General features: G+C 51.2%; 1 protein-coding gene across 1 annotated transcript; it reads right to left on the reverse strand.

The window, feature by feature from the left end:
- Positions 1 to 4,405: 4,405 nt before the first annotated feature.
- MYT1 (myelin transcription factor 1) lies at positions 4,406 to 119,869 on the reverse strand. Its single transcript, XM_048497924.1, has 20 exons — positions 119,810 to 119,869; positions 104,212 to 104,220; positions 102,662 to 102,750; positions 99,268 to 99,518; positions 87,479 to 88,315; positions 82,171 to 82,305; positions 76,893 to 76,973; positions 73,072 to 73,195; positions 67,979 to 68,193; positions 65,060 to 65,265; positions 60,642 to 60,911; positions 57,375 to 57,529; positions 43,969 to 44,031; positions 43,708 to 43,776; positions 33,232 to 33,294; positions 28,863 to 28,946; positions 16,825 to 16,848; positions 7,315 to 7,406; positions 5,653 to 5,756; positions 4,406 to 4,636 (listed from the first exon to the last, which is right to left on the reverse strand). Exons 1-20 carry the CDS (start codon positions 119,849 to 119,851, stop codon positions 4,472 to 4,474), a joined length of 3,078 nt encoding a protein of 1,025 aa, XP_048353881.1. The 5' UTR covers positions 119,852 to 119,869; the 3' UTR covers positions 4,406 to 4,471.
- Positions 119,870 to 142,916: the final 23,047 nt, after the last annotated feature.

Consider the following 142,916-nt stretch of genomic DNA (forward strand, 5'->3'; position numbering starts at 1 on the left):
GGTGGGGGGGGGGGGGGGTGGGGGGGGGGGGGGGTGGGGGGGGGGGGGGGTGGGGGGGGGGGGGGGTGGGGGGGGGGGGGGGTGGGGGGGGGGGGGGGTGGGGGGGGGGGGGGGTGGGGGGGGGGGGGGGTGGGGGGGGGGGGGGGTGGGGGGGGGGGGGGGTGGGGGGGGGGGGGGGTGGGGGGGGGGGGGGGTGGGGGGGGGGGGGGGTGGGGGGGGGGGGGGGTGGGGGGGGGGGGGGGTGGGGGGGGGGGGGGGTGGGGGGGGGGGGGGGTGGGGGGGGGGGGGGGTGGGGGGGGGGGGGGGTGGGGGGGGGGGGGGGTGGGGGGGGGGGGGGGTGGGGGGGGGGGGGGGTGGGGGGGGGGGGGGGTGGGGGGGGGGGGGGGTGGGGGGGGGGGGGGGTGGGGGGGGGGGGGGGTGGGGGGGGGGGGGGGTGGGGGGGGGGGGGGGTGGGGGGGGGGGGGGGTGGGGGGGGGGGGGGGTGGGGGGGGGGGGGGGTGGGGGGGGGGGGGGGTGGGGGGGGGGGGGGGTGGGGGGGGGGGGGGGTGGGGGGGGGGGGGGGTGGGGGGGGGGGGGGGTGGGGGGGGGGGGGGGTGGGGGGGGGGGGGGGTGGGGGGGGGGGGGGGTGGGGGGGGGGGGGGGTGGGGGGGGGGGGGGGTGGGGGGGGGGGGGGGTGGGGGGGGGGGGGGGTGGGGGGGGGGGGGGGTGGGGGGGGGGGGGGGTGGGGGGGGGGGGGGGTGGGGGGGGGGGGGGGTGGGGGGGGGGGGGGGTGGGGGGGGGGGGGGGTGGGGGGGGGGGGGGGTGGGGGGGGGGGGGGGTGGGGGGGGGGGGGGGTGGGGGGGGGGGGGGGTGGGGGGGGGGGGGGGTGGGGGGGGGGGGGGGTGGGGGGGGGGGGGGGTGGGGGGGGGGGGGGGTGGGGGGGGGGGGGGGTGGGGGGGGGGGGGGGTGGGGGGGGGGGGGGGTGGGGGGGGGGGGGGGTGGGGGGGGGGGGGGGTGGGGGGGGGGGGGGGTGGGGGGGGGGGGGGGTGGGGGGGGGGGGGGGTGGGGGGGGGGGGGGGTGGGGGGGGGGGGGGGTGGGGGGGGGGGGGGGTGGGGGGGGGGGGGGGTGGGGGGGGGGGGGGGTGGGGGGGGGGGGGGGTGGGGGGGGGGGGGGGTGGGGGGGGGGGGGGGTGGGGGGGGGGGGGGGTGGGGGGGGGGGGGGGTGGGGGGGGGGGGGGGTGGGGGGGGGGGGGGGTGGGGGGGGGGGGGGGTGGGGGGGGGGGGGGGTGGGGGGGGGGGGGGGTGGGGGGGGGGGGGGGTGGGGGGGGGGGGGGGTGGGGGGGGGGGGGGGTGGGGGGGGGGGGGGGTGGGGGGGGGGGGGGGTGGGGGGGGGGGGGGGTGGGGGGGGGGGGGGGTGGGGGGGGGGGGGGGTGGGGGGGGGGGGGGGTGGGGGGGGGGGGGGGTGGGGGGGGGGGGGGGTGGGGGGGGGGGGGGGTGGGGGGGGGGGGGGGTGGGGGGGGGGGGGGGTGGGGGGGGGGGGGGAAGTCTACAAAATTATGCATGGGGTAGAAAATGTTGACAGAGAGAAATTTTTCTCTCTTTCTCACAATACTAGAACCAGGGGGCATTCACTGAAAATGCTGGGGGGAAGAATTAGGACTAATAAAAGGAAACACTTCTTCACACAACATGTGATTGGTGTTTGGAATATGCTGCCACAGGAGGTGGTGATGGCCACTCATCTGGATAGCTTTAAAAGGGGCTTGGATAGATTGATGGAGGAGAAGTCGATTCATGGCTACCAATCTTGATCCTCCTTGATCTGAGATTGCAAATGCCTTAACAGACCAGGTGATCGGGAGCAACAGCCGCAGAAGGCCATTGCGTTCACATCCTACATGTGAGCTCCCAAAGGCACCTGGTGGGCCACTGCGAGTAGCAGAGAGCTGGACTAGATGGACTCTGCTCTGATCCAGCTGGCTTGTTCTTATGTTCTTATGTTCTTAAGGGGAAAATCACAGAATGGTGGCCAGGAATCATTTCCAGAGGCTGAGTGCAAACAAAAGGGGGGGGGATTGAAAACATTTTATAAACGTTTTACAAACGTTTTAGGAGATCTGTGCAGAAAGGGCCTTCCAGAGGTTTCAGAAACCGCGAAGATTCTCTGATCTGCGGCGTAGTGAGTTCAGGAGAGGGGAAAACGTGTGCACACCCAAGAATCCAACTTAAGGGGGATAAACACTCAATACAAAGAAGATCGCAAGTAGCATAAATGGCCCAGGAACACCTTACGGCACACAGACGTGGTGGGCTTGTATATCCCACTAAACAGAGAAGGCAGCCGAGAGTAAAATTCCTTATAAATTGAACGTGCAGGCCAGGAAAGGAAAGGAAGCGTTGCTGCGAAAGAACAGAAAGAGCTGACGAAATTGTGTATTATAGTTCTCGTTTAGAAACAGGCCTCTGTAAATGACTGCCTGGGCATGAAAGTGATCAGCATCCAGCCCTTCCAAATACAGAACACTCAACAGCGAAAAAGAATCGTCGTGGTGGAGCGAAGGCTTAATGTCTTTTAAATGACAAAAGACAAACAAAACCAGGCCGTCCCTGCCTCGTCTGGCATAGACGGTCGTTTTAATTCAAAAGGGGAAAGAGGGAGGGAGGAAAGCAAATGAGGGAAAGAGAATTGTTTGCAGCTGTGAAAAAGCAGACATAGATGGGGGAGGCGGGGGTGGGGGGGAAAGGCGCCCACAGATTATTTACTGAAGACAGTGCAGTTAATATGTAGGAACTGAAAATAACACTATGTAGGCGTTTTGTGTGTTTTTATCCATGTTGGGAAGTTCATTGTGGTGTTCTGTTAATGAACGCTTGTAGGAAGAAGAAGAAGAAGAGGAAGAAGAGGAGGAGGAGGAGTTTGGATTTATATCCCCCCTTTCTCTCCTGCAGGAGACTCAAAGGGGCTTACAATCTCCTTGCCCTTCCCCCCTCACAACAAACACCCTGTGAGGTGGGTGGGGCTGAGAGAGCTCCGAGAAGCTGTGACTAGCCCAAGGTCACCCAGCTGGTGTGTGATCTGAATTCCCCAGATAAGCCTCCACAGCTCAAGCGGCAGAGCTGGGAATCAAACCCGGTTCCTCCAGATCAGAGTGCACCTGCTCTCAGTCACTGCTATTAGCCACTACGCCACTGCTGCTCCTGGCTATAGAGACCTTGCCTTGAACTGGATGGTTCACGCTAGCCTCATCTTATCAGATCTGGGAAGCTAAGCAGGGTCAGCCCTGGTTAGTACTTGGATGGGGGACCACCAGAGAACCCCAAGGCTGCTACACAAGGGCAGGCAACAGCAAATCACCCCTGTTTGTATCTACCCACGAAAATCCTACAGGGTCACCCTAAGTTGGGTAAGACCTGATGGAACTTTCCACCACCAAGCAGAGCTCTGTCCCTTTTAGGATTATACACTGCAGGGCAGAGTTAAAGCTATTTTACTAGTCAGTGACACAGACATTGTTTGAATTTGCCCTTCCTTCCTTCCTTCCTTCCTTCCTTCCTTCCTTCCTTCCTTCCTTCCTTCCTTCCTTCCTTCCTTCCTTCCTTCCTTCCTTCCTTCCTTCCTTCCTTCCTTCCTTCCTTCCTTCCTTCCTTCCTCCCTCCCTCCCTCCCTCCCTCCCTCCCTCCCTCCCTCCCTCCCTCCCTCCCTCCTTCCTTCCTTCCTTCCTTCCCAGCTTTTCAAGTGTCCAAACTTCAGGCATTTACATAGGAAAGTCCGGGCCCTGCAGGATCTTGGTGAGTTCCGCAGGGCCTGTAAGATGGAGTTGTTCCCCCGGGCCTTTGGAGGGACCAGCCGCTGAAGGTGCCCCCCCCCTCTTTTGGCTCTTTACATCTGGGCCCTTCCTCATCTAATGGGACTTGCCGTCCCTCCCTCTTGGGGAGGATTTTAAATATGGGGTTTTGTGGGATGCCTCTTACTGTTCTTTGTGCTGTTTTTTAAAGGTTTTAGCAATTATATTTAAAACTGTACTGAGATTTTATGTTGTACACCGCCCGGAGCCCCTTGGGGATGGGGCGGTATAAAAATCTAAACAATCAATCAATCAATCAATCAATCAATCAATCAATCAATCAATCAATCAATCAATCAATCAATCAATCAATCAATCAATCAATCAATCAATCAATCAATCAATAAAAAGTGCTCCCCTCCCCTCCGCTGAGATGTGATGAAAAGCAGAAAAGAATTCGTGGGGTTGGATCTGTTCCACTTAAGGTAGCCCTTTCTTCCAACGTGAGGACTCCTCTGCTGATGCAAGAGGCTCGAAAATTCTTTGAGGATGCTCTAAAAGTCCTCGAAAAGGAGCACCGCAAAATGCCGTTAGTATCTCTTGACCAGCAAGAGCCTTCTGACATCCGTGGTGGGGCAGATCTTCAAAACCCGGCCCAGGTCTCTTTTGCCGTTCCTGGTCCCTTCCGCGGCTATGAGAGAAACGTCTCAGGAAAATGAGATTCTCACCATGTGTGGAAGGCGGATATTGGCGAGACTTTGGATTAGCGTCTGGCTCAGCCCTGAGAGCTCCAGGAAGAGGGCTTCGTTCTGCTCCTCGATCATCTTGTTCTCCTCCTCAATGCTCTTGAGGTTCTTCTCCATGCTTGAGATCTGCAGGGGGTGGGGAATAAAGCAGATCAGAAAGGAAATGGTCGGAGCCCTAGGGCACGCCACGAGCATCCCAAAATCAAAACAGAAATTTTAGGGGAGGGGCCATGGGTCGGCGGTAGAGCATCTGATTGGGTCTGCTAAGGATGGGCAGGGCGTCAATCAAATCACATAAATAAATAACGTCCCAGGTTCAATCCCCGGCATCTCCAGTTAAAAGGACCTGGTAGCGGGTGACGGAGAGACCTCTGCCAGACACCCTGGGAAGCTGCCTCGCTCCCTCCCTCCCTCCCTCCCTCCCTCCCTCCCTCCCCTCCTTCCTTCCTTCCTTCCTTCCTCCCTCCCTCCCTTCCTTCCCTTCCTTCCTTCCCTTCCTTCCTTCCTTCCTTCCTTCCTTCCTTCCTTCCCTTCCTTCCTTCCTTCCTTCCTTCCCTTCCTTCCTTCCTTCCTTCCTCCCTTCCTTCCTTCCTTCCTTCCTTCCTTCCTCCCTCCCTTCCTTCCTTCCTTCCCTTCCTTCCTTCCTTCCTTCCCTTCCTTCCTTCCTTCCTTCCTTCCTTCCTTCCTTCCTTCCTTCCTTCCTTCCTTCCTTCCTTCCTTCCTTCCTTCCTTCCTTCCTTCCTTCCTTCCTTCCTTTTAGGTCACCCTTCACCAAGCTAGCTCAGGGTGGCTAACAGTAAAGAATGTACAACATCATAAAGCAGCATCACAGGATAAAACCATAAAATTATAAATTCACATTATACATATCTAGGCAGAGCTGTAGCGAGGAGGAACAGCGACAGGGGCACGTGTGTGCCCTGCGCTCCCGCCACGCCATGGAACGCCCTTGCGCCCTGCATCACCCCTTTCCCCTGGGCGCTACGCCATTGTACCTAGGTGCCTGAATTTGAGGATAAAGCCAGTATGAGTGGTGGACTCTAATCTGTAGAAGTGGGTATGATTCCCTACTCCTCCACATGAGCAGCAGACACCCCTGCTCAAAAACCAAGACAGTAGCTCTACCGCCCAGCAGCACATACCTGTGACTGCAGCTTCACCATAGCAGCTTCCATCTCCGTGTTGGACTCGTTAAGCTCGCTAATTTCTTTGTTTAGCTGCTTAATTTCTTCATCGTTCTCTAGAACTGCAAGAGAAAAACCGAGCAGCAATTCAGACCCTTCCCTCCTCTGGTACGTGGACAGAACCAGAACAGATGGAGCTATACATCAGGTTGGATCTAGCAGCTGGTCTTCAACATTGCGGGCTTTCATGCTCCAGCAGTGGCATGCGTAGACTGCTAAGATTAATGGATTTTGCTACATGTCCCGGCTGATGAGTTTGTGAATGGATCACCCGTTATTAGAGCAAGGGATGCTGGGAGAATGAGGGAGCTGGCTCTGGTGGGTTTTCCGGGCTGTGTGAACAGCGGTTGGTAGTTTTGGTTCAGGACATTTTCTCCCACGTCTATGGCTGATGTGACTGACCCCTTCCCACACCCCTTCTTATCTTCTTCAGGCAAGGAAACACTTACTGGCTTGTTCTGTCAGTTTCCCCCCATCTTTTTCCCTTCTAAGGACTGAGGTGCTTCAGATAACGGCAGCGTTTGGTTGAAAGCACTTCCTCTAAGCCCGTGGTGGCGAACCTTTGGCACTCCAGATGTTATGGACTACAATTCCCATCAGCCCCTGCCAGCAAAGCCAATTGGCCATCCTGGCAAGGGCTGATGGGAATTATAGTCCATAGCATCTGGAGTGCCAACGGTTCGCCACCACTGCTCTAAGCCTTCTAACACGCCCAGAAGGTAAAGGACGCCCATTGACTTTATCCCTTTCCAGGCACATCTTGTACCAGGCCTAAATGGTGCCTGGGGGCATGACTGGCTCCCCTCACATTCCTGCCAAGCTTCCCACACCCTCCTGCCCAGCTCCCCATGCCTCTCCCCTCGTGCCCCACTCAGGACCTAGGTTTGGGGGCAGGGCTTGGGGGCACGGCAGTGGCTGCCTGGCACCCGCCTGGGCCACCCACTGCTGAACCCCACCCCTCCCTCCCTGTAGGGGAGCCGTGGCAGCAAGGTGGGTGCCGCTAGCTCCTACCCTCCCTGGCCTCCTGTGTGGGGGAGCCGGCCTGTGGCCGGGGCAAACAACTCAGCTGGTGAGCACTGCGGGAGAGGCTGGGCATGGGGACCCAGGCACCAGTTGGCGCCCTCCCACATGACAAAACCATGTGCGCTCGGTGACATGGGTTGCCCCAAGTCCCCAGGGGCGGTACGTCCCTGCTAAGGCACTCTAAAACAAATACTTGAGGCAGTATTAGAACAAGGAATGCTGGAAGAATGAGGGAGTTGGCTCTTATGGGTTTTCCGGGCTGTGCAGTCATGGTCTGGTAGTTTTGGCTCCTAATGTTTCACCCACATCTGTGGTGGCATCTTCACAGGCAGGTCACGGTCAGATGCGGAGAGAACAGCCAGTTAATGCTGGTCGTGAAAGCCTTCGACAATACAATGGTGTACATTTCTTCCCATTAAGGTAGCACCTCACGGATGCCTGAGAAAAGGACTTGCCAGGATCTTAACCAGCATATGGTCTCGGTCCAACAATAATGTTAGTGTAGATACACGTGGCAATATGACCTGTGTTAAGTTAGATTTTTTAAAAGATCAAAACCTACAAAATGAGTCAAGCAAAAAAATTTTTTTCTCTTACCATCGCTGGTCTTGAATTTAGTGTTGAGAATTTCATCCCCTGAGATTTTCCCCTTTTTTCCAGCAAAAGTAGCTCTTGGACACCCAGACAGGCTGAAAACCAAGAAATGTAAGATCTCATTAAACATCCGGAAATTAACTTAAACTAGACGGTAATTAGGGCTGAGCAGAAATTTCCTGCCGTTTTCCAGAGCTTGCGTCAATGTTCGCTTCTTCATTTGGGCATAGTGTCTGTGGAAAAGGCAGACTATAAAAAAGTAAAAAAAATTATAGCACAGTCTTCCCTTCTCTCTCAATTGTCTTTATTCGCCCACTAGCATCATCATCCCAGGGACAAATTTTATTGGTTAGATTGATTCATATGATTTATTGTGTGAAATGTCGTTATGAGATCCAGTGTGGTGTAGAGATTAAGAGCAGGTGGACTCTAACATGGAGAACCCGGTTCGATTCCCCACTCCTCCATGTGAGCGGCAGACTCCTACCTGGTGAGCTGGATTTGTTTCCAGCTCCTCCACATGAAGCCTGCTGGGTGATTTTGAGCCAGGCCCAGTTCTCTCTGAACTCTCTCAGCCCCACCTACCTCACAAGGTGTCTGTTGTTGGGAGAAATAGGGAAAGGAGTTTGTAAGCCCCTTTGAATCTCCTTACAGGTGAGAAAGGGGAGTATAAATCCAAACTCTTCTCCCCTTATCATGAGCATTAGTGATGTAGTGGTTACGAGAAGGTGCACTCTAATCTGGAGAACCATGTTTGATTCCCTGCTCTCCACTTGAGGTGTGGAGGCTTATCTGGTGAACTTGATTAGCTTGTGCACTCCCACACATGGCCAGCTGGGTGACCTTGGGCTAGTCACAGTTCTTTGGAGCTCTCTCAGCCCCATCTACCTCACAGGGTATTTGTTGTGGGTGGGGGAAGGGTAAGGAGTTTGGAAGCCCCTTTGAGTCTCCTTTATCTATCTATCTATCTATCTATCTATCTATCTATCTATCTATCTATCTATCTATCTATCTATCTATCTATCTATCTATCTATCTATCTATCTATAAACCAAGAAATGTAAGATCTCATTAAACATCCTGAAATTAACTTTAAACTAGACGGTAATTAGGGTTGAGCAGAAATTTCCTGCCGCTTTCCAGAGCTATACGTCACTGTTCGCTTCTTCATTTGGGCATAGTGTCTGTGGAAAAGGCAGACTATAAAAAAGTAAAAAAAAATTATAGCACAGTCTTCCCTTCTCTCTCAATTATTGTTCCTTATTCCTACCACTAGCATCATCATCCCAGGGACAAATTTTTATTGGTTAGATTGATTCATATGATTTATTGTGTGAAATGCCGTTATGAGATCCAGTGTGTGGTGTAGAGATTAAGAGCAGGTGGACTCTAACATGGAGAACCCGGTTCTGACTCCCCACTCCTCCATGTGAGCTGCAGACTCCTACCTGGTGAGCTGACTCTGCTCTGTGCCCCTCCACATGAAGCCTGCTGGGTGATTTTGAGCCAGGCCCAGTTCTCTCTGAACTCTCTCAGCCCCACCTACCTCACAAGGTGTCTGTTGTTGGGAGAAATAGGGAAAGGAGTTTTGTAAGCCTCCTTTGAATCTCCTTACAGGTGAGTAAGGGGAGTATAAATCCAAACTTCTTCTCCCCTTATCATGAGCATATTTCAAGTGATGTAGTGGTTACTTAGAAGGTGCACTCTCTAATCTGGAGAACCATGTTTGATTCCCTGCTCTCCACTTGAGGTGTGGAGGCTTATCTGGTGAATCCTGATTAGCTTGGTAAGTACCCTCACACATGGCCAGCCAAGTGACTCCTGGGCTAGTCACAGTTCTTTGGAGCTCTCTCAGCCCCACCTCCCACCTCATGAGCCTGGAAGCCCCTTTGAGTCTCCTTTATCTATCTATCTATCTATCTATCTATCTATCTATCTATCTATCTATCTATCTATCTATCTATCTATCTATCTATCTATCTATCTATCTATCTATCTATCTATCTATCTATCTATCTATCTATCTATCTATCTATCTATCTATCTATCTATCTATTTATTTATTTATGGGATTTCTATACCGCCCAATCCCCAAAGGGCTCCGGGCGGTGTACAACATGGATTCCACATACAGTATATAAACAAAACCCCATTAAATTAAAATGTAAGTTTAAAAGTTTAAATATTTAAAACGCAGCAGTAATTCAGTAAAATGGCGTCAGCAATACCCCAGATTAAACCCTCCCAAAAAAGGGGGAACAAGACAGTAACAAAAGTGGAGAGAAAGGGAGAGAAAGGGGGGATATAAATCCAAACTACTCCTCCTCCTCCTCCTCCTCCTCCTCCTCCTCCTCCTCTTCTACTACTACTACTACTACTACTACTACTACTACTACTACTACTACATCAGATTAGGGCTGATTGTGTGACACCATTATATTCTCTGTATGATTCTTGATCGGCTGAAATGATTTACAAGACCAATCCACATAGGACTCACAGCTGACTTAAGGCAACCTCATAGGCTTTACAAGGCTAGAGACATTTGGGGCTGGTTTGCCTTTGCCTCCCTTCATGAGGGCTGAGAGAGTTCTGAGAGAACTGTGACTGGCCCAAGGTCACCCAGCAGGCCTCATGTGGAGAAGTGGGGAATCAAACTCGATTGTCCAGAGTAGAGTCTGCCAGTCTTAATGACCGCACCACGCTGGAGCAAGCTTGTTTTCTGCTGCCTCAGAGACCAGGACACGGAGTCATGGATTCAAGGTGCAGGAAAAGAGGTTCCACCTAAACATTAGGAAGAACTTTCTGACTGTCAGGGCTGTTCGACAGTGGAATACGCTGCCTTGGAGCGTGGTGGAGACTCCTTCTTTGGAGTTTTTAAACAGAGAAGAAGAAGAAGAGGAAGAAGAGGAGGAGGAGGAGTTTGGATTTATATCCCCCCTCCTGTAGGAGACTCAAAGAGGCTTACAATCTCCTTGTGTGGGAGTGCACAGGCTAATGTGAATTCCCCAGATAAATCTCCACAGCTCAAGTGACAGAGCAGGAAATCAAACCCAGTTCCTCCAGATCAGAGTACAGCTGCTCTTAACCACTACGCCACTGCTGCTCCTTATGATAAGGGGAGAAGAGTTTGGATTTATACTCCCCTTTCTCACCTGTAAGGAGATTCAAAGGGGCTTACAAACTCCTTTTCCTATTTCTCCCAACAACAGACACCTTGTGAGGCTGGATGATCATATGTCAGGAGTGCTTTGATTATGTATTCCTGCATGGTAGGGATGGATGGCCCTTGGGGTCTCTTCCAACTTCTATAAATTAAAGATGGAATGGTACCAGTTGGACATAAGGGGGAAAAAACATTTCCAGCAAGGGTTGTGAGGCAGTGGAATCAACCCCCTTGGTAGTTGAGGAGCTCTCCCTCTCTGTCTTTCAAGCAGCAGCTGGACAAACACTTGCCAGAGATGCTTTAGGCCAGTGGTGGCGAACCTGTGGCACTCCAGATGTTCATGGACTACAATTCCCATCAGCCCCTGCTGGCAGGGGCTGATGGGAATTGTAGCCCATTAACATCTGGAGTGCCACAGGTTTGTCATCACTGCTTTAGGCTGATCCTGCCCTGAGCTGGGGGCTAGATTGTGAATTCAGGATGAAGCAGGAGAAACGACAGCGCCAAACAAGATTAACACGAAGACCAAAATGGATGGGATCAAGACCACAGATCCCCCTTCCGCTATAGAAGGCAAATTATATGCATTCAGGCATCCTTCAGATCCCTAAACCCACCCCTTACCATAGCTGCGAAAGTGCACGATTTACTTTTCGCAGCTTGACGGAGATCTGCGATGTTCTGTCACATCTGTTTGCACCTGAAGCTTTTGTTCTGGCAAGCTACTTTGCTGGAGGGGCCCTTTTCAGCTCAAATGATAAATCAAATCCAAATCAAACGATAGAAACTGGTAGTGATTTGAAGCAGTATTAAATGAAGAACTTTCTGACTGTCAGGGCTGTTCGGCAGTGGAATTCACTGCCTCGGAGAGTGGTGGAGTCTCCTTCTTTGGAGGTTTTTAAAGAGAGGCTGGATGACCATATGTCGGGAGTGCTTTGATTGTGTGTTCCTGCATGGCAGGGGGTTGGACTGGATGGTCCTTGGGGCCTCTTCCAACTCTATGATTCTAAAAGTGCAAATGCTTTGGGAAAGTTTTCCGCCGGTGTTTTTCCCCCCTTCAAAATGGTGCTTTGGGAAATTTTTCTTTGTTTGGGAGAACGAAGGACCGCTTCTCTAACTTTTAAGTATATTTCCCTTTTCTTTTCCAGTGGGGGGAAATTACTAAAAGAAAACAGCTATTTTATTTTCATCGTAAACTCATTTCCCAACGACAATATATTTTATTTTTCCAAGCTGACTTTATAAGCAGTATATTTTTATGCACCTATCAGGAATTCACTGTCATTTGGACAAGGTTGTGTTTGTATAGTCCTTCTTATTTTTTAATGACAGTTGCATATAAGAGAAGAAATTCCCCTGCAGGTTGCCCCATAAAAGATTCAGCTATAAAATGAGGACTTTAATCAAAGAGCATATTTTATGTCCCATAAACCTGACGAAATCTTGGTACTGCAACCGGCATTAGGACTATATCAAAGCATTACACGAGATTTCCCCTTCCTGCCGTTTGCCACATCGAGGCTGACATGTCTTGTGGAGTCCAGTTCTTGTTGCAAGTTTTTGTCCTGGTTTAAACCACCTTGGACCAGTGGTGGGATCCAAAAATTTTAGTAACAGGTTCCCATGGTGGTGGGATTCAAACTGTGACGTAGCGCCAATGGAGCTGGGCAGGGCACGATGGGGGTGTGGCTGGGCATTCCGGGGTGGGGCATTCCTGGCAAGGACGCAGCCGCTGCGCTGGTCCTTGGGCGGGAAACGAATGCACGCAGGGGCGCAGGTTGTCACGCATGCCGGTGTACCTCCTGCTAGACTGCGTTTCGTCTCTATGCCGCCGCTTACTGCTGAGAGGAGGGCTTAACAAAGGCAAAAAAATCACGCGGGCAAAAAATCACCAATTAGTAACCTCCTGTCGGCACACATAAATAATTAGTAACCTACTCTCGGGAACCTGTGTGAACCTGCTGGATCCCACCTCTGCCTTGGACCAGATTACCTGTGGGAGTGCCTTCGATCATATAACTGGCCTGGGTGCTGAGGTAAAAGGGCGGGGGGCTGCTGGCAGTTTCTTTGCCCTCTGAGGTGGGGGTTGCGTGGAGGGCTTTCTCTGTGATAACTCCCACCTAATGGGATGCCCTCTCACTAGAGGTTTGACAGGTGCTGATGTTATATATTGGCACCTGGTTAAGACCTCCATTTTCACCCAGATGTTTGGCTGATTTATCCCATCTACCCTCACACCACTGGCTTTTTGGAACTTGCCCTCCACCTGCACCTGAGGGGCTAGGGTTTTGATTATTGTTTCGGGGTACTGGTTTTGATGATTGTTTGAGCACTGGTTTTGATGATTGTTTGGGTACAGGTATTGATGATTGGTTGATGATTGGTTTTGATTATTTTTTCTGGCTATTGGTTTTTGATGATTGAGCACTGGTTTTGATGATTGTTTGGGAACAGGTTTTGATGATTGTTTGATGATTGGTTTTGATTATTTTTTCTGGGTATTGGTTTTGATGATTGTTTGATGATTGGTTTTGATAATTTTTTTCTGGGTATTGGTTTTGATGATTGAGCACTGGTTTTGATGATTGTTTGGGTATTGGTTTTGAAGACTGTTAGGTCTGTTTTTAAGGATATATTTTACATGTTTATGATGATGTTTTTATTGTACTATTAGATGCATTTTTATACAGTGTAACCCACCCTGAAATGTACTTGAAGGGTGGGATAGAAATTTGTTCATTCACTCAATCACACAGTCGATCAATCAATATGCAAGCATCAGTTTTCCAAATGGCATTTCAAAGCAGGTGTCTGAAACATCTAACTTTGTACTATGATTTTTTTTCTCACATGAAGAAACAAACAGAACCCATTCATAGATGCCAACAACAGCAACAACAAAACACAAGTTAGTACTTAGATGGGAGACCACCACGCTCCACGGAGGCAGGCAATAGTAAGTCCCCCCTGTTTGTTTCTTGCTTTGAAAACTCTACAGGGTCTTCTGACCGGATTGTTTAATACAAGGAATGTTGATGCTTAGAATGAATAATTAAATTTCCTCCTTTGGAGAAACCTAATTAGATTCTGACAGTTAGCAGAACCTTTTTGGAAAGTTATGTGACTAAGTTACGGAAGATAGAAATAGGTGGACAATATTGTAATCTTTTCCCCCCTTTTTCTTTCCTTGTTTATTATGGAAGACTAAAACCGGTCATGTGTATTACTTTCTATGTTACTCTTGTATTATATGAAAATAAAATTTATTAAAAAAAGAAAAGGGGAAAAAAAAGAAAACTCTACAGGGTCACCATAAGGTGACAGCAACTTGACAGCACTTTCCATGATCAACACAAGGTGGGATGCTAGAACAGGGGTAGGGAACCTGCGTCTCTCCAGATGTTCAGGAACTACAATTCCCATCAGCCCCTACCAGCATGGCCAATTGGCCATGAAGAACCAATATGTGAAAGGAATGGCAGCATACACATTTCATGGGACAAAATGATACCAAATTATGTAGGGTGGTGAGAACCACAAAGGATTGCGAAGAGCTCCAAGCGGACCTTGATAAACTAGGTGAGTGGGCTCAGAAATGGCAAATGCAGTTCAATGTAGCAAAATGTAAAGTGATGCACATAAGGGCAAAAAACCCAAACTTCACATTAAGCATCATTTCTACAGGGGCTGTAGTGCTATCAGTCACAGACCAGGAAAGGGATTTGGGCGTCTTAGTTGATAGTTCCATGGGAATGTCCACTCAATGCATGGCAGCTGTGAAAAGGCAAACTCTATGCTGGGGATCATTAGAAAAGGAATTGATAATAAAACTGCAAAGATTGTCATGCCCTTATATAAAGCCGTGGTGCGACTTCGCACTTGAGTACTGTGTCCAGTTCTGGTCGCCGTGATCCTCAAAAAAGCGCGATATTGAGGAGATAGAAAAAGTGCAGAGAAGGGCAACGCAGGATGATTGAGGGACTGGAGCACCTTCCTATGAGAGGAGAGGCTGCAGCGTTTGGGACTCTTTTAGCTCTGGAGGAGGAGGGCGGCTGAGGGGGGGATAAGGGATTGAAGTCTACAAAATTATGCATGGGGTAGAAAAATGCTGACAGAGACATTTTTCTTCTCACAATACTAGAACCAGGGGCATCTACTGAAAAATGCTGGGGAAGAATTAGGGACTAATAGAAGGAAACACTTCCTTCATGCTAATATGTGTATTTGCGGTTTGAATATGCCGCCACAGGAGGTGGTGACGGGCCACTCAACCTGGATGGCTTTAAAAAGGGGCCGGATCGGATTTATGGAGGAGGGGTCGGCTCTGTGGCCGCCAATCTTGATCCCTCCTTGGATCTGAGATTGCAAATGCCTTAACAGTCCAGGGTGATCGAGCAACAGCCGCCGCAGCGCCATTGGGCGCTTCACATCCTACATGTGAGCCCTGCTGGCACCTGGTGGGCCACTGCGAGTGGCGGAGAGCTGGACTGGATGGACTTTGGTCTGATCCAGCTGGCTTGTTCTTATGTTCTTATGTTCTTAAAAGGGTTTCTCAGAGAGGCTAAGGGCAGAGGGCAACAGCTGCCAATAATCCAAATGCAGACCGCGCACTGCGTTATGCCAGCGTACTAAAATAACTGAGCATGGTCCTCCTGCGTATTCATGACTTATTGCCAATCCTCATGGGAGCCGGTTCCTAATAAAAGACTCGCAACATCCATTGTTTGTGTTCTGGAAACATTATGGATAATTAATCGGGATGTCATTTATCAGTAATGCTAAGGTTTACAGTTTCAGCCAGGCAAACAGACATTCTTGTTTAAGTTCTTGGTCGATCCCTTCTCTGAATGTGTTGACTCCAGTTTGGCTCTTTGGAAAATCCAAAGGACTCTTCCTTTGACAGCTGGTTTGGTGCGGGAGATGAGCAGAGTTCCTTATGGGGCAGAGGACGTACACAGGTGCATGTTGTGACAAAAGAGGGGAAGGGAACGCTACAGGAAGGATTGTGCAGCTTAAGTTGTTGTGCCCATAGCCTTTTATGATTCAGCTGTACCGGCAGTTGAAAACCCGAAATGGATTCGGGGACTATTGTACTCCGCGACACCACCGGCCGTACCCGTGAGAGCCGGCATGGTGCAGTAGTTAAGAGCAGGCGGATCTCCAATCTGAGAACCGGGTTTGATTCCCACCTCCACCTGAGTGGCGGAGGCCTATCCGGCAACCGTGACGCATCTGTGCACCCCCATCCCCTGCGACCTTGCCACTCCTCAGCTCCCCCAGAACCCTCAGCCCCACCTACCCTCACAAGATGTCCGTTGTGGGAGAGGGCTGAAAGCGATTTTGTGGCCCCTGTCTTTACAAGAGAGAAAAGGTAAAATCCAACCTTCTTCTCTCCTGATATACCTCCCAAAGACCGTGATGCTTTAGCAGGAACCTCGCTACTGGTGGTTCCCGGCCCAAAAGCTGCCCAATTGTCCTTAACTATCGCTAGTTTCTCTGCATTTTTATTCTGTCAGTGGTGAACCCTGTCCAGCGGACTTGACATTGAAGGACCCTGGTTGTGAATCTCCACAGGCCTGTGAGACCGAGATATTCCGACCAGGCCCAACGGTTCAGGAACAGTGGTTTCCATCTTTGTTTCCTTCCTCTTTCTTCTCTCAATTTATTTATTATTGAATCCATTGTTTGTATTTCTTTGTTCCTTTCCAATTCAGTTTCAGTTTGTTCCTTTGTTTTCCTTCTGATCGTCCTATTATCCTATATATGTTTTATGGCGCTTCATCATAGTTCAGTATTAGATTTGACTGAATTGGATTCCAATCGTTCGTATCGAAGTATCGTCTGATTCATCATTTAATATCGATAAAATTTGAAGTTCGAAATTGAATATCTTTTAACAGCATCTTTGAAGAAATATCGGTTTGAAGAATAGTTTCGGTATGGAAAGGTTACCTCGAAGCAAATTCCCATATCGTATCCATATTCATCATTGGACTTCGTATTTCTTGTTATATCTTCCGTTCTATTTTGTTCAATCTTTTATTTTCGTTTTGTTCATTCATTTATCGATCCTTCCGAAGAGCAGTTTGTTAAATCGTTTGAGTCGTCATATTCGCTATAGTTCGAAAGTCCGATGAAAGAATCGCATATGGATAACGATATCATCATATTCATGGTCATTCGAATCCGATCGTTCCAGGGTATTAACTTTTAGTTGGTTTTGATTTCGTTCCAATCGAATGATCCATATATAATATCCCGATTGATGGTTGTTCCGTCATTGATCGTTATATCCGTCGAATCCATCGATATTTGATCCATTTGATCCATCCATCCATCCAACCAGCCCGACAATCCAGGGAACGGGCAACCTGCACAAACGATTAAATCATAGAGCCGAAGACCCGGCTTAATCATCGTTCAACCCCCCGCAGGAACACACAATCGTTAATTCTGACAGAGGGCCATCCAGCCTTCAAACCTCCAGCGAGTCCACCACACCCGAGGCAGTGCACTTCACCGTCGAACAGCCCTTAACTGCAGCTCTTCCCGATGTTTAGTGGAATCTCTTTACCGCCACCTTCGAATCCATCAATTCTGGTCCGAACTTCTGAGCAGAAAACAAGCTTTGTTCTCACCAACATGACATCCCTTCAAATATATAAAACATGGCCATCATGTCACCTCTTCACCTCTCTTCACCAAACTAAACATCCTGTACCCCTGCTTCTCCTCATAGGGCAGTGGATGGCGAACCTGCATGGCACGGTGCCAGATGTGGTGCACCTCGATTCTCTGTGGCATGCAGAGGAGGCAGAGATGCCAGAGAGGCACAGATGCGCGCCGCTGGACTTGCTGGAGGCTAGATAAGGCCGGCCCCTGCCTGAGCTGGTAAGCAGGAGAAAAGGAGCCGTGACCAGTTTTTCGTCCAAAACTCCCAGCATTCAGGGTTAAATCTGCTCGGCTTGGCACTTTGCATAAATAAGTGGGGTTTGGGTTGCAATTGCACTCGTCTCAAAAGGTTCCCATCACTGTCATAGGGTATGGATTCCAGATCTTTGACTTTCATTTTGCACAATTCCTCCTCTGGACCCAAAGCATCAGGATCTTGAGTCGCGTGAACTGCTTACAGAACATCATCGCGGGTAAGGCTGGGCATGCAATTGAACGGCTCTAATTCCCCAGATCTGCCACAGAACTTTTGGATTAAGGTCTGTGGTTTCCAACCCCAGCTAAAAAAAACCAATCTGAAAATACTTGATTGAACTCTATTAAATCTCTAGGAGATGCTGGGTGGGGAATAGAGCCAGGAGATATAGTGGATAAAGAGTGCAGAACTAAATCCTGGGAGACCTATTGTGGAAAGTTTAATCTCGCGTCCCCGGGTCCTGTCACAGACTCTCAATCTTTGTCCGCCTCGCAAGGGCGGTTGTTGTGAGATAATGGAGGAGGACCATGTCCTAAGCCCACTTTGAGTCTCAGTTAAGGAACAAGAAGGACATAAAGAAATAAATGCAAATCAAAATAATTTAAGAGGCCTCTGACCCTCCTTAAATATACCTTAAACTAACCTGTGTTACAACTCTGACCTTTGAAAGTCATATTTTCAACTGGCTCTACTCACTGCAGTTTTCCGCTGCTGTTTGCATTTGTTTGAACACACTTCAATTATAAATACATGCAGAAGTTTGCTACTACCCTGTTTCCTAATAAGACATCCTGCAAAAATAAGATATAAAATGAGGCTCTTTGCTGAAGTGCAAAAATATAAGGCATCCCCTGAAAGTAAGATATAGCAAAAGTTTTTGTTTGAAGCATGCCCGATGAACAGGTTCACAGAAAAAAATAAGACATCCCCTGAAAAATAAGCATATAGCGCATCTTTGAGCAAAATTAATATAAGACACTTCGTCTTTATAGCCTGGGAAATACGTAGTTGTAGTTCCAGAAGAAAAAAGGCCGATATTAAAACAACAGAACCCGCATTTAGAAAAGCAGCAATTAGGAATGTCAAAACATAACTGGCAAGCCACCTGCCTGAAATCCACATCCTATGTTTCATTGTTATCACTACATTTTATTTTTATCCATAAAATAATAACAGAGGCGCCGATGTTTTAGGGTCACAACAAGTATATTGTCCTCCGTGATAATTCCGGAAAAACGCTTTCGATCTTGTTTTTAATCATCATTTGCAAATGCAATAAATTCACTTTATTATATGGTTAAAGCAGCGGACGCCACAAATTCATAACGGCGTCCCTGTTTATATGATCGCGAGCAAATTACGGAAACCTCAGGAGGAAAAGAGGGAGACGGGGAGGGAGGAAAGGCGGCGATTAGTATGCAGCATTTACGGCCCAGCCGTTACATATTTTACACTGTTAATTTAACTTTCATTACACTTTTATTGTCAAAAATAAACCAGTGCCTTATTGTAGCGAACAGCTGGCTTGGGATGTGTCGGGTGTGAATGTGAGCACATTTTTTTTTTTTAAAAAAATTACCATTGCTATTTAATCAAAGTGGTAGCACCAGCCGGTCAATAATCAAAGGCTCAGTTCTTCCAAACTGTCTTCCGTTTCTTTAAAGGTTGCCGAGCCACCCGGAAGGGCGTGCTTATTTATTATCGAGGTGAACCGGGATGGCTGCGGCAGAAAGCCGGGCCTTCGACGTAGGCAGTGTGAGAACAGAACAACAAGGCACCAGGGAGAATATTAGTTTCTCCACGCTGGCGCACACAAATCTGGATTGCGCTGCTGGTTTTCTCTGGGCTTAATAACAGATAAATCGGCTGCTGGTTCCTCTGTTCCTGCGATCTTCCTGAGAGTGCACCTTGTTGAAGATTAAAATGGACTGGAGTAAAATTTCCTGGCAAATGGAAGCGTGGCTTCAAGCAGATTCCTCATCAGTTCATAGAGGGTTGCTTTTAGCATGCTCCTATCACAGGTGTCAACTTTATGGTTTCCTTCAGGGATCATAGTTCCCATCATCCCCGCCACCATGACTGGCAGGGGATGATGGGAACTGTAGTCCATAACATCTGGAGGGCCATGGTGCTCTGACACCCATCTCTATATGAAAGGTGGCGGCTCATTGGAGTATTGGGATGCTTGCCTAGGCTGCCACACCCCACGGCTAGATCCTCTTTGGGCTCCCCTGGTGCTGTTCCATTATCATTGGTGTGGGTCAAATTGAGGTCTAAACTGTTGGTATTGTGTAGTGCCACTTCCAGAAGCATTACTCATCGCGGTCACCAAGGGATGGAAGAAAGTCTGGCATTTTGGCTCAAAACTCTATGGTGTTAGCTTCTGGCCCTGTAGGAGTTTTGGCTCAAATACTACAGCCGCCTCTCTCAAAATCATAGGTAATGTGATGACATCACTTCCTGCCTCTGTCCCTGACCCATTGGATCACCCCTAGAACTCCATCAGAGCCAGTGTGGTGTAGTGGTTAAGAGTGGGGAGCTCTAATCTGGAGAATGGGGCTCTTGGATTCCCCATTCCACATGAAGGCTGCTGGTTGACCTTGGCCAGTCAGCAGTCCTCTTGTGAACTCTCTCCAGCTCTGTTTCTCAACACGTGCAGCAAGGTGTCAAGCGGGGAGGAAAGGAAGGAGTTTGTGTTCCCTTTGAGGCTCTATAGCAAAGATAAAGTGGGATATAAGTAAATCTTCTTCTTCATCATCATCTTCTTTCTTACCTTGAACCTACCAAGTTCTCCTATGGTTCTGCTTCAAGAAATTCTCACCCGCGATTTTTTTTTTTAAACCATGAATGAGCAAAAATACAAAGCTGTCCTGGACAACCCCGCATTCATAGGTTCAGGTGTGGTGAACCTATGGCATTCCACATGTTCATGGATCATAATTCCCAAATCAGCACCTCGCCAATTGGCTATGCTGGCAGGGGGCTGATGGGAAATGTGTATCATGAACATCTGGAAGGCGAAAAGTTTGGTCAAACTCATGGTTTCTCCAGCGGTTATGGATCATATTTCCCATCATCCCCGCCAGCATCATGCTGGCAGGGGATGATGGGAACTGTAACAATCCATGTACATCTGAGTCAGCAGTTTGACTGTATCTGTGTTCTTATGACTGGGTCCTTGATCTCATCAGATCTCAGAAGCTAAGAAGGGTCAGGCATGGCGAGTAGTTGGATGGGAGACCGCTAGGGAATACTCAAATCGGGCCGCGTGACGTGAGTAGCGGTGCCACTTGGCAAACCAATTCTAAAGCTTCCATGTCTTTGCTCTCGAAAACCCTCCTCGGGAATCACCCTGCGGTGTTGTGGGATTGTTTGTTTTATGTTATTATTGGTTGCGCTTAGGGATTACTGATGTTGATCCATGCTGGTTATTTGTGACGTTACGATTATTGCTATTAGGGTGATGTTATTATTATTGGCGTTTTGTTGTTTATGATTGTTGCTGTTTGCTGCCCCGAGCCATACAGAGGAGGGCGGGATATAAATCGAAGACCACTGCTGATTGCAGGTGGGGTTCATATAATGGAACACTCCCCTCTGACTGCAATACATCCGCCACACCTTCCTACATACAGAAAGCCAGTACGTCAAAGGGGAAGCCCAGAACCATTCTGACTCTGACCGCCGTTTTCCCTTCTTTGGAATATGCTGTCAGGAAGGAGGTGAAACGGACATTAACCTGGATAGCTTTAAGGGGCTTGGACAGATTTATGGAGGAGAAGTCGGTCTATGGCTACCAATCTTGACCTCTTGATCTGAGATTGCAAATGCCTTTAACAGGACTAGGTGATCGGGAGCAACAGCCCTTGAGAAGGCCATTGCTTTCTTACATCCTGCAGAGTGAGAGCTCCCAAAGCAAAATTGTGGGTTCACCGTGAGTAGCAGAGTGCTGGACTAGATGGACTCCCCTGGGTCTGATCCAGCAGAGCTCTTTCTCTTATGTTCTTAATAAATTCCTAAGACGCAGAAAAGCTAGCATGTCAAAGAGAGAACCCAGAACCCGCTCTTGACTGCTGTTTTTCCTTTGGAATAATGCTGCCTTACAGGAGGTGGTGATGGCTGGCCAACTTGATATAGGCTTTAAAAGGGGCTTGGATAGGATTGATGGAGGAGAAGTCGACCTCGCGGCTCCCAATCTTGATCCTCCTTTTTGATCTGAGATTGCTCTGCCTTGCTAGACCAAGGTGCACCAGTGCTAAGGGAGGGCAGTGGCATAGGGAGGTTAAGAGCTCGTGTATCTAACCTGGAGGAACCGGTTTGATTCTCCGCTCTGCCACCTTGAGCTGTGGAGAGGCTTATCTGGGGAATTCAGATTAGCCTGTACAATTCCACACATGCCAGCTGGGTGACCCCTGGCTAGCTGCCTTCTCACAGCTCTTCTGAGCTCTCTGTAGCCCCCACCGCCTCACAGAGGAGCGACAGAGGGGAGGGGAAGGGCAAGGAAGATTGTAAGCCCCTTGAGTCTCCCGCGGGAGAGAAAGGGGGATATAAATCCAAACTCCTCCCTTCCTCCCTCCTCCTCCTCCTCCTCCTCCTCCTCCTCCTCCTCCCTCCCTCCCTCCCTCCCTCCCTCCCTTCTCCTTCTCCTTCTCCTTCTTCTACTTCTTCTTCCTTCTTCTTCTTCTTCCTTCTTCTTCTTCCTTGTTCTTCTTCTTCTTCTTCCTTCTTCTTCTTCTTCTTCTTCTTCTTCTCCTTCTTTATGCTAGCAGCAGCAGCAGAAGAAGGCTACTACTTTCAATTCCTCCTGTAGGTGGAGCCCCCAATGGCACCTTGGTGGGCCACTGCGGGAGGCAGTGCTGACTAGATGGACTCTGGTTACTGATCCAGCAGGCTAGTTCTTATAGGTTCTTATGAAGGAATAAAATCAACAATTCAGCTGAGACTTGGCAGCATTAAGAAGAACAACATATCGGCACATCGACAAGCTGGATGGAACCTGCTTTAATTTGCCTGAAACGGAGGGCCAAGGAAGCCAGAGCAGAGAAGGAACAGCGCAGTCCTGCCAGTTGCGCTAATGGGCCACAAACGGCACAACACAGTGCTTAACTTTGGCAGCGTGACCCCTTTCTATGCCTACTTGGTTCTAAGCACCGCTGGACAGCAGCAGACAGCTAGGGATGCGCCATCCGACTTTCTTCACCCCGCTCAGCAACTGAGAACTCTGAAGTCAAAGCGTGGCTTTGTTTCCCTCTCTCTTTCCCAGTTCTCGTGGTTTCCCTGCGGGTTTTGAAACTGGGGCTGCTCAATTTTAATAAACTGCTACTCCCAAGCTAATTGCGGTTTCTGGCTCATTTAACACAAACGCTCTCCTTCCTGTGGGATGTAGACGATGGGAAAAAAAATAAAGATAAAATACCCGGAGCAGATGGCTCCAAATGTCAGCTGGTTCTTACAAAGACTTCTGGATCGCTGACGGTATCGTTGTTTACGGAGCAGACGCCTGCGTGCAAAATGTTCACACCACCCTCGCCTGCTCTTGTTTTCATGGCTTGTAAAAAAATCCGTGTGGGAAAGCAGAGATATGAGAGGAAGAAGGAGAGCGGGAGGGGAACTGACGAGAACAGGAATCCCTGTGAGAATGTCACGTCCAGAGGCTGTCTGGTCTGTTCCCTTATAAGCAAGACTTTGGTCCATAATTTTGATCCAACAAGTTCCGAAGAAGCAGAAGAAGAAGAAGAAGAAGAAGAGAAGAAGAAGAAGCAGAAGTAGAAGCAGAAGAAGCAGAAGCAGAAGAAGAAGCAGAAGCAGAAGAAGAAAGAAAGAAGAAGAAGTTTGGATGTATATCTCCTCCTTAACGCGGCCAGGAGACTCAAGGGGCTTACAATCTCACACCTAGTGGCAAATCCTGTATAGGTAATTCCAGCTTATCTTCCCGAGCTGTGACTGGCCAAGGTCACCTATAGCTGGCGCGCAGGAGGGAATAGGCTAATCTAATTCACTACCAGATAAGCCTCCACAGCTTCAGGGCGGGCAGAGCTGCAAACTCCCAACCCGGGTTCCTCCAGATTAGATACCACGAGCTCTTAACCTCCCTACGCCCACTGCTGCTGCAATCGAACCAGACTGCCAGTCATCGAGTACTCGTCTCGCTCAGACTGGGCAGAGGCTCCCTAGAGTCTTGTTGGAGAGAGAGATCTTTCACATCACCTTTTAACGCGTAAGATACTACAGCAGGGCAAGAAAAATGAAAGAGCACCATATAGGATGGGGAGCCATCAGTGGTGGGGATCCAAAATTCTTAGGTAACAGGTTCCCTGGGCTGGGGGCGGGATTCAAACTGTATGAAGCGCCAATGGGGCCGGAAGTGGGACACTGACGGGGCGGCATGGCCGGGCATCTCGGGCGGGTGCAGAATTTCCTGGACGGGGCTGTGGCAAGCGACGAAAGCCGCCAAGGGCCGGTCCCTTGAAGGAAACTATCGCACGAGGCGCAGGAACTGCCACACACGCCGGTGCACCTCCTGCTTTGGAGCTGCTTCAAGTTCTGCTACGGGCTGCTACGAGAAGGAGGCGTAAACTAAGGCAAAAAATCACGGGCAAAATTCCTCACCAATTAGTAAGCCCTCGGGTATTACTAAATAATTAGTAACCTACTCTCGGGATCCTGTGAGAACCTGCTGGATCCCACCTCTGGGGGACATCTGGCTTGATAACTGTACATGTGAAACTGAACATGAGGCAGCAGTGTGATATGGCAGCCAAGAAGGCCAATGCAATTCTGGGCTGCATCAATAGGAGTATGGTGTCTAGACCAGGGGTCTGCAACCTGCGGCTCTCCAGATGTTCATGGACTACAATTCCCACCAGCGCCTGCCAGCATGGCCAAGTAGCAGGGCTGATGGGAATTGTAGCCCATGAACATCTGGAGAGCCGCAGGTTGCAGACCCCTGGTCTAGATTGAGGGACTTAATAGTTCCACTTGATTCTGCACTGGTCAGACCTCAGCTGGAATACTGTGTCCAGTTCTGGGTACCATAATTCAAAAAAGGATATTGACAAGCTGGAATGGGTCCAGAGGAAGGCGACCAAAATGGTAAAAGGCGCCCCCCCACATAACAAAATGGCATGCATCCCTGCCACACGCCGTCGAGCCCCATGCCCCTGGCTTCCGTGCAGGCCGGCTTTTGCCGCCCCAGGGCCGGGGGATCAGGAGCTGGCCTGCAGGGAGGCGGGGTTTGGCACCCCTGAGCCCCATCCCCGAGCGCAGTGGGGCGGGGGACGGTATGTGCCCCAGACACACACAGCCAAGCCCCGCGCCCCCGACCTCTGTGCCAACTGGCTTTTGCTGTCCCCAGGCCCTGGGCCTCCCCCATCAATGTCTCTTGCCAGTCAGTGAATACTTTTTTGTTTCGTTTGGCATACTCCCACTAACAACCACTGTTTTGGGTGCTGTTTGGTTTATGAGTCTTTTTATTGAATTTTTTAATCATTTTAAATGTTTTTAATTTCTTTAAATGTTTTAATGTTTTTCAGGTCGCCACCTTGAGAGACCCAAACTGGGTGAAAAGGCAGCAGGAAAGGTTATCAATAAAATAAATCAGGCAACATCATTTAGGTCGCTTGTGTTGGCAGTTTGGAAATCCTCCGTCTTCTGACTGGGAGATATTAAAAGAGGAGACGCTGGCTCGCGGTACCTAAAGGCTCCTGGGCCTCCAAGAACAGTGAGGAGGATGCTGTCAAAAGATTAGGCAGCGCTTCATCAAGTAAGAAGAAGAAGAGTTTGGATTTATATCCCCCCTTTCTCTCCTGTAGGAGACTCAAAGGGGCTGACAATCTCCTTGCCCTTCCCCCCTCACAACAAACACCCTGTGAGGTGGGTGGGGCTGAGAGAGCTCCAAGAAGCTGTGACTAGCCCAAGGTCACCCAGCTGGCGTGTGTGGGAGTGTACAGGCTAATCTGAATTCCACAGCTCAAGCAGCAGAGCTGGGAATCAAACCCGGTTCCTCCAGATTAGATACACGAGCTCTTAACCTCCTACTCCACTGCAAGGCCTCCGGAGAAGAGAAAAAAACTAGAGCCCCGGGACTCTGCTTATCCACCAGAAAGTATGCTTGGAAATTAAGCCTGTCAATCAAATAAAGATGTTTTAATCAATTTAGTGTCTGACATTTAGCTCCTTAATTAGCCAATTAAATTTAAACGTATCTGCACATCGCCGAACCTCAACAAAAGGGCCCTTTGGCGATTTTGAAGGATACGGGCAACCTCTTTTTTTGAGCGTGAGACCATTTTAAATGTAATACTCGAAAGATACCAATCATTATTATAAAGAAAGATTATAAGGAAAGGGCTGTTTGAGAGGGGACTCCGCTGCCTCTAAGGGCGGCAGAGTCTCCTTCTTGGGAGGTTTTTAAACAGAGGCTGGATGAGCCTATGTCAGGTGTGCTATGATTGTGTGTTCCTGCATGGCAGGGGGTTGGACTGGATGGCCCTGGTGGTCTCTGCCAACTCTGTGACTATTCTGTGAAAGTCGTCTTGTTTTTTTGGGTGGTTTTCATCAAGTTTGGCAGGAGGAGGAAGGAGCCGGCACAATCCAGATTACAGTGGATTTAAAAATCCCACACGTGCGTACGATTAAGTGCCATTAAACCAGAGGTGGGATCCAGCAGGTTCTCACCAGTTCCCGAGAGTGGGTTACTAATTATTTGTGCGTGCCGAGAGGGGGTTACTAATTGGGTCCGCTTTTCCGTTAGAAATTCCATTAGGTCCAAAAATCATAAAGTCCTGTTGTTTCCTATGTGGCTGGTTAGCGAAGGTAAAAAACGAGACAATTCTCCCTGTTGGGCTGTTTTAAAAACATGTTTTAGAAATATGGTGAAGTTCCTTGTTTAAGGAAAGTATCCTTTTGATTTCTTAGAAACAAAATTAAGTATTTGAAAGTATTCAGTATTTGACAGGCAGTCAATTAGAGGAGAAGTAGTTGTTTCTGTTGGCAGTAGACGATAGGACTTGCTATAATGAGTTTAAATTATGGACAGAAAGATACCAGCTGGAAACTAGGAACTTTTTTTTTACAGTAAGTGTTTTTTACAGTAACAGAGAAATTATTAATGCCCTGCCCCCATCATGCCTGGCCACGCCCCCATCATGCCCCACCCAGCCCCATTGGCACTACGCCACTGTTTGAATCCCGCCACCATGGGAACCTGTTACTAAAATGTTTGGATCCCACCACTGCATTAAACTGCTTCCGATTTATGACAACCCTTTGAACAGATGACCTCTGTGACATTCTGCCGTTAACAGCCTTGATAAGGCTTTCCATGCTGAGGCTCCCTTGACTGACTTGATCCATCTCATGCTGGATCGTCCTCTTTCCCTGCCACCTTTGATTTTTTCCTAGTATTATTGTCTGTTCCAGTGAATCTTGCCTTCTTATACTGTGACCAAAGTACAATAGCCCCAGTTTGGTCATTTTAGCTTGATCTTCATCTCAGCTGCCTCCCTCTGAAGAGCAACCCTTCCTTGGTGGTTTCACATCCAAGTACCAACCAGGGCTGACCCTGCTTAGCTTCTGAGATCTGGTGAGATCAGATTAACCTGGGCCATCCAGGCCAGGGTACATATTAATTTCTAGTAGCCCAAACTCAGTATCGACAATCTATAGACCAGTGGTTCTCAACCTTCCTAATGCCGTGACCCTTTAATACAGTTCCTCATGTTGTGGTGACCCCCCCCCCAATGACATTGGCGGGATCAAGCAGGTTCTCCTACCAGTTCCCGAAAGTGGGTTACTAATTATTTGTGTGTGTGTGTGCGAGAGGGGGTTACTAATTGGGTCTGCTTTTCCGTTAGAAATTCCATTAGGTCCAAAAATCATAAAGTCCTGTTGTTTCCTATGTGGCTGGTTAGCGAAGGTAGAAAACGGGATAATTCTCCCTGTTGGGCTGTTTTAAAAACATGTTTTAGTAATATGGTCAAGTTCCTTGTTTAAGGAAAGTATCCTTCTTTTGATTTCTAGAAACAAAATTAAGTATTTGAAAGTATTAAGTATTTGACAGGCAGTCAATTAGAGGAGAAGTAGTTGTTTCTGTTGGCAGTAGACGATAGGACTTGCTATAATGAGTTTAAATTATGGACAGAAAGATACCAGCTGGAAATTAGGAACTTTTTACAGTAAGAGTTTTTTTACAGTAACAGAGAAATTATTAATGCCCCCCCCCACCCCGGAATGCCCGGCCACTCCCCCGTCGTGCCCCGCCTAGCCCCATTGGCGCTACGCCACTATTTGAATCCCACCACCATGGGAACCTGTTACTAAAATTTTTGGATCCCACCACTGCCCCCAACCCTAACATTTATCCATTTTACAGATGGAGAACACTGATGCAGAGAGTCTTAGGTGACCCCTGTGAAAGGGTCGTTGGACCCCCAAAGGGTCCAACGACCCACAGGTGGAAAACCGCTGCTATAGATCAATTTATAGACTCCCTAGACACAAACATACAGTAATACTAACAGCCAAGTCAGCCAAATCAGAAGATTCTGAAATCTGAGACTGGATCCAGGAAAGGCAAAGACGAGTCTTTTGACAACTCTGAGAAGTGCTCCAGGTTTGTAGAAAAACTGGAAATTCTAAAAAAAATGTATTTGGGGTTAAACCCCCCCCCCCCCCCATGATAAAAGGAGACCTGCAGCTTTAAGAAACCGATGCCCTCAGTGGCTGCTGCTAGGCAATGACCAAAGTTTTGCCAGCATTCCAGGATTTTGTCAGTGAAGGCAGGGAAAGGATCCTTTCAAAGATGGTTCCAGTGTTTGAGGGAGGACTCGTGATCAGGCCCTCTCACCTTCTGACCTGGATATTTTAACTTATTTATTGTGCACATTGTTTTAGTTGTGATTTTGTTGCACACCGCCCAGAGCCCTTCGGGGGTGGGCAGTTTATCAACTTTAAATAATAATAATAATAATAATAATAATAATAATAATAATAATAATAATAATAATAATAATAATAATAATAATAATAATAATAATATTCTAGGAACTGCACATATTCTACACAAATACCTCTAATATCCTAGGTCCTTGGGAAGGACTCGATATTCAGAGATGAATTCCAGACACTTGTGCTGTGTTGTTATGTGTATAATAATAATAATAATAATAATAATAATAATAATAATAATAATAATAATAATAATAATAATAATAATAATAATAATATAAGGACTGATGGATCTTCATACTCATTTGTATCTGATGAAGGGAGCTTTGACTCAGGAAAAGTTATACACTGGAAAGTGCTTCTTTAAGGTACTACTGGACTTCAGTTTAAGGTGCTGCTAGGCTCCAGTGTTTTTTTTTTCCTGCAACCACAGACCAACCCAGCTGCCCACCTAAACATAGGCTGCAACTCAGTTTGGAGAACCGGCTCAGAAATCTTTGCCCCACTTACTTCATCAGCTCTGGGTCCTCTTTGTCATCCTTTGTGGGGGTGATCTTGATGCCACTTTTCTTGGCACGAGGACAGCCTGACAAACTGCGGTCAGAAGAAAAAGAAGAACACAACAGCAATCACCTTATTAGCATCACCTGCTTCCGAATCCCGTTTCCTTTCCTGTGATTGGATCGCATAAGGTTCCCCTTGGCCTCAAACCTCCAGGGGCAGGAAACAGTCTTACGTGAACATAGGAAAGGATTATATTCCCTTGTCCCGAACAGGGTGTACGTGTGTTTCTGTTGTGTGCTGCGGTCCAGTTGTTTTCAACTGATGGCGACCCCCTGAATTAACGTCCTCCATTCAACATTTACATTAGATCAGTGGTCTGCAACCGGCGGCTCTCCAGATGCTCATGGACTACAAATCCCATCGGCCCCTGCCAGCATGGCCAATTGGCCAAATGTCCATGAACATCTGGAGAGCCGTAGGTCGCAGACCCCTGCATTAGACAAACCATGCAGGGCAGGATAAAGTTTGAAGGATACCAAAGGGAAAAGTGGAAGAAATGAAGACCATCACAATAACTGCGCTCTGACCCGGATGGTCCACGTTAGCTTGATTTTGGTAGATCTTGGAAAGGAAGCCAGGTCAGTCCTGCTTAGTATTTGGACTGGAAATCACAAAGAAAACCCATTGCTGAGGCTGAGATTTCACCTCGTGAGTCCTGCTTACACCTTTTACGACGACACGACGTTGGTTTCCTGCCAAATAATCCTCCCCTTAATGGAACAACAGGTTTCCCAACAGTTAAAAGGCGCAATTTCGCACCTTGGTTTCTGCGTCTGTATTTTGGCTTTAATCATACTGTTTCCACACCTTTAACAAAGGTGGAAAGCCGTGGTGAAGAAAAGAAAAACAGGGTGGGGTGGGGTGGGGTGGGGGGGATCGGAGCCAGTTCATTTTGGGGGGGAGATGGAGAGCAATTAAGAGCCACTAGGTAAGAAGAGACTTGCGGGCAGACGGCCGCTGTTAATGGAGCTGTTCAAACAGCAGCCCGCAAGTTCCCCATTAACGTTCGGAAAAAGATAATAGGAGTCGTAAATAGGCGATGTTATTAACAGGAATTTTGCATCAGCTAAAATCTGACCCTTTTGTCTGCCATTCTGCTGAGGAAAGAGCTTCCAGTCTGATTCTGGGAACTTTTTGAAAGAAAGAAATCAGACGAAAGAAAGAGATGAAAGCCAAGCGTACTTGTTGCTGATACTCGTAAACACTTAGCCATTTCTTCATTGTACCATGATGGTGAAGTAGAAATCCCTGTGGAGTTTGGAATGAAATTAAATTACAACGCCAGAAAACGGCCTGTTTCTTTGTATTTTAACAAATAGCCTCTCCTGTCCCACGGGCCCAAGGCAGGCAGTGTGGAGGAAAGATAGTAAAATATTATATTCGCTCATTTAGGGAATAGTCTGATTGGGCCAGAGAGGGAGCCTGGGAAATTTCTGTTGCTGGGTTGAATTGCTTGTTATAAACCCACGAATCTGCCTTCTACAGACCATTAGAAATCATAGAATCATAGAGCTGGAGGAGACCCCAAGGGGCATTAAGTCCAACCCCCTGCCATGCAGGAACACACAATCAAAGCACTCTTGACAGATGGCCATCCAGACTCTCTTTAAAAACCTCCAAAGAAGGAGACTCCACCACACTCCGAGGCAGTGAATTCCACTGTCAAACAGCCCTGACAGTCAGGCAGTTTTTCCTGATATTTAGGTGGAATCTCTTTTCCTTCCCCTTGAACCCATGACTCCTGGTCCTAGTCTCTGGAGCAGCAGAAAACAAGCTTGCTCCCTCACCGACGTGACATCCCTTCAGATATTTAAACATGGCTATCATGTCCCCCCCCTTAACCTTCGCTTCTCCAGACTAAACACCCCCAGCTCCCTAAGTCTCTCCTCGTAGGGCACGGATTCCACACCTTTGACTGTTTTGGTTGCCCTCCTCTGGACCTGTAGTTCAGTAAAGTCTATTTTGTCTACTTTGGCTGGCAGCAGCCCACAAGGGTCTCATGGGGAGGTCCTCCATATCGCAAGAGGCTAAGAGCAGAAGACTGGAGAAAGAGGTGGGGTCTCCGCCTGCTTCTGATCTCTCCAAGTTGGATCCTGGCTAGAAACAGGAAGATCTTTGGTGCTGTGTGGTTTCTGGGCTGTATGGCCGTGTTCTAGCAGATCCTCTGAAGATGCCAGCCACAGATGCAGGCGAAACGTCAGGAGAGAATGCTGCTAGAACACGGCCATACAGCCCGGAAACCACACAGCACCCCAGTGATTCCGGCCGTGAAAGCCTTCGACAATACAGGGAGAGCTTTCTTTACACCTCCAACCCTTTTTATGTATATAATTGCCATCAGCTAGGCACTTTCAAGGCAAGTGAATTACAGAGCTGGTGTTGCCATGGCCTTCTTCTGTGCAGTCTTCCTTGGTGTTCTCCGAGCCAAATACCGACCCTACTTATCTTCCTAGATGTGACAAGATCAGGCTATACCAGGCCACCCCATCCACCCCCACCCCAGAATGCCCCCCCGGAACACCCCAGAATGCCCCTGCCACGCCCCCGCAGTGGCGCACACCTGGTGCGTCACACACCCCCTTGTCCACTTGGCGCTACGCCACTGCACTGACTGGAAGATAAAATGATAGCCAGTGTTGTATATGTGTTACAGTTTGACTGGGAGGAGGAGGAGGAGGAGGAGGAGGAGGAGGAGGAGGAGGAGGAGGAGGGGAAGAAGAGGAGGAGGGGAAGGAGGACTTTGGATTCATACGCCACCTCTCTCCCCTATAAGGAGACTCAGTGGCTTACACCCCATGAACATAAATAAACCCAACATTTGTTACTACTGATTCTCCGAAGCATGCTTAGTTCCCAATTTCAAGGTAAGGGTTTTCAAGGCAAGAAAGAAGCAGAGGTGGTTTGCCACGGCCGTCCTCTGCAGAGTCAGATTCCACATCTGCAGGCAGGATTCCACATCACCAATTTTAACCTTTTTTTTGTGCCATCAAGTGACAGGTGAGCTAGGGCCGCCCCACAGGGTTTTCAATACAAGAGAAGTTTGGAGGTGGTTTGCCACAGCCTACCTCCATGTTATGACCTTGGAATTCTTTGGAGGTCTCCTATCCAAATACTAACCTAGACCAACCAAGCCTAACTTCGGAAATTAGATGAGATCCGGCATATTGTGTCTCTAGGTCAGGGGTCTGCAACTTGAGGCTCTCCAGATGTTCATGGACTACAAATCCCATCAGCCCCTATCAGCATGGCCAATTGGCCATGCTGGCAGGGGCTGATGGGAATTGTAGTTCATGAACATCTGGAGAGCCAAAGGTTGCAGACCCCTGCTCTAGGTGATGATAACTTCCCCAGTTATTGAATTCCTCTCCTGGAATGTTGCTGGATGGAGTAGGAGGAGTATCAATCCTGGTTTTATTTCTTCTTTGAGAAAATCTGATTTGATCCTATTTCAGGAAACACAGGCAACTAGTGACATAACTCTTAATGGTTATCTCTCACATTGTCTTAGGGCTTCTGGAGTAAAAAAATATGGACGCCCTTCTGGTGATTTAACTATTCTAGATGAGATCAGGCTGGACTTGGGCTATCCACGTTAGGATAATTTAAACCCAAGAGATTTTCTCTTTATTCCTAGATCAATGGTGGCGAACCTATGCCACTCCAGACGTTCATGGACTACAATTCCCACCAGCCCCTGCCAGCATAGCCAATTGGCCATGCTGGCAGGGGCTGATGGGAATTGTAGTCCATGAACATCTGGAGTGGCATAGGTTTGCCCCCATGGCCCTAGATCAGTGGTGGCGAACCTTTGGCACTCCAATTGGCCATGCTGGCAGGGGCTGATGGGAATTGTAGCCCATAGCATCTGGAGTGCCAAAGGTTCACCCCCATGGCCCTAGATCAGTGGTGGCGAAGATGTTATGGACTACCATTCCCATCAGCCCCTGCCAGCATGGCCAATTGACCATGCTGGCAGGGGCTGATGGGAATTGTAGTCCATAATATCTGGAGTGCCAAAGGTTCGCCACCATGGCCCTAGATCAGTGGTGGCGAACCTTTGGCACTCCAATTGACCATGCTGGCAGGGGCTGATGGGAATTGTAGTCCATAACATCTGGAGTGCCAAAGGTTCGCCATCACGGCCCTAGATCTTCTCTCTAACCCTAGAGGTCTCTCACATCACCCACTACCTGATGCCAGGGACTGAATCTGGGAATCTCTGCATGCAAAGCCTTCCGTGTCCTCACTTCAATTTCTCCCCCCAAAAGCTTCTATCCATTTCCTCTTATTCCCTGCCCCCCCAATCCAGTCTTACCTTCTATGTGATGCATAATTTCCTGTTATGTGGCCGGAGCCATCACAGCCTGGAGTTGGGCACCTGAGGCAAAACAAGAGGGAGAAGAGAAAGTGAACCCCCCCGTTTACAAAAAGGTTTTAATGTTTTCACAACTCTGCTTCAAGCTGACATCACTGTGGCTCTGCTCCTTTTCTGACTTTCACGTTCCGTACTTTGCTCCCAGCAACATGAGGACATGTCAGTTGACAGTTTTAGCAACCTTTGCTTCACCATAGGCCTTTGAGGACCATTTCCTCCCCTTTGAAGTAACTGTCAAGCCCCAGGGCTATGGTAAGTCTTCCTTCTGGGCCTTTTCCCGGGCTTCTGGGTCCACTTCTGGTTGGGGCGGGAGCCTGGGAGCATGGTTTCTAGACAGAATTATCGCCACAGTTTGTCACTGAGGATATTTCAGCCCTCACACACATTCCTAGGCAACATCTTGTTACAATATCCTAATCCCGTGGTGGCGAACCTTTGGCACTCCAGATGTTATGGATTACAATTCCCATCAGCCCCTGCCAGCATGGCCAATTGGCCATGCTGGTAGGGGCTAATGGGAATTGTGGTCCATAACATCTGGAATGCCAAAGGTTCACCACCACTGTCCTAATCTGTCAGGACCACAGAAGAAAATAACAAGCCAACCAACAGTAGAACTAAACTGCCGTTGTACTGTCAAAGGCTTTCACGGCCAGATTCGACTGGTTGTGGTGGGTTTCCCGGGCTGCGTGGCCGTGGTCTGGTGGATCTTGTTCCTATTGGAAGATGCCAGCCACAGATGCAGGCGAAATGTTAGGAACAAGATCCACCAGACCACGGCCACACAGCCCGGAAAACCCGCCAGAACCACTTGATCCTACCGTTTTGCCTGCATTTGTGGCTGGCATCTTCAGAGGTGTATCACAGAGGGAAGTCTGTTACACACTGTGTCACCATAGTTTGTCAGGCAGTGTGTAACAGATTTCCTTCTGTGATATATTTCTGAAGATGCCAGCCACAGATGCAGGCGAAACGTTAGGAACAAGATCCACCAGACCACGGCCCCACAGCCCAGAAAACCCACCACAACCAGTACACTGCCATTGATTTCTCCTTGCTTATGTTTGGTCTAGGGTTATGAGCAGAGGTGGGATCCAGCAGGTTCTCACAGGTTCCCGAGAGTAGGTTACTAATTATTTGTGCATGCCGAGAGGGGGTTACTAATTGGTGATTTTGCCACGTGATTTTTGCCTTAGTTACGCCCCCTCCTCTCAGCAGTAGCGCGCAGAACTTGAAGCAGTCTAGCAGGAGGTGCACCGGCGTGCGTGGCAGCCTGCGCCTGCATGCATTTGTTTCCTGCCCAAGGATCAGAGCAGCGGCTGCATCCTTGCCACAGCCCCGCCCAGGAATGCCCCACCCACGGAGTGCCCGGCCACGCCCCCATCGTGCCCCGCCCAGCCCCATTGGCACTACGCCACAGTTTGAATCCCACCACCATGGGAACCTGTTACTAAAATTTTTAGATCCCACCACTGGTTATGAGCCTCTAACTGGGGCCCAAATGGCAGCCCCTGTGGGATTATACCCAGCTAAGGTCCTTCCTCTCCCCAAATGTTGCCCTTCCCTGGCAAAAGCACTTTCCCGTGGGACTTTAGACTCCCGTGGTATGTCACCGAAACTGAGCCATCCCTCAAACGGAGCAGCTTTCCGCAGGGAGGGGGGGGGGGGCAGCTGGTTTCAGTGAGATGCCGTGCAAGTCGGAAGACCAAGAGGAAGGTGTGTTTGCAGCAGCGAGAGCCACATTTCAACCGAGCCCCACAGAACGGAAATGAAAACAGCGATGAATGAAAATACAGGACAGAAATCGGCTGCAAAAGTCAACAGTCTCCTATCGTGAGAATGAATTGAATTCCAGCCCAGCCGTAAGTGGACGGCTTTTACTGAATTGTACGAAATGCACAAAAAGGAAATTGCGATGGGATGCTTCCCTCTTCTTTTCGGGAGCTATAACGTGGCAGCGGCCAGAAAGAGGGCCTTCTACTGGGGAAAGGTCACGCCTTGAGATGAGAAATCTAAAATCCGCTTTCTTTCTAAACGTCTTGCCCTAGCAGGCAAAATTGCCTTTGCCCATTTTCTTCTATGCTGTTATATCTCTTCAGAAACAGCACGTCCTGCCATGAAGGCTTCATATTTGTCAGCGCATGTTTGCACTGCACAGATGCTAAGCAGGATACCTCATGATGAAATTCCATCTTTAGCCTCTCTCCCTTAAGGGTTGTCACAAGCTAGGTAGTTGATGATGATGATGAAGAAGAGGAGTTTGGATTTACATCCCCCCTTTCTCTCCTGTAGGAGACTCAAAGGGGCCTACAATCTCCTTGCCCTTCCCCGCTCACAACAAACACCCTGTGAGGTGGGTGGGGCTGAGAGAGCTCCGAGAAGCTGTGACTAGCCCAAGGTCACCCAGCTGGCGTGTGTGGGAGTGTACAGGCTAATCTGAATCCCCCAGATAAGCCTCCACAGCTCAGGTGGCAGAGCTGGGAATCAAACCCGGTTCCTCCAGATTAGATACACGAGCTCTTAACCTCCTACGCCACTGATGCACCCAGAGGCGGGGATACCAGGGGGCGGGGGAGTGCGCCATCAGCAGGCGCATGGTTCTGGGTCACGTGGGGGGTGAAAAATCCCCCCGACCCCTTCCCCTTCCCCTTCCCCAAACCTCTTTCCTCAGACCTCTTTTCCCCATTCTGACGCCTCCCCTTTCGATAGATGGCCTTCGTTCCTTTCCTTTTCCTAGAACTTTTTCAGGCTGAATAAAAGGCCTGTTCACAGTACAGGCTAAAAACGGCCAGAGGAACCACAGTTCCCAGGAGACCTTGGGGCTCACAAGGTCTCCTGGGAAGTATAGTTCCCATCAGGCTGTTTTTGAGCCTGAACTGCGAATAGGCCTTTTATTCAGCCTGAAAAAGTTCTAGGAAAAGGAAAAGAACGAAGGTAAGTGTGGGAAAGGGGGGCGCCGTGGGGGGCGGAAAATGTAGACTGTGCACTGGGCGCAGTTTGGCCCAGCTACGCCTCTGGATGCATCCCAGTCTCTTAAAGTAGCTGTGCAGGCCGTACGCTCTTGACCCCACTTTAGATAAATTTTTTTTTCACATATTACGTAGAATAACGCACATTCAAATCACTTTCGTCACTGTTTAAGTAGCGGGATTTTGCTAATCAGCACAGTAAAATGCAGCTGCAAAGTGGATTGAAAGTGCATCATTCTGCATGTGTGGAAGGGGCCAGAAAGGACAAAAGGTCATCACATCTTTTGTAGATGGATGTCAAACCAGGGCTGAAGTCCCTAGTTGGGTTTGTTTCTCAGCTCTTGCTACCTGCTGCAAGGGAACTTTTTTTTTTAAAAAAAACACTGATTAGTGTCACAAGTGAGGCGACATTCCTTGTTAAGGAACCCCAGAAGCGATGGCAGTAGCTCTAGGAATTGCCAGAAACTCTATGGTAAAACCAAATGTAATTTGGTAAGGAATCTGGTGAGTTCTAGAGCTACCACTGTTGCTACGGTAAAACCACAGTTTCAGACAATTCCTAGAGCTACTTCTGTTGCTTCCAGGATTTCTCTGCATGGCAGGGGGGTTGGACTTGATGGCCCTTGTGGTCTCTTCCGACTCTATGATTCTATGATTATGGAATTGACCACTTCTAGAGAAGTGGTGAGAACTGGTTGGATCCCACCTCTGCTGGCATCCCCAATGTGACTCCATTCTGAGTTAACGACATTGGTTACTGACCAGTCATTGGGTCAGTTCAAGGTTCTGGTTATATCACCTGTCCTATAAAGTCTTTGGTGGCCATGGACACTGACAGAGGTGTAGCTGGGCTAGAGTGCACCAGATGTGCACTCTGTGTTTTCCGCACACACACACACCCCTGTGGCGCCCTGCCCCTCCCCTGCCCTTACCTTAGTTCAGCCTAGAAAAGTGGCCTGTTCTCTTCAGGCTGAAAACGGCCTGGTGGGAACTACACTTCGCATGAGACCCTGGGGCTCACAAGGTCTCCTGGGAAGTGTAGTTCCCACCAGGCTGTTTTCTGCCTGAAGAGAACAGGCCGCTTCTCCAGCCTGCACTGTTTCTCTAAGGTAAGTGTGGGGGCAGGGGACGGGACGCCATGGGGGGGAGTGATTTTCCGCTCCCCATGTGGGTGCCCGGTGCCATGTTGCCAATGGGTAAGATTGGCATCTTGCTCATTCGCAGGCATTCTCAGAAGCAGCTCCCACCTTGTGGAACGGCCTGTCTGGGGAAGCCAGGAAGGCAAGAGTACTTCTATCATTACATAGAATGTGCAAAACAGACATGTTTAGGAGTTAAGAACATAAGAACAAGCCAGCTGGATCAGAGCAGAGTCCATCTAGTCCAGCTCTCTGCTACTCGCAGTGGCCCACCAGGTGCCCTTTGGAGCTCCCATGCAGGATGTGAAAGCAGTGGCCTTCTGCGGTTGTTGCTCCCGAGCACCTGGTCTGTTAAGGCATTTGCAATCTCAGATCAAAGAGGATCAAGATTGGTAGCCATAAATTGACTTCTCCTCCATAAATCTGTCCAAGCCCCTTTTAAAGCTATCCAGGTTAGTGGCCATCACCACCTCCTGTGGCAGCATATTCCAAACACCAATCACACGTTGCGTGAAGAAGTGTTTCCTTTTATTAGTCCTAATTCTTCCCCCCAAGCATTTTCAATGTATGCCCCCTGGTTCTAGTATTGTGAGAAAGAGAGAAAAAATTCTCTCTGTCCACATTTTCTACCCCAGGCATAATTTTATAGACTTCAATCATATCCCCCCTCAGCCGTCTCCTCTCCAAACTAAAGAGTCCCAAACGCTGCAGCCTCTCCTCATAAGGAAGGTGCTCCAGTCCCTCAATCATCCTCGTTGCCCTTCTCTGCACTTTTTCTATCTCTTCGATATCCTTTTTGAGATGCGGCAGCCAGAACTGAACACAGTGCTCCAAGTGCGGTCGCACTATAAGGGCATGACAATCCTTGCAGTTTTATTCTCAATTCCTTTCCTAATGATCCCCAGCATAGAGTTTGCCTTTTTCACAGCTGCCATGCGTTGAGTTGACATTCCCATGGAACTATCAACCAAGATGCCCAAATCCCTTTCCTGGTCTGTGACTGAGTTGTGTATTTTATACAGGGAAAAGAACTGACGTATCACGGAACAAGCAGCCTGAATAGGCCAGGCTAACCAAGCTTGTTAGAGTGTAGAAACTAATTTACGGGTGCCCCTGGTTAGTAATTGGATGGGAGACCACCAGAGGAGTCCAAGGTCTCTATGCGGGGGCCAGCAGTGGCAAACCACCTCTGTTACCTCCTGCCTGGAAAACCCTAGGGAGTTGCCCTGCGTCAGCTGCAGCTTGATAACGCATGATGATTGTTGTTGTTATCATTATAACAACTCAGGGAATAGGAATGTATTCTATCGCGATGCTTGCTGTGTTATTGCTTTGTCTTTACCGCATTTTCCTCTATCCTTTGAAACCCTGTTTCTGCATCATGGTAGACAGCCTCCTTTGTGTGTGTGTTGCATTATTTCCCTCCCCTTTCATAACAGGAACATGATTATAGTCTGTGTCACTGTGTATGGCATCTATTATCTGTTTATTGCACCGCGTATCTTGCTCTTACTGCATTATTTTCTACTATTTGTAATACCATTTTTATCCCGTAATGGTAGACCTATGCCTAATACACTTTTGCTTTGTTTCTAAATTGTGTCACGCTAGTCCCATTGCGTTCCTTATTTATTTATCTTATTTTGATTTTTATTGTGTTGACCTGCAACACAGAGTCTGACCTGAGTGAGAAAAGGATATTGACAAGGATGTTGAAGGATGTATTGTTGAAGGCTTTCACCGCTTAGAATCACTTATGCTGTGTTGTAGGGTTGTATGGTTGTTCTAGCAGCATTCTCTCCTGACGTTTCGCCTGCATCTGTGGCTGGCATCCTCTGTGGCAGGATCCTCTGAAGATGCCAGCCACAGATGCAGGCGAAAAGTCAGGAAAGAATGCTGCTAGAACATGGCCATACAGCCCGGAAACCACACAGCACCCAAATGTTGAAGGATATTGACAAGCTGGAATGGGTCCAGAGGAGGGCAACCAAAATGGTAAAAGGTCTAAAATCCATGCCCTATGAGGAGAGACTTAGGGAGCTGGGGATGTTTAGTTTGGTGAAGAGAAGGTTAAGAGGTCACATGATAGCTATGTTTAGATAGTTGAAGGGATGTCATGTTGGTGAGGGAGCAAGCTTGTTTTCTGTGGTTCCAGAGACTAGGGCCAGGAGGAATGGATTCAAGGGGAAGGAAAAGAGATTCCTCCTAAACATCAGGAAGAACTTCCTGACCATCAGGGCTGTTTGACAGTGGAATGCATTACCTGGGAGTGTGGTGAAGTCTCCTTCTTTGGAGGTTTCTAAACAGAGGCTGGATGGCCATTTGTCAGGAGTGCTTTGATTGTGTGTTCCTGCATTGCAAGGGGTTGGACTTGATGGCCCTTGGGGTCTATGATTCTATGATTCTAAGCAGGCTATAAATAAATACATAAATAATTGTTGATAGGACACTTTGAGCTGCTATGTGCAGACAAGAGTCTTCAAGAACATGGCCTTAAATGAGGTTCTTTGTTTCTCTCCCCTTTTGTTTAACAACTAGGCTGAGATAGTCTTCTGGGGATCTTATTGTTTTGTGTTGAGTATTCTATGCCAATAAAGGTTATTGTGATTGTGTTCGTTTTTCTTTGGACCAACCATGTCTACCTTGGATCCTCAATTTACTTGGAACAAAATGGCGCTTGTGTACATGAACCTGTGGTTTGAATTAGAGCGGCAAAACTCTAGGTGGGGCTGGGAGATCTCCTGGAATTACACCTGATCTCCAGACTAAAGAGATCAGTTCCCCTACAGCTGTGGTGGTGAACCTTTGGCACTCCAGATGTTATGGACTACAATTCCCATCAGCCCCTGCCAGCAGGGGCTGATGGGAATTGTAGTCCATAACATCTGGAGTGCCAACGGTTCGCCACCACGGCCCTAGAGAATCGTTTGGATTTAGACCCTGCTTCTCTTTGGCAAAGAGTCTCAAAGCAGCTTACAAACGACATCCTTTCCTCTCCCCGCAATTGGCACCTAGTGAGGTAGATGGGGCAGAGAGAGCTCGGAGAGAACTGTGACTAGCCTAAAGTCACCCAGCAGGCTTCATGAGTAGGAGCGGGGAAACAAATCCGGTTCACCAGATAAGAGTCCGCCACTCATGCGGAGGAGCAGGGAATCAAACCTGGTTCGTCAAATTAGAGCCCACTGCTCTTAACCATGACACTATGCTGGCTGTCCTAGAGCAGGGGTCTTCAAACTATGGCCCTCCAGATGTTCATGAACTACAATTCCCATCAGCCCCTGCCAGCATGGCCAAGTGGTAGGGCTCATGGGAATTGTAGTCTATGAACATCTGGAGGGCCATAGTTTGAAGATCCCTGTCCTAGAGGAACCAGTTGCTTTGGACGGTGGACTATCTGGCCGCATAGTCTGCCGAGGCCCATTTCCTCCCCAAACCCCACCTTCTGCATGCTTTGCCCCCCAGTCTCCAGAAATGTCCCAGCCCAGAGTTGGCAACTCTGTTTAGGAAGGACGCAGTGGTGGGATTCAGCCGGTTCGCACCACTTTGGCAGAACCGGTTGTTAAAATGGTGCTTGTAAACAAACAGTTATTAAATTATTTGAATCCCACCACTGGATGGACGTCCTATGAAGATTTATCAGTCATCATTGGCTCTGCTTTGTAGAAAGGAAACGCCCATTCTTTTTGTAATAGTAGGAGAATATACATTCTTCTAGTTTTATGATCCTAATCATCTTAACCCAGGTCTTAGTGCTGATTCACACGACTGATTTTCTACCCATCGTGTCTCCTCCTGCCCTTAGGTCAGTGATGGCGAACCTTTTCAAGACGGAGTGCCCAAATTGCAACCCAAAACCCATTTATTTATTGCAAAGTGCCAGCAATTTAACCTGAATACTGAGGTTTTAGTTTAGGAAAAAAACAGTTGGCTCCGGCGTACGCGTCTACTCGGGAGCAAGCTTGGTGGTAGTCGGGGGGCTTTTGGCTTTGAAGCAAATCGCCAATTCTTCCAGCTGGTGAATCACTTCAATTTGTGAGGTTACTCCAGAAGCAAGGCCCATTGCCAGCAACTGAGCTTACTCCCAGGTAAAGGATCGCGCTTTAGTTCTTTGCATGAAAATCAGTGGGGTTTAACAGCTTTAACAGGGCTACCTTAACTGTTTCCCCTAGGTCTTGGGTTTAATGCTAATAATCGAGCCCAGCGGCCCAGGCCAGCCTAGATGTGTGGGGGCGGGGGTGGGGGCGACTCTGTTTGTGCGTGCCCACAGAGAGGGCTCTGAGTGCCACCTCTGGCACCCGTGCCATAGGTTCGCCACCACTGCCTTAGGTTGACTAGTCCACTGCCCACTCCACTATGAAGCTAATGTAGCATGCCACAATTTTTATGGGTTATTTGTGAAGACCCAACAAATTATGAGATGGCAAAAAAAAAAAAAAGCAAGCAAATATGGATGGTTGCTTCAGTCAAGAGACTGTATGGACAGGCCCAGAATAACAAAAACCCCAAATAAGTCCACATAGATGGGAAATAAGCCCCTGGATCAGTCACGCCCACTGAGACAAACAGTTGTGTACTGAAGTTCTGTTAAATGGAATCAATTGTTCACCTGAACGTGAAAACTGGACTATCAGAAGAATGTAACAAAATTGCAGATGAAGGAGAAGAAGATTTTGGATGTGTATCCCATCTTTCTGTCCTGTAAGAAGACTCAAGGTGGTCTACAAGCTCCTTTCCCTTCATCGCCCCACAACAGACACCTTGTGAGGCAGGTGGGGCTGAGAGAGTTCTGCAGAGGTGTAGCTCCAAGGGGGTGGGGGGCCCCAACGCACCGGGGGCACATCCCTGTGGGGGTGTGGCGAGGGCATTCCGGGGGTGTGGCAGGGCGTTCCGGGGCGGGACAAGGGCGTTCTAGGGTGGGACGGTGACGGAGGACACACCGGGCGCTTTCCCTCCTTGCTATGCCTCTGGAGTTCTGAGAGAACTGTGACTAGCCCACGGTCACCCAGCAGGAATGTAGTTGTGCGGAAACACATCTGGTTCACCGGATAAGCCTCTGCCACTTGAGTGGAGGAGTGGGGAATCAAACCGGGTTCTCCAGATTAGAATCCACCTGCTTTTAACCACTACACCACGCTGGCTCTCGGCTTGCTGTTGCCAGCTTACTGGGTTACTTCAGTTTGTGCTTGTACAAAGAATGCATTCTCCCTCTTTCCTTCAAATCCCCATTAGTACCTTCTAATGCCGTGGTGGCGAACCTTTGGCACTCCAGATGTTATGGACTACAATTCCCATCAGCCCCTTCCAGCATGGCCAATTGGCTATGCTGGCAGGGACTGATGGGAATTGTAGTCCATAACATCTAGAGTGCCAAAGGTTCGCCACCACTGTTCTAATGACTCTGCCTCAAACGATGGCAAGTTGCCTCAATGCAGTTAACTTGATGGAGCTGAATAGCAACTTGACATCATACACAAAGGACAGTTGGAGGGTTCATTAATTTGTCATTAACATGACAAGGGTGGGGCGAATTCTATGCAAACTGGCCTTTTTTGGATGGAGAACCAGAGCTCACACATCTCACAGATATGTTCATTTATTACTTTTTAGGGTAGGTTCTTCAGACAAGGATACGAGACCTCCTTCCTTGAGAATGAACCATCCCAGACTTCCCCACAACTGGTTGGTGATCGACCCGTTGAACAAAAACAATGCTGTTGTTATGGAAGGGAATATATGTATGTGTATATATATATATATATATATACTGGCAATGTTGCAGTTGGAAGTCCTGAAGATCACAAAGAGAGAAGTCAGAGGAGGGAAAGGAGAAGGATAGAACGATTTTGTGACAGCCAATGAAAATCTGCCTGGACCGAATGGAACCTATGAGGAAGCCCTGAGGCAATTATAAAAGGTAGCCATCTTGGCCTGCAGTAGAACACCTAGATTTGAGTCCAGAAGTACCTCATGGGCCAACAAGATGGTAACTGAAAAAGTGAATTTTGACCCTTGAATGTTTATCTCTCCAAAATTTTGTCAGTCTCTCAAGCGTTACCAGATTTGAATCCAGTTGCTCCACGACAACGGTTCCAACCTTCGACAAAATTCTCCTCAGCCTTTCCCCCCCGCTCCACGATTACCCGTTTTGGCACACCGGTTGCGCAGGGAACTGATAACTGGACTCACAGGCAGGTTCCCAAAATGGCTTTCCGAGAAGGAGAAAGGGGGAAGAAAGGACAGCGAGACCGAAGCAAGAGGGGAGGAGCGAAAAGGAGAGCGGGAGAGATTCGAGTGTAGCACGAACATACTTGAGGTCAGCAGAGTGGGCAGCCATGAGATTTCTGAGGCTCTTGTCAGCAAGAGGACAACCAGAAAGGCTGAAAAAGAACAGACGGAATATTTGGGTAAGCTAAAAAAAGAAAAAAAAAGAAAAGGTAAAGGGAGGTCAAAGAAAGGGGAAGAGGGAATAGAACCAAAGCATCCACACCATTTTTTTTTAAAGAAAAGGATTTTTTTTTTTAAAAGAGATTGTCAGAGCCTGGAAGAGTAGGGTAGGTAAGGTGACTAACCTGCGGTGAGAAGCATAGTTCCCAGTGATGTGTCCGCTGCCATCACAGCCTGGGGTAGGGCAACTGAACAAAAATAATTACGGGGAAAAAAAGGTGAGTGGCAAAAAAAAAGAAAGAACCCAGTCAGATTCATGCATCTGCGAAAATCTTTTTTTTTTTTGGAAAATATATAAAAAAAAGGAGAAGAAAATCCTTCTTCTGCGAAGCTGGGGAGAAAATTACTAGCAAACCCACCGGGATTTCGAGAAGGGCGGACAGGTTTAGGTTGTCAGCAAGGCCCCTCTCGTGGAGGTGGATGGTTTCCCCATCTCCTTTTCTCCCTCCCCCCTCTCTATCTACCCACCCACCCACCCACCCACCCACCTACCTACCTACCTACCTACCTACCTACCTACCTACCTACCTACCTACCTACCTACCTACCTACCTACCTACCTACCTACCTATCATTCATTCATTGACCTACCTACCTACCTATCATTCATTCATTGACCTACCTACCTACCTATCATTCATTCATTGACCTACCTACCTACTTACCTACTTACTACCTGTCATTCATTCATTCATTGACCTACCTACCTACCTACCTACCTACCTGTCATTCATTCATTCATTGACCTACCTACCCACCCACCCACCCACCCACCCACCCACCCACCCATCCATCCATCCATCCATCCATCCATCCATCCATCCATCCATCCATCCATCCATCCATCCATCCATCCATCCATCCATCCATCCATCCATCCATCCATCCATCCATCCATCCATCCATCCATCCATCCATCCATCCATCCATCCATCCATCCATCCATCCATCCATCCATCCATCCATCCATCCATCCATCCATCCACCTACTTACCTACCTACCTAAACCTACTCACTCTCCTGTCTGTTCATCTGTCCGTCTGTCTATCTCGTCTGTCTATCTATTGCCGTCTTGAATGGGTTAGATGGCTTAAAGATGCCATATATATATCTGTCAATCCATCCATCCATCTATCCATCCATCTATCCATCCATCTATCCATCTAATCTATCTATCTATCCATCTAATCTATCTACCCATCTAATCTATCTATCTATCCATCTAATCTATCTATCCATCTAATCTATCTATCCATCTAATCTATCCATCTAATCTATCTAATCTATCTATCAATCACCCTGGATAGCCCCAGGGTAGCCTGATCTCATCAAATCCCAGAGGGTAAACAGGGTCAGCCCTGGTTATTATTTGGATGGGAGACCAGACCACCAAGGAATACCAGGGTCATTACGTGGAGGCAGGCAATGGGAAACCACCTCAAACATATCTTGCTTGAAAACCTATGGGGTTGCCAAATGTCAATTTTGACTTGACAGCACATGTCTGCCCACACACATTTCTCGGTCTATCTGGCCTGACCTGAATGGCCGAGGCGACCCAAATCTTATAAGCTAAGTACAGTCAACCTAGTTAGTACTTGGATGGGAGACCACCAAGGAAGTTCTGCAACTTGATGGCTCTTCCTACCACAAACATCTGTCTGTCTTTCTGTCTATCTGCCAGTCTGGACCCGCAACTCTAGACATGGGCCCAGTTCAGATAGAATGAAGCCTTCTGGCCCTGTTCAAACATTACAATCCATGCGTCCTTGGGAAACCAAGAACTCCTCATAGATCTTCCCAATATGTGTGGTGGCCACAAAGTCTGAAAGGGGCAGTGTGCAGATCTTCGGGTTTGATGCATACAAACCAGACTCTTGAAAAACCAGGGTTTCATGTAGCAGGTACTGAAGTCATACGCATGTGCAAAAATCCGCACACTGATCCTTTCAAACAACACGGCAACTGCATGGATTGGCAGGACTGAACGTCGCGTGCATTCCCAAGATGCTCGGGTGGCGGGCTGACATATGATCACTCAAATCCTGGTTTGCCCGGACAAATGCGTGTTTCTCATATCTTTATCTTTATCTTTATTAACCTTTAATAGGCATAGAATTCTCATAGCCTTTGCTTTAGTCAGACAGTTCTGTAGCAAGGAAGCACTGCCAAATAACAAGCCAGGATGAGTCCGGGGTACTTGCATTTTTTTTTTTGTCACATGAAATCACAGCTGAGACTTAGGCCCCTTCCGCACGTGCAGAATAATGCGCTTCCAATCCGTTTTCACAACTGTTTGCAATTGATTTCCCAAATCCAGCTGCAAGGTGCATTGAAAGTGGCTTGAAAGTGTATTATTTCGTATGTGTAGAAGGGGCCGACCAGTGGCTAATAAACCAACTTCAAGTGATGCCGAACCTAAGACACACGTGTCAAAGGTCACAAGTGATGACGTTTTGGGTGACATGGCAGCATTCACTAACACCCAATAACTATTTTCTCTGTTTGAATTTGAGTCATTTTTGTAATTATTTGACATTTCTTTATATAATACATCACACCACATATGATTGGACTGTGTTTTTTTTAAAAAATAAATGAATATGTAAAGAATTGCTTCTCTTTCATTTGAGAGGGGTGGGGGTGACACACCAGAAGAGTCAAGTTAGACATTTTCCAATTTTTTGACACGCCCAGCAAAAAAGATGCACCATCACTGAGGCAGAAACAGCTTTGAGTCTCCTTAAGAGAATAGTGGGGTATAAAAACCAACTCCTCTTCTTCAGTTAGGTTTGAATCAGTGAAGGAAAAGAAGAAGAGTTTGGATTTATATCCCACCTTTCTATCCTGTTAAGGCACCGGTGTCAAACTCACGGCCCTCCAGATGTTCATGAACTACAATTCCCATCAGCCCTTGCCAGTATAGCCAATGCTCATGTTGGGAGAGACTGATGGGAATTGTAGTTCATGAACATCTGGAGGGCCATGAGTTTGACACCCCTGCTTAAGGAGACTCGAGGTGACCTACAAGCTCCTTTCCCTTCCTCTCCCCACAACAGACAACTTGTGAGAGGCAGGTGGGGCTGAGAGAGCTATGAGAGAACTGTGACTAGCCCAAGGTCACCCAGCAGGAATGTATGTTCCCTGTTTCCCTGAAAATAAGACAGTGTCTTATATTAATTTTTGCTCCCAAAGATGCGCTAGGTCTTATTTTTAGGGGATGTCTTATTTTTTCTGTGTTCTGTTCGACGGGCATGCTTCCAAACAAAAACTTTGCTACATCTTACTTTCGGGGGATGCTTTAGCACTTCAGCAAAACCTCTACTATGTCTTATTTTCAAGGGATGTCTTATTTTCGGGGAAACAGGGTAGGAGTGCGGAAACACATCTGGTTCACCAGATAAGCCTCTGCCACTCAGGTGGAGGAGTGGGGAATCAAACCTGGTTCTCCAGATTTAAATCCAACTGCTCTTAACCACTATACCATGCTGGCTCTCGTGGCATAGTGTCATGGCTAGTTCCAGGTTTTTATTGGGGAGGGGCACAAGCATACCATCCTCTCCTCTGACCATTCACCAAGATCTCCCATGCATAACTTACTTCCTGTCCAGCCACATCTTAACTTGCTGGCCAGTGTCCCCCCATTCCTACCATGTTTTTCAGTGTTCCTATTGACCGTATGCTCTTTCCCCGGCGGCGCTAGGTGGTACATGGAGGTGGTAGAGAAGTTAGCCCACCCTAATGGGCTGACTACATAGCAGCTGTTACTGAAATATATGTACATACACTAGGCTGACCAGACGTCCCGCTTCTGGCAGGACAGTCCCGTCCCGCCTTCAAACAATTTGTCCCGCGTCCCGCAGGTTATTTCAATTGTCCCGATTTTTGGGAGGCTGCCGCACTGTGCACGCGGCCTCAGGGGCACGGCCTTCTGGGGCTTGCTGTTTTCCACCCTGTCACAGGGCGGGAAACGGCAAGCCCCAGAAGGCAGTGTGCTCCTGCGGCTGCACGGCCGCCTACCCCCCGTCCCGGTTCAGAAAGGTGACCATCTGGTCACCTTATTTTAAGGTAAAAGATCTCAAATAACATCTCTGGAGGAATGTATGTCCCTGGTTCTACTAAACTCTTTCACACAGAAAGATGATAGTAGGGTTGTGTACTCCCCCACCGCAGAAGAAAGCATGCCGGATCTTCTTTGTTGTAAAGTACTCCACCTGGATCCCAGTGCCTACTTAGCTCTGCTCTCCTCATCTGTTTGACAGTAAAATATATATTTTGGCATAAATGCTCTTGTATCAAAGTGCCATGTTCACTAATGCAAAAAATAATAGTTTTGACAAAGGCAGTATGTAAAAATGAATGATAGTTCTCATATTTGTTCAGGACTATATTCCAATATGGAAGCATACAATTTTCTCAACTGCTGCACCTCAAACTGACCGAACTATCGTCTTTCTGTGGACAGAGTATTTTTGAAATCTGTTGAAAAGAAGTTGATCTTTTACATTTTTGCATTTTCCAGGTGCTACCTGAGAGCCAGCGTGATGTAGTGGTTAAGAGCAGGTGGACTCTTAATTTGGAGGACCAGGTTTGATTCCGCGCTCTGCCGATTGAGATGTGGAGGTTTATCTGATAAACTAGATTAGCTTGTGCACTCCAACACATGCCAGTGGGTGACCTTGGGCTAGTCACAGTTCTTTGGAGCTCTCTCAGCCCCACCTACCTGACAGGGTGTTTGTTGTGAGGGGGGAAGGGAAAGGAGTTTGTGAGTGCTTTGAGTCTCCTTACAGGAGAGAAAGGGGGATATAAATCCAACTCTTCTTCTTCTTCCTAAATTTGCAACTTCACATTTGTAAAATATGTTCCCCTGATGGCCCAGACTAACTTAATCTTTTCAGAATTCGGAAGATCAGCAGGCCCTGGTTAGTATTTGGGTGGGAGGTCAGTCAGGATGTACATGGGAAGGCCATGGCAAACCAACTCAATTCATCTCTTGCCTTGAAAACCCTATGGCACAGGTGTCAAACTCGCAGCCCTCCAGATGTGGTGATGGCCACTAACCTGGATAGCTTTAAAAGGGGCTTGGACAGATTGATGGAGGAGAAGTCGATCTATGGCTACCAATCTTGATCCTCCTTGATCTCAGATTGCAAATGCCTTAGCAGACCAGGTGCTTGGGAGCAGCAGCAGCAGCAGAAGGCCATTGCTTTCACATCCTGCATGTGAGCTCCCAAAGGCACCTGGTGGGCCACTGCGAGTAGCAGAGAGCTGGACTAGATGGACTCTGGTCTGATCCAGCTGGCTTGTTCTTATGTTCTTATGTGACGGACTACCGTTCCCATCATCCTCTGCCAGCATGATGCTGGTGGGGGATAATAGGAACTGTAGTCCATAACATCTGGAGGGCTGCGAGTTTGACACCTATGCATGGGATCACCATCAGTTGGCTGTGACCAGGCGGCGTTTTCCACCACCGAAATGTTTTTATGAGACTGTTTTCCACCTTTGCAAGAATGTCTGGTGCCCTCAATTAAACCAAATCAACACCCTGTTAGCAATTCTTAAAGAGTAGCATCAGATTGCTTTCTTTTTGTACGCCACGATTTCCAGAGACCATCACGAGCATCTCTAGTTGCAGATTTCAAGCAGCAGACACTGGGAATCGCATTCCTCTGTCGGAGACTCCGGAGAGCCACCTCGAGGCAGAGAAAATAGCCCCAGGCTAGAAGCACGCACAGTCTCCCTCAGCAAACAGCGGCTTTGTGCGTTTATCCATAATGGAATGTGTACTTTGGCCCAGCCGCCGGCTTTTCAGAGTATTTCTCAAGGAAAGCAACATACGTTCTTTGCAAACCTCACCAACCAGAGACTTTGTTACAGAAGGTCCACAACTACTGTGTTTCCCCGAATATAAGACAGTGTCTTATATTAATTTTTGCTCCCAAAGATGCGCTATGTCTTATTTTCAGGGGATGTCTTATATTTCTGTATTCTGTTCGTCAGGCCAGTTCTTCCAAACAAAAACTTTGCTATGTCTTACTTTTGGGGGATGCCTTATATTTCGCACTTCAGCAAAACCTCTACTACGTCTTATTTTCCGGGGATGTCTTATATTCGGGGAAACAGGGTAAGTGATATGAGCAATCAGGTTTCTATCATTATTTCCAAAGGGCCATTTATTAGCTTGTCCACACACCAGCCTTGCGAGGTGGGTCAATATTCTTACTTCCATATTGCAGATGTGGGTAAGGCATGGCAAAGTCCATCTCAGGGGCTCATGACTGGGAAGGGCTTTGAAACAGACACTCCCCTGGGCCATAGCTAACATCCTTATACTCTGTCCCCTTCCGCACATGCAGAATAATGTATAACCCCCATGCCCAGAATGGGTTGACCCAGAAAGGGGTGGAGACTCAAAGCAGCAGAAGGCTGCAGAGCTGGTGTAGTTTGGAGGAGACAAGGCTACCAGACTCGGACCTTGGTTGTATAAGCCCTTAACACCTTGTTAAGGTAAACTGCAATATTGTTGGGAACTAGTGGGAAGGTAGTTGTTTATTTTTGCTATGTTGTAAATGTTGGAGTTGATTGTTTCAGGGTTTTTTGTGGTTGTAATGGGTGAGAGGTCTCCTGGAACCTTCATCATGTTGAATCCTGTTCACCAAGCCCTTGGAGTCTTCAGGAGCCAACCCACTTGCAAAGAAGAATTGGACTTGGCAGTATCAGTAGACTATAAATATAAGGACTTGAAAATGCAACCTGAACAGGACCTTGAAGTGTGATGTTAAATGTTGATGTTATATGTTATATGTTATATGTTAAGAAAGTAAACCATTTTGTTGTTTTTAAAATTTGTTGTTGCAAATTCATTCCAAGTTCTGCCCCACAGAACCCACAGATAGAGGTTACACATGCACATTCAATCCACTTTCACAATTTATTGTCGAAGGCTTTCACGGCCGGAATCACTTGGGTGCTGTGTGGTTTCCGGGCTGTATGGCTGTGTTCTAGCAGCATTCTCTCCTGACGTTTCCTCTGAAGATGCCAGCCACAGACGCAGGCGAAACGTCAGGAGAGAATGCTGCTAGAACACGGCCATACAGCCCGGAAACCACACAGCACCCACTTTCACAATTGTTTGAAAGTTGATTTTGCTATTCCCCGCAGTAAAATCCAGCTTCAAAGTGCATTGAAAGTGGATTAAAAGTACATTATTCTGCATGTGCAGAAGGGGCCCTAGTCTCACAGTAAGATGTTAGCAGATTTCATATTCCTCCACCACAGAACTCAACTTGCTGGACCTCCTTTGTTGCGGAATGCCCGGCCTGGGTCCTAGTACCTATCTAGCCCTGCTCCACACATTTGTTTGAAAGTATTATGAACTATAAATGCTCTTGTATCCAAGTACCAGGCGAAATAATGCACAAAATAATGGTTTTGACAATGGCAGGCATAAAAAAAATGAATGATAATTCTCGTATTCGTTCGGGATTATTTTCTAAAGTGGAAGCATATAATTTTCTCTATCGTTGCACCTATGCTAACATCTTTATCCGAGACAGAGCATACCGTGTTTCCCCGAAAATAAGACCGTGTCTTATATTAATTTTTCCTCCTAAAGATTCGCTATGTCTTATTTTCAGGGAATGTCTTATTTTTCTGTGTTCTGTTTGTCGAACATGCTTCCAAACAAAAACTTTGCTACGTCTTACTTTTGGGGGATGCCTTATATTTTGCACTTCAGCAAAACCTCTACTACGTCTTATTTTCCGGGGATGTCTTATATTTGGGGAAACAGGGTAGCTATTTGGCAATGATAAAAGCGTCTTTAATCTTCTTATCACTTAGGCTTTCAAAAACTGCCAGTGACGTCCTTGAGAAGTGGAATATATAACTGGGCACCCATTCATGGGGAAAGAATCCAAGATGGAGGAACGATTAGCTAGTCATTCTTGGGAACATGCAGAACAACCACAGAGAGGAGCTTTGCCATTCTTCCAACCACTTAGGGCCACCTTATCCATTAGGAAAGGAGCTGTGTGGCGTAGTGGTTAAGGACTTGCACTGCCACTCACACGGTCAGGAGTTCGAGCCCCTTGTGGGTCAGATTTCCTGGCAGCTGGCTCGTGGTTAACTCAGCCATCCATCCATTCCTTGGTCAGTAAATGAGTACCTAGCACACAGCTAGGGGGTAAAGAATAGCCGAGGAAAGCAATGGCAAACTACCCCACAACCGTCTTACCCCATATGTCCCAAATAGGCCACTGCATTCTGCAACGGCGGAGTTGCTGTAAATCTCTGGCCCTTCAATGATGCGACTAGCCTCTACCCGGGCCAGGGCATTTACAGCCCTGGCCCCTACCTGGTGGAACACTCTTCCTCCAGCTGTCTGGGCCCTGTGGGACCTTGGCAAGTCCCACAGGGCCTGTAAGACCAAGCTGTTCCACCGGGTTTTTGGTGAGGTTGGCCATGGATTGGCTGCCCCCTTGTGAGGCCCTGCCATGGTTTTGTCATCTCTGGCAGTGCCCCTGTTGGTTTCATCTTTGGCCAGCCTTAAGACCGGGTGCCACCAATATGGTTAGTCTGTTATTATTGGAATTGATACTGCAGTGGCGTAGGAGGTTAAGAGCTCGTGTATCTAATCTGGAGGAACCGGGTTTGACTCCCAGCTCTGCCACCTGAGCTGTGGAGGCTTATCTGGGGAATTCAGATTAGTCTGTATACTCCCACACACGCCAGCTGGGTGACCTTGGGCTAGTCACAGCTTCTCGGAGCTCTCTCAACCACACCTACCTCAGAGGGCACCTACCTCACAGGGTGTTTGTTGTGAGGGGGGAAGGGCAAGGAGATTGTCAGCCCCTTTGAGTCTCCTGCAGGAGAGAAAGGGGGGATATAAATCCAAACTCTTCTTCTTCTTCATATTGAACTTTAGATGTTTTTAAGTAATTTATTGGTTTTTATTGTATTGTGCACTGCCTAGAGCTCTTTGGGGATGAGGCGGTCTACAAAATCTAATAAATTAAAAAAAAAACGGCTTGTCTACGAAATCACTGCTTGCAATGGTACCCCAGTGTCGAACACGACTGAAGGGGAAACTTTACCTTTTAATCCGTTAGGATATGTGGGTATCAGAAATTTCTCTCCTTGTCTAGTCTTAGATAAATCTGTAAGTGACTCTGACAGTTCTGCCGTGGGGCTCCTGTTAGGCACTTTAAGCACAAAAACATTCAGAGCCTACAAAAACATGATTGACAAAAAATTTTTTAACAGGAATTGGGGAGGAAAATAAAAATTCAAAATAAAGATATTTACTTTCTAATCTATAATACATTCTTCTCTTATTTTTTTGCTTGGCGCTCTTACATATCTCATTGAAATATGAGGCAAGAAGGACGCACAAAGGAAAAAGAATTGGAAAAAAATCAACTTCCGATTTTTAACAGATTTGCACGTTTTCAGGACCATAGGGGTTGATAAGACAGTTTTTGGAACTATGTCTGTCTGTCTGTCAGGGGGATTGTATCTAGGTGATTGAGATGGATTCCTAGCTCAAAGTAATTGCTGCAAGATATACGTAACCAGCCTGTTATATGTTATCACTGTCATTCTGGGACATTCTTTCTTTGATCTTTGGTTTATGGCTTCATAAGTTGAGTAGATAACTTGGCTTTCCCCTGACATTTTGGTCTTGTGGGAACCGGGACTGTTTCCATTGTCCTGTGGGGGCAGGATGCCAGGTGGCTCTATCTTATGGTGACCAGACATCCCGCTTTTGGCGGAACAGTCCCGCCTTAAAACAATTTGTCCCGAATCCCGCGGGTTTTTTGAACCGTCCCGATTTTTTGAAGGCTGCCGCACTGCCTTCTGGGGCACACCCCAGAAGGCAGGGTGGCAGCCTCCCGCGCATGTAGCCACCCTGAGCTGGGTTAATCCCTTCCAGGTACTGCAATTCATTGATTCTCAGCCTTTCGTACCTTTTATCTCACCAGTCTTTATCAAAGAACCTGTGTGTTTCACCATTGCTGTGTTCAGATTGGTGAGTTGGGGCCTTTTCTATAATGTGATGATGATTTAGAAATGACCTGGTGCAAAAAAAACGTTTTGGGTCGTGGTGGGGTGGCTGCCCATGGGGGGGGGGCATCCAACTCAGGTTTTGCCCAGGGCTCAGGTTGGCCTAGGTACGCCTCTGCCCCATTTGCTGAGGGGGGGCTGGCGAGGGAACCTGTTACTAAAATTTTTGGATCCCACCACTGCTTTGGGGCCTTCTGGCCGACCACTGTGGCAAACTGGTTGCTGGATTAGATGGACCATTGGTCTGATGTCATTTACAATTGAGGGAAGGAACAAGGGATGAAGGGAGAAGAGAGTTGTAGGAGAGAAAAAAAGAGAGAGGAGCAACAGAATAAGCCACCCGTTCCTAGAGCTTCTTCTCTTTGAGTGGGTCAGATCATAAGCTCCATCCCCAGACAAAAAGAAGGGGAACGATAATCAAGGCCAGAAGAATCAGGTTGCCAACTCCTGGTTGAGAAATTCCAGGAGATTTGGGAAGGAAGCCCCGGGGAAGGCCCAGTTTAGGAAGGGAATGAACCTCAGTGGGTTATAAGCAGAGGTGGGATCCAGCAGGTTCTCACAGGTTCCCGAGAGTAGGTTACTAATTATTTGTGTGTGCCGAGAGGGGGTTAATAATTGGTGGTTTTGCCACGTGATTTTTGCCTTAGTGACGCCCCTCCTCTCAGCAGTAGCACGCAGAACTTGAAGCAGTCTAGCAGGAGGTGCACCGGCGTGCGTGGCAGCCTGTGCCTGCGTGCATTTGTTTCCCACCTAAGGACCGGTGCAGCGGCTGCGTCCTTGCCACAGCCCCGCCCAGCAATGCCCCACACCCGGAATGCCCGGCTACACCCCTATTGTGCCCTGCCCATCCCCGTTGGCGCTACGCCACAGTTTGAATCCCACCACCATGGGAACCTGTTACTAAAATTTTTGGATCCCACCACTGGTTATAAGGCCATGTACTTTGCCCTCAAAAGATGCCATTTGCTCCAGGAGAACATATCAGTGGACATCAGATGCAATTCCAGGAGATCTCCAGGCCCCATCTGGAGGTTGGCAACCCTACAAAGAGTCAAAGAGGAACGGGAAGAAGCAGTGGGCAGGAAGCGCTAGAGTGAGACTGAGAATGACAGGGGAACCCCGTCACAGACTTTCCTCCTCTCTTTGCATGAAGGACTTGCACGTCACTGAGCATTGATGCTGATTTCCTCGTGTTCTGTAAGACCTGGATCCCAATGCTCGTTTAGGAAGCCAACATGGCAATTGAGCAGTCTTCCGGGGGATTCTGGTATGGATTTGGGGGTTCAGGATATTTACAGGCCCTTCCATGGCGGTTCCTTCCTCCGTCCAAACCCAGCCATCTTCCCCCTATCATTGGCTCCCTTCCCTTCTCCTTTGATCTTACGTTGTTGTTCTTGGTACCATTTGGTAGTTTTAAAAGGGAATAAGGTTCCCAAGCATTTTTCTCATCAGTGGGCACAGATCTTCCTAAGACTATCCAGACCATTTGGATAGTGCACTGTAGGACCGGAGCTAGGATTGTGGCTTATGAGCGCATGCGGGGGGAGCCGAGGCCCCGTTCCACACGTGCAGAATAATGCACTTTCGATCCACTTTCACAATGGTTTGAAAGTGGATTTTGCTATTCCGCACAGCGCAAAGTGCATTGAAAGTGGATTGAAAGTGAATTATTCTGCATGTGCGGAAGGGGCCTAAATCTTAGGGCAGTCAGAGGGTGGGACTTGTGGATTTCATCAAGGACAGTCCTTTCTTGGTCACCTGAATTTGAGAACCGTTCCACTGTATCATAGCATCGAATCTTTCTATCAAAATTCCCTTTGAAAAGAACTCTGAAGTCAGAGTTCGTGGAGAGCGACTCCAGATTTTGAAATGCTAGGTTGGATTTCAAGTTGGGATTTTGATTACGAAACCCACATATGCAGAATAAAGCACTTTCAATCCACTTTCACGACTGTTTGCAAGTGGATTCAAAGTGCGTTATTCTGCATGTGCGAAAGGGGCCTGAATGACTCCATCAGTTTGGAAACGGCTTACAGGTTACTCTGTGCATCTGTGTGTCTCTGGCCGCTGCTGCATGGCCACGCTGGGGGTTGGGTCGGCATACATGATGCCGACCCAACCTCTCCAGCGACCATTCACACCTAATGGTCCTTTAGGAACGATGCAGGGCGACGCACCGCCGAGTTAAGCCGCCTCGACCGATCGACGTGATTTTCCTTCCTGTGGGACTCATCTTCGGCGTGTCGCCGATGTTGTGGGACACCCCTCTGGCCCTGTGCAACCACTCTGGAGTCGCAGGGCAGGGGGGCGTGTCCTTAGGCCTCGGCAACGCGTCAGACAGTCGCAGGGAAGGTAAGTCGATCGGGAAGGGGAGGAGGGATGGCACCGTTCGCACGGCAGCGGCTGGAAGCTGCCGTTTTCCAAAAACCTTGCTTGGGGAGTGAGGTGGGGAAATGGCGGCTCGCGCCACTGGGGAGGAGCGAGGGCAGCACAGCTGCGAAACAGCTGCGCCCCCCATGTGAACAGCTCCCTAGGGACCGCGTTTTTGCTGTCCCTAGGGCGCTGTATGCGGCCCGTGCAGAAAGGGCCTCTGTGTGACAGAGAGCAACACAGAGAGTGTGTGTATATGTTGGGAATCTTCATGTTTTCAAGTCGAATTGAACACTTTAAATAGCAAGTTTGACCAACCCCACCCACTCCTCCGACAGTTTAAAAATCCAAGTCTCCAATTTCTCTATCATCAGGCAGCAAATATTAACAGGAAATACACACAGAAATAGGTAATTTTTCCCCAAGGATGTTTTCAAAGGGTTCTAATATTTCAATTACAGCTACAGTTCACTTTGGAGATGAAATGCTGCTCCCATTTGATAAATCTGCATCTAGGAATCTGGACCTGAAATTCTGAATTGCTCATGCATGCAAAAATCTCCTTCCAGCCCCAGTCCATTTATTCGCCCCGCCCCCAGCATTGTGACAAGAGTTAGATTGGTGGTTACAGAATGTTCCGGACAAAGTGGAACATTTCAAGAATAAAGCTCACCCAAAAAGCACGCACACGTCGTAAATAAGGAAGCAGCATGTTTGGCAAAAGGTTCTTTCTTTCAACTTGGCATTAGAAAAGCGAGCCAGACATTGGAAGGAAATAAGTGGAGGAAAATCAATGTTGTTAAATGAATCCTAAAATTCTGGGGAGGGCTGTTCTTTCTTCTCTCCTTTAGTCACAGTACAGTTACGGGAGACCATATGGAGTGGCATTTCATCTCAACAAATCAAGCGTTTCTCTTGAAAGCGTTTGATTTCAAGGGTTGGGTTCAAGAAGACCTTCACGGGTTGGAACGTCAACGAACTAGGTTTTTCTCCCCCGGCTAAGGAATCCACCCACCTCTGCCCATTCAGCAAAATCCCTAATGGCTTCCCGACTCTGGCTACACGGTTTGCTCTCCCAAGTGGCAAGACTTACGTAAGCAGCTCTTTCTTGATCTCCTTGGAAAGAAACTTCAACTTGAAGTTGGTTAAGGTGATTTCCCCAGGGTATTTCCTCTCTTCGAAATGTTCTTCATGTACTTCCTGGTCGTCTGCTTCCGATGAAGCGAAAGATCGGACGGCAGGCTCCGACTACAAGAAACCAGCAAGAACTGGGGTCAGATGATTCTCTTGTGGGCTCAGTTGGGCCTTGGCACTCTTCAAGGGGTCAGTAATAAAGAAGAAGAAGAAGAAGAAGGAGAAGAAGGAGAAGAAGAAGAAGAAGGAGGAGGAGGAGGAGGAGGAGGAGGAGGAGGAGGAGGAGGAGAAGGAGAAGGAGAAGAAGAAGAAGAAGAGGAGGAGGAGGAGGAGGAGGAATTTGGATTTATATCCCACCTTTCTCTCCTGTAAGGAGACTCAAGGTGGCTTACAAGCTCCTTTCCCTTCCCCTCCTCACAACACACACCTTGTGAGGCAGGTGGAGCTGAGAGAGTTCTGAGAGAACTGTGACCAGCTCAAGGTCAAATATGGACCAAAAATCACGTGATGCACGTGTGCTGCACAGTGGCTCGTGTATATTACAAATATAATTTACAGTGTATACCATACATAAAATGCAATTGCTATTAACAAATCTTTACTTTCATTACAGATATCTCCGATGGGAGAACTTCAGTAACACCGATGCAGCCAAACATCCTCCTTCAATGTTATCAACACATTCACCTCAATAAAGGCTTATAACTTTATCTGTTGTCTCCTTTCATACGTATTATACTTCATCTGGTTCACCAGATAAGCCTCTGGCACTCAGGTGGAGGAGTGGGGAATCAAACCCGGTTCTCCAGATTAGAATCCACCTGCTCTTAACCGCTACACCGCACTGGGCTTCCTACAATGCACCAACTCCACAGTGTGCCCATTTGCCCACTTATGGCAGGAGACCTCAAGCCAATTGCAACCCTTGTCTGCTGACGGTCAGGTGAGCAGCAGGTGGAAACTGCTGGGGAATGCAATTGTTCTGGGGAGAAACATTAAAAAGAGAAAAAGGTCTTATGTGCTTGCAGGAAGCTCTGACCACAGAGTTTTTGATGATTCCTAGAGCTACAGAAAGTGGCTCTAGCAATCACTGGAAACTCTATGGTAGCCCTAGGAATCGTCAGGAACTCTATGGTCAGAGTGTCCTGAAAATAGCAGGGGCCTTATTTTTCTTTTTAAATTTTTCTCCTGAGCTGCTGCTCCCCTCACTGTCCACAAACATTTCTGCTGGCTGCCAGGCAGTGCTGGAAACCCGAAGATACCACCAAGTGGAGGAGTGAACTGCATCTGAAAGACCCGCATAATAACACAGTATCTTCTTGCCCCAGAAAATTCAGTAATCTGAGAATGTCCAAATAATACTAAAGGGTTCTACATTGGTTTTAAAAAATGCCAGAAGATAGCACTATTCCCCTGCAACCTGAGCAGCAGTCCCTAAGGAAAGAAGAAAAATCCTTTCTTGCAGTCAAAGACTGCTGATTTCCTCTGTCAGAGCAAGTACCGTACATACTCGTGTATAAGTCGACCCGCATATAAGTCGAGGCACCTAATTTTACCACAGAAAACTGGGAAAACTGATTGACTCGCGTATAAGTTGAGGGTGGGAAATGCAGCAGCTACTGGTAAATTTCAAAAATAAAAATAGATACCAATAAAATTACATTAATTGAGGCCTCAGTAGGTTAAATGTTTTTGAATATTTATTTCAAAGAAAAACAGTAAACTAGCTCTGTAAGTGGAAAAGAGGCTCAACAAAAACAATATGGGCTCAACAATAATTTTAAAAGTACAAAAACCTTAGCTCAACCAGCAACCAAGCTAAAACACAAGAGTTAAAATCCTTCAAAACTGGATTTTTGGTCAGGAGGAACAATGCTTTATGTTAGCAGTACCCAACATTTCAGAGTATCTTTTAGAGACCCTCCTGATGCATACTCACTCCAGGTTTGGTGAAGTTTAGTTCAGGGGTCCAAAGTTATGGACCCCTCAAAATGTAGCCCCTCTAATATTAGCTCCCATTCGAAACAATGGGGATGGGGGCACTCCCTTTGGGGGGGGTCCATAACTTTGGACCCCCTGAACCAAACTTCTTGGGTGGTATCATCAGGAGAGTCTCTTGAAAAATCCCTGAAATTTTGGTGCTGCTAGCCTAAAAACTGTGCCCCTGGCAGCTCAAGCATAAAATAAAAACCCTAAAAAATATTTTAATATTACACTCTGATTCTCCCGCATATAAGTCTATAAGTATTTTTTCAGCACAAAAAATGTGCTGAAAAATTCGACTTATATGTGAGTATATATGGTAGTTCTTATGGGTGAGGGTTTATTATATCACAGGCGTCTCCACCGTGTTGCTTTTGGGTACCGCGGCACCTGGCAACACCTTTCCTGGTGGTTACCAAGCATTTTTGGAAAGTGGGCGGGGCCAGATAAGGCTTTTGCCCACCAAAGTTTCTGACTGGCTGTACCGATTTTTAAAAGGTACTAGTTCGGAAGTAGCCGCCACCCTTCCCTAGGTGAGTGAAAGGAAGCTGTAGCGGCCATTTTCTGGATGACTTTGCCTCCCGCCAGTGTTGTTTTGTGGCGGCCATTTTGTGGCAGCACCCCATTACTCAGTATCAGAATTTAAAAGGTACCCGCAGGGTTAAAAAGGTTTGAAGGCAGCTTTATCGTAGGGTTTCCGCTGGGCATTAGACCACTGAGCTTATGGCCTGTCACTGTTCTGTCATCCTTGAATGCTTTCTGTCTCGCCCCCATTCAGAAGAAGAAGAAGAAGAGTTTGGATTTATATCCTCCCTTTCTCTCCTGCAGGAGACTCAAAGGGGCTTACAATCTCCTTGCCCTTCCCCCCTCACAACAAACACCCTGTGAGGTAGGTGGGGCTGAGAGAGCTCCGAGAAGCTGTGACTAGCCCAAGGTCACCCAGCTGGCGTGTGTGGGAGTGCACAGGCTAATCTGAATTCCCCAGATAAGCCTCCACAGCTCAGGTGGCAGAGCTGGGAATCAAACCTGGTTCCTCCAGATTAGACACATGAGCTCTTAACCTCCTTCGCCACTGCTGTTTCAAGGTACCAGAGAACATTAAAAGTCTGAGTGAAAAGCCCAGAAGATAGCGTGCAATTTTGCCACCACCCCTCGGGTATGGGGCAGGTGCCGAAATGCCGCCATAATTCGGGTAACCGAAACCGAACCTCAGATTCGCATGGGCTGCCTCGTCGCCGCTTACCTCTTCCGGCTCCTCTTCCCGCTGCCGATTTGGTTTGGTGTAGTCGATGGGGCCGTCCCACTCGTCCTGCCGGGACGCGTGGCTGGACTGGGGTGAGGTCATGGTGCTGCTGGTGGCACTGGTGCTGTTTTGGCGTTGGGAGACATCCGGGGATTTGATGCTGGGGCTACTGCTGCAGCTGCTGCTGCTGGGGAAGGCGCTCTCGCGTTTGCGGTGCTTGTTCATACTTAAGTCCAAAGTCCCGTTTTCGTCCACCTCGATGTCCATTGACTGAAATGAACCAAAGAACAGCTTGGATGGCTTGTTTGACATAGAATCATAGAATCATAGAGCTGGAAGAGACCATGAGAGCCATGAAGATTAAGCCCCCTTCACAACAACATTAAACCCAGGGAATTGCAGCAGGAAGCTGCGAATCCTAGAAGCCCTGATGTCGGGACATTCGTCTGTCCTCTTCTACAGCCAGGATATTCGGCTGGACTATACCAGAGCTAGGGCTTTTTCGGCGTTGGCTCCCGCTTGGTGGAAGTCGCTGCTGGCGGACATTAGGGCCCTGTGAGAGTCTCCAACTCTTCAGGGCCTGAAAAACTGAAATGTTCCACTGAGCTTATCGTTGAGGTGTCTATGGATCTTATTGTGTCACATTGCCCCCCACCCCACCCCACCCCGAGATTGTACCCTCCTCTTCTCCTGCCCCAATAGGGCATCATAAAATTGGGCAAGAGTGCAATATTAAGGCCTTGCGCGGCCTGGGACCTCCGTACCTACGGGACCGTCTTACCCCATATGTCCCAAATCGACCTCTGCGTTCGGCAGAGGCCAACTTACTGGTGATCCCTGGCCCCTCAATGATACGGCTGGCCTCCACCCGGGCCAGGGCCTTTATTCTGGCCCTCGCTCATGGTGGAACGCTTCTTCCACTGAAACAGTCCGGGCCCTGCGTGATCCCATCGAGTTCCGCAGGGCCTGTAAGACGGAGCTGTTCCGCCGGGCCTTTGGGGAGGCTAGCCGTTGATGGAGGCCCCCTCCCTATACAAACACTCAAGTGGGATTCTGCACCGCTCTCCCCTCCTTTTTGGGATTAGAGGAACTGATAATAGATGCCATTCTTGTTTTAATACCAATTTTAATGCTGCTTTTAAGATGAGATAGGGTTTATTTTTAATTATTAGAGCCTGTATTTATTGATGCTGTGGTTTAAATTGTTATTGTGCTCTATCTGTGCGTGTTCACCACCCTGAGCCCTTCGGGGGAGGGCGGTCTATAAACCTAATTAATAAATAAATAATAAATAAATATGAGCAGTGAGCATTTTGAAGCCTGATTTTTCAGTCACCATCTGTGAATATTTTAAACGTTATCATGTTTTGATTTGAATTATTTAGTTGCTAAATTGTTTATGAAGGCGATTGAAATGATGGGTGTAAGCCGCTCTGAGCAGAATATCAAATTGAATTTTATATATATATATATTAAAATTCCACACGCTGGGAAAAAACAGGGAAAAACAGAAAATTGTGGCCAGGAATTGTTTCAAGGGGGAGAGTGTGAACAAAAATTGTGTTTTTTTTGCAGGGGGTGGGGAGGGGGAACTAAAATGTTTTTAAAACATTTCAGATGACTTGTGCAGAAACACCAACCTTCTGGTGAGGCGTAGAGATCTTCTGGAATTACAACTGATCCGCATCGAGACTCAGTAATTCTGCAGAGGGCGAAGTTATGCTCAAATCCGGGCGCCTCTGGTGCACAGTAAAGCTGGCCCCTATTATCTCTATGCTCCCTGTTGTATCTTCCTCGGCTCTTCTCATTGTTTTAACGCAGTTCCTTTTCTTTTTCTAGTACTTTTTCAGGCTGAAAAAAGCAGCCTCTTCACAGTTCAGGCTAAAAACTGAGGATCCCCGAGGTCTCCTGGGAACTGTAGTTCCTCAGGCCATTTTTGAGCCTGAACTGTAAATAGGCCGCTTTTTTCAGCCTGAAAAAGTACTAGAAAAAGAAAAGGAACTAAGGTAAATATGGGAAAGGGGTGGGGGAGCTGCGCGGGCGGGAGCGCGGGCGGGGGCGCAAGGGAAAGGGGGAGGGGCCACGGAGTGATTTTCTGTCCCTCAGGCATGCGCCAAGTGCACAACGCATCCCCCTTTCCCCTTGCCGCTCTGCCACTGCCCTGGGGAAAATGGCATCAACAGAGTTGATTCTATGGCATCACTTCTTTTCTGAGCTCTTTCCAATCCCCAAAATCCACCATCTCCAGTGTCTGGCCCAAATCTCTGGGAATTCTCCATCCTGAAGTTGGCAATTCCATTAACCCATCCTTATTTATTTAAATGGGGCAACTAAGGATCATGCCAAGGCTTACACCACAGAGGGCCTTGGAGAGTGCTTATTTATTTTCTCACTGACTTCATTTATAGTCCGGCTTTCTCACTGAATCTCACAGCAGATTCTACTTAAAAACAATTGCTTATTGAGTGCATCACCAATTATACTAAACAATGCCATTGTTTGCAGAATTGGATGGCTTTGTTTTAATTGTACTATTTGCCGGCTTATCTGGCTCTCACAAAATGTTTTTGAGACCGGAAAGAACGGTGGAGGAAATACGGGTTGTAAATATTTTAATAAATAAAACGGGTCTTCGTATGTTGATAGGGGAATACACGACAATATAATAAGATACCGTGCAGCACAAGTATCCGTTAAAAAATACCCCCAGGAGATATTTTGTCTTCTAGTGGAAGCTTGAGTGTTTTAATCTGACTCTCTATTTTATTTTATTTTTTATTTCTTTTATTAAATTTGCTACCCTGCCCTTTCCCACTGGGCTCAGGGCGGCTCACAAACATAACACCCCCAGTCTATAACACAAGCAGATCAACAGTAACATTTAAAACATCAAAACATAATGTCCAATTAATTATATCAATGAAATCTATATTGATAATATCCAATCAATTAGGGTGCCTGTAAAGAGCCCCAATGTAGCCTAAAAATTCACCAGCCCTCATCCCATCATAAATACAATTCAGTCTCTAACCACTAGGGCAGCAGAGGAAGGGGGACAAAATCATGAGGCCAGTAAGATGGAACGGATTCATGGTTGCTTCAGCCAAAGGTCTGGTGGAACATCTCCATCTTGCTGGTCTTGTGGAACTGGTGTCAGATGATACAGAGTTCCACCAAGATGATGGTCTCAGATGATACAGAATTCCACCAAGATGATGGTCTCAGATGATACAGAGTTCCACCAAGATGATGGTCTCAGATGATGCAGAGTTCCACCAAGATGATGGTCTCAGATGATACAGAGTTCCACCAAACTGATACAGATGATGATACAGAGTTCCACCAAGATGATGGTCTCAGATGATACAGAGTTCCACCAACTGATACAGATGATGATACAGAGTTCCACCAAGATGATGGTCTCAGATGATACAGAATTCCACCAAGATGATGGTCTCAGATGATACAGAGTTCCACCAAGATGATGGTCTCAGATGATACAGAGTTCCACCAAACTGATACAGATGATGATACAGAGTTCCACCAAGATGATGGTCTCAGATGATACAGAGTTCCACCAAGCTGGGCCAAATGCCCTTGGGGCCAGGGACCGCCAGAAGTTTGCCACCTGAAGAGCAAAGAGCCCTCCAGGGGCAATATGGGGAGATGCGGTCCCAAAGATACAAAGGTCCCAGACCACTCAAGGCCTTAAAGGTTAACACCAAAACCTTGACCATGATCTGGAATTCAACTGGTAGCCAGTGCAGTTGGCGGAGCACCAGCCTAATGTGTGCTCCAACCAGAGTCCCAGTAAGAACTCTATAAACGTTAGGTCAACTGCACAGAGATTTTTATTTAATGTACTTTTGAAAATCAAGACCCGCAGTTGGGGCCTGGAGATCTAGAATTAAAACTAATATCCAGACTATAGAGAAGAATTCCTCTGAAGAAAACGGCCATTTCGGAGGGTGGACAGAAGAAGAAGAAGAAGAAGAAGAAGAAGAAGAAGAAGAAGAAGAAGAAGAAGAAGAAGAAGAAGAAGAAGAAGAAGAAGAAGAAGAAGAAGAAGAAGAAGAAGAAAAAGAAGAAGAAGAAGAAGAGGAGGAGGAGGAGGAGGAGGAGGAGGAGGAGGAGGAGGAGGAGGTGGAGGAGGAGGAGGAGGAGGAGGAGGTGGCTGCGTGGAATTTCCCCAGTGCTGTGCAGAACTGAATCACCCAGAATAGCTCCCCCTGCTGGGGCGGGCCTTATCTGCATGGCACCAGTACAGTGGCTGCACGGCTTACAGGGAATCTTGCACACATCCTATAATCGACTCCCTTTCCACATTCCCGTTTGTGTAGCATAAGAACCACCAAATTGGTCAACCTCACCCAACTTTCCCGCCCCCTCTCCAATATGGCCCCAGCGCTCATCCTGACCTTGCCCGGGAGATCTTGTTGCTTAGTGCTGAGATTTTCAGGCATTTCCCAGCAGCGGGTGGAGAGGTTCAAGATGGCGGTGGCGGCCATGTGCGCAGCCTCGGCATCGTGGGAGTAGTCGAAGCCTGTGGACGAAGACGAAGTGCTCTTCACGTAACTGCTCGAGGGACTGTGGCCGGGGGAAGAGGCCTTTGGAAAAGGTTTGGCTGCAAAAAGGGAGGAACACAGGGGGGTGACGCATGGCGGCCGCAAAAGGACCCTCGGCAAGCACATCAATCCTGCGAACGCGGCTTCAGAGCACGGGACATCCTTTCAGATTTCGGTACTGGAGTGGGCCGTGAGGGGGAAAGAAACATAGCAAGGCCGGAAGTCCCGCATTCTAATACAGGGACTCCCTAATGGGGCTCCCATGGGCACCATAGCACCGGTCAAAACTATTTCCGCCACACACCAAGTGTTTTTTAGAAGTTGGTGGGGCTACGTGGGGCTTTCGCCCACCAAGGCTTCTGATTAACTATGGGAGATTTGATTGGCTGTGCAGATTTTTTTAAAAAAAACATTGCTTTGGCAGGAGCTGCCACCCCGGTGCAAGGATGACTGAAGTTAAGCTGTGGCAGCCATTTTGTGGCTGGCTCCGCCTCCTGTAGCAACCATTTTGTGGCTGCGCCCACCATGCTGTGTCAGAATCCCGGAGCTCAAAAAAAATGGGCAGATCCCTGTTGTGTCACGTTGGAGGTCGCATACCCGAAATCTGTCACCAGATTTTAGACGCGAATCCCCACCAAAATAGTTACTACACACCGCCCATATTTTTTCCCCCCTTTGACTCAAAGGAATTGATGCTTTTGGCATGGCTTCTTAATACAGAGGCTGGGTTAACTGAAACCAAAGTTAGACATTACGTTTGGCCAACATTGATTCAGGGGTGTTACTCTAGATCGGGGTTGTTACTCTAGAGCAGGGGTCTGCCACCTGCGGCTCTCCAGATGTTCATGGACTACAATTCCCATCAGCCCCTGCCAGCATGGCCATGCTGGAAGGGCTGTTAATTATGGTATGAAAAGATTCGACCTACTCATTTCAAGGTGTCCAACTCTGGCACTTCAGACGTTCATGGACTACAATTCCCATCAGACCCTGCTGGGAATTCTGGTCCATGAACGTCTGAAGCCCCAGACCCCTGGTCTAGACGTTATGTTTGGCCAATGGGCTGCCAGGGTCTTACTCTAGTAGAAGACCCCCAGCTGACAACCCACTGAACCCCACCCCTGCTTTGTAGGCTGGAGGAGGAAGAAAATCACCATCGCTTGATGTCACGGCATCATTTCCAAGTCTAGCAACCGGCGAGAGTGGGGACACGGGTGTGGTAGCAGCTGCGGCTTTGAGTTGGCCAGAAGTGAGCTGGGTCGCTCTAGGGATCCCTGGAAACTCCATGGTTCCTCATAGAGGTTCTGGAGATCTCTAGAGCAACCTGGAATCACTTTCCAGGTCATCAGTGTGTCTTATTTTCTTTCGCGGCTGCTCACAATGGTTGCAGGCAGGATGGCCAGCAATGGGTTGGGAAATTTGAGGGTGGACCTTTGGGGGGTGGGTGGGATTTGGGGAGAGGAGAGACATCAGCAGGGTATAATGCCACACAGTCTACCTTCCAGAGCACCCATTTTCTCCAGAACCGATGTCTGTTTTCTGGAGACCGGTTGTCCTCCTGGGAGAACTTCAGCTACAGCCTGAAGGCAGATAACCCTAGGCATCTAAAGCTGTTGGTGGAAGACAGCTGTACTGCTCACTGAAAAAAGACAATACCCTTTTCCACCGAAAGACGACAGTAGATTGGATATTAATCCGCCACATGCTGGATTGTCTTTGTTCTAGGTTGCTCTGCTTGGGTCCCAGTGCCTACCTAGTTCTGTCGCCAAGGCTCTAGGGCTGAGCCGGAGCATTCTAGAACAAGGGTCTGCAACCTGCGGCTCTCCGGATGTTCACGGACTACAATTCCCATCAGCCCCTGCCACCATGGCCAATTGGCCATGCTGGCAGGGGCTGGTGGGAATTGTAGTCCATGAACATCCGGAGAGCCGCAGGTTGCAGACCCCTGTTCTAGAACAAAGACAGTCCAGCATGTGGCAGATTAATCTCCAACTTTGCTTTCATCTTCCAGTGGAAAAGAGTGCAGACATGTTCATGGGAGACCACGGGGGATAACGGGCAGGGGCGTAACGAGGCAAACTGTAGCCCTGGGCAAAACCTGAGTTGGATGCACCCCCCCCCCGCCCCATGGGCGGCCACTCCACCACGACCAAATTTTTTTTTTGCACCAGGACATTGGTGCCTGCAGGGGGTGCATTTTTAGACATATCAGCACCAAAATTTCAGCGTATTATCAGGAGACTGCCCTAGTGATACCCCCCAGGTTTGGTACAGTTTGGTTCAAGAGGGCCAAAAGTAATGGACCCTAAAAACTGTAGCCTCCATCTCCTATTAGCTCCCATTGGAAACAATGGGGTATAGGGCACCCCCTTTGGGAGTCCACAACTTTGTCCCCTGATGATAACGCTGATAACATCAGTCCCCTGATGATACGCTGAAATTCTGGTGCCACTAGCCTAAAAACTGCACCCCCTGCAGGCCAAAAATGGAAAACCACTAAAAAATACCCAAAAACGAACCCTGCATTTTGAGGCCCCCCACAAGGTGGTGCCCTGGGCAGCTGCCCACCTTGCCCAATGGGCATTACGCCCCTGATAATGGGATAAGACTCTTGCTCTTCTAGAGAACTTCCCAGAGATGTCTGGCAGCTCAGGCAGCCTGGCCGGTAAGTCTGACCCTGCAGAGCAATTGCCGCACAACCGCCGCATGAACAAGAAGCAAAACCCAACCCAGGACATTCCAAAGCATCGTTCGCGATCAGCCCCAACTTACATTTAAAGGCTTTAGGTGAGGTTTCGCTAGTCTGAATCTTTGGGGCAAGCATGCGTTTGCCAAAAACCTGAGCATCAAAACTTGCATAATCGAAGGTGACCTTGGAGTATTTCTCCAGCTCCTTGGCCAAGTTGGCCCTTGGCGTGGTGGGAACCATATTCGGCCTGTAGCTCCCGTACTGAGGCACCTCCAGTTGCTTCACAAAGCACATAGGCCTAAGGAGGAAGAGGAGGAGGAATCATAGAATCATAGAGTTGGGAGAGACCGCAAGGGGCCATCCAGTCCAACCCCCTGCCATGCAGGAACACACAACGAAAGCCCTTTCATCACCACTTTAATTGAATTGTCTGATTCTGAATTCTGATTCTGAATATAATTTCTTTCTCGGCTGGGAATTTGAGACATAAGTCTTCTGTCGCAAGAATAACCGCATCCTTTGCTTTACTAATACGGATTGATAAAGTTTAAGCGTCCCGAATGCAAGATACTGAGGGGGAATATTAAGTGTATCCATCAGATGGTCCCTTGAAAAAGCCTTTGACTGAAACACTGAAGGCTTGAATCGGGACCCAGGAGTGTTACCACGAGACGGCCCAAGAAATTGAAAGCAAGCCTTATTTTAAGATATACCATAGCTGTATGTCTGAAGAGTATTGATTAGAGATTATGGGTCTATACTAGGATTTAGTTGCATGAAAATTATCAAGAAACAAAACACACATATATAACAGGGATTTATAAGACAGTTCTGTTCAGGTGCCTTTCTTTTTTGTTTGCACAACTTCATTATAATTAGCAGCTTGCTGGTTGTCTTACTCCAGTTTCCGAGTGTTTGTTCAATGTAAACTGGGCAGACACATGAAAAGTAGTGGCTGCCTCCCCATTCGTTCAGTGGCCTTCAGTGTTTCCAGACCTCAAACTTGCCATTTATTCCCAGGCGACAGCCCAAGATCGGGGTGGTCAACCAATAAAATGCCTCGCCACTTTAATTGGGACTCAATGGGATGTTGGGTCACTATCCACTCACCATAAGCCGCGGGGTCACCTCTTTAAAAGCCACGGGGGTCCTGGACGCTCCCCACATCTCCGGCGCTCACTGCGCGGCTGCCAGGGATTTACCTCTCTCCCGCCTCCTGGCTGCGCGGCAAATTAGCTCCGCTAAAAAGAGCAACTTTTTAAAAAACCCCGTGGGTGCTGCGGGGTTGTGGGGAACCTCGGCTGTTTGCGCGCGGCTGATTCGCTGTGACGCGCAGCTCACGGCCAATCAGGGAACAGGGAGCGCCATCTTGTTAAGTGGGGTATGTCCCCATCTAAAAGTACGCGTAGTGATGGCGTAGACACGTGTCGACATCCAGTCGAAGTCGCGTCTTCACGTCTCAACTTGTTCGAAGCCCCGATGCGGAGCAAATGGAAAATGTCGGCGCCGAGCGAATGAGGAAGTACAAGAGGCGTCGCGTCTTGAGCTGGCTTCTGCTTTCACTTCCAAACACTGCTGATGACGTGTCTCCCACAGAAAGCGTAGCCAACGATTTACTGCTGACGTCAGCGTATGTGCCGTGATCTTAATAGAGGAATATTAGCGCCTCTTTGATGGCGATTCGCACTCAAGCTCGATGCCGAACCTATCATAAACAACCTCTTCCCAGCCAATCCCGCTCGAGACCCGCCGTCGGCTGGCCGCCACTTTCACCGTGGCTCATGGCGCACCTGCGTTAGACAGCCAATCGGAGCGCTCCGATTCCCCTCATTGCAGCGGAACTCCCGCTCTTTGCTGCCCGCGTTATTTCAAGAATTGCAAACGTGTGGGGAACAAATGTCTCCGTGGTCAGAAGCCACGGAGGCTTTTCATTGCGGGGTCGCAGCGGCGTTGCAGTTTAGTGAGGTAAGTGGGTAGTGGCCCGTTATTTACCAGGCGATGTAATTTCACTGCCACGCCTTGAAAATCGTCAGCTGCCCATTTGCACACATCAAGCTTCCAGAACATGGCTAGGACACACTGAACTGCAAGCACATGGCGGGGAGACACAGGACGTCCCAGCCAGGAGACGGGAGAGGAGATCTAACATGAAGAAGAGCTATAACCTCATGGCGGGAGGAGGGACTCGGACTCCACACTGGAAGTATGCGTCCACCACTGGGGAAAGCAACTGTCCAGTGTACAGAGGCCAGCTGGGCACAAGAAAGGAGATACGGGGAGATTGTGGGGGGCTATCTGTGAACCTGACTGTGTTTGAAAGGTATCCTCTCCATTCAATGGCCTTGCCTTGCTGTCCAGCTGCTCTATGGCCCCTTCCGCAAACGCAGAATAGTGCACTTTCAATCCACTTTCAATGCACTTTGCAGCTGGATTTTACTGTGCACAGGGGTGGAGCACCCACGGGGAAATGCGGGGTCACATATTCCCGGGCGCACACCAGCTGGTCTTGTCGGGGTGGCCGGAGAATCGCCCTCCACACCCCTCCCCTCAGCCAGCTGAAGAAGCAGCCTGGCAGGGCCAGGCCGAGGGGTGGCCTGCAGTAGGCTCCTGCCAGCTAAGGTAAGTAGGGTGTGTGTGTGTGTGTGTGTGTGTGTGTGTGTGTGTGTGTGTGTGTGTGCGGAATAGCAAAATCCACTTGCAATCAGTAAGTGTTTGGGTGGTTGGTTCCCCACCCTGGGACATGGACAATATGTAACCCCCTAAACATTCTCCTCTCACTAGATACAGTGTGTAACAGACTTCTCTCTGTGATACACCTCTGAAGATTCCAGCCTCAGATGCAGAAGCAGATTAGGAACAAGATCCTGGCAGACCAGCCCACGCAGCGGGAAAACCACCACAACCAGTTGAATCTGTGGAAAATATGAGCAATGTGGTGAAAGTGGACTGAAAGTGCATTATTCTGCATGTGCGGAAGGGGCATGTAAAAAGAAACGCAAAGCTTGGGATCTTGCTCTCTGTACATGCAAAGTAGCAGGCAGCCCTTTCAACAGGTGGATCTTATAGGGCCGTGGTGGCGAACCTTTGGCACTCCAGATGTTATGGACTACAATTCCCATCAGCCCCTGCCAGCATGTGGTGGGCTGATGAGATTATGAATCCATAACATCAGTATAGAACCGCCTACTACTATAGAGGCTTCAATCCAACAGCTTCAGGCTCCATAGTTCGAATTGGCCAATATAATTACAACACTCTACACCCTAAGGTGTCAAACTCTGACCCTCAGATGTTATGGATACAGTTCCCATCATCAACGGGGATGATGGAACTGTGGTACTGCTTTATCTGGAAGAGAACTCTTGATTGTTCTGGCACCTTTGGCTGCATGCTCATGTACTCCTACGAATTCTCTGGAAACAAATGTAATGAAATCTGGGTTACTTAGAAGTTCGCTTCAAACAGTCCGATGCATTTTCACTTATTCTCTATATTTGATCACTATCATAAACAATATTTTGTTAAAGCAAATATTGTCTCACACCTTCTTCTCATGCTCAGCTATTGTCCCTCGAATGAAAATTAAGCTGTGAGCTGGAGAGAATTTGAAGATCTGGGGATACCAGAAGAGTCCGCCCCTCAAAGCAGTCATTTCTCCAGGGGAACAGATGTTTGTCGTAATTCTGGGGATCTCCAGGCCCCACCTGGAGGTTGGCAACACTACCCAGAAATGACACCACCATGCTAGAATGAGGGAAGTTCCGATAGCTGGATGTTCTAGGCGGGAAGTTCTTATAGAATCACGTGGGTTACTGTAGGGTTGCTTATTCCAGGTTAGAATATTCCTGGAGATCTGAGGAAGGACCATAGAGGCCACCATGATAGCTGGATGCTCTAGGAATGCGGGAAGTTTTTATAGAATCACGTGGGTTGCTGTAGGGTTGCTTATTCCAGGTTAGAATATTCCTGGAGATCTGGGGAAGGACCATAGAGTCCACCATGATAGCTGGATGCTCTAGGAATGCGGGAAGTTCTTATAGCATCACATGGGTTACTGTACAGTTGCTTATTCCAGGTTAGAATATTCCTGGAGATCTGGGGATGGAGCTAGGGGAAGGACCATAGAGTCCACCATGATAGTTAGAATATTCCTGGAGATCTGGGGATGGAGCTAAGGGAAGGACCATAGAGTCCACCATGATAGAATATTCCTGGAGATCTGGGGATGGAGCTAGGGGAAGGACCATAGAGTCCACCATGATAGCTGGATGCTCTAGGAATGCAGGAAGTTCTCATAGGATCACATGGGTTAATGTAGGGTTGCTTATTCCAGGTTAGAATATTCCTGGAGAGCTGGGGATGGAGCTTGGGGAAGGACCATAGAGTTCACCGTTAAAAGCAGCCATTTCTCCCAGGGGAACTGATCACTAAAGTCCGGAGATCAGGTGTAAATCCAGGAAATCTCCGTCTGGAGGGTGGCATTCCCATTGCAATGACATTTCCAAGAGATGGAGTGTGGGTTAATGAGGCCACAGGTGAAACCTCACTGGCAGCTAAACTTCAGCGAGCCTTCGTACTCTGTGGCAGTGGAGCATTTCCCTTACATGTCCCCAAAGGGGTCAATTTCATGAATGTATCCGCCGCTCAAATGTACCAGAGAGGGTTGGCTCACTGGGTGAAACGGAGAGCCGGCACATTAAACCATCTGATCACTAGCAAGGGAGTTGCAAAGGTTAACTTCCCATCCTGAAAGGACATGGCGTGACACACCTGACGGTATGCGGCGCATTTAACATCGACAGGAAGAGAATGGGATGGCGGCACCAGTCCCTTCCCGCTATTAATATAATGGCTGTAATTCACTGGCTGTTTGCACTGCAGAGTAATCAGTATGGGAGCTGCCGGCTGCGCTGTTAAAAACCCTTTTGGCCTGTTGGCTCGGCATTAATTGGTGCTACAAAAGCCAGCCGTCGTCCTGCGTGACCATGAGCGTAATTAAGTAACCGTCGGAAGACATTTGACAGCAAGAAGGCATCAGCAGGCGAAGAGAACACCAGAACAGTGCCCTCCCGCAGAGAGATTGTTAGGATTATTATGGAGGTGGAGGACGAACGGGGGTGGGGCGCAGGGGACGGAACCGTGCCACGGAGGATCCGTTCCCCCAGATCTCAATTACCTGAGTATCCGATCAGAATTCGAGCTATTCTTTGAAGGGTCGCCCGTCGGCGGCTGCTGTTTCTCGTGAGATTTGGCTAGTTTCTCAGCAGCAGCGATGGGGCATCCGGATAAACTGCGGGAGGGTTGGGGCAGCAGGTAAAAGAGGGAAGAGGAGAGAAAGACAGAAAATTAACACAATGCATGCGATAATAAATAAAATCACCCTTTTAGAGTGGGTGAAGCCCCTCCATTCATCCATGCGTTATTGTAATCCTCACCACACCTCTGCAATGTTGGTCAGTATTGTTCTCTCGTTATTGATCTTGGGATCTTGACCTACATGCAGAGGTGGGATCCACGGGTTCCTCTAGGTTTCCAAAGAGTAGGTTACTAATTATTTGTATTGCTGAGGGTTACTAGTGGTGATTTTTTTGCCATTGATTTTTTGCCCTTGGATTCGCCCCTCCTCCGCTCCTCAGCAGTTACGCACAGAACTTGAAGCAGTCTAGCAGGAGGTGCACCGGCGTGCGTGGCAGCGACCTGCGCGTGCATTAGTTTCCTTAAGGACGGTACTTGGCGGCCATCTTGCTTGCCACAGCCCGCTCAGAAATGCCCGCCCAGAATGCCGGGCATGCCCCGGTGCTACCGCCCAGCCATTGGTATGCAGCCATTGTTTGAATCCCACCACGATGGGAACCTGTTACTAAAATTTTTGGATCCCACCACTGCCTACATGGTCTAGGCTTGCTCAGTCTTGTTAGGTCCTAGAGCTAAGCAAGGTTGGATGTGGTTTGTCCTTGGATAGGAGACCACTAAAGAAGCCCAGGCAATGGCAAACCATCTCTGTTCATCCCTTGCCTTCAAAACCCCATGGGGTCGCCATAAATTGGCTTCAACTTGGTATTTTTTCCACCTACCATGTTACAGGAGCTGCTTGAGGTGTAAGGGAATCCGCTCTGAAGGTTTGGCTCCTCTAGCCTGATATATGCCCAAAGGTTACAGTTTGGTTCAACCCGTAATCCCCCCACCCTCGCATTCCCATAATATCAGCATGTGAAAGGACAGTGAGAAAGAGACATTGTTTTGGGACAGGCAGGTCACTCCCTTAGAAAGACAGATAAGGAGAAACAGTCAAGCGCTACTGAACTAGTTACATGTGAACAAAGGAAAGAGGCCTCATGGCCTCGAGCGGTGGAAATGGCTAGGCCATCTGCAGCAGAGCTGCGTACGTGCGATTTGCCAGGCCAAGGATGGCGCAGGCCTGACATTGAGGATTTTATGGCAGAGGTGAGATATATCACCTGGATATATCGCCACTTCACTGGACCAGCTGTCCTTGAAACACCAGAATCGAAAGTTCAGAGCGTCCTGATTGCTCTCGTCCAGCATTTTAACTGTAGCCATACAAACTATTTTGGGCAGAATAGCCAGCAAAATCTTCTGGATCAGTCCGAAACTGGTCAGTTCACGAGTGCAGAATTTATCTTCTCTACATTGAGCCTAGACTTCAGTGGAAGCTGCTTCATACTAAAGCAGGCCTTTGATTTCTCAAGGACAATATTGTCTACTCGGACCGGCAGTAGCTCTCTCTCTCTCTCTCTCTCTCTCTCTCTCTCTCTCTCTCTCTCTGTCTGTCTGTCTGTCTGTCTGTCTGTCTAACTTGAATCGCACTGGCGTGGTGAAAAGTGGGGAGAACCGTCAGGTTGCCGACTTTGAGAAAACCAGCATAACTGCACATCCTCTGTGGTCGGAAACTTAATTTTCCCTTTCCGTGACTTGCTAGCTCGTGTTTAAAGCCAAATTGGTTCTTCTCAATTAACTGAGCAAATCTATCTGATTTTTCTTCTGGCTGGAGTCTATGAAGAACGCCAGATCAATTTCTTTTCATGGTTTCATTGGAAACGAATGAAATGGGGAGCAGATTGCTATTAGTGCCGACCAAAGTATTTGTAATGTTTATCGCTCTACCTACCAAGAACCAGTGAATTTATTTTGAAATCTGACCCTGTTAGCTGCAATACCCATTTTCTTAAAGCCGAGGATAATTCTGGGGTTATCATAATCATCGTCATTTTTATCTGTTAAAAGATAGTTGCTGTATGGAAAATATGAGAAATAGAGCCCGCCCCAACTGGCTTTCAGCTGACTAAACATAAAATGATTGTGGAAAAACTCACATACAGAACACATTACCATATAAATACAGTGTTTTGACAATGTATTCTGTATGTAGGTTATTCACAGCCTTTCCATATATGGTTTTTCCACTGACATGACCCCTTCTTACCCCCTCTCCCTTTCTGGCCAAAGAGAAAAGAATAGGAGCCCCCTTTTAACCATCTAGTGCAGTGATGGCGAACCTATGGCACTCCAGATGTTCATGGACTACAATCCCCATCATGTAGTCCATGAACATCTGGAGTATATAAATTCACCACTGATCTAATTACTTAACACAAGACAAGGCGATATTATAGCGCCTTGCCTTTAAGACCTTTGTGACACTCTTGGCCTACGGCAAACATTCGCTTTCCTTTTCCACCAAGACTTTTCTGTGGCTCAAAAGCCGCGTCTCTAAATACTGCATCTGACTTTGACTGCTTTTTATGCTCCCTTTCCCCTCCTGCAACCTCCTCGCCAAGTGCAAGAGATGACTTGAGCTGGAATAAGGCATCCGGAGGACGGCTCGAGAAGAAAGCTGTGTAGAGTGCCTTCCCGAGACTCCTTTTTCAGCGTCCACAGGATGTCTTATTCAGGCTGTGCAGAATGGACCATAGAGATTTTGCCCAAATACCAGAGCTAGGTGCTTGGTTTCCTTCCAATAAACTCTACTGATCAACAGATGCAGAGTCTGTTTATTGTTTCAGGGGTCGAGACCTGACACCTGGGCGCTTTCTGCACACGTGCGGAAATGCACCTCCACCGGCATGAATTATGCCGGTGGAGGCTCGGGAACTGTTAAGCAGCTGGCGTGGCAGGCAGCCCAACTTCCCCTCAGCCAGAGAGGCGGCTCTGTATGGACCTGCCTCTGGTTGCCCCCCTCCACTCACAGTCCCATCCAGCATCGCTCTGGAGGACTGCAGGGACCTGTGCACGCTGCCCTCCAACCTCCAGGGGTTGGAGGCCAGAAAGGGTGAGTGGAGGGGAGGCGGCGTCTTCCACCCGGTGCTGTTAGTACTGTGCCCGACAGGTAGGCGGCGCTGCCAAAACGCTGCCGTTGAGGCGGGTTTACAGTGGCGGCTTCCAGCCACTCCGGGGTGTGAGGCAGCACTGCTTGCTGCGGAAGCAGCAGCCCGGGGATTATTTTGCCATCCCTGGACTGCTGTATATGCCCATGCGGAAAGGGTCCTGGCTAGCTTCAACTACTACTACAACATTCTACCAGGGGCGCACTGCCTGGGGGGACATATGGGGTAAAACGTCCCCAGGCTGTTGGCATTTAGTCACATGGGGGGTGGAAAATCAGCCCCTATACCCCTCCTCTTTCCCCCCAGGTCCATACATTGACTTCAAGACCTGGTGCAAAAAAAAGTTATTTAGTGGGGGAGGGCAGCCACCCATTCGGGGGTGGGGGGACTCAGATTTTGCCCCAGGCTACATTTCCCCTAGACACACCTCTGCATTCTACTACAGTTCTACAAGCTGTATACATGGAAACAGGAAGGAAATAATAAGTAACAGTAATTTAATACTAGGAAATAATAGGGATTCCCAGTAATGATAGAAATTTGATACTAGGGAAGCCCAGGACCACAGTCAGTAGTCATATCCTGAATGGGTTTTAAAGCTGAGACCCTGCTCCACATGGAAAGGATGAAAACCACATACCGCCCAGAATGTCATTCAGGTGCTGTTCTTTATGGCCCTGTCCAGTACATCCAGGTGTGGGGCATTTTAATACATTCTCGTGCATGGCCAAGACTGTAGAACAAGGAAGAACAGGATTATTATTATTATTATTATTATTATTATTATTATTATTATTATTATTATTATCATTATCATTATCATTATCATTATCATTATCATTACTATTATCATTATCATTATCATTACCATTACCATTATCATTATCATTATCATTATTATATCCCCTTTGGGGATCGGGCGGTATAGAAATTGAATAAATAATAATAATAATAATAATAATAATAATAATAATAATAATAATAATAATAATAATAATAATAATAATAATAATAATAATAATAATAATAATAATAATAATAATAATAATAATATATTTGTATACCGCCCTACCCCCGAAGGGCTCAGGGCGGTGAACACAAGATATATAGGCAGAGCACAAATAAAACCAACAAACGACCGGAAATGAATAGATTATGGCTCTGTACACATTAAAACTAACCCCATTAAAACATAGCGTTCTGGTTACAAAAGCACATAAATACAACATATATGTGTGTGTGTGTGTGTGTGTGTGTGTGTGTGTTTAAAATCACATGGTTCAAAAGATCATTCAATGAGAACAGGCAAGATGAGGCCAAAGAACGAATCACGGAACTGGAAGACAATTTGGAAATCCACTTGCTCTACCTTCTTCCCGTTAGAATTTTATAAAATACACAAAAGCGAAGCAGTGCCTTCAAGATGACCATGAATTCATTTTAGCAGAATTTTTGGTGGATAAGAGTCTGCTATGTCATGAACGCCAGCCCATAGAAGCTTGTGCTTAATTAAAATCTTCTTAGTCTTTAGGGCACCACTGAACTACTTATTTTTTCAACTTACAATACATCTTGGGCAATGTGATAATTATATATAAAAAAACTTACTATTTACACTATGCCCAATGGCTTAAAACAGAAACATATACACAGAGAAGGAAAGTACTAAGTGCTCTATTTCTGTGCAATAAAGTACCTAAAACATACAAACATATATTATATACTAATTCCTATATTATACTACTTATTTCCTAAAACAAAAAGAATGGATTTTCACCATTATCTTGAATGTCACTTGAGTGCCACTAGGACCCAAGCAGAGCATTCTAGAACAAAGACGGTCCAGGAAATGGCAGATGAATTCAGAAACCTCCTGTCATCTTTATCCGGAACGGGGTATAGTGTACTACCATATGACAAACTTCTACATCCATAGCTAGTTAAGGGACAAGATTAATACATAGTCTATACCAGTGGTGGCGAACCTATGGCATGGGTGCCAGAGGTAGCACTCATAGCCCTCTCTGTGGGCACACGCAAACAGAGTCGCCCCCCTCCCCTCACATCTAGGCTGGCCTGGGCCGCTAATAAACCTAATGCTAATAAACCTAAGACCGGGTTTGGGGGAAGCAGTGTAGGTAACCCTGTTAAGCTCTGTTAAAACCCCCTGATTTTCATGCGAAGAACTAAAGCACGATCCTTTACCTGGCAGTAAGGTCGGTTGCTGGCAATGGGGCTTGCTTCTGAGTAAACCCTCCTAGGGTTGTGATTCACCCGTTGGAAGAGTTGCATGGTTGCTTCAAAGCCAAGCCACCGACTACCACCAAGCTTACTCCCGAGTAGCGCACGCCTCGGAGCCAAACATTTTTTCTAAACTAAAACCTCAGTATTCAGGTTAAATTGCCGTGTTGACACTTTGCGATAAATAAGTGGGTTCTGGGTTGCAATTTGGGCACTCGGTCTCGAAAAGGTTCACCATCACTGGTCTATACCAAGTCAGATGAGTTGGTCTCTCTAGCTCAGTAACGTTGTGTACTCCTACTGAGCTTTCTAAGATTCCAGACAGAACAAAGTCAGCTTGTTAAAATCCACTGGGCGGAGATAGCAGGAATTTGGACTTGGAAACCACAGATCCATTGGGCAGTTTTAATGCCTAAAACTCAGCAGATTTGTCTCTGACTATTATTTGGATAGAGAACCATCTGTGTTAAACACTCAAAGCCCTTTTGCGACAGAGGAGAGTGATATGGAAGTTAATTAAAAAGAACACACACACACCCTTTGCTGTTTCATTATGATTCTCCTGCCTATCTCTTTCAGGTACTTTAAAGCAGCTGGTATTTTATTTGCTTTTATCCATAGTTGAACAGCATTTTAGTTTCCTTTTCTAAAAAAAATTTATAATCTCCGGGATTATTCCCTCCTACAGTGATGACCTTATAAGTCTGGGAAATAATTTGTTTTGTGGTTCTTTGGAAATACATGGATTTCTTTTTTAATTTTAATTTTTTTTTAAAGTTCATGCATACCAGAAAATAACTGATGTTCCCTTGACTCATCTCCCCCCTCCAAGTTTGTAACCTTTGAAATGACTGATAAGGTAGTTTTTCCTCCCCGATTATCATAACCAGAAAGAGTGCTTTTTTTGTGAAGCAATTATAAAGGAACTGTGCATTTAAAGTGCCATATATAACAAATATTTACCCACGGAAAGGAATCTACGTGAAACTTTTAATGCCGTCTTGTATGTGATATTCTGTTTCAAGTATCCTTAAAAGGGAGAAGAATGGGTGATGGATAATTCAGACTCCTTTGGTGGTGGGGATTGCAACGTTCCTTGCACCGTGAGTCTTTGACTCTTAAGATGAACATCTCTCTTATCGCTTTTCAACAAGATGATTCATATTAGAAAAAAATAATAATTTCACAAAAATCTTTAAGGGATGGATTCGTCACCGGCAAGGTTGAATCACGGGCAAGTTAATCTGGAAGTAATTTCTTTGTGCTTTCTTCAAATAAAAATTAACAAGGAACCCGCCATGTTGATCCAAAAAGGCCTTTGGGGAAGGTCTAACTTTTTATCATTCTGAGCCTTCACTGATCGGAATGGAAGATGGTAACGGCCAACTGAAATGTTAGCGCCAGTTTCCCCAAACTTTTTGAGCCTGTATCCTCAGGTTTACAGAATATATTTCGGAACTAGCTTGACATGACATTACTTTTGAGAGTTTAATCTGGGTCCAGGTGGAAGTTGCGTTTGATTAGGATCAGGTCTGACTCACTTTCTCTGCAAACAAGATTGGAACTCGCGTGCCAAGTATGATATGACAGGAATGAACAGACCAAATTGGCACACTGGCTTGGACTTATGTGTATATGACAATTGTAATAAATCATTCCAACAACAACATGTGTGAGGCTTTCCGCGGCGGAATCGCCTTGGGTTGCTGTGTGGTGGTTTCCGGACTTATGGCTAATGTTCAGCATTCCTGGCGTTTAGCCTGCCATCTGGCTGGCATCTTCAGAAGGGATCTTCAGATCTTCGAAGATGCCAGCCACAAGCAAGCGAAAAAATCGAGAAGAAATACTGCTAAGCTCTGGCTCTACAACCAGTAGCTTCCATTCTTAACATTTATTGTACAAAGAAGTTATTTTTTTCAATTATTTCTCATATAAATATTAACACGATTAACTATTACCAGCTGTTCATCATCCTATTCCGGAAATTTAGAAAGTAATAAAGTGCAATACGTTTATATAAAATTACCAGTGTAATAAAACAAACCAATGTACAATTTTCATCATTTTCATTTTATGAAGTGTGTATTCAAAGTCCATATGAGACTTCAAATTATTGAGTAAATATTTCGGGCTCTCTGTTCGATCTCTGTGTAACTTTGGGGAAAGCTCTTTAGTATATAATAGTGGAAGCCTACGCTACCCGGTTCCATTCCTGAGCTTCAAAATGTTCGGGAGCAGAGCTACTTTTCCTTTTGGAGCAGTACCTGGTGACCAGGCGTGTCCAGAATGGCCCAGTGGTGGGATCCAAAAATTTTAGTAACAGGTTCCCATGGTGGTGGGATTCAAACTGTGGTAATGGCATGATAGGGTGTGAGACGCGGCGGGGCGTGGCTGGGCATGACGGGGGCAGGGCATTCCTGGGCCTAAGAACTGGCACAGTGGCTGTGTCCTTGCCACAGCCACCCGCAGTTCTTAGGCGGAAAGCGAATGCCGCGCTTGAAGCAGGCACCTTGCGCCGCCGGGGCACCTCACGCTGGAACTGCTTCAAGTTCTGCGCCAGCTACTGCTGAGAGGAGTAGCAACTAAGGCAAAATCGCGTGGCAAAGATCGCAATTGGTAACCCCCCCTCTCGGCACACACAAATAATTAGTAACCTACTCTCGGGAACCTGCGAGAACCTGCTGGATCCCACCTCTGGAATGGCCCCATTCTGTCATTGGGGTGGGGAGTCCGGAGTGATGGATGCTCATTCTCACCCAGGTGTCAGCTATCTGATGTTTCAGCCAGTGGTCCTTGAGGGTCTGGTTTGGCTCAAACCGCTATCAGTGTGAACTGTCATCTCCCTTAGTACTTTCCTTTGTATACTCTTGCTTTGATTCTGTGGGAACGGGGGTTCACGCCTTTTGGCCATGGGCATGGGCGGGAGGGGAATGTAAGCCCCAGCCTTGCCTTGTGATTCTTTAGAATCGTCTCTTGCTTGTTCTGATCTTTGGTTTCCCAATAAAGACAATAGCTAACATCTACAGTTGCTTTGTTTTGGACTGAAGTCTGACATTATGCAGCTCTGAAGTGAGATGAATAATTCCCCCATGTCTTTTTCATCTCAGGAAAATATCACAGGAGAAGGTAGGAAGCCCTCCCTGTAGTCCTGAACCTAATTGAGCCCCTGCAGGTTTTAAGAATATGTGAGTCAACAGAAAAAAATGTATTAGCTTGGCCCCTCAATCATCCATTCACAGAGCAGCATTGGTAGGACCAGCTGGGTCATGTTGTGTGAACAACTCTATGGGATACTCACCAGAGGTGGGATCCAGCAGGTTCTCACAGGTTCCCGAGAGTAGGTTACTAATTATTTGTGTGTGACGAGAGGGGGTTACTAATTGGTGATTTTGCCTCGTGATTTTTGCTTTAGTTATGCCCCTCCTCTCAGCAGTAGCACGCAGAACTTGAAGCAGTCTAGCAGGAGGGTGCAGTGCATGGCAGCCTAGCCTCTGGAGTGCATTCGTTTCGCCCAGGACCGGTATGCAGCCCATCCAGGTCACGCCCTGTCATGCCCGGCCGCCCGTTGTGCCGCCCAGCCCAGTGGCACTCACATGCAGTTTGAATCCCACCACCATGGGAACCTGTTACTAAAATTTTTGGATCCCACCACTGGTCATGTTGTGTGAACAACTCTATGGGATACTCACTCTCCGGAGGGATCCTGTCTTTGTGCGGGCAGCCAGACAGACTACGGTGGTGAGGATACAGCCCCGTGACGTGACCTGTGCCATCGCAGCCGGGAGTTGGGCATTTGATCTCCCGTTTCTCGGGTCTTGAAGGATCTGCAGAACAGAAGAAGGCAAAGGATGCCACACTGTGAAAATGCTGTATGCATAACCTCCCAGAGAAACATCACGATGCTTTGTGCTTCCTGGGCAATTGCTCTCATGCTGTAAGTAGCAATGGCCATTTAGGCAGGCCGTGCTTTCCTCGTGTTTGTGTGCTTAGGAGTGGCGTAGGAGGCGTAGCAGAGGCGTAGGAGGTTAAGAGCTCGTGTATCTAATCTGGAGGAACCGGGTTTGATTCCCAGCTCTGCCGCCTGAGCTGTGGAGGCTTATCTGGGGAATTCAGATTAGCCTGTACACTCCCACCTGCATCAACTGGGTGACCTTGGGCTAGTCACAGCTTCTCGGGGCTCTCTCAGCCCTGGCCTCACGGTGTTTGTTGTGAGGGGAAGGGCAAGGTAATCATGAAAGCCTTTGAGTCTCCTGCAGGAGAGAAAGGGGGGATATAAATCCAAACTCTTCTTCTTCTTCTCTTCTTCTTTGCAGTGGGGTTTTCCCGTGCTTTTTTGTTCCTGTAGGAAAAACCCACTGTGGAGCATTACCTGATCTGCCATTTGGCCCGCCCCCCGCTCCCTTGCTCAATTTGTGCGGGAGAAACTGCTCTTGTAAGGGCAGGGAAAGCCAGGAAGAGCGAGAAGCCTTGAATGTAGGGAGACACAGGTTGATTCTCTTTGCTTTCCCTTCATTTCCCCATGAAAAGTTTCATTTTGAGAGCTTTCAGAAATCACAGGCATTCTCAGATCTGAGAGCGCAGTGAGTTCGGAGGGAAAAGCAGTGCATAACCAAATTTAACCCAAAGGGAATGTACTATTGAAGAGATAGAAAAAGTGCAGAGAACCTTGAGGAAGGATGATTGAGGACTGGAGCACCTTCCTTATGAGGAGAGGCTGCAGCGTTTGGAACTCTTTAGTTTGGAGAGGAGACGTCTGAGGGGGGATATGATTGAAGTCTATAAAATTATGCATGGGGTAGAAAATGTTGACAGAGAGAAATTTTTCTCTCTTTCTCCCTGTCACTAGAACCAGGGCACATTGAAAATGCTGGAAGGTGGGACTAATAAAGGAAACACTTCTTCAACATGTGATTGGTGTTTGGAATATGCTGCCACAGGAGGGTGGTGATGGCCACTAACCTGGATAGCAGCTTTAAAGGGGCTTGGACAGATTTATGGAGGAGAAGTCGATCTATGGCTACCAATCTTGATCCTCTTTGATCTGAGATGGCAAATGCCTCCGCAGACCAGGTGCTCGGGAGCAGCAGCAGCAGAAGGGCATTGCTTTCACCTCCTGCCTGTGAGCTCCCAAAGGCACCTGGTGGGCCATTGCGAGTAGCAGAGAGCTGGACTAGATGGACTCTGGTCTGATCCAGCTGGCATGTTCTTATGTTCTTATGTTGTTATGTTCTTACTCTCAATGCAAAGGAGACCAAAAGAGCCTAAAAGCTCAATAGGTGTTGTTAGAACGTAATCCCTGGGTTATTGCTGCACACTAATGAAATGTGGCAAAATACGCATTGCTTGAACATGTATTCTGGCAGTTCCAGGGAGAATCGCCATAGCTCAGTTGTTCACCATTCTTTTCTTGCTCTGGTCCTGTTTGTTTTTTTTAGGAGTTGGTTTACTGTGATTTTCCAATACTTCTGTGCAAAATCGCTGCGCGATCTCTGTGTTGCGTGGATGGCCTTGGTAATTATTTTACCATGTTGTCTAGGTGATGTGTGCTTTGATAGGTGTTGAAAGCGTACAACTGCCTGCCACAGCTGGACTTTTTCTTAAATTTTGGAAATTGGTGCAATTACATCATCACACCATGAATAGGTGCATTTCTGTTTGCATTCCTAGTGCAATGATTTGCATTCCTAGTGCAATGATATAATAGGACTAATCAGATTCAAACAGGGAAAAGTATGAAGGTATCTTTCTGAAGATGTTAGTAAACAGAGAGAGAAGCAGATCCGGGAACGTTACATGATTTCACAGGTGTAATAGTCACCAATTTGGGGCTCTGGCACTGTAATTTTGTTGCTAATTCGAGAACATCCTGACCTGGATGGCCCAGGCTAGTCTGATCTCAAAACGGGATTAACCTTGGTTAGTCCTTGGATGGGAGCCTGCCAAGGAAGTCTAGGGTTGCTATGCAGTGGAAGACAATGGCAAACCATCTTCGATTGGAAAACCCTACAGAATCACCACAAATTGGCTGCAACTTGAAGAAGAGAAGGAGAGTTTGGATTTACTGTCGTGTAAGAGAGCCAGTGTGGCGTAGTGGTTAAGAGCAGGTGGATTCTAATCTGGAGAACTAGGTTTTATTCCCCACTCCTCCACCTGAGTGGCAGAGGAGTGGCAGGTGAAGCAGATGTGTTTCCACACTCCTACATGGCTGCTGGATGACCTTGGGCTAGTCACGGTTCTCGGAACTCTCTCAGCCCCACCTGCCTCATAAGGTGTCTGTTGTGGGGAGAGGAAGGGAAAGGAGTTTGTAAGCCGCCGAGTCTCCTTACAGGAGAGAAAGGTGGGGTATAAAGCCGAATTCTTCTTTTTCTTCTTCTAAGGAGACTCAAGGTAGCTTACAAACTCCTTTCCCTTCCTCTCCCCACAACAGACACCTTGGCCGAATTCCCACTGAAAATTTAATCTAGCTGTAGAGTTTCAAAATCGGCCCTGCCTACATCAGGTTCCATCTCACTGCAGCATGTTTTAATGAAATTAGGTCAGGCCTGCCTTGGGGAGGGAGTCACTTACTGGCCTGCTGTCAGGGAGACTGTAAATTGTTAAGCTAGCAGCACCAAAATTTCCGAGTATCTTTAGGAGACTCTCCTGATGATACCACCCAGGTTTGGTGAAGTTTGGTTCATGGAGGCCAAATTTGTGGACCCTCAAATGTGCAGCCCCCATCTCCTATTAGCTCCCATTGGACTGTTTTTTAAAAGAAGAAGAAGAAGAAGAGTTTGGATTTATATCCCTCCTTTCTCTCCTGTAGGAGACTCAAAGGGGCTTATAATTTCCAGTCCCTTCCCCCCTCACAACAAACACCCTGTGAGGTGGGTGGGGCTGAGAGAGCTCCGAGAAGCTGTGACTAGCCCAAGGTCACCCGGCTGGCGTGTGTGGGAGTGCACAGGCTAATCTGAATTCCCCAGATAAGCCTCCACAGCTCAGGCGGCAGAGCTGGGAATCAAACCCGGTTCCTCCAGATTAGATACACGAGCTCTTAACCTCCTACGCCACTGCTGCTCCTGGTGGCATATACAAGTAGGCCCAGGAAAATCCTGTATTGGGGGCGGGGGGGGGGGGCGGGGGAGCACCAGAAACAGGACTGATCTGTGTTCTGCAGTTCGGCAGTGGGGAGATTGCGAAGAGATAGTCCGGTGACTATCCCAGGATTAACTGCCAGTGGGAAATCGCCCCTTGTGAGGTACGTGGGGCTGAGAGAGTTTGGAGAGAACTGTGACTAGCCCAAGGTCAGACAGCAGGAACAACGCCCCCCCCCCAAATTCAGTTCACCAGATAAGAGTCTGCCACTCATATGGAGGAGTGGAGAATCAAACCCAGTTCTCTAGAGTCCACCTGCTCTTAACCACTACAACACGGTGGCTCTCAGCACTTGATAGCACTTCCCAGTACCAGAACAGAACCATTTGATGACAGAGACTGGCCCCAGTATGGAAGCACCTCCAAGACGGTTTTGTTAGGAGGGTTGTGGACTTCCATTGAAGAGACCCAGGTTGGGGAGGCCATAGCTTGCCTATGTAGTTTACATGGCGAAGTTGGCCCTCTTGGCTTAATTCATCTCAGGGCTGTTGCAATGATGATGATGAAGAAGAAGAAGAAGAAGAAGAAGAAGAAGAAGAAGAAGAAGAAGAAGAAGAAGAAGAAGAAGAAGAAGAAGAAGAAGAAGAAGAAGAAGAAGAGTTTGGATTTATATCCCCCCTTTCTCTCCTGCAGGAGACTCAAAGGGGCTTACAATCTCCTTGCCCTTCCCCCCCTCACAACAAACACCCTGTGAGGTAGGTGGGGCTGAGAGAGCTCCGAGAAGCTGTGACTAGCCCAAGGTCACCCAGCTGGCGTGTGTGGGAGTGTACAGGCTAATCTGAATTCCCCAGATAAGCCTCCACAGCTCAGGCGGCAGAGCTGGGAATCAAACTCGGTTCCTCCAGATTAGATACATGAGCTCTTAACCTCCTACGCCACTGCTGCTCCTGGTGGAAGGGAGAACTGAACTTGTGACTCTGAGCCCCTGGGAAGGCAACCATGTAATAATGAACAAACAAACCATCCCCATGGATATAAATGGGTTCTAGATCAGATCCAACCTGAGTTCTCCTTAGAAACTCAAGTGACTAAACTGAGACGGTCATACTTTGGTCACATTATCAGAAGACCAGACTCACTGGAAAAGACAATCATGCTAGGAAAAGTTGAAGGCAGCGAAAAGAGGAAGACCCATTATGAGATGGACTGGCTCAATCAAGGAAGCCACGGCCCTCCATTTGCAAGACCCGAGCAATGCTGTTAGTTATAGGACATTTATTTATTTATTTATTTATTTATTTATTTATTTATTTATTTATTTATTTATTTATTTATTACTTAGACTTTTATACCGCCCCATCCCCGAAGGGCTCTGGAAGTCATTAATTCATAGGTTCACCGTAAGTCAGAAAGGACTTGACAGAACTTTACCCAAAAACACATGGATGTAAGAACTGTTGGATTTGACAGCCTTGCATGCAGCAGGCACGGAATTCTGGGATTGCTCAGTGAACATCCTAAAAGTGACAGTTGGAGGCTGTAGCTCTCTGACAGAGGAAAGATGTTGTTCAGTGTTCAGTAAACTAAAGCTATATAAAAGCCTCTGACTGAAAGTTTAATACTGTAAACTATGCTGGTTATTGGTAACCAAATCATAACCCAAATGATGAACTGTAAATGTGTCGACATATAAGTGTTAACGATGTTCTTATATATTTTTCTCTCAGTTATAGAAGTAAAGTTCTTTTGCTTATGATTTCTGAGGTAAAAGGTCTGGTCTTTACCCAAGATAACTGTTTTTATTGAAAGTGGAACGCAAGCTACATTCGTCATTCTACTTACAGGATCCAGAATCTCAACCAGACCATCCCCAAGATCAGTTGGGACTTGGGATGGAGATAAACAACAGCGGGTCCTCCTCACCTTTGCCGTAGTAGCTCTTTCTGATGGAGTCCAGGGCTTTGCTGTGCTTTTCCTCCACCTGGAAATGTTTGACGTGTTCCCCGGTCAGCTGGTTGGGCTCCCTTACGACCTTCACCTGTTCTGCTTTCAGGGCAATGGCCTGTTCCAAGAGGCCCAGGTTCCCACGGGTCATCATGTCATACATCTCCGACTCGTCCGTCACTGTGGATTTCTGGGAGTGGGAGTCATCGTCCTTGTCATCGTCAGACCTCACCTCCACAATGACAGAGTACTCAGGCTTGGGGCTGGCCACCTGCCCTTCACAGTGGGTTCTGGGGGAATCCTGAGACGCGCGCCGAGCTTCTTCACAAATCACTTCAGCCATCCTCTCCTCCTCCTCCTCCTCCTCCTCCTCTTCCTCCTCCTCCTCTTCGTCATTGTCCTCCTCTTCCTCCTTCCCCAGTTTGCAGAATTCTTCGCCGCTCGCCTCGTCGTCCCGATTTTCCAGGCACACGTCGCTGCTGCGTTCGCTGGTGACCTCGATGACTTCCTCTGCATCCTCCGTGTGGATGATGATCTCCTTCTCGCACTCCTCCTCCTCCTCCTCTTCCTCTTCTTCCTCCTCCTCCTCTTCCTCCTCCTCTGTGGCTCCTTTGTCTACTAAGTGCATGGCGTTCTCGCTGGCTTTGGAGACTTGCCCTTCGCTCTCAGGCCCGTGGGCCGCCAGAGTCCCTCCTGCTATTTGGCCGAGGTTTAAAAGAGAGTTGGCAACTTGATAGCTGTTGTAGCTGGCCTTGAGAAGGCCGGGGGAATCGGAGCCCATACTTTGCCCGGGACGTGGACTCGGGGAATTCTGCCCTGTAAAAAGGGAAAGAAAGAGAAAGAAAAAAGGAGGGGAGAGAGAAGACATCAACGTGCAAATAGCTGCTTAAGACAGGTTTAATTGAAAATCCATGCGCTGCTGTTCCTTTCCTGGTGTTGCCAAATTTATGGCGTTCAGGGAGGGCAGGTAAACAAGTCGTTTTCCATCCTCAAACTGCTCCCTCTGATGAAACGAACGCCAGCGGCTGACATTTATTTCCCCCACGATGCCGCCAGAAGTCATCAGCTCGACAGTTGCGTGCTTTGTTTTGCACCTCCCTAGACCAATATTTATGTGCCGAGAATATCTCGCAGAAGGTTGATGCCAACCGAGGCATACATCATTACCCGCATTTGCATAGGCGCAGCGATGAGTCCGGGGTCCCCAAGCAGGGGACCTGGTTAGGCTAGTCACGGAACAAGGGTTGGATGGAACTGATACCTGCCCCAGGCTTAACACAGACATGCAGGGTTAGAGAAGAAGAGTTTGGATTTATATCTCACCTTTCTCTCCTCAAGCTCCTTTCCCTTCCTCTACCCACAACAGACACCTGGTGAGGCAGGTGGGGCTGAAAGAGCTCTGAGAGAACTGTGACACAAGGTCACCCAGCAGCAGGAATGGAGTGTCTTAACCTATTGCATCTGTGTATGGTTCTCCAGTTGCACAGTGGCAGATAGGAAGGCGCTCCAAAGGGTGATCACTACTGCACAGAGGATTATCGACTGCTCCCTCCCCTCCTCGGAAGAACTCTGTAATTCCCGAAGCCTAAAGAAAGCCCAAAATATTCTGAGAGACCCGTCTCATCCAGCACACTCTCTTTTTGAACTGTTACCAGACGATACAGGTCTATCAAAACTAGGACAAAGAGGCTTAGAGACAGCTTCTACTCTAGAGCTGTGGCTATGCTAAACTCCGCGGCTTCGTGTTGATGTGTTTGAGGCTGTGTAGGGATGGGTGGAGGAAGGGGAAAGTGAGGATGGGGTATGAGTCTGAAATTGTGTGCATCGAGGAATGCTGCTGTAAATTTCGTTGTCTCTGGAGTCTCTGGAACCAGCAGAGGAGAGAGCAGTGGAGAACAGCAGTGGGCCAGAAACAAGGGCTGAGTGAGCCAAGAAGGGGCCAGGATTGGCTGCTTTTTTCCATACAAGAGGGGCTTTTCTCAAAGCCACATCTTTTTTTAAATAGTGTATTTTAAACAGGGGGTTTTCTCTTTTCTCCTTGTCCTGAGACTGCTGATTGAGTGGGAGAGGCTGCTGAAGGGGGTGGGAGCTGCTGATTAGTGGAGGCTGCTGAAGGGAGTGGGGCTGCTGATTGGTGGAGGCTGCAGAAGGGTGGGGCTTCTCCAAATTTTAAATCTTGTCCAGTTAGTCTCTGGAACCAACCCTTGAGAGGAGAGAAACGCAGTGAGAGAGAACAAGCAGAGTGGGCCCAGGAAACCAGGGCTACAGAGTGAGCCAAGAAAGGGCTGAGTTAGCTCTGCTTTTTTTCCTTACAGAGGAGCTTTTCTCAAGAAAGCCACATCTTTTAAATAGTGTATTTTAAACAGGGTTTTTCTCTTTTTTTCTCCTTGTCCTGAGGGCTGCTTACTGATTGGTGGAGGCTGCTGGAAAGGGAGTAGGAGCTGCTGATTAGGTGGAGGCTGCTGAAGAGGGGTGGGAGACTGCTGATTGGTGGAGAGCTGCGCTTTGAAAGGGTGGGAGCTTCTCAAATTTTTAAATCTTGTCCAGTTAGTCTCTGGAACCAGCAGAGGGGAGAGCAGTGGAGAGCAGCAGTGGAGCCAGAAACAAGGGCTAGTGGGCGAAGGGCTGAGTTAGCTCTGCTTTTTTTCCTTACAGAGGGGCTTTTCTCAAGAAGCACATCTTTTTTAAATAGTGTATTTTAAACCCAGGGGGTTTTCTCTTTTTTTTTCTCCCCTTGTCCTGGGAGGCTGCTGATTGAGGTGGAGGCTGCTGAAGGAGTGGGGGCTTGGTCAGGTGGGAGGCTGCTGAAGGGGTGGGGCTGCTGATTGGTGGAGGCTGCTGAAGGGGTGGGGCTTCTCAAATTTTTAAATCTTGTCAGTTAGTCTCTGGAACCAGCAGAGGGAGAGGCGTGGGGAGAACAGCAGTGGGCCAGAAACAAAGGGCTGAGTGAGCCAGAAAGGGCTGAGTTAGCTCTGTAGCACTCGCCTGAGAGGGGCTTTTTATGAGAAACATACTTTTAAATAGTGTATTTTAAACAGGGTTTCTCTTTTTTCTCCTTGTCCTGGGGCTGCTACAGTTGGTGGGCTGCTGAAGGGTGAGGCTACTTGATTGGTGGGAGGCTGCTGAAGGGTGGGAGCTGCTGATTGGTGGGAGGAGGGCTGCTGAAAGGGGTGGGGCTTCTCAAATTTTAGAAATCTTGTCCAGTTAGTCTCACGGAACCAGCAGAGGGAGAGCAGTGGGGAGAACAGCAGTGGGCCAGAAACAAGGGCTGGGTAATTTGAGAAAGGGCTGAGTTGGCTCTGCTTTTTTCCCTTACAGAGGGCTTTCTCAAAGCCACATCTTTTAAATAGTGTATTATTTTAAACAGGGTTTCTCTTTTTTTCTCCTTGTCCTGGGGCTGCTGATTGGTGGGAGGCTGCTGAAGGGGTGGGAGCTGCTGATTGAGTGGGAGGCTGCTTTGAAGAGTGCAAGAATACTGATTGGTGGAGGCTGCTGAAAGGGGTGGGAGCTTCTCAAATTTTTTAAAATCTTATCCAGTTAGTCTCTGGAATCAAGCGGGCCTTGTGGCGCGCGCATGGAGTGTTACTAAATAAGAACATATTTTAAGGGGATAGTAGAAGGTATAGAAACCTTAAGAGAGAAGCACTAATTAAAATCAGTATTTGAATATCAAAACAAAAATAGATATGAAGGCAGGAAGCCAGCAGGGGGATGGGGGGCTTTCCAGTGTTTTGCACTGAGTGTCACATGTATGACTATCTGCCACTAGGACAGAAGTCGTGGGTGTGCCCTCGCTGCAATGAGCTCCTGGCACTCAAGGAGCGTGTCAGTTCTCTTAGAGGCCAAGGTGGCAGAACCTGGAGAAGCTGAGAGGGAGAGCCCAGAGGGCAACAAACAAGGCTTTCAGGGACCTAGCAGCCGGGTCCCACTCTGGGTGACATATCTTCCAAGATAATGGAGAATGAGAGTCTGGGTGATGGAGGGTGCCAGTCTGAGGAGGTGGAAGATGCTCCCTTAGATGGGACGCCTGCTTCAGCTGGTCCAGATATCCTCCTGCTTTACTAGGGATACCCCCTCAGCAGGGAGGTAGGGGGCTCCTTGTAGTAGGAGTGATTCGATCATCCCAGGAATATAGAGAGTTGGAGTTTGTGACAGAGCATTGATGACCGCATGGTGACTTGCCTACCTGAGTGCGAATTCTGCGGATATCACAGCAAACCCTAGGCCAGGCTGTTGGGTAGTGCTACAGAATTAGAGTCCAGCAGTGAGTGAGTCCTGTGTGGTACCAGCTGACATTGGGAAATATAGCCAGGAGGTTCTACGGGAAGCTAAATTTAGGCTGCTAGGAAGCAGGTTACAATCCAGGACCCCCAAGGTGGCATTCTCCGAAATGCTACCTATTCCACGCGCAGAAGGCGAGCTAAGGACATAGCCGGAGATGTCTAGGGTCCTCAATCATTAGATGAGAAGGTAGTGTAAAGGCAGAGGGTTTCAGATTACATGGGAACTGGGGAACCTTTTGGGATAAAGGCAGGCCTGTATACAAAGGGGCCGGGCTTCATCTTAACCAAAGAGGAACCAGGCTGCTGAAGCTCAGCATTAAAAAGGCAGCAGAACGAAAGCTTTTAAACTGATCCTTGGGGGAAAGCCGACAGGAGCTGAGGAGTGACTTCGGTTCGGAATACAGAAGTCCATGGAGATGCAGACAGAGAGGAAGGTTTTTCTAAATCAACCTACCACATACAAAGCGAGAAGCATAACAAAAGGCTGGAGGGGCAAAACACACTTGAAATCCGGGTTAAGGGACAGAGACAGAGTATACAAGTGTCTCTATGCTAATAAATCAGAAGCATTCGATCCTAAAATGGGGGAGCTGGAGTACAGAGTTTTGAAGGAGGGACATTGATATAGTAAGGCATCACAGAGACATGGTGGAATGAGGAGGGAGCCAGTGGGATGCTGTTATCCCAGGTTACAGGCTCTACAGGAAGGACAGGACAGGGCGTGTTAAGGGGTGGGGTGGCCCTCTACATCAAAGAGAGCATGAGTGTCACATAAAATAGACAATGCAGGGGGAGCTGATTCCTCTACACAGAAGCACTGTGGATATCAATACCAGGGGTGCAGCACAGTTTAACATTAGGGATATATGTGTCGTCCCCCCCCTGACCAAAGCGCTACAAGAGGATTCTGAGATTGGAAAAGAAATTAGAGGAGGCCAACAAAAGAAACAAAATGTATGGAAGTGGTAATGGGTGATTTTAACTATGCCCATATAAACTGGAAAAATGCATGTTCAGGTCATAGTAAGGAGAGAACATTCCTGGATATGCTAAATGACTGTAGCTAAGAGCAGATGGTTGTAGAACCAACCAGGGGAGAGGTGATCCTAGATCTAATTCTATGTAGGACCCAGGACCTGAGATGCGGCAAGTCAGTGTTGTTGAGCAAATAGTGAACAGCGACCACAATGCGGTCAGATTCAGTATCTCTGCATCGAGAACAAGAAAAATTGACAACTACTAATGTAGTTACATTTGCCTTCAGAAAGGGAAATTTCTACCAAAGATGAGAGGGATATTAGTCACTTAAAAGAGCTGGGAAAGGGGAAGGAAAATCAAAGAGAAGTCAAAAATGTCCAAGATGCTTGGAGGTTATTTAAAAACACAGTGTTACAAAAGCTCAGCTGGAAAGTGTTCCTGGGTTAGGAGAAGGCAGTGCTTTGGTCAAAAAAAAGCCACCATAGTTAACAAAGGGAGGTTGAGGAAAGTGTTAGGGAAAAAAAGGTAATATTTTAGAAAATGGAAGTCCAACTGAACTGATGAAGAATACCAAAGAGAACACAAATGGTGGCAAAAGAGAAGCCAAGTTAGCTGTAAAGGGGAGGCAAAAAAAAAAGGATTATGAGGAACGCATGGCTGCGAACACTATCAAGACCAGCAACAAACAGTTCTTTAAATGCATCAAAAGCAGGGAAGCCAGCTATATAGGAAGCAGTAGGCCCGTTAGATGATGAAGGAACAAAAGGTGTGCTAAAAGATGACAGAGGAGATTGCCAAGAGAGAAGCTGAATAGATTGCTACATCTGTCTTCACCCAAGAGGAAGTGAGAGAAAATTCCTGCACCTGAACCAAGCTGTAGGAGGTGAATCCGAGGAACTAAGCGAAGATAATGGTAGACAAGGAAAAATTTCTGGCAGCCATTGATAAACTAAATGCTACCAAACCCCCTGGCCCAGATTGCATTCATCCAAGAGTACTTAAAGAGCTCAAGCATGAAATTGCTGATGTTCTCACTTTAATATGCAACTTATCCCTGAAATCGGCCTCCATCCCAGAAGACTGGAAGATGGCCAATGTCACACCAATCTTTAAGGAAGGATCTAGGGGGGACCCGGGAAATTACAGGCCAGTCAGTTTGACATCTGTTCCTGGTAAATTAGTAGCATCTATCACTAAAGATAAAATTAGTAAACATGTAGAAAAGCAAGACCTGCTTTGAGGAAGAGTCAGCATGGCTTTTGCAGAGGCAAATCACTGTCTTACGAGCTTACACAGAGTTTCCTGAGGGTGTAAACAGGCATGTTCCCAAGGTGTTGGTCAGTGTCTACTTGGATTTCCAAAAGGCTTTTGACAAAGTTCCTCACCAGAGACTGTTGAGAAAACTCAGCAATGAAGGAATAAGAGGGGAAGTCCTCCTATGGATTAAAAACTGGTTGAGGAACAGGAAACAAAGGGTGGGTATAAATGGGAAGTTCTCACAATGGAGAGATGTAGGGAGTGAGTTCCCGCAAGGATCCGTAGTGGGCCCAGGGCTCTTCAAACCTATTCATAAATGACCGCAGAGTAGGGGTGGGTAGCGTGAGTGGCCAAGTTTGCAGATGATACCAAATTATGTAGGATGGTGAGAACCACAAAGGATTCTTGAGAGCTCCAAAGCGGACCTTGATGAGGAATTAGGTGAGTGGGCTCCGAAATCGCACATGCAGTTCAATGTAGCAAAATGTAAAGTGATGCACATGAGGGCAAAAAATCCAAGAACTTCACATACATGCTACAGGGGTCAGTGCTATCAGTCACAGACCAGGAGGAAGGGATTTGAAGTCTTAGTTGATAGTTCCGTAGAGATGTCAGCTCAATGCATGGCAGCTGTGAAAAAGGCAAGAGCTCTATGCTGGGGATGAATTAGGAAAGGAGTTGATAATAAAACTGCAAGGATTGTCATGCCCATATATAAAGCCCGTGAAGATGTGACCGCGCTTGGAGTACTGTGTTCCAGTTCCTGTAGTCGCATACATCTCGAAAAGGATATCGAAGAGATAGAAAAAGTACAGAGAAGGGCAACGAGGATGATTGAGGGGCTGGAGCACCTTCCTTATGAGGAGAGGCTTCAGCGTTTGGGACTCTTTAGTTTGGAGAGAAGACGTCTGAGGGGGGATATGATTGAAGTCTATAAAATTATGCATGGGGTAGAAAATGTTGATTGAAGAGAAATTTTTCTCTCTTTCTCTGTCTACCCACTAGAAACCAGAGGGCATTCATTAGAAATGCTGGGGGGAAGAATTAGGACTAATAAAGGGAAGTACTTCTTCACGAAACATGGGATGGGTGTGTGGGATATGCAGCCACAGGAGGTGTGTGTGGCCACGGACCTGGATAGGTTTAAAAAGGGCTTGGACAGATTTATGGAGGAGAAGTCGATCTATGGCTGCCAATCTTGATTCGCCTTGGTCTGCAAATGCCTTAGCAGACCAGGTGCTGGGGAGCAGCAGCAGCAGCAGAAGGCCATTGCTTTCACCTCCTGCATGTGAGCTCCCAAAGGCACCTGGTGGGCCACTGCGAGTAGCAGAGTGCTGGACTAGATGGACTCTGGTCTGATCCAGCAGGCTAGTTCTTATGTTCTTATGTTCTTATGTTGTGCGTGCGCAATGACAATAAAAATGCTTATGCTTATGCTTATGGAAACACATCTGGTTCACCAGATAAGCCTCTGCCACTCGGGTGGAGGAGTGGGGAATCAAACCCGGTTCTCCACATTAGAATCCACTTGCTCCTAACCACTACACCACGCTGTCGCTCTCTCTCACAGCACTGAGTTGTGACCCCTCTCAATTTATAGATAGCACGCCTGGTCTACGTATACAGGTGGTAGAATGGGTTGGAGCACTACTGGGGAAGGAATCCCACTCTTGAGATGTCTCTCATGGGGAAAAAAAAATTCTTGCAAAAACAACAAAAAAAGATAAGCATATGTAACCCCCATGCTCAGAATGGGTTGACCCAGAAAGGGGTGGAGACTCAAAGCAGCAGAAGGCTGCAGAGCTCATGTAATTTGGAGGAGACAAGGCTACCAGACTCGGACCTTGATTGGTATAAGCCCTTAACACCTTGTTAAGGGTTTTTGTGGTTGTAATGGGTGAGAGTTCTCCTGGAAACCTTCATCATGTTGAATCCTGTTCATCAAGCCCTTGGAGACTTCAAGGAGCCAACCCACTTGCAAAGAAGAATTGGACTTGGCAGTATCAGTAGACTGTAAATAGAAGGACTTGAAAATGCAACCTGAACAGGACCTTGAAGTGTGATGTTAAATGTTGATGTTATATGTTAAGAAAGTAAACCATTTTGTTGGTTTTTAAAAATTTGTTGTTGCAAACTCATTCCAAGTTCTGCCCCACAGAACCCACAGTTAGAGGTTACACATATATGGGGAAAGGTCCTAGCCTAGCTTTTTGTATCCTATGCAGTTGCAACCTTATTCAGTCAGAATTGGGTACACTAGGAATTTCAAGAAAGGATTGCAGACTCTACAGGGGCTGGGTCAGTCTCAAAATCCTAAGAAGCTGCATGAACTGAATGCTGTGGGTTTTCAGGTTGTCAGGCCTGCGCCATTCTCGGCCTGGCAGCCATCATGTCCACTCCAAGGCCACGGATGGCTTTGCCATTATCATCGCCCCAGGCTAAGGAAACTTCCCTAGGGAGCAGCAGTGGCGTAGGAGGTTAAGAGCTCGTGTATCTAATCTGGAGGAACCAGGTTTGATTCCCCGCTCTGCTGCCTGAGCTGTGGAGGCTTATCTGGGGAATTCAGTTCAGCCTGTGCACTCCCACACACGCCAGCTGGGTGACCTTGGGCTAGTCACAGCTTCTCGGAGCTCTCTCAGCCCCACCTACCTCACAGGGTGTTTGTTGTGAGGGGGGAAGGAAAAGGAGATTGTAAGCCCCTTTGAATCTCCTACAGGAGAGAAAGGGGGGTTATAAATCCAAACTCTTCTTCTTCTTCTTCTTCTTGTGTGAAATAGAGCTTCCCGTTCATTCTTAACTGCTCTCTTCAAGAGAGTGAACTGTCTGTCCTAAACAATGTCACCATTAGCACCATCCTTTCAAATGCTGATATTATGGGAATGCGAGGATGCGGGGATTATGGGCTGAACCTTTCTGTAATTTACAGGTATATACCAGGGCCAGAGAGCCAAACTCTAGTTTCGGCTATCTGAGCCTTGGGATGACACGGTTCCAATAAAGCTCTTGAAACCTTCCTGAGTCTCAATTGATGACTGGAGTAGCAACCCCTTACACAGGTCCGTGTGGCCGTTATCTGGTAGTTTTTGCTTCTAATGCTTTCGCCCGCATCTATGGCTGGCATCTTCTGAGGCGCGTCACAGTGAGATGCGTTTCTCTCTGTGATACAGTGGCCATTTCCAGACAGCACAAATAAAATGTTTTCAGGATGGCGGAAAAAAAGTGTTCTGGGGTGGAATTCTGCCCAGTTCCCCCCCCCCCCACAAAATGTTTTATTTTTGTTCAAAATGTATTATTCTGAAAATGCTCGACAAGTGACTTTTCACCCCTGAGGCTGTTTTTAAAATGTTTCCTGCTTGCTGAGTGGAGAGCAGGAAACATTTTATTGTTCCTGTCTGACTGTAAAGCTCTCATTGTATTGTCAAAGGCTTTCACGGCCGGAATCATTTGGGTGCTGTGTGGTTTCCAGGCTGTATGGTCGTGTTCTAGCAGCATTCTCTCCTGACGTTTCGCCTGCATCTGTGGCTGGCATCTTCAGAGGATCTGATAGTAGGAATAGAAAGCAAGTGGAGTATATATACTGTGAGGTCAAAAGGTGAGGCTCTCTGAATAGAGTAGCCTGGTATGTGAGTCACAAAGAAGTCTGTAGCCTGGGAGTAATTCTCATTTCTGTTTTCTCTGCTGCTCACGCCCGCCATTTTCTTCCGCTTCCGGTTGATTCTCCTTGGTGCCTGCCATTCTCTGACTGCTTCCGTCAGACATTTCCTTTGCTGGCATCACAGCTGGTTGCCATTACAGCGACTGAAGAACATGAATGAATTCAGTTTTGCTGGCCAATTGTGGCAACGTGTCATTCGCCCTTTTTAAATTTTCGGTGAGGTGTCTTCGAAGCCATGGAAACTTGATATGATCTTGTATCAAAGTCTCCACGGCTGCGAAGATACTTCACTGAAAATAAAAAGGGAGAAAATGACACACTGCCAGAAATATCAGACAAAACTGAGTTCATTCGTGTACTTGAATCGCCAAAATGGCAGCCAGTCATGACGCCAGCAGAGGAAACATCTGTGGGAAACCATCGGAAAATGGTGAGCGGCACAGCGAATCAAAAGGAAGTGGCAGAACGTGGCAGACAAAAGCACCATTCCCTCATGAAACGCTTTATTTTTCCACGTCATGTGGACAAAAAAGCCAAAACGGTTCTTTTCAAAACGTTTCCCCAACATTTTAAATTTTCTGTGCGGAAATGGCCAGTGTGGAGACAAAGCTGATCCAGTCCACACCGTGTCTCGTTTTTCATCCTTCTGTTGGAGATGACCTGCGGAACCTGTCCGTACATTATATAACGGTGCCTGATTCAGGGGCGTAATGAGGCAAACTGTAGCCCTGGGCAAAACCTGAGTTGGATGCCCCCCCCATGGGCGGCCACTCCAGCATGACCAAATTTTTTTTGCACCAGGACATTGGTGCCTGCAGGGGGTGCCCCATCCCCCATTCTTTGCTGGAGGTAGGGGCTGCAGCACTTTTGAGGAATCCATAACTTTGGACCCCCTAAACCAAACTGCACCAAACTTGGGGGGTGCCATCAGGACAGCCTCCAGATGATATCCTGAAATTTTGGTGCTGATACGTCGAAATTGCTCCGCCTGCAGGAACATGCCAGAAATTTGCCCAAGAATCTTTGTTCTGCATTGAGTTTTCTGCATTGCTGTCCATGGGGGTTGCGGAGCTGGGGAGGGGGGGGCACATTTCTGAAGGCACATTCTGAAAACTTTCATGGTCTCATCGGGGAACTTGCCCACAGTGAGTACCCCCAGGTTTGGTGCAGTTTGGTTCAGGGTGGCCAAAATTATGGACCCTCAAAACTGTAGCCCCCATCTCCTATTAGCTCCATTTATGAACAATGGGGGATGGGGGAGCACCTTTTGGGGAGCCAGCAACTTTGGACTCCACAGAACCAAACTCCTTAGCAAACCTGGAATTTAGCATAAGGACAATCTCCTGACGATACACTGAAGTTTTGGTGCCGCTAGCCTAAAAATGCGCCCCCTGCAGGCCAAACAACGGAAAACCACTAAAAATACCCAAAAACGAACCCTGCATTTTGATGCCCCCCACAAGGTGGTGCCCTGGGCAGCTGCCCACCTTGCCCAATGGGCATTACGCCCCTGGCCTGATTCTAGATGGCTAACGCCTCCTGCTCCGTTTCCATCTGCAAAAGAAATCTTGGCTCTCGGTAACGAAATAAAACACCTTCTGCCGGCGGAGGGCTGCAGCAGCTTTCCTCCTGCTCGGCCACTTCGGCCTCGTCTTCTTCCAAGGTGCACTCTGAATCGTCGGTCACCGACTCCTCTTTCACCTCCGCCTCCTCGCTGGCGTCGCTGTCCACGCTGTAGCCTTCGTCGAGGGCTAGTTTAAGGGGGTGGGATTTCCTCTTGGTCGCCAGGTGTTCGGCCTCTGCATCTTGAAGCTTCCTCTTCTTTGCCAGCGGACAACTTTGCAAACTGGAAGGCAGAAGACAGCGAAAGGAAGGAAAGAGGTCAGTGAAATGAGATGGGGACGGGATAGGATCAAAATCTGGAGGGGGGAGCCTGGAGCAACCACAAGGCAGGGACGGAGCGAGGGGGAAGTACGCCTGGTGCACGCGCGCACCCGGCGCCCCTCCAAGCCCCCGGAATGCCCTGTCCCGCCCCGTTCCTCTGGAATTGCTATTAGCCTCAGCAAGGAGCAAACACAGTCATTTATCTCTTTTGTAATCCCTCAAAATAGCTGCTATGTGGCACACCCAAAATCAAGGGTTATACGCAGTGGTGGGATTTTAGTTTAGTTAATATTAATTTAATTAAGTTTAATTAATTATTAATATTAATATTAATTTTATAAGATGCATTTTAATGGGGTAGGGTTTATTTTTATTAGAGCCATCTTAACTTATGTATATTATTGTATTTTAATCTGATTGTGCTCTATCTACATATTGTACACAGCCCTGAGCCCTTCGGGGGAGGGCGGTTTATAAACCCAATAAACAAACAAACAAACAAACAAACAAACAAACAAACAAACAAACAAACAAACAAACAAACAAATAATAGTAACAGGTTCCCATGGTGGTGGGATTCAAACAGTGGCATAGCGCCAATGGGGCTGGGTGAGACACACATTCGTGGCCGAGACATTCTGAGGGCAGGGCATTAAGCCATTTCCTCTGTGACTGCCAAAAACTCTTACCAATGCAGTTCCTAATTTCCAGCTGGTATCTTTCTGTCCATAATTTAAACTCATGATAGCAAGTCCTATCGTCTACTGCCAACAGAAACAACGACTTCTCCTCTAATTGACTGCCTTTCAAATACTTAATACTTTCAAATACTTCATTTTGTTTCTAGAAATCAAAAGAAGGAGACTTTCCTTAAACAAGGATCTTTACCATATTTCTAAAACATGTTTTTAAAACATCCCAACAGGGAGAATTATCCCGTTTTCTACCTTCGCTAACCAGCCACATAGGAAACAACAGGACTTTATGATTTTTGGACCTAATGGAATTTCTAACGGAAAAGCAGACCCAATTAGTAACCCCCTCTTGGCTTTACAAGTGAGTGGTATTACTCGAGGAACTGGGTGAGAACCTGCTGGATCCCACCTCTGGTTATACAGCAGTACAGTACCCAGAATATGGCCCCTGCCCTCCCCTTTCATTTCCCACTGGTTTTCTTCGCTTTCCACCGTGAGTATTTTCGTGCCTCGCTGAATGTTATCGAAGGGTGTTTTTATTGTTTATTGGTTTTGTGTCCGTATTGATATTGTATGTGCCGGAAGCCGCTCCGAGCCTGCTTCAGCAGTGCGGGAGGTCTACAAGTTTAATTAATTAATCAATTAATAATCATAATAATATTACCTCATGAGACTGATGCGGCATCATAAAAGCCTGACAAAATCGCTCGTTGCCTGCATTGGAAGTTCTGTCTCCTACAACCTCCTGAACATTCAAAGCAACATGGCTCGGTGGACCCTACAGCTGCCCCTTTGACAGCTCTAAGATACTCTTTTTATTCTCCCAGTTGGACCTATCAAAAGTGATACGGGCAACCAGTTCGTACACAGCGGTCCACCTGAATCGATGCCAGGGAGAGTGAAATCCTCAGCACATTTTTGTGGAGAGCAAACTCTCATCTGCTTTTGTGCCTGATCTTCTCTTGTTTAGAATCAAAGAGTTGGAAGAGACCCCCAAGGGCCATCTAGTCCAACCCCCTGCAATCCAGGAACACACACTCAAAGCACTCCTGGCAGATGGCCATCCAGCCCCTCTTTAAAAACCTCCAAAGAAGGAGACTCCACCACACTCCGAGGTAGTGCATTCCACTGTCGAACAGCCCTGACTGCCGGGAAGTTTTTCCTGATGTTGAGGTGGAATCTCTTTTCCTTCCCCTTGAACCCATGACTCCTGGTCCTAGTCTCTGGAGCAGCAGAAAACAAGCTTGCTCCCTCACCAACATGACATCCCTTCAAATATCTAAACAGGGCTATCATGTCACCTCTTCACCTTCTCTTCATCAAACATCCCCAGCTCCCTAAGTCTCTCCTCGCAGGGCATGGATTCCAGACCTTTTAACATTTTGGTTGCCCTCCTCTGGACCCGTTCCAGCTTGTCAATATCCTTCTTGAGCTGCAGTGCCCAGAACTGTACACAATATTCCAGGTGAGGTCTAACCAATGCAGAATAGAGAGGTACAATTACATCCCTCGATCCTGACACTATACTCCTATTGATCAAGCCCAGAATCGCATTGGCTTTCTTGGCTGCCACATCACACTGCTGGCTCATGTTCAGTTTGTGGTCTACTAAGACTCCCAGATCCCTTTCGCATGTAGTGTTGTCATGCCAGCTTGTCGATAACCTTACCGTTTTCAATATCCAATATAGTTCCAGCTTGTTTACTACCCTTAAAGATGAACACATTCATCATGAGTGGGTCAGGGCCCTCCCCTTCCACTTACGTCCACCTGGAGCAACCACAAGGCAGGGACGGAGCGAGGGGAAAGTGCGGCTGGTACACGCGCGCACCCTGCGCCCCTCCAAGCCCCCGGAACGCCCTGCCCCGCCCCGTTCCTCTGGAATTGCTATTAGCCTCAGCAAGGAGCAAACACAGTCATTTATTTCTTTTTTTTAATCCCTCAAAATACCTGCTAAATGGCACACCCAAAATCAAGGGTTATACAGCAGTACAGTACTCAGAACATGGCCCCTGCCCTCCCCTTTCATTTCCCCCTGGTTTTCTTCGCTTTCCACCATGAGTATTTTCGTGCCTCGCTGAATGTTATCGAAGGGTGTTTTTATTGTTTATTGGTTTTGTGTCCGTATTGATATTGTATGTGCCGGAAGCCGCTCCGAGCCTGCTTCAGCAAGGCTGGAGGTCTACAAGTTTAATTAATTAATCAGTTAATAATAATCATCATCATAATAATACCACCTGGCTCACAGAAGCTTTTGCTTCTAGGGTCCACCATCCAGAACCTCCATTTTCTTCAGAGAGATGAGCTGTCATTCAAGGGGATCCCCGGGTCCCACCCATTTGTGGGTTCAAGGCAATTAAATTTGTTGATAGTGACAGCTACAGTCGCTGTGGAAACTAACCCGCCTTACCTCCGGTGCCGTGCGTACTTTCCCCGGATGTGTCCCGAACCGTTACATCCCGGAGTGGGGCAGCTAGAGGGAGAGACAACCAAGGAGTTAATTGTCAGCATGACTTCAAAGAGCAAAAGATCTTTTGGCAATAAAACTTTGGAGAATTTTTTTTTTTTAAAAAAAAGCCGGTGCGCATTTGGAACTAAGGAACCCATCGAAATACCCCTTCCGAGAAAAGATAATTTCCTTTAAACAGTTTGTCTCTTCCCTTTGAATTCCAGTCGAGGAGGGCTGCGTGGCGGCTCCACGGTTTGCTAAAAATTAACGAAATGACTCACCCCATTTAATTAAATGAATGGTTCATTATAGTTTTATGAGTATGTTTAATTAAAGATTTGCATGTGTAAGAGCAGGCCTTTTAAAGCCAGACAACTCCCGTGCTCACCTCCTACTGACGGGTGTTTATTTATTTATTACTTCTCTCCCCCCCACATTTAAATGTGGATTCCCCGCCCCCTCCATCCCAGTGCAACTGTATAGCAGCTTTGAGATAGTGCTTAATCCAAATTTATGTCCAGGTCACCCTAACGTCTGAGAAGGAGCAGGATATTTGATCGGAGAGTATCAATCTAAGACACAAAAGGGCAGAGGGGTCGTTAACCTTATAGCCGTCTCTAGCTGACCACTCGCCGCCCCCTGCTTGATCTTAATCTCAACTCCTTTGTTTGAGTTGGTAAGGTTCAGCATAGGCTACTTCCGCACATACAGAATAATGCACTTTCAATCCATTTTCACAATTGTTTGCAAGTGGATTTTGCTCTTCCGCACAGTAAAATCCAGCTGTAAAGTGCATTGAAAGTGGATTGAAAGTGCATTATTCTGCATGTGCGGAAGGGGCCATAAGTACCGTCCTGACAGTCACTCCAGTATGGTGACTGGCTTTGGTCGATGGTTTGTGCCATATACAAATGAGTTCTGAACATAAGAAGAGGCCTGCTGGGAGAAATTGAAATTCCATCCAGACCAGCATCCTGTTTCCAATCTGTTTTTTAATGCTGTCGTAGCTTTTGGAAAATCCCTGCAAGCAGACAACTAGACTCACAGGGAATGGCTGTTTCCCTGATGGTAGAGGTGCAAAGACTTACGGCTGCCCCATAGGGTTTTCAAGGCAAGAGATGTTCAAGGGTGGTTTGCCATTCCCTACCTCTGTGTAGCAACCCTGCACTATCCTGCTGGTCTCCCATCCAAGTACTAGCCGACCAGGTGCTCGGGAGCAGCAGCAGCAGCAGAAGGCCATTGTTTTCACATCCTGCATGTGAGCTCCCAAAGGCACCTGGTGGGCCACTGCGAGTAGCAGAGTGCTGGACTAGATGGACTCTGGTCTGATCCAGCAGGCTAGTTCTTATGTTCTTATGTTCTTACTAACCAGGGGAAACTTACGCCTGCTTAGTGACCGAGATCTGACAAGATCGAGTTAGCCTAAGCCATCCAGGTTAAGATACTTCCCTGAACCATTAGCTTTCTACTTGCGGGGAGACTCCACCTCCCCCCCCCTTTTTAAAAAAACACTGTAGGCAGCCGTTTATTATGGGCTTATCTATTTTTTCTTTTGCAATCTTGAAATAAGACAGTCCATGCCACCTCGGTCTGGATCTTGCTAAATCCATCTCTATCTCTTGTTACACTCGGATGCCAGGAGTGCCAGCCTGTGGACCCCTATCTACTCACCACCTGTCCCCCTAGCCTTCTTTTCAGCCCCCTCACCTGCATACCCCTACCTGTTCTTGTGACCACCTCCTGCTTGCAGGCCTCCCGCTGCCTATGCTCCGTTGCCTGCCCCTCCTGCCTACCATATCCCTGACAACGCTGTCCAGCGTATGCTGCAGGGAGTGCGTCTCCTGTTGCTGCCACCGTGTGCCACCCTTATGCCCTTCCTCAATCACTCTGGGCAGTTGGGAGCAAAGGTGCAGACAGGGGGCAGGGGTCAACAGCAGTGGGTCCCTCCAGAGGTTTGGGGTCTTGACCGCTACCCCCGAGTCAGGGTATGCAGGCTCACTCTAGGTCAGTGTGCTGTAGTGATTAAGAGCAGGTGCACTCTAATCTGGAGAACCAGGTCTGATTCCCCGCTCTGCCACTTGAGCTGTGGAGGCTTATCTGGTGCACTAGATTAGCCTGGGCACTCCAACACATGCCAGCTGGGTGACCTTGGGCTAGTCACAATTCTTCGGAGCTCTCTCAGCCCCACCCATCTTACAGGGTGTTTGTTTTGGGGGAGGAGGGAAAAGGACAGTGGTGAGATCCAAAAATTTTAATAACAGGTTCTGATGGTGGCGGGATTCAAACAGTGGCGCAGCTGCACACACGCACCTCCAGTTCCTATTGGGCAGGGAGGTTGCTTTAGTAACCCCTTCTCGGCACTTAGAAAAAATTAGTAACCACTTCTAGAGAAGTGGTGAGAACTGGTTGGATCCCACCTCTGGAAAAGGAGCTTGTAAACCCTTTTGAGTCTCCTAGCCACAGTCCCCATGGCTCCCAATTTGCTTTCTCCCGTGGCTTCCTTTCCCTTTCCTTCCCAACAGACGCCGCTCGGGCTTCAATTAGTCGATTAATCGCCCAGTTAATCAGGCAATTAAAGAACAGCTGCGGCGGACGGCGGGGCTCAGCCCTCCGAGCTGCCCCCATCCCGCACGGTGTCGCCGGCCTCAATTACCCCCTCCGCTCATGTGTTCAGCGATAAAAACGGCGAGGCGCAGTAGGCCTGCCGCTCTCTGAACCGGCATTTGAGAGGAACAGCGGGCCGCAGGAGCAGCAGCCTCCTAGGAGGGCAGGTCACATCGGGTCCAATTACTCCTCGATGCAGGAGGCTTGCTAATCAAAGGGGAGAGGAACGGCGGCCTCTGTCATTTGCACCGGGCCGCAGAGCACTCCTCGGCGCGAGCTCGGCGCGCGGCAGGCTTCTAATCGGCGCTCGCCGGCTCGGCAAGCCTATAATTTAGACACTCTCAAGTTCAGAGCCGTGTTCTGTCCTTCGAGGGTTTCCTCGATTTCTCCCCGGCGGCAGAAGTGTGCCACACGCCCACGCCTGCAGGACTGTTTGGGGTTGAGGCTGTCGCAGGCCGAGAGCCCGAGCCCCTTCCGCACAAACAGAATAATGCACTTTCAATCCGCTTTCACAATTGCGTGCCAGTGGATTTTGCTATTGCATACAGCTGCAAAAGGCACTGAAAGTGGATTGCAAGTGCATTGTTCTGCATGTGTGGAAGGGCCTGAGACGGATAGGTGACTGACCCACTTGCCAATCTCCAGCAGAGGCCTGGAGATTTCCCAGGGTTACAACCGCTCTCCAGACAAACAGGGATCGCTTCCCCTGGAGCAGGGGTAGGGAACCTGCGGCTCTCCAGATGTTCTGGGGGGGTGGGGGGGGGGGGGGGTGGGGGGGGGGGGGGGTGGGGGGGGGGGGGGGTGGGGGGGGGGGGGGGTGGGGGGGGGGGGGGGTGGGGGGGGGGGGGGGTGGGGGGGGGGGGGGGTGGGGGGGGGGGGGGGTGGGGGGGGGGGGGGGTGGGGGGGGGGGGGGGTGGGGGGGGGGGGGGGTGGGGGGGGGGGGGGGTGGGGGGGGGGGGGGGTGGGGGGGGGGGGGGGTGGGGGGGGGGGGGGGTGGGGGGGGGGGGGGGTGGGGGGGGGGGGGGGTGGGGGGGGGGGGGGGTGGGGGGGGGGGGGGGTGGGGGGGGGGGGGGGTGGGGGGGGGGGGGGGTGGGGGGGGGGGGGGGTGGGGGGGGGGGGGGGTGGGGGGGGGGGGGGGTGGGGGGGGGGGGGGGTGGGGGGGGGGGGGGGTGGGGGGGGGGGGGGGTGGGGGGGGGGGGGGGTGGGGGGGGGGGGGGGTGGGGGGGGGGGGGGGTGGGGGGGGGGGGGGGTGGGGGGGGGGGGGGGTGGGGGGGGGGGGGGGTGGGGGGGGGGGGGGGTGGGGGGGGGGGGGGGTGGGGGGGGGGGGGGGTGGGGGGGGGGGGGGGTGGGGGGGGGGGGGGGTGGGGGGGGGGGGGGGTGGGGGGGGGGGGGGGTGGGGGGGGGGGGGGGTGGGGGGGGGGGGGGGTGGGGGGGGGGGGGGGTGGGGGGGGGGGGGGGTGGGGGGGGGGGGGGGTGGGGGGGGGGGGGGGTGGGGGGGGGGGGGGGTGGGGGGGGGGGGGGGTGGGGGGGGGGGGGGGTGGGGGGGGGGGGGGGTGGGGGGGGGGGGGGGTGGGGGGGGGGGGGGGTGGGGGGGGGGGGGGGTGGGGGGGGGGGGGGGTGGGGGGGGGGGGGGGTGGGGGGGGGGGGGGGTGGGGGGGGGGGGGGGTGGGGGGGGGGGGGGGTGGGGGGGGGGGGGGGTGGGGGGGGGGGGGGGTGGGGGGGGGGGGGGGTGGGGGGGGGGGGGGGTGGGGGGGGGGGGGGGTGGGGGGGGGGGGGGGTGGGGGGGGGGGGGGGTGGGGGGGGGGGGGGGTGGGGGGGGGGGGGGGTGGGGGGGGGGGGGGGTGGGGGGGGGGGGGGGTGGGGGGGGGGGGGGGTGGGGGGGGGGGGGGGTGGGGGGGGGGGGGGGTGGGGGGGGGGGGGGGTGGGGGGGGGGGGGGGTGGGGGGGGGGGGGGGTGGGGGGGGGGGGGGGTGGGGGGGGGGGGGGGTGGGGGGGGGGGGGGGTGGGGGGGGGGGGGGGTGGGGGGGGGGGGGGGTGGGGGGGGGGGGGGGTGGGGGGGGGGGGGGGTGGGGGGGGGGGGGGGTGGGGGGGGGGGGGGGTGGGGGGGGGGGGGGGTGGGGGGGGGGGGGGGTGGGGGGGGGGGGGGGTGGGGGGGGGGGGGGGTGGGGGGGGGGGGGGGTGGGGGGGGGGGGGGGTGGGGGGGGGGGGGGGTGGGGGGGGGGGGGGGTGGGGGGGGGGGGGGGTGGGGGGGGGGGGGGGTGGGGGGGGGGGGGGGTGGGGGGGGGGGGGGGTGGGGGGGGGGGGGGGTGGGGGGGGGGGGGGGTGGGGGGGGGGGGGGGTGGGGGGGGGGGGGGGTGGGGGGGGGGGGGGGTGGGGGGGGGGGGGGGTGGGGGGGGGGGGGGGTGGGGGGGGGGGGGGGTGGGGGGGGGGGGGGGTGGGGGGGGGGGGGGGTGGGGGGGGGGGGGGGTGGGGGGGGGGGGGGGTGGGGGGGGGGGGGGGTGGGGGGGGGGGGGGGTGGGGGGGGGGGGGGGTGGGGGGGGGGGGGGGTGGGGGGGGGGGGGGGTGGGGGGGGGGGGGGGTGGGGGGGGGGGGGGGTGGGGGGGGGGGGGGGTGGGGGGGGGGGGGGGTGGGGGGGGGGGGGGGTGGGGGGGGGGGGGGGTGGGGGGGGGGGGGGGTGGGGGGGGGGGGGGGTGGGGGGGGGGGGGGGTGGGGGGGGGGGGGGGTGGGGGGGGGGGGGGGTGGGGGGGGGGGGGGGTGGGGGGGGGGGGGGGTGGGGGGGGGGGGGGGTGGGGGGGGGGGGGGGTGGGGGGGGGGGGGGGTGGGGGGGGGGGGGGGTGGGGGGGGGGGGGGGTGGGGGGGGGGGGGGGTGGGGGGGGGGGGGGGTGGGGGGGGGGGGGGGTGGGGGGGGGGGGGGGTGGGGGGGGGGGGGGGTGGGGGGGGGGGGGGGTGGGGGGGGGGGGGGGTGGGGGGGGGGGGGGGTGGGGGGGGGGGGGGGTGGGGGGGGGGGGGGGTGGGGGGGGGGGGGGGTGGGGGGGGGGGGGGGTGGGGGGGGGGGGGGGTGGGGGGGGGGGGGGGTGGGGGGGGGGGGGGGTGGGGGGGGGGGGGGGTGGGGGGGGGGGGGGGTGGGGGGGGGGGGGGGTGGGGGGGGGGGGGGGTGGGGGGGGGGGGGGGTGGGGGGGGGGGGGGGTGGGGGGGGGGGGGGGTGGGGGGGGGGGGGGGTGGGGGGGGGGGGGGGTGGGGGGGGGGGGGGGTGGGGGGGGGGGGGGGTGGGGGGGGGGGGGGGTGGGGGGGGGGGGGGGTGGGGGGGGGGGGGGGTGGGGGGGGGGGGGGGTGGGGGGGGGGGGGGGTGGGGGGGGGGGGGGGTGGGGGGGGGGGGGGGTGGGGGGGGGGGGGGGTGGGGGGGGGGGGGGGTGGGGGGGGGGGGGGGTGGGGGGGGGGGGGGGTGGGGGGGGGGGGGGGTGGGGGGGGGGGGGGGTGGGGGGGGGGGGGGGTGGGGGGGGGGGGGGGTGGGGGGGGGGGGGGGTGGGGGGGGGGGGGGGTGGGGGGGGGGGGGGGTGGGGGGGGGGGGGGGTGGGGGGGGGGGGGGGTGGGGGGGGGGGGGGGTGGGGGGGGGGGGGGGTGGGGGGGGGGGGGGGTGGGGGGGGGGGGGGGTGGGGGGGGGGGGGGGTGGGGGGGGGGGGGGGTGGGGGGGGGGGGGGGTGGGGGGGGGGGGGGGTGGGGGGGGGGGGGGGTGGGGGGGGGGGGGGGTGGGGGGGGGGGGGGGTGGGGGGGGGGGGGGGTGGGGGGGGGGGGGGGTGGGGGGGGGGGGGGGTGGGGGGGGGGGGGGGTGGGGGGGGGGGGGGGTGGGGGGGGGGGGGGGTGGGGGGGGGGGGGGGTGGGGGGGGGGGGGGGTGGGGGGGGGGGGGGGTGGGGGGGGGGGGGGGTGGGGGGGGGGGGGGGTGGGGGGGGGGGGGGGTGGGGGGGGGGGGGGGTGGGGGGGGGGGGGGGTGGGGGGGGGGGGGGGTGGGGGGGGGGGGGGGTGGGGGGGGGGGGGGGTGGGGGGGGGGGGGGGTGGGGGGGGGGGGGGGTGGGGGGGGGGGGGGGTGGGGGGGGGGGGGGGTGGGGGGGGGGGGGGGTGGGGGGGGGGGGGGGTGGGGGGGGGGGGGGGTGGGGGGGGGGGGGGGTGGGGGGGGGGGGGGGTGGGGGGGGGGGGGGGTGGGGGGGGGGGGGGGTGGGGGGGGGGGGGGGTGGGGGGGGGGGGGGGTGGGGGGGGGGGGGGGTGGGGGGGGGGGGGGGTGGGGGGGGGGGGGGGTGGGGGGGGGGGGGGGTGGGGGGGGGGGGGGGTGGGGGGGGGGGGGGGTGGGGGGGGGGGGGGGTGGGGGGGGGGGGGGGTGGGGGGGGGGGGGGGTGGGGGGGGGGGGGGGTGGGGGGGGGGGGGGGTGGGGGGGGGGGGGGGTGGGGGGGGGGGGGGGTGGGGGGGGGGGGGGGTGGGGGGGGGGGGGGGTGGGGGGGGGGGGGGGTGGGGGGGGGGGGGGGTGGGGGGGGGGGGGGGTGGGGGGGGGGGGGGGTGGGGGGGGGGGGGGGTGGGGGGGGGGGGGGGTGGGGGGGGGGGGGGGTGGGGGGGGGGGGGGGTGGGGGGGGGGGGGGGTGGGGGGGGGGGGGGGTGGGGGGGGGGGGGGGTGGGGGGGGGGGGGGGTGGGGGGGGGGGGGGGTGGGGGGGGGGGGGGGTGGGGGGGGGGGGGGGTGGGGGGGGGGGGGGGTGGGGGGGGGGGGGGGTGGGGGGGGGGGGGGGTGGGGGGGGGGGGGGGTGGGGGGGGGGGGGGGTGGGGGGGGGGGGGGGTGGGGGGGGGGGGGGGTGGGGGGGGGGGGGGGTGGGGGGGGGGGGGGGTGGGGGGGGGGGGGGGTGGGGGGGGGGGGGGGTGGGGGGGGGGGGGGGTGGGGGGGGGGGGGGGTGGGGGGGGGGGGGGGTGGGGGGGGGGGGGGGTGGGGGGGGGGGGGGGTGGGGGGGGGGGGGGGTGGGGGGGGGGGGGGGTGGGGGGGGGGGGGGGTGGGGGGGGGGGGGGGTGGGGGGGGGGGGGGGTGGGGGGGGGGGGGGGTGGGGGGGGGGGGGGGTGGGGGGGGGGGGGGGTGGGGGGGGGGGGGGGTGGGGGGGGGGGGGGGTGGGGGGGGGGGGGGGTGGGGGGGGGGGGGGGTGGGGGGGGGGGGGGGTGGGGGGGGGGGGGGGTGGGGGGGGGGGGGGGTGGGGGGGGGGGGGGGTGGGGGGGGGGGGGGGTGGGGGGGGGGGGGGGTGGGGGGGGGGGGGGGTGGGGGGGGGGGGGGGTGGGGGGGGGGGGGGGTGGGGGGGGGGGGGGGTGGGGGGGGGGGGGGGTGGGGGGGGGGGGGGGTGGGGGGGGGGGGGGGTGGGGGGGGGGGGGGGTGGGGGGGGGGGGGGGTGGGGGGGGGGGGGGGTGGGGGGGGGGGGGGGTGGGGGGGGGGGGGGGTGGGGGGGGGGGGGGGTGGGGGGGGGGGGGGGTGGGGGGGGGGGGGGGTGGGGGGGGGGGGGGGTGGGGGGGGGGGGGGGTGGGGGGGGGGGGGGGTGGGGGGGGGGGGGGGTGGGGGGGGGGGGGGGTGGGGGGGGGGGGGGGTGGGGGGGGGGGGGGGTGGGGGGGGGGGGGGGTGGGGGGGGGGGGGGGTGGGGGGGGGGGGGGGTGGGGGGGGGGGGGGGTGGGGGGGGGGGGGGGTGGGGGGGGGGGGGGGTGGGGGGGGGGGGGGGTGGGGGGGGGGGGGGGTGGGGGGGGGGGGGGGTGGGGGGGGGGGGGGGTGGGGGGGGGGGGGGGTGGGGGGGGGGGGGGGTGGGGGGGGGGGGGGGTGGGGGGGGGGGGGGGTGGGGGGGGGGGGGGGTGGGGGGGGGGGGGGGTGGGGGGGGGGGGGGGTGGGGGGGGGGGGGGGTGGGGGGGGGGGGGGGTGGGGGGGGGGGGGGGTGGGGGGGGGGGGGGGTGGGGGGGGGGGGGGGTGGGGGGGGGGGGGGGTGGGGGGGGGGGGGGGTGGGGGGGGGGGGGGGTGGGGGGGGGGGGGGGTGGGGGGGGGGGGGGGTGGGGGGGGGGGGGGGTGGGGGGGGGGGGGGGTGGGGGGGGGGGGGGGTGGGGGGGGGGGGGGGTGGGGGGGGGGGGGGGTGGGGGGGGGGGGGGGTGGGGGGGGGGGGGGGTGGGGGGGGGGGGGGGTGGGGGGGGGGGGGGGTGGGGGGGGGGGGGGGTGGGGGGGGGGGGGGGTGGGGGGGGGGGGGGGTGGGGGGGGGGGGGGGTGGGGGGGGGGGGGGGTGGGGGGGGGGGGGGGTGGGGGGGGGGGGGGGTGGGGGGGGGGGGGGGTGGGGGGGGGGGGGGGTGGGGGGGGGGGGGGGTGGGGGGGGGGGGGGGTGGGGGGGGGGGGGGGTGGGGGGGGGGGGGGGTGGGGGGGGGGGGGGGTGGGGGGGGGGGGGGGTGGGGGGGGGGGGGGGTGGGGGGGGGGGGGGGTGGGGGGGGGGGGGGGTGGGGGGGGGGGGGGGTGGGGGGGGGGGGGGGTGGGGGGGGGGGGGGGTGGGGGGGGGGGGGGGTGGGGGGGGGGGGGGGTGGGGGGGGGGGGGGGTGGGGGGGGGGGGGGGTGGGGGGGGGGGGGGGTGGGGGGGGGGGGGGGTGGGGGGGGGGGGGGGTGGGGGGGGGGGGGGGTGGGGGGGGGGGGGGGTGGGGGGGGGGGGGGGTGGGGGGGGGGGGGGGTGGGGGGGGGGGGGGGTGGGGGGGGGGGGGGGTGGGGGGGGGGGGGGGTGGGGGGGGGGGGGGGTGGGGGGGGGGGGGGGTGGGGGGGGGGGGGGGTGGGGGGGGGGGGGGGTGGGGGGGGGGGGGGGTGGGGGGGGGGGGGGGTGGGGGGGGGGGGGGGTGGGGGGGGGGGGGGGTGGGGGGGGGGGGGGGTGGGGGGGGGGGGGGGTGGGGGGGGGGGGGGGTGGGGGGGGGGGGGGGTGGGGGGGGGGGGGGGTGGGGGGGGGGGGGGGTGGGGGGGGGGGGGGGTGGGGGGGGGGGGGGGTGGGGGGGGGGGGGGGTGGGGGGGGGGGGGGGTGGGGGGGGGGGGGGGTGGGGGGGGGGGGGGGTGGGGGGGGGGGGGGGTGGGGGGGGGGGGGGGTGGGGGGGGGGGGGGGTGGGGGGGGGGGGGGGTGGGGGGGGGGGGGGGTGGGGGGGGGGGGGGGTGGGGGGGGGGGGGGGTGGGGGGGGGGGGGGGTGGGGGGGGGGGGGGGTGGGGGGGGGGGGGGGTGGGGGGGGGGGGGGGTGGGGGGGGGGGGGGGTGGGGGGGGGGGGGGGTGGGGGGGGGGGGGGGTGGGGGGGGGGGGGGGTGGGGGGGGGGGGGGGTGGGGGGGGGGGGGGGTGGGGGGGGGGGGGGGTGGGGGGGGGGGGGGGTGGGGGGGGGGGGGGGTGGGGGGGGGGGGGGGTGGGGGGGGGGGGGGGTGGGGGGGGGGGGGGGTGGGGGGGGGGGGGGGTGGGGGGGGGGGGGGGTGGGGGGGGGGGGGGGTGGGGGGGGGGGGGGGTGGGGGGGGGGGGGGGTGGGGGGGGGGGGGGGTGGGGGGGGGGGGGGGTGGGGGGGGGGGGGGGTGGGGGGGGGGGGGGGTGGGGGGGGGGGGGGGTGGGGGGGGGGGGGGGTGGGGGGGGGGGGGGGTGGGGGGGGGGGGGGGTGGGGGGGGGGGGGGGTGGGGGGGGGGGGGGGTGGGGGGGGGGGGGGGTGGGGGGGGGGGGGGGTGGGGGGGGGGGGGGGTGGGGGGGGGGGGGGGTGGGGGGGGGGGGGGGTGGGGGGGGGGGGGGGTGGGGGGGGGGGGGGGTGGGGGGGGGGGGGGGTGGGGGGGGGGGGGGGTGGGGGGGGGGGGGGGTGGGGGGGGGGGGGGGTGGGGGGGGGGGGGGGTGGGGGGGGGGGGGGGTGGGGGGGGGGGGGGGTGGGGGGGGGGGGGGGTGGGGGGGGGGGGGGGTGGGGGGGGGGGGGGGTGGGGGGGGGGGGGGGTGGGGGGGGGGGGGGGTGGGGGGGGGGGGGGGTGGGGGGGGGGGGGGGTGGGGGGGGGGGGGGGTGGGGGGGGGGGGGGGTGGGGGGGGGGGGGGGTGGGGGGGGGGGGGGGTGGGGGGGGGGGGGGGTGGGGGGGGGGGGGGGTGGGGGGGGGGGGGGGTGGGGGGGGGGGGGGGTGGGGGGGGGGGGGGGTGGGGGGGGGGGGGGGTGGGGGGGGGGGGGGGTGGGGGGGGGGGGGGGTGGGGGGGGGGGGGGGTGGGGGGGGGGGGGGGTGGGGGGGGGGGGGGGTGGGGGGGGGGGGGGGTGGGGGGGGGGGGGGGTGGGGGGGGGGGGGGGTGGGGGGGGGGGGGGGTGGGGGGGGGGGGGGGTGGGGGGGGGGGGGGGTGGGGGGGGGGGGGGGTGGGGGGGGGGGGGGGTGGGGGGGGGGGGGGGTGGGGGGGGGGGGGGGTGGGGGGGGGGGGGGGTGGGGGGGGGGGGGGGTGGGGGGGGGGGGGGGTGGGGGGGGGGGGGGGTGGGGGGGGGGGGGGGTGGGGGGGGGGGGGGGTGGGGGGGGGGGGGGGTGGGGGGGGGGGGGGGTGGGGGGGGGGGGGGGTGGGGGGGGGGGGGGGTGGGGGGGGGGGGGGGTGGGGGGGGGGGGGGGTGGGGGGGGGGGGGGGTGGGGGGGGGGGGGGGTGGGGGGGGGGGGGGGTGGGGGGGGGGGGGGGTGGGGGGGGGGGGGGGTGGGGGGGGGGGGGGGTGGGGGGGGGGGGGGGTGGGGGGGGGGGGGGGTGGGGGGGGGGGGGGGTGGGGGGGGGGGGGGGTGGGGGGGGGGGGGGGTGGGGGGGGGGGGGGGTGGGGGGGGGGGGGGGTGGGGGGGGGGGGGGGTGGGGGGGGGGGGGGGTGGGGGGGGGGGGGGGTGGGGGGGGGGGGGGGTGGGGGGGGGGGGGGGTGGGGGGGGGGGGGGGTGGGGGGGGGGGGGGGTGGGGGGGGGGGGGGGTGGGGGGGGGGGGGGGTGGGGGGGGGGGGGGGTGGGGGGGGGGGGGGGTGGGGGGGGGGGGGGGTGGGGGGGGGGGGGGGTGGGGGGGGGGGGGGGTGGGGGGGGGGGGGGGTGGGGGGGGGGGGGGGTGGGGGGGGGGGGGGGTGGGGGGGGGGGGGGGTGGGGGGGGGGGGGGGTGGGGGGGGGGGGGGGTGGGGGGGGGGGGGGGTGGGGGGGGGGGGGGGTGGGGGGGGGGGGGGGTGGGGGGGGGGGGGGGTGGGGGGGGGGGGGGGTGGGGGGGGGGGGGGGTGGGGGGGGGGGGGGGTGGGGGGGGGGGGGGGTGGGGGGGGGGGGGGGTGGGGGGGGGGGGGGGTGGGGGGGGGGGGGGGTGGGGGGGGGGGGGGGTGGGGGGGGGGGGGGGTGGGGGGGGGGGGGGGTGGGGGGGGGGGGGGGTGGGGGGGGGGGGGGGTGGGGGGGGGGGGGGGTGGGGGGGGGGGGGGGTGGGGGGGGGGGGGGGTGGGGGGGGGGGGGGGTGGGGGGGGGGGGGGGTGGGGGGGGGGGGGGGTGGGGGGGGGGGGGGGTGGGGGGGGGGGGGGGTGGGGGGGGGGGGGGGTGGGGGGGGGGGGGGGTGGGGGGGGGGGGGGGTGGGGGGGGGGGGGGGTGGGGGGGGGGGGGGGTGGGGGGGGGGGGGGGTGGGGGGGGGGGGGGGTGGGGGGGGGGGGGGGTGGGGGGGGGGGGGGGTGGGGGGGGGGGGGGGTGGGGGGGGGGGGGGGTGGGGGGGGGGGGGGGTGGGGGGGGGGGGGGGTGGGGGGGGGGGGGGGTGGGGGGGGGGGGGGGTGGGGGGGGGGGGGGGTGGGGGGGGGGGGGGGTGGGGGGGGGGGGGGGTGGGGGGGGGGGGGGGTGGGGGGGGGGGGGGGTGGGGGGGGGGGGGGGTGGGGGGGGGGGGGGGTGGGGGGGGGGGGGGGTGGGGGGGGGGGGGGGTGGGGGGGGGGGGGGGTGGGGGGGGGGGGGGGTGGGGGGGGGGGGGGGTGGGGGGGGGGGGGGGTGGGGGGGGGGGGGGGTGGGGGGGGGGGGGGGTGGGGGGGGGGGGGGGTGGGGGGGGGGGGGGGTGGGGGGGGGGGGGGGTGGGGGGGGGGGGGGGTGGGGGGGGGGGGGGGTGGGGGGGGGGGGGGGTGGGGGGGGGGGGGGGTGGGGGGGGGGGGGGGTGGGGGGGGGGGGGGGTGGGGGGGGGGGGGGGTGGGGGGGGGGGGGGGTGGGGGGGGGGGGGGGTGGGGGGGGGGGGGGGTGGGGGGGGGGGGGGGTGGGGGGGGGGGGGGGTGGGGGGGGGGGGGGGTGGGGGGGGGGGGGGGTGGGGGGGGGGGGGGGTGGGGGGGGGGGGGGGTGGGGGGGGGGGGGGGTGGGGGGGGGGGGGGGTGGGGGGGGGGGGGGGTGGGGGGGGGGGGGGGTGGGGGGGGGGGGGGGTGGGGGGGGGGGGGGGTGGGGGGGGGGGGGGGTGGGGGGGGGGGGGGGTGGGGGGGGGGGGGGGTGGGGGGGGGGGGGGGTGGGGGGGGGGGGGGGTGGGGGGGGGGGGGGGTGGGGGGGGGGGGGGGTGGGGGGGGGGGGGGGTGGGGGGGGGGGGGGGTGGGGGGGGGGGGGGGTGGGGGGGGGGGGGGGTGGGGGGGGGGGGGGGTGGGGGGGGGGGGGGGTGGGGGGGGGGGGGGGTGGGGGGGGGGGGGGGTGGGGGGGGGGGGGGGTGGGGGGGGGGGGGGGTGGGGGGGGGGGGGGGTGGGGGGGGGGGGGGGTGGGGGGGGGGGGGGGTGGGGGGGGGGGGGGGTGGGGGGGACAGCACCCCAGTGATTCCAGCCGTGAAAGCCTTCGACAATACAAGGAATAATATCAAAATTATTGACACGAGCCAGGAGACTTTATTGCAAGCAGATCCCAATCAACACTTCCCCGAGAGGAAATGGCATCTGTAGAGGGCGGACTCTATCACAACCCATCTTTCGAAAAAACCCTCTCCTCTGCACTCCCTATTCTCTCCCCCGCACCCCAAATCTGCAGGAATTCCCCTTCCGTGGAATTGGCAACTCTAGAGAGCGCAAACAGCACATTGAAACATAAGTAGGAAAATAAAGAAGGAGGAGGAGGAGGAGTCTGAAAATGGCTGGCAAACTCCTTCCTTTACCTCTCCCCACAACAGACACCTTTTTAGGTAGCTGAGGCTGAGAGAGATATGAGAGAACTGTGACTAGCCTAAGGTCACCCAGCAGGCTTCATGTGGAGGAGCAGGGAAACAAACAAGGTGGAACAGATTACAATCTGCTGCTCGTGTGGAGGAGTTGGGAATCGAATCCGGTTCTCTTGATTAGAGTCTACTGCTTTTGACCACTAACCAACTGAGGGCCACCTAGGACAATTTCCCCCTACCCTTTCAGGAGAGGCTGGAAACACATGCTCACGCTTCCCAGTCCTGGTTCTTGGTTCAGAGCACATGCCCTCAGACAACTGACACTCATCTGCTCAGACCTGGGCCCTTTCCCCACTCACTGTTTGCTGCACGCTACTCTCGCTGAGTAGCGTGGGGTCCAGCTGCACTCCCCACTACAGGGGCGGCTACAAAGCAGCCGCCCCGACTCTGCTGCTCTTGCGCCCCCTCAGCGCGGGTCATTCTGGCACTGCTCAAAACCGCGCCTTTTGATGACCCCGCGCAGGGTGCGGGGCAGTGGGGAAGCCCGGGGAACACGACCCTCGGGCTAAAAAGGTCTTGGACCAGACGAAACGGACGTCATTTTAAAAGTGGGGAAACGGCCCTGGACTGTTTGTTGTTCATAACTAGATTTTTTTTTTGAGGCTTTGGGTCTCTCTGGGGTAGGTTTGCCAGTTCAATGGGTAATTGCTGGAGATTTGGGGACCGAACATGGGAAGGGCACAGTTTGGGGAGGGGCAGAGATCAGCAGGGATACCGCAGAATATCGCCCTCTAATGCTTGCATGTTCTGCAGGGAACTTGTCTCTGAAGTCTGGCGATGAGTTGGAGCTCTGGGAAAATTCCATATCCCACCTGGGGGTAGACCACCCTTCTCTAGAGAGACAAGTGGACGAAAGGAGGAGGAAGAGGAGGAGGAGAGTAAAGGAGTTGGGGACCGGTCGCCACTATACTTTTGGTTTATAGGTTATGCTGCTGCTATTGTTTTTAAAGGGATTCTAATTGTGGTTTACTGTCTTTTTATTTATATTGTTGGATTTGATGTATTTTACTTTGTTGTTTTATTGTACACCAAATCCTATTATTATTATTATTATTATTATTATTATTATTATTATTATTATTATTATTATTATTATTACTATTACTATTACTATTACTATTACTATTACTATTATTATTATTATTACTGTTGTTGTTGTTTGTTGTTGTTGATAATAATAACAACGACGATGACAACAACAACAACAACAACAACAACACTTTCTATCATGGTAAATTATCTGTCCTTAGTATGCTGAATGTGTGCCGGTGGTAGAAGTGAAGAGATTGGGTATTTTTTCCATCAGAACTCTTTAAGTCCTTAGATTAGCATCAAGTCAGGTTATTGATTTTTCATCAGTATTCTATTGTTTCTACCATCCTGGTGCAATGGAATAGGACAAGTCATGATCTGTCTCCACTCCTCCTATGGGTACATAATGGTGTGTGTGGAGAGGGGCTGCTGGGTCTCGAGAACCAACACAGTGTAGTGGTTAAAAGCAGGCGGACTCTGGGGAACCAGGTTCGATTCCCTACTCCTCCACATGAGCGGCAGACTCTTATCTTGTGAACCGTTTGTACACATGAAGCCTGCTGGGTGACCTTGGGGTAGTCACAGTCCTCTCAGAACTCTCTTAGCCCCACCTACCTCACAAGGCGAGAGGAAGGGAAAGGAGTTTGTAGGCCACCTTGAGTCTTCTCACAGGAGAAAAAGGCAGGGTATAAAACCACTCTTCCTCCTGTTCTTCTTCCCACTGAAACAACCCCCCCTTCCACAATTGCCTGTTCCAGGATAAAAATGGGGGGGGGGTCACCAGCAGAATCAATAGGGACACTATAACATCATTGTGACAGGGCAGGAAAAGGGGAGCACCCCAGAAGGCAGTGTGGCAGCCTTCCAAAAATTGGGACAGTTCAACAAACCCATGGGACGTGGGACAAATTGGTTTAAGGCGGGACTGTCCCACCAAAAGCAGGACGTCTGGTCACCTTACCATGGCACCAATACACCACTGGCAAGCCCCCCCTCCCTTGACTGTATGGGTCTCCCGTTTGTTTGCCAATTTCATGTTGTCAACCTTAGTGTACGGAATAATGGAGCTCTTTAACTCTCCTTCCCTGCCAGGGCACGGTTAGAAACATGTGTTGTAATGAGCACAGTTATTCCTGACGAACGGGAGGCCTGTCGTGAGGTTCAGTGCCTCTGTGTTTTCACAAGACTGGGTCACAGGCTAATGGTGTAGAAGGATGTAAGAGGCTGCTTTACTAGGATCCTGTGGTGGAGAGGCCTCCAACAATAAGTAAAAGCCAGGTGCGTCACAGCAGGGGTGGAGTTAGAAATAAACTTCTTCATTAAACTCTCCTGCAGCCAACTCCAAATGAGCCTGATTGGAAGCTTGGCAGAAGGAAGGGATTTAGGACCCCAACTTCTCCAGCTGAGTCATGGGAAGTCCCCTTTCATTTGACCTACTCCCAGTAAATTATTGTGAGCACGATGGAGGACATGGAATGTGCCTAGTTAGCTTTGTCACCTTAAAGGTTTTCCCCACATTCAGGCGTTTGATGCAAAGGAGCAGTTCTCTTATTCTTTAAAAAGAGCAACAATTTTCAGAGAAATCTGCCTTTTTTCGTGCAGTTTTTTTAAAACTACATTTTTGAAATTCGAATGCCAGCTTTCCCGCACCCCATATTTTTGCTGGACTGCAGATTTAGTGAATTAAATCGGTCAAACGCCCTCCCAGAAAACCTCCACATACACCCCCAGCCACGAACGTTTTATTCAGAGCTGAAATATCAAATATGAACATCATCATTTAAGTTTCGGGTTCTGAGATCTGGCAGGCGAGCTGTATACAGCAGGGTTCCTCCCTTCGGTGGGTTAAAGACGAGCAGACATTTTGTTTTCAGAGTTCAAATAAAATAGCAATCACGCTTTGAATTAACAACTCAGTTGTCCCGAAATCCCATCACAGCGCTGCCTTGTTTGCTTCGGCAAGAAGCGCAGCCTGTTTGACTCTCTCAGATGTCTGACTTCAAAGCCTGCGGGGCCGAGCGCACGCGTTAAAAGTGATCTGAAGCAATCGAGATGTCTGTGAAGCTAAGTGCACCAGCCGGCTTTATAAAAGTGAAAAAGGGAGGATCAGAATACAGGTTAAAAATGTCTGTTGCTGGGTTTGAGTGTCCACATGCGTCACTCTATCGAGATATCTCACAGGAAAAGTTGGGACAGGATCCTTTTTTAACCCCCCCCCCCCCCGGAAATGATCAAGATTCTTGCCCACCCATAGCGGCGTCGCTCACTCCAGCTGCCTGCGCGCACAATTCCACCTGGAGACATAACAAACTGCTCACCTCGGATTGCCTTTGATCGCGTGCGGGCTCGCTTATCGTCATTCTCTAAACTCATCTGGAATCAGACAATAGCAGAATTAGCATTTTATTTAATGAAAACAATTTGCAATCAAAGCTTAATGTGCCCCTGGAAACCGTGGGCTGGATGGCACAAAGAAAGCGGGAAAAGATCGGCGACGCCAGTTGCCTGAGAAATGAGGGAGATGCTTGGCTGGTAAACAAGGCCGGGATTTTGGTTTCCAGGTGCAAATTCGGCAGATGAATTAGATGGCGGATTGTGGGGATACGTTCTTCCGTGGCCAGCTCTATGGCATGGGGAGGTGGTAGCCAAAGATGGCGTATTGGATGCGGGGGACAACAGCGTCCACCACCATTTCACCTCATCTCATTTCACCATCACCATCCTTTTCAGTTTCCTACCCTCACTAGAAGCCACAAGGATTTGGGAAGCTCTGTTGGGCAAGTGTAACTTAAGCTGGTTCTTGGAGGCCTACTGCACATGCTTGGTTGGCAAGAGTTCGGGAAGCCCTGTAGAACATCTGTTACTTGTGATAATTTTGGGAAATCCTGTTGGGCATGTGTAACTCATGAGCGTTCAAGGCCCTATTGCACATGTGTAGCTTGTGAGTGTTTGGGAAGCCCCATTGGTCAAGCGTGACTTGCGAGAGTTCGGGAAGCCCTATCGGACATGTGCAAATGATAAGGGTATGAGAAGCCCTACGGCTTGTGTGACTTGTAGAGGTTTTGGAAGCCCTCTCAGGAATGTGTGGCTTGCAAGAGTTTGGGGACCCTATTAGGCATCACTTCTCTGTATGAAACGTTGCCTAGGCAACTAGGAGGGAAGAAATGTTGACTGCTCTGGAGCCCATTTGGGAGTGGGGATGGTGAGGGATAGCAGTGGGCTAGCAGGTGGGTGAAAGGCAGAGATTGTATAGGTCAGTGGTGGTGAACCTTTGGCACTCCAGATGTTATGGACTACAATTCCCATCAGCCCCTGCCAGCATGGCCATCTGGAGTGCCAAAGGTTCGCCACCACGGATATAGGTGTATCCAATACCCATATCATTTTCACCAATGTAGCAAAAAGTGGCTGTCAGACAGTGACGAAGGGAGGAGGGACTGCCCACGCACCCCCTCCTGCCCTCGATATGCCCCTGACATGCCCCATTCCTGAAATGCCCCACCCCACCGCATGACTGCAATGGTGGGGCCCTGGGCGAGCCGCCCCAGATGTCCCAATTGCAGCTACACCTCTGCTGCCAGAAGCTGTTGCAGGTTGGGAAAATTATATGGGGAAGGAAGAAGAATAGTTTGGATTTATATCCTCCCTTTCTCTCCTGCAGGAGACTCAAAGGGGCTTACAATCTCCTTGCCCTTCCCCCCTCACAACAAACACCCTGTGAGGTGGGTGGGGCTGAGAGAGCTCCAAGAAGCTGTGACTAGCCCAAGGTCACCCAGCTGGCGTGCGTGGGAGTGTACAGCCTAATCTGAATTCCCCAGATAAGCCCCCACAGCTCAGGTAGCAGAGCTGGGAATCAAACCCGGTTCCTCCAGATTAGATACACGAGCTCTTAACCTCCTACACCACTGCTGCTCCCCACTTAAGTCCCCCCCCTCTCTGTGGTCTTGATCCAAATCCGGTCTCCCTGTGAACTTGGGAATTAAGTTCCAAACACCCAGCATACATCTGGTAAACAGAACCTGTGATGGAGATTTCGGGGAGGGATACGACAATACAGTTGAGCCCTGCAAAACGGCCATACAGAAGCAGAGTGTGAATCGATATAGATCAATGGGTCTACTCTAACTAATAACGCCCGGTTCAGATAAAAGGCCTTTTTTAAAATCCCTGCTACCCAGGACTCCTCTTTCTTCGTGCAGACCATGTGCTCTACTGCTCAGCTCTGCCCCTCTGGCCTTGAAAATGACTTCACACAAAGTGAAATTTTACACAGGCAGGCAGAAGCGTTAGAACATCCTGTCTCATTTCTGGACATCAAACATGATGCCCAGCAAGGAGCAGCATCATGAATAAGTAATACTTGTAACTTCCAAGGGCTGAGAGTACGGTTATTAATTAAGCGGCGGCATCACAAGGCAGCAGAGAAGAGAGCGGATGCATGGGATAATTGCCATAGAGCAGAACATGGGAAAGTGGTCAGTCACAGCCTGTAGTGAAGGGGCGGGGGCACGGGGCGGGGGCGTCAGTGACAGTGTGACGTCACTTCTGGGGAAAACCTCTCTAAGGTCGCTTCCGCACTTGCGTTATCAACCTAAGTTCGAGCTGCGTTCAATCTAAGTGCTCCGCACAACCACTGGGATCGACGTGGTTTTGTACCAGCTGCGCCCCGTGTAACGGTCAAATTTCCGACTCCAGTTGGGAACTACTACTTTTTCAGGGCACCACGCTCGAACTCAGCTCGATTCCAGTAAAGTGCGGAATCTCTGGTGCCAGGAGTCCCCCATTCAGCCAATCACAGCTGAGTGTTTCGGGAATGCGTACAGCTGGCCAATCAAAAAATGCCACTTTCGTCCCTCCATTCCTGTGGCAGTTTTTTAATAACGTGTGTGGGGATAGACGGAACATGGCTGTAGAACAGTAGCCAATCAGAACGGAGCGGCGAAAAGGCACAGGATGATTCCGTCCTCCAAGCTGGGATCAAGCTAGTTGCAGTGGGGAACGACAATGGCTTCGACCTAGGTCAGTACCCTTCTCAGGGAACTGGGTCGGACCTATTTTACTCATCTGCGGAATTGCCCTTAGAATTGTTGGAAATCGCTGCGGTAAAACCACAGAGTTTCAGCAGTTCCTTGAGAGGTTTGTCATAACTTCTTGGTTTTCCCTAGAAGGGACATCATACCATTGCTGACAGCTATTTTTACATTCCCCCCCCCACCACCACCACAGGACTGGTGGCAGGAAAAAGGAGGAAGGGACAGGGGTACCCTGGTCTTGGTACAAACCTTGTAAGCCTAGAATGTCTCTGTGATTGCCTTATGCTTGGTCACCACCAACATGGAACCAAAATCATTCTCCTTCACACCCCGAATCTTCCGAGTCTACAACACAGGAATCCCACCCACAATTCGTTTTAGCATCGAGTGCAACTTCTATCCCCATTGCCCAACATTTAACATGTATCAATTAGTCTCTTATATGGCCCGTTATGCATGGAATGCTTTCCTCGGGGCTCGTCACTGTGGAGTGGGGTTGTAGTGAGATGTCCTCGGGTTTCTCTGTTTACACGCAAGGAGGCACCCCACTGCCTGCTGCGCGGCACACCTGCTGAACTCTCCTGGGGCTCAGTCCTACGTTTTTTCCCTGGTTCTCTTAATTCCACCCATCAACTCACTCTTAAAGGCACACACCTCATCAAACCCAGTAGTCTCAAGACTATGCTGCATTGCCCTTTTAAGAAAACCATAGAACAGGCTGACCCAAACGACAGCTTCCCTGTAGACTTAGAGCCTGCAAGAAAGAAAGCCGGCAGCTTCCATGAAACCACACCTTAAACTTAGAGCCTGCAAAAAAAAAGCTGAGTTAGAGAGTGGGACGAGGCTTTGCGATGAATGAGTAAGTGCTGTGACTCCGCGTGGGGTGTGTGTGTGTGTGACCCACGTATAAGCTGAGGGGGGCTGAAAAATGTGGCTTATACGTGAGTTTATATGGTAACTACATTTTTGGTGACCTAACTCCGTAAAAGGGGAGACCACACTTCTTGATACCGTCACAATCTTTGTGTGAACCGGGCAATATGTGTATTTTCCGGCTTCAGTACCTGAACCCAGATTTTTTGAGGGTACAGATTTGCATGGACCAAAATTGAGAAATATGTTTGTTGCTCTAATCATACAAAATGGCAAATGAGAACATCATTTGTAATATGTTTTCCAGCGTGACGTAGTGGTTAAGAGTGGTTAATCTGGAGAACCAGGTTTGATTCTCCGCTCCTCTACATGAGTGGCAGACTCTAATCTGGTGAACTGGATTTGTTTCCCCAATCCTCCGCATGAAACCTGCTGGGTGACCTTGAGCTAGGCACTGTTCTTTCACAACTTTCTCAGCCCCACCTACTTTACAAGGGCTTTCCTCCTCCCCCTCCTCCTCCTCCTCCTCCTCCTCCTGTTATGCAAGTTTGGACCAGCCAAAGTGGAATCACTGAATAAAGTTTAGATAGGATGGCACCACTCTTTACAATAGGTAGGTGAATTCCACCACAATTGATCTAAATAGGCCAGACTGCCATCCCAACCGCTTGGTCTTTAGGAAACCGGAACAAGGCGACTGGGACAAGTCAATCGTTGGCTCCAGTTTAGTGGCACTTCAGTGGACTCTTCCACGAACCATTTCATGGCTATACCCTCGGCGTATCAGTTGCCACATCTGGCAGCAGCAGAAACGAAGGCCCCACAAGATTTGCGACATCATCAAAGCAACAAGAGCGATATTCTCCTGTGCACCCCCGCCCTCCAATTCAATGTTCCATGCAAAGCACTGACTGATGATTGTGTGCTGACAGGATCCCTTGTGTGATGAGCTGGCCTGGAAAATGATGGTGTTGAATTAAACGAAAGAGAAGACGAAGAGGAGGAGGGGGATTACGAGGCCGAAGGCAGCATCTGGAACGTGAGCCGCACGGCACGGCACGCGCAGCTTCCCCTCTTGGCCGCTCCGCTGGCAAGGCGTCTAATGAAAATAAAGTATGCTGCCATCCCTTTTGGCATCGAATCACGAGTAAGGGCCGGTTGCCAGTCACAGGGCCTCGTCTTCTTTGGGAAAGGAGGGGAAAGGAAGGCTGTTCTAGGCTTGAAGTTAAACTAGTGGATTCTTTGTCCTCCGGGAACGCTTGATTCTGCGAGTCTGCAAGGTGGGCAAGATGAAGGGTCCCTCTGAGAGTTTCTCAGTACCCCTGTCAAACAACAATCGCTAGAAATCTTTGGGGGAAACCATCATTGTTCCCATAGCCCAAGATCCCCTGTAAGACTTCAGCGTAGACACGCGCCTGGACTATACACTCGGTCTGGCTACTCAGCCAGCCCCCATCTATTTCCCATTTTTCCTCTTTGTCCTCCAAACTGTTCTGATCGTCCTATACGTTACAACCAGGAAAGGCTGATTCGTGACAAGAAAGTTTTCCTGAGCTCTTATGCTCCTTTTTGTTTTTAACGCAGAGGGTTTTAACGCGGACGGTTGACAAAGGACTCAGCAGCGGTGTCCATGAGCCGAACGTCCCAAATGGAATTTCCATGCATATTATTCTCCCTCCTAGTAAAGCTGTGCTAACACACAATGATTTATACTGTGAGATTTGCTGGTGGGAGCAATGGGTGGTGGGGGAGGGGGAAGGAAATAAAAAAAGAAGGGTAATTTATGCATCCTGTCAACCACCGGTCTAGCCGCCCGCTCGCCTTCTGAGCCCGGCGTTTATTGCAACCTTCCCAATAACCCGAGAAGACAATTACTATAATTTCTATTTTTAAAGCCCCGATTCCCTCTGGACCGATGGTGCCCGTTTTAAGTGCAGAGAGGAGCAGGTGTCAAAGGAACTTCATTACATTTACGAGCCTTTCAAATACGGCAGGCCTGGCGTTAGCCCGAGTTAATGCCTTCCGATGCACGCTTCACAATAGAATTAATATTTTTGATTGCAGGACCGCTGCTGTTTTGTGCTGCAAGGAAATTTCCCCCCTCGTCCCCCCCCCCCCCGCTTGATTTTGTCAGGTTTCCTGGGGAAATTGGCAAACATTCTGCTGGTTTTCGAGCACGCTTTGGCAATTTGGATTGCATGCAGATTTTTTTTTTTAGAAAAAAAGAGAGAGAGAGGGGAAGAGAAAAACACAGAGAACAGTGGAGGTTGCAAAAAAAAAAATACAGCGTCTGCACGAGCATTGCTAACTGCTTATGACGGACTCCAGCAGCTGGGTCTTGGTTTCGTAGCTGTCCTATATTGTATTTCTCCATTTGAAATTGAGCGATGTTGGGAGGAAATGACCGAGAAGAAAGCATATTTTCTCCTATTCACTGGTGGAGGGAAAAGGACAGAAGAATAAAAAGTAGAAGAGGAGAAACCAGAGGAGGTTTGGCCAATCGTCACAATGTTTTTGTGGCACTTCTGTCAGAATCTTCTGGGTCACGGGTTAACTGAGGACCAAGCACATGTACTGCTGGAACTCTGTAATTGGAACGCCAAATGAGTACTTTGGGCCATCAAAGGAGGTCACGGGGAGAATGGGGAAACGTGGATTAGTGCCGAGGCAAGTTTCCCCCCATGTTTCCCTGATTTAAATTTGCCCAGGCTGCTTTTGGCTCTGGTAGGCAAAAAGACAGTCCCGATACAGGTATCTGGTTTTTTTCTCTCTCTTCCACACTGAAGGTTTCAGCTTGGGTGGCGGCATTTTTGAGCTGGGAAATAGTGCTGGTAGAAAGTGCTAAGCTTTGATTCATCAGCCACAATCCAAATCCTTCACACACTTTTGTTGACTTTTAAAGAAATAACATTGCTGGGGTTTATAAAGCACAATCACAGATGGACCCTGAGATCTTTCCCCCACTATAGCGCTTGTCTTAGGATCCTTCCGCACCTGCAGAATAATGCACTTTCGATCCACTTTCACAATGGTTTGCAAGTGGATTTTGCTATTCTGCACAGTAAAATCCAGCTGCAAAGTGGATTGAAAGCAGATCGAAAGTGCATTATTCTCCAGGTGCGGAAGGGGCCTTAGAGCCGTCTTCACCTTTTCCAGAACCCGTTGCGATGTCACTTCCGGGTGATGTGCTAGGAACTTCCCCTCATCTCTGTGGTAAAGTCCAAAAAGACAAAAGGAAATTACTATCAACACCATTCCCCTGTTTTTATTCTACTTCCACAAAGTATCAAGGGCAGGGGCGAAGGACGGCCTGTCGCTGGCGGGCAAACGGCGAGGCTAAAATCGCACAAGGTGCACCCGTATTGTCCTGGGTGCCGCATCTTCAGCTAAAAATATCTCGGGGGAACAAATCGGGACTGAAATGGCAATGAAGGGATGCTAGTCAGGCCGGGCCAGGCCGGGTTGGAACAGTCAGTCCCCCGACAGACAGCTCCTAAGGGATGCTCATCAGCATTTCATCCACGGTGATTTATTGAAAGGTAGTCTGATGAATGGAGGCCGAGCTCATCCCTTGCATTGAGCGGGTCTTGTGTGTGGGCTTCAAGGACAGAGGCTTCTTCTCCAGCTCCAGGGCCCCCTCCTCAAGGACATCACACGGCTCAAGATGACCCCTTGCTCGCCTTTCCTGCGACTGCAGCTCCTCTTCTATTGTGAGAAACTTTCCGGCTTCCAGGAGGAGGCGGAGCCGCCGTCTGACGCCAGCCTTCTCCCCCTGCAACTGCACTGCTCATGCAAATAGGCCAGTGATGTGAAGGGTGATTTGCACAAGTAGGTCAGCCGACGGATCACCTGAGCCGGCGTCCTCGCCCTGGAGAAGAGCAGATGCGGGCTGCATTTGGCACACACGTACCCCCTGTTCCAATACACGGTGTAGAGGGAGACGAATCTTCTCTGGTTGTTGGCGCCTTCTGCGCATTTTGAACGGATGTTCGGCAAAGAAGAAGAAGAGTTGGATGTATATATCCCCCCTTTCTCTCCTGTAGGAGACTCAAAGGGGCTTACAAACTTCTTTCCCTTCCCTGCTCACAACAAACACCCTGTGAGGTGGGTGGGGCTGAGAGAGCTCCAAAGAACTGTGACTAGCCCAAGGTCACCCAGGTGGCATGTGTTGGAGTGCACAAACTAATCTGGTTCCCCTGATAAGCCTCCAAAGCTCAAGTGGCAGAGCGGGGAATCAAACCTGGTTCTCCAGATTAGTGTGCACCTGCTCTTAATCGCTACATTGGAGATAATTTTCCAGATGGTAAATGTAAGTGGTCCAATTCTACTCCCTTCCTTTTGTTCATTTTTTTTTACATTGGGCAAGTGACATACACATACAGACGTTTGTTGTGAGGATACAAGGAAGGAGAGCAGAGCAGGTTAATTTGCTCTGAGTCTGTTTTGGGTTTTCTGGGCTGTGGTACTTTTTGCTCCTGATGTTTCACTCACATCTATGGCTGGCAGCATCTTCAGAAGAGAATAAGAGTTTGGATTTATACCCCACCTTTCTCTCCTGTAAGGAGACTCAGGTCGATTCCGCACTTGCGTTATCGACCTAAGTTCGAGCTGCGTTCGACCTAAGTGCTCCGCACAACCACTGGGATCGACGTGGCTTTGTACCAGCTTTGCCCCATGTAACGGTCAAATTTCCGACTCCAGTTGGGAACTACTATTTTTTCAGGGAACCCCGCTCGAACTCAGCTCGATTCCAGTAAAGTGCGGAATCTCTGGTGCCAGGAGTCCCCCATTCAGCAAATCACAGCTGAGTGTTTCGGGCATGCATACAGCTGGCCAATCAAAAAATGCCACCTTCGTCCCTCCATTCCTGTGGCAGTTTTTTTAATAACGTGTGTGGGGATAGACGGAGCATGGCCGTAGAACAGTAGCCAATCAGAACGGAGCGGCGAAGAGGCACAGGATGATCCCGCCCTCTTAGCTCGGATCAAGCTGGTTGCAGTGGGGAACAACAATGGCTTCGACCTAGGTTCGTACCCTTCTCAGGGAACTGGGTCAAACCTATTTTACTCATGTGCGGAATCGCCATCAAAGTGGCTTACAATCTCCTTTCCCTTCCTCTCCCCACAACAAACACCTTGTGAGGCAGGTGGGGCTGAGAGAGTCCAGAGAGAACTGTGATTAGCCCAAGGTCACCCAGCAAGCTTCATGAGCAGAACCGGGGAAACAAATCTACCACCATAAGAGACTGCCACTCATGGTGAGGAGCTGGGAAATGAACCCGTCTTCCTCGGAGCAGAGTCCACCTGTTTCTAACCACTGGGCGCTCTACACTGGCATGTCACATGAACAGGCCTTTCTTCTAGCGATAACGCGATGGTGCGCAGAGAAGGGCAACGAGGATGATTGAAGGATTGGAGCACCTTCCTTATGAGGAGAGGCTGCAGCGTTTGGGACTCTTTAGTTTGGAGAGGAGACAGCTGAGGGGGGATATGATTGAAGCCTATAAAATTAGGCATGGGGTAGAAAATGTTGACAGAGAGACATTTTTCTCTCTTTCTCACAATACTAGAACCAGGGGGCATACATTGAAAATGCTAGGGGGAAGAGTTAGGACTAATAAAAGGAAACACTTCTTCACGCAACGTGTGATTGGTGTTTGGAATATGCTGCCACAGGAGGTGGTGATGGCCACTAACCTGGATAGCTTTAAAAGGGGCTTGGACAGATTTATGGAGGAGAAGTCGATCTATGGCTACCAATCTTGATCCTCCTTGATCTGAAATTGCAAATGCCTTAGCAGACCAGGTGCTCGGGAGCAGCAGCCGCAGAAGGTCATTGCTTTCACCTCCTGCATGTGAGCTCCCAAAGGCACCTGGTGGGCCACTGCGAGTAGCAGAGTGCTGGACTAGATGGACTCTGGTCTGATCCAGCAGGCTAGTTCTTATGTTCTTATGTTCTTATGTTCTCTCCGTGGCACCAGACACCTGCACGGCACTAACACACCTCTTCCCATGACTTGCCTCTTCCTTCAAACGGATTCCAGTTATGCATATTTGCATGGCTACCCTTTGAAAGAGATCCTCCTTTGGATTAGCTACTCGGAAACGAAAGAGGAGTCAACTTCAGGGAACATTTTTTGATGTTGCTCTTATCACCTAATTTTGCCCGGAGGCAGCAAAATCTGAGGTCACAATAAGAGAGAGGGGGGAAAATTACATTCCAGCCGCTAAAGAGATTAAATAACACCTCTTCACTCAGGTTTTCATTTACTACGTACCCTACCTGTGCACCAGGATTTCTGATGTGTATCTGAAAACAGCATTTCGGCACAAATATGCCCCTCTTGCTTGTCTTTTAGCTTCGCGTTTTTTCGTGTCACTTTGATCCAATCAATGCACAAACCAGATTGGAATACGCATTAATTTTATATTGTGTTCTGAAAATCAGTGATCGGAAGTCTGTCAATTAGATGAAAAGACTGGGACTGTGAAGAAACAGGTCTTTTGGGACATATTAGAATATAAGTGGGAGATTTTCAGAGAACGTTGTTGGTTGTGTGACTTTAGCCACGAGATGTAGAATTTGGGAGAATTATAGTCGTAGGTGCTTGTATCCCCTCCCCCGATTCAAATGATGGAACGATTTGGAGGTTGACAACTCCTGTTTAGGGTTTCCAATTCCAGGTTAGGAAGATCTCAGGGATTTGGAAGTGGAGCATAAGCGTAAGCATAAGCATTTTATTGTCATTGTGCACGCACAACGAAATTTACAGCAGCATTCCTTGATGCACACAATTTCAGACTCACTTTCCCCTTCCTCCACCCATCCCTCCACAGCCCCAAACACATCAACACGAAGCCCCGGAGTTCAGCATAGCCACAGCTCTAGAGTAGAAGCTGTCTCTAAGCCTCTTTGTCCTAGTTTTTATGAACCTGTATCGTCTGCCGGATGGTAACAGTTCAAAAAGAGAGTGTACTGGATGAGACGGGTCTCTCAGAATATTTTGGGCTTTCTTTAGGCTTCGGGAATTATAGAGTTCTTCCCAGGAGGGGAGAGGGCAGCCGATCATCCTCTGTGCAGTAGTGATCACCCTTTGGAGCGCCTTCCTATCTGCCACTGTGCAACTGGAGAACCATACGCAGATGCAGTAGGAGTCTGAGAAGGTTGGGTTATGGGGGAACAGAGGGATCTCAGCTGGCTATAGGGTCACAGAGGCCCTTTCCGCACAAACCTTTAAAAATGTTTTGAGGCAGGAAATAAAATGAAACCTTTTTTCCATGGAGTTCTACATTGTTTCCCCCCCCCCCACCCTTTGGTTCTGAAAACATTTTATTTCCAGCCTCAAAATGTTTTTGGAGAGTCCCCTTTAAAAATGATTCTTCAGGATGAAACGTTTTCAGAATTACTTCACTGCTGCGCGATCCCTTTCTGATGTTTTGCAAAAAAAATTGGGGGGGGGGATTGGGATGTTGTGTGGTTTCTGGGCTGTATGGTCCTGGGAGCATTTTAGTGATTTGTACCGAAAGGGCCGTTGTCTACCTTCCAAATTACCATTTCCTGTAGGTGAATTGGAAATCAGTTGTAATGTTAGATCACCAGGGCTCATTCCGCACATGCAGAATAATGCACTTTCAAACTGCTTTCAGTGCTCTTTGAAGCTGTGCGGAATGGCAAAATCCACTTGCAAGCAGTTGTGAAAGTGGTTTGAAAATGCATTATTTTGCGTGTGCAGAAGGGGACTCCTCAGCTTGGCAATTCTCTATCTGGGATACATTTAGTCCTGGAGTTTGTGCATCAATCCCACACTGCCTGGCAGCAGTGAATCCACCTCACCAGTTTTCTTTCCTTCAACTGCTCAATTTAAGTTCTCTGACATTCCTCCTAAAAGCACCTCTTGTTTCCCAGCAAGTTGCAGCCAACTAGTGATGCGGTGGCCAAGAAAGCCAATGCGATTCTGGGCTGTTATCAATAGGAGTATAGTGTCTAGATGGAGGGATGTAATTGTTCCTCTCCATTCTGCATTGGTTAGACTTCCCCTGGAATATTGTGTACAGTTCTGAGCACCGCAATTCAAGAAGGATATTGACAAGCTGGCATGACAACACTACATGCGAAAGGGATCTGGGAGTCTTAGTAGACCACAAACTGAACATGAGTCAGCAGTGTGATGCGGCGGCCAAGAAAGCCAATGCGATTCTGGGCTGTTATCAATAGGAGTATAGTGTCTAGATCGAGGGATGTAATTGTACCTCTCTATTCTGCATTGGTTAGACTTCCCCTGGAATATTGTGTACAGTTCTGGGCACCGCAATTCAAGAAGGATATTGACAAGCTGGAACGGGTCCAGAGGAGGGCAACCAAAATGGTCAAAGGTCTGGAATCCATGCCCTGCGAGGAGAGACTGGGGATGTTTAGTTTGGTGAAGAGAAGGTGAAGAGGTGACATGATAGCCATGTTTAGATACTTGAAGGGATGTCATGTTGGTGAGGGAGCAAGCTAGTTTTCTGCTGCTCCATAGACTAAGACCAGGAGTCATGGGTTCAAGGTGAAGGAAAACAGATTCCACCTAAACATAAGGAATGCACTACCTCAGAGTGTGGTGGAGTTTCCTTCTTTGGAGGTTTTTAAAGAGAGGCTGGATGGCCATCTGTTCAGGAGTGCTTTGATTATGTGTTCCTGCATGGCAGGGGGTTGGACTGGATGACCCTTGGGGTCTCTTCCAACTCTATGACTCTCTGATTCTGGTGACCCCGTGAGGCTTTTGCGACAAGAGATGTTCAGAGGTGGTTTTCCCAGTGCCTGGGTAGGGCTATTCCTTGGTGGTCTCTCACCCCCAGCCCATTTTGCTATTTTTTCCAATCCCTCCTTATTGTTTGCCCAAAAAGGCACCTGATATGGCACATCTGTGATATTCACCCGTCTTGTACCTTGAGAAGATTTCTCCTTGGCGCTTTTTTTTAATTTTGCACCAGACATTGCGGCTCGTTCCTCCCAAGGCTTCAAATTAAAAATTACTGCTGTGTAATAAACAGCCTAATGAAGCTGGGATGTCAGTTTTCATTTGCAGAAACGGAGGGAGCAAATGAAACATTTAGCTACGTGAGGCGGAGAGAGCTTTCCCTCATGCGAGTGAAGGAAGCCAGAAAGCCCGCGTTGTGCCTGACATTACAGCGGTCCCAGCGTTTCGGTTTGCGGGGCTGGATTCGGCCCATCGCCTCAATAATATCCTGTCATTTGGTCTACGCAGAGTTGCCAACTGTTATTTTGAGGATGCAACGCGCCGGTTAAACGGTTGCCCTGCTGTGATACCAAACCCCTGGAAAGAAGGAGTCGGCGAGTGTCATACTAACACTCTTACGTCACTTCTGGGGGATAAACACGGGTGTCTCCAACCTTTTTGAACCTGAGAACCGCTTTTAAATTCAGTCACAGAGTGGTGGGCACAATCACAAAATGGCTGCCACAGGAAGTGGAGCCAAGCCCCAGTTCCAGGGAGTGAGGTCAGTGGTGGGATCCAAAAATTTTAGTAACAGGTTCCCATGGTGGTGGAATTCAAACTGTGGCGTAGCGCCAATGGGGATGGGCGGGGCATGATGGGGCGGGGCTGGGCATTCTGGGGGCGGGGCATTCCTGGGCGGGGCTGTGGCAAGGACGCAGCCGCTGCGCCGGTCCTTGGGAGGGAAACGAATGCACGCAGGCGCAGGCTGCCACGCACGCCGGTGCACCTCCTGCTAGACTGCTTCAAGTTCTGCGCGCTACTGCTGAGAGGAGGGGCGTAACTAAGGCAACAATCACGTGGCAAAATTACCAATTACTAACCCCCTCTCGGCACACACAAATAATGAGTAACCTACTCTCGGGAACCTGTGAGAACCTGCTGGATCCCACCTCTGGTGGACACCTCTCTGGATACCAAGGTTTTACAAACTGATTGCCCGTCATCCTTAGCTTTAAAGGTAAAGTTTCGCCTTCAGTCGTGTCCAACCCTGGGGTACCACTGCGAGCAGTGATTTCATAGGCAAGCCGTTTTTGTGGGGTAGTTTGCCATTGCTTTCCCCAGCTATTCTTTACCCCCTAGCTATGAGCTAGGTACTCATTTACCAACCAAGAAATGGATGGATGGCTGAGTTAACCATAAGCCAGCTGCCAGGATATCTGACCCACAATGGGTTCGAGTGGCAGTGCAAGCACTTAACCCTTTTTTTGGCTCTTAACATCTGGGCCCTTTCCATCTAAGGGGACTCCCCGTTCCCTCCCTCTTGGGGAGGATTTAAAATTAGGGTCTCTTGGACGCCTCTTATGTTCTACTGCTGTTTTTAAAGGTTTTAACTATATTTATACTTGTATCGAGATTTTATGCTGTACACCGCCCGGAGCCCCTCGGGGATGGGGTGGTATGAAAGTCTAAATAATAAATAAATTAAATATATTTTGGTGCTGTGTGGTTTCCGGGCTGTATGGCCGTGTTCTAGCAGCATTCTCTCCTGACGTTTCGCCTGCATCTGTGGCTGGCATCTTCAGAGGATCCTCTGAAGATGCCAGCCACAAATGCAGGCGAAACGTCAGGAGAGAATGCTGCTAGAACACGGCCATACAGCCCGGAAACCACATACAGCACCCAAGTGATTCCGCCGGAAAGCCTTCTCGGTTAATAAATTAAATATAAACAATAACTACTACGCTTCACGGGTTTCTTCCTAGCTTTGCTGCTCTACTTATGAACGGTCTGCCCTGTGTATTTATTTCTATTTATATCCCTTCTGCCATAAAACAAGCTCTTTTTCTAATTGTGCCGAATTATATCGTCTACTCGAAGGACATTTTTTTTACAAAATTCCACAGAGCTAAGTTTTTCCGAAGGGGATGATTTTAATGCCAGAGCAGGCCCTTTGGGTGAGACTGTCCTTGAGAACATTCCAGATTTGTTCCGCTGACCTTGTCGGCATGAAAGAAGAATGCCATTGAAGCACAACTGCCGTCATGCGCAATGGGTGGAACCTGAGAGGCCACCTGCGTGGGAGAGACAATCCACCAGGTGCAGTTTTCTCCCCTGAACTTCTCAAAACACAGGCGGTCTTTCAGAGTTTGAATCTGGCAGGCTGAACAGAACTCCTGTCTGCTGACTTGTGGCATAACCGGCAGTCGGTTTGTTCGGATCGAGGCTGCCTCAGCTGCGTCGGTTTTCACCCTCACAAGACGAGGCCTTGTTAATGGGGGGACACAGGCCTCCGTGTTTCAGCGGGACTGAGATAAGGCCGAAGCGGGTCCTTCATAAAGCACCCCCCCCGCATCTGGCAAGGAACAGCCAATCCTGGCCAGTTCCGCTTTGCCTTTCGGCCTTCTGAAAGTTGCAGCTGATCCACTGTGTGTTAAATAATTTCCCAGTCAAGAACGGGTCAATGCCGGACTTTCTTCTAAAACTTGCTTCCCTCACAGAGATTCTAATTAGAGGCTGCCGCGAATTCAACCGACATGCAATGAAGGATTCATTTAGCTCAACCGGGAGACTTTGCTTTTTCCACCTGGTCCGGTCAGAGCCTCTTCCGGCTCCGGTTCTGGGAGGGAGGGGGGGTTATGCCTTTGGCTCTCAATTCACAGCTTGTCTGGTTGATGTTTACTGGGCCACTTTTTGACTGGGAATTCACCATCTCGAATGTAGCTAAGGAGCCCAGGGCTGTCGACAGCATCACTGGGAACTCCATAACAGAAGAAGCCCTGCAAGGGACTTATTGTCGAGATGGGAAGTGTTCAGCCTGCAAATATAGTCATGTAGGTGAAGATAGGGGTTCATATTCTCCACAGTTCAGGATTCAATTCCATCAGCCCCTGCCAGCATGGCCAAGTGGCAGGACTGATGGGAATTGTAGTCCATGAACATCTGGAGGGCCACAGTTTGAAGACCTCTGGGGTAACAGAACCATAGAGTTAGAAGAGATGTTAAGGGCCATCAAGTCCAACCCCCTGAAGTGCAGGAACACACAATCAAAGCACTCCTGACAGATGGCCATCCAGCCTCTCTTTAAAAACCTCTCCAAAGAAGGGACTCAGTGGCTCACGAACAGCCCTGACGGTCAGGAGGTTTTTTCTTTGGATGTTGAGGGACTCCTCTCCTTCACCTTTGAACCCATGACTCCTGGTCCTAGTCTCGGAGCCACAGAAAATAAGCTTGCTCCCTCACCAACATGACATCCCTTCAAATATCTAAACAGGGCTATCATGTCACCCTAACCTTCTCTTCACCCAACTAAACATCCCCAGCTCCCTAAGCCTCTCTTCGTAGGGCGTGGACCTCCAGACCTTTGACCATTTTGGTCACCTTCCTCTGGACCCGTTCCAGCCTGTGCCTTAGACTTACCAATTCTGCCTTGGGAAATCCCTAGAGATTAGGGTGGATTGATTGAGGAGAGTCTTGGTAGGGCAGGAAGCTCACTGGGGTACAATGTCATATAGTTCATCCTTACACACCACTAGAGTTGCCAGGTCTGGGTTGGGAAATATTTGGAGATTTTGGAGGAGGAGTCTAGGGAGGGCAAAATTTGGGGATCTCAATGGGGCGCAATGCCGAAGAGTCCACCTCCCGAAGCAGCCATTTTCTTCAGGGAAATTGATATCTGTCATCTGGAGATCAGTTGAAACCCCAGGTGTTCACCAGCCGCCATCTGGAGCTTAGTCAACCAATCCACTTGGCACCCGAGGCTATCCCCCAGGCACAAGATTTGTCTCTTCAACCACTTATAATATAAGAATATGCAAACTTCAGAAATATCAAGAAGAAGAAGGAGGAGGAGGAGGAGGAGGAGGAAAGGATGAGGAGAAGAAAAGGAGAAGGAGAAGGAAAAGGAGAAGAAGAAGAAGCGAAGGAGAAGGAGAAGGAGAAGAAGAAGAAGAAGAAGAAGAGGAAAAGGAGGAGGAGGAGCAAGAGGAAGAGAATGAGAAGAGGAGGAGAAGGAGAATAAGAAGAAGAGGAGGAGGAGGAGCAAGAGGAGAAGGAGAAGGAGAAGAGGAGGAGGAGAGGGAGAAGAAGAAGAAGAGAAGGAGCAGGAGGAAAAGGAAAGGAGAAGAAGAAGAAGAAGAAGAAGAGAAGGAGAAGAAGAAGAGGAGGAGGAGCAAGAGGAAGAGAAGGAGAAGAGGAGGAGGAGGAGGAGAAGGATGAGAAGAAGAAGAGGAGGAGGAGGAGCAAGAGGAGAAGGAGAAGAGGAGGAGGAGAGGGAGAAGAAGAAGAAGAGAAGGAGCAGGAGGAAAAGGAAAAGGAAAGGAGAAGAAGAAGAAGAAGAAGAAGAAGAAGAAGAAGAAGAAGAAGAAGAAGAAGAAGAAGAAGAAGAAGAAGAAGAAGAAGAAGAAGAAGAAGAAGAAGAAGAAGAAGAAGAAGAAGAGAAGGAGCAGGAGGAGAAGGAAAAGGAGAGTAGTAGTAGTAGTAGTAGTAGTTTGGATTTATGCCCCACCTTTCTCTCCTGTAAGGAGACTCAAGGTGGCTTACAAGCTCCTTTCCCTTCCTCTCCCCACACTTTGTGAGGTGGGTGGAGTTTCTTTGAGAGAGTCCCTGAGAGAACTGTGATTCAGCCCAAGATCACCCCAGCAGGAATGCAGGAGTGCAGAAACACATGTGGTTCACTAGATAGTTTTCTGCCACTCAGGTGGAGGAGTGGGGAATCAAACTCGGTTCTCCAGATTACAATCCACCTGCTCTTAACCACTACACCACGTTGGCTCTCTTGACAAAATACAGAAATTCAGATTCTCTCATGTGCACCAATGCATTCATAAACAGCTCTCAGCTTAATGGTTAAGAATAAATGTAGGGCAAACCGCTTTTAGGACCTTGCAAAAAAAATTCGATGGTTCTAGCTATGGTTCTAAATTAGCTAAATCAGAGAACCCGAATTCCCGTATTTTGTTCACCCCTGAATCTCCTTGAATTTCTCAACCCAGAGTTGGCAAACCCTGTCCCAATGAGGGCTGTCATCCAGACCAATCCCAAAATTTATGTCTGGTTGTGCTTGCAAGATGACGGTATAAGCAATGCTAAGAACATAAGAACTAGCCCGCTGGATCATCAGACCAGAGTCCATTTAGTCCAGTTATTCTGCCACATCGCAGTGGCCCACCAGGTGCCTCGGAACAAATTTATAGATGTAGAAAGCAATACGCTGCCGCTTTTCGCCCGAAACACCTGCTATATATATCGGCAATCTCAGATCAAAGAGGATCAAGATTGGTAGCCATAGATCGACTTCTCCATAAATCTGTCCAAGCCCTTTTTAAAGCCATCCAGGTTAGTGGCCATCACCACCTCCTGTGGCAGCATATTCCAAACACCAATCACCCATTACAGCAGCGTTCTATTAGTTCAATTCTGCCCCCACATTTCTTCAACAATGCCCCTGGTTCTAAGCGTGCATTGTGAGAAACACGCTTTTCCTCCTAGGGGCCCACCACCCCATGTGTCCGGCTGCGGAGCTTTTTTGCTGCTTCGCACTGCTGATCTTCTCCCCGGCCCACCAAGCACTCCAGCAGCTCGGGCCTCGGAACCTATCATTTAGGGGCCAAATGAAGAGAATATGGAGAGTCAGGATTGAGATATGGCAAGGAGGCTGGTGGCACAAGCAGGAAGGAACGCCTTTGGTTGGGGAGGGTGTGTGTTGGAGGAGACAACCCTTCAGCGGGAGCCTCATCCTATGTGATCCAGCAGGTTCTCACACCCCAGAGTAGGAGCATTAATTATTTGTGTGTATGCCGAGGGCTACAATTGCAAAGTACCAGGCAAACTGGCTACTGGGACAAAACCTGAGTTTGGCGCTCAAGGAGGGCCACCCTCCCTCACCACACCAAACAATGATTTTTTTGTACCCAGCTCACAAAACACCTCCCTCCTGTCAAACATACATGGCTCTCCCACCAACTCTTTCCTAATTCTAATCACAACAACCCTCTATGAGGTAGGTTGTTAACCTGGAGAGCAACCGCCCAGTAAGCGTATTAAGCATGTAAATCTCTACAATCACCCCAGCAAAACATTTGCACTTCACAAACAAATGTCAGCATCATCTCTCACAAAGCCTAGTTGGATCCACCACAAACACTTCACTGTGTTTAAACTAGGGGAGTCAGACTCTCTTTCAACCTTAAAGGAATCAGGGGTCCCCGGGTTAAACAAGAAAGTGATGCTGCTCCCCACCCCGAAACAGCATCACTTCTTTGTGAGCTTTTGAGATTCAGAAAACAAACAGCAGATTCAGCTGGACCTGGGCAATTTGGCACCCTTCGGACAAAAAAAAACCGGGATTATGTCCTGCCCCAAATATGAACAAAATGCACGTGCAAGGTATCAAGTTTTGGGGTATTTTTCAGGTGCATTCCGCAGGGAGCACATTTTTTCAGCAGCACCATGACATTTTCTATCCAGATTGCCTGATGATAACATTCGAGTTTGGCTGACAGCAGTTAGGACTTCAAATGGAATGACCGTTATTGCTTTCAATGGGAAACAACCTGAGATGGGCTACTCCATTTTGAGGACTTATATCTCGTCCCTCTGATGACTTCACTTGCATATAAGAATATTAATAGATGACATTCCCTGAAATTTTGTGTCACTAGCTTTAAAATAATTTTTCTCTAGGCAATTTTTTCATAATTAAGATTCCCAGTTTAGTGCATTTTGCCTTGATTAGCCACGATAGGTTGCAGATGGAAGATAGAGGCCCAGATCAAAGTGGCTCCAGGAGGGTCTCCAATAGCATCCAAGCTTGGCAGCCTTTGCTCTGGAGGCTGGGCGAGTTGAGATAGTTCTGAGAGAACTCAGGCCACAGGCTTTCACGCAGCCGGGAACAGTGGGCCCAGTTTCCTTTGGGGCCCATAAAATTCAAAACCCCAGAAGCAGTGCTGTCTCCAAACCTTATACACAGGATTCCTCCTGGAGCCATCCTGAAAGTCTGGTGCCTCCTATCTTCAAAATGTGCAGCCTGCCTACACACTCAGAAATTCCCCCCATTGGGCCAGCCTGAGCAAAGTCACTGCGTAAAACAAAGAATCTTGGGCACATTCTTTGGGGTGCCTGGAAGAAGTGTATTTTAAAGCAGGACACTAAAAATTTCAGGGGCACAATTGTTAATCCGCTCCTATGATGCCACCCAAGTTTGGTGGTTATGTCTGTGGGACCAATGCCATGGAGCCCCCCAAATGGGTAGCCCTCTATCTCAGTTAGCTCCCATTGAAAAAATACTGTTGGGGTCACCCCTTTGGGGGGTCCATAACTTTGCTGCCCTTGGGAACCAAACATCACCAAACCCGATAGTATCATCAGGACAGTCTCTGGATGGTAAATTGAAATTTTGGTGTACGAAATGCGCCCCTGCAGCCGGAACGGAAAAAAAACACTTTAAAAAACTTAAAACCCACAAATTCTGGAGCCGCCGGCGCTCTATGTGACTAAATACCAAGAGGTACCCCTGTCCCTAGGCAGGAACGCCACTGCTAATTGGCGATTTTGCCACGTGATTTTTGCCTCAGTTACGCCCCTCCTCTCAGCAGTAGCGCGCAGAACTTGAAGCGTCTAGCGGAGGTGCCCCCGGCGTGCGGCAGCCTGGGCGCGGCAGACCGGCTCTGCCTGAGACTGTCAGGCAGAGCGGTTGCTGCCCCGCTACAGCCCCAGGAATGCCTCCCCGAATGCCCGGTACACGCCTGTCATTCCTTCCGCCTAGCCCTGGCCACATGTACAGTTTGAATCCCATCACCATGGGAACCTGTTACTAAATGGGGAAGGCCGAGCCGGGCTCCTGAGGAGGAGTGCATTTATTACCAAAGAGAATTTCTGCTCCTACTCCTGCACCCGGGCGGCTTAACTGGCTGGGGTGACCCATACCACTTCAAAACAATTTAAAATTATTAACCATTTCCCAATAACAAAACTCCCTGCAGTCAAAGGATAATCCGTAAAATCAACAGGGCAACAATGTGCAGAGGGCAAGCTTCACAGGGGAGGAAGATTATACACCCACACAGCAGTGAAGAAAAAATTATCTAAAAGCCTGGGTGGGAAAAAAAATGCGTCGACATACAACCGAAAAAGTCAAGAAGACAGGCATTATGTGATCTGCACAGGGGTGGGCGGGACAAAACTGGGGAGCCACCACTGAGAAAGCCCTGTTCCTAGTTGCCTCCCTCTCCGCTTCGGCAGGTGAGAAAACTGTTGACGATCTCGGTTGGCAAAGCAGAGCAGATCTTGCTTGGGGAGGCAAAGCACGTAGCGCCAGCCCAACCACTTCTGACATGGGAGGTGCCCTTGGGATCCTGCTGCCCAATCAACTCTCTGTTGTGATGGTATGCTGGAGCTAGGGTTGCCAACTCCAGTTAGGAAATTCCTGGAGCTTTGGAGATGGAGGCAAGGGTGGGTGGGGTTTAGAGAGGGGGGGACCTTGGCGGGGATGTGATGTCATAGAGCCCACCCTACACAGCTGCTTTTTTTCTCCAGAGCAAATTGATCTCTGTAGTTTAGAGATCAGTTAGGATTCCAGGTGTTCTCCAAGTCCCATGTGGAGGTTGTCAGCCCTGGACATAAGTGGGACAGAAACTTGGAATGTGATTTAGAAAAAATATGTATAAGAATGTTAATAAAGTGTATAAGGTAAGTTGTGTATATTCTTTCTTTCTTTCTTTCTTTCTTTCTTTCTTTCTTTCTTTCTTTCTTTCTTTCTTTCTTTCTTTCTTTCTTTCTTTCTTTCTTTTCTCTCCCTCCCCCCCTCTCCCTCCCTCTCCTCCTCTCTCTTTCTTCTTTCTTTCTTCTTCTTTTCTTCTTTCTTTTCTTTCTTTCTTTTCTTTTCTTTCTTTCTTTTCTTTTCTTTTCTCTCTCTCTCTCTCTCTCTCTCTCTCTCTCTCTCCCCCTCCCTCCCTCCTCCCTCCCTCCCCTCCTCCCTCCCTCCCTCCCTCCCTCCCCCCCTCCTTCCTCCCTCCTTCCTTCCTTCCTTCCTTCCTTCCTCCTCCTCCTCTTCCTCCTCTTCCTTCCTTCCTTCCTTCCTTCCTTCCTTCCTTCCTTCCTTCCTTCCTTCCTTCCTTCCTTCCTTCCTTCCTTCCTTCCTTCCTTCCTTCCTTCCTTCCTTCCTTCCTCCCTCCCTCCCCCTTTCGTGGCAATGATTATTACAAGCATTCAGAGAGCATTTACAATGAGCCAGCAAATAATTTAAAACTAGAAATGGGCGAGGAAGGGGAGGTAGGAAAACAAGAGAAATTTGGTAAACTCTCCCCCCACAGTACAAATTCCTTGGCTGAAACCAGGAGAAAAATCGCGGCGTTCCTGAGACGTATCATACCACTTGAGCTAGCATCATTTCTCTTAATGTAAGAGATCTTTCTATTGATTTGGGATTCTCGAGCCGTTAAGAGTTTTTCCCAGTAGCAAATAAGAGAGGAGAGTAAACGGCTGCAAAATTCCTTGGGTCTATTTGACCTCTTGCTTGCTTAATTTGTCAAGTCCCCTTTTCCAGGCTAAACCCACACAACACCCATATATCTTAACAAAATGAACATCGTTGCGAGTTGCAACCCACCAGGCAAAAATCACATACTCTTTCGTTTGACTGGCCCGTGAAGTCACTTTCCCCTGCATCCAACCATCGGTATCTCTACTCTGACTGGCAGGATTTGGCTAGCATGATGTTGTCTACTCTGACTAGCAGTGGCTGTCAGTCAGAAAAAGTGTTGATCCTGATTTTATTTTAGCTCTTTTACATGTGTATAGTGGCTTTCGCATAGGAGCCAGTGTGGCGTAGTGGTTAAGAGCAGGTGCACTCTAATCTGGAGAACCGGGTTTGATTCCCCGCTCTGCCACGTGAGCTGTGGAGGCTTATCTGGTGAACTGGATTAGCTTGTGCACTCCGACACGCGCCAGCTTGGGCTAGTCACAGGTCTTTGGAGCTCTCTCAGCCCCACCCACCTCACAGGGTGTTTGTTGTGACGGGGGCGGGGGTGGGAGGGAGGGAAAGGCGATTGTAAGCCCCCTTTGAGTCTCCTTGCAGGAGAGAAAGGGGAGATATAAATCCAAACTCTTCTTCTTCTATTGATTCGGGGGCCTTCTAAGTGCGATCAGTGTGCTGTGCTGACTATAATGCATCCCTTGCTGAAGGTAGAGAAGGGTTCCTGATACTTCCTGTTGGGGAACAACAGGAGCAAGCATATCACATGAGCCTATAGAGCTGCCTTATACTAAATCAGGGCATCTGTTCAAATGCTGCCTTGATTTGCAGCAACTCTCCAGGAGGGAAAAATAACCCCTTCCCCACCTGCTTCACAAAAACCTTAACCCAGAGATGTTGGGGGTCAAACTAGGACATTTTGTGCACAAAAGCAGAGCGCAATTGCTCAGACACCACTTCGTCTTATGCTCAGTGGCATGGACTGGCCCCTCCATGCAGTGGTGGGATCCAAACATTTTAATAACAGGTTCCCATGGTGGTGGGATTCAAACTGTGGCGTAGCGCCAATGGGGCTGGGTGGGGCACGACGGGGGCGTGGCCGGGCATTCCGG

This window comes from Sphaerodactylus townsendi, linkage group LG05 (genome assembly GCF_021028975.2).
Source record: "Sphaerodactylus townsendi isolate TG3544 linkage group LG05, MPM_Stown_v2.3, whole genome shotgun sequence".
Taxonomy (NCBI): domain Eukaryota; kingdom Metazoa; phylum Chordata; class Lepidosauria; order Squamata; family Sphaerodactylidae; genus Sphaerodactylus; species Sphaerodactylus townsendi.

Coding starts and splice junctions, on each gene's coding strand:
- MYT1 (XM_048497924.1), bottom strand. CDS start 119,851: ATGACGATAAGCGAGCCCGCACGCGATCAAAGGCAATCCGAG. Junction 65,266..67,978: donor CTCACCTAAAGCCTTTAAAT/GTAAGTTGGGGC, acceptor CCCTTTTTGCAG/CCAAACCTTTTCCAAAGGCC. Junction 60,912..65,059: donor AACAAGATCTCCCGGGCAAG/GTCAGGATGAGC, acceptor GGTTCATTTCAG/TCAATGGACATCGAGGTGGA.